The sequence below is a fragment of the Delphinapterus leucas genome, chromosome 8, assembly GCF_059928025.1.
Source record: "Delphinapterus leucas isolate spDelLeu-1000000601 "Yukka" chromosome 8, BTC_Dleu_Yukka2, whole genome shotgun sequence".
Taxonomy (NCBI): Eukaryota; Metazoa; Chordata; class Mammalia; order Artiodactyla; family Monodontidae; genus Delphinapterus; species Delphinapterus leucas.
Window position 1 is genome coordinate 21167867 of NC_143136.1, and position 135867 is coordinate 21303733.

The 135867-nt window shown below is 46.1% G+C and overlaps 2 protein-coding genes and 1 pseudogene across 4 annotated transcripts; 1 reads left to right on the plus strand and 2 right to left on the minus strand.

The window, feature by feature from the left end:
- Window positions 1–45449: 45449 nt before the first annotated feature.
- RPL37A (ribosomal protein L37a) lies at window positions 45450–47946 on the minus strand. 2 transcript variants are annotated; one of them, XM_022567637.3, is made up of 4 exons: window positions 47841–47946; window positions 47298–47426; window positions 46642–46724; window positions 45450–45573 (listed from the first exon to the last, which is right to left on the minus strand). In XM_022567637.3, the coding sequence occupies exons 1-4, from the start codon at window positions 47841–47843 to the stop codon at window positions 45510–45512; spliced, it is 279 nt and encodes a 92-aa protein (XP_022423345.1). In that variant the 5' UTR covers window positions 47844–47946; the 3' UTR covers window positions 45450–45509. The 2 variants fall into 2 exon arrangements, with proteins under 2 accessions (XP_022423345.1, XP_022423344.2); XM_022567636.3 differs by lacking the exon at window positions 47841–47946 and adding an exon at window positions 47602–47709.
- A 16923-nt stretch (window positions 47947–64869) lies between these two features.
- On the minus strand, window positions 64870–117400 carry SMARCAL1 (SNF2 related chromatin remodeling annealing helicase 1). 2 transcript variants are annotated; one of them, XR_002643752.2, is made up of 19 exons: window positions 117263–117400; window positions 116127–116163; window positions 114864–115732; window positions 114230–114280; window positions 110866–111111; window positions 108491–108541; window positions 103790–103976; window positions 100091–100241; window positions 98315–98473; window positions 96524–96589; window positions 90251–90391; window positions 84359–84577; window positions 78181–78251; window positions 74831–74933; window positions 71475–71657; window positions 70238–70338; window positions 69177–69273; window positions 68378–68459; window positions 65643–65743 (listed from the first exon to the last, which is right to left on the minus strand). XR_002643752.2 is itself a non-coding variant. In XM_022567635.3 (18 exons), exons 3-18 carry the CDS (start codon window positions 115672–115674, stop codon window positions 65525–65527), a joined length of 2856 nt encoding a protein of 951 aa, XP_022423343.1. In that variant the 5' UTR covers window positions 115675–115732; window positions 116127–116163; window positions 117263–117400; the 3' UTR covers window positions 64870–65524. The 2 variants fall into 2 exon arrangements, 1 of the variants encoding a protein (XP_022423343.1); XM_022567635.3 differs by lacking the exon at window positions 68378–68459 and having other exon boundaries at window positions 64870–65743.
- LOC149748520 (tetratricopeptide repeat protein 23-like pseudogene) lies at window positions 87295–88799 on the plus strand (annotated as a pseudogene).
- Window positions 117401–135867: the final 18467 nt, after the last annotated feature.

The following is a 135867-nucleotide window of genomic DNA, read 5'->3' on the forward strand; positions in this document are numbered from 1 at the left end:
GGGTCGAGGATAGAAGACTTTCACTGGGATGCAGGTGCTTTTCAGGGAAAGAGGTTCGATAACGTCTGGGGGATGGTGTCCTATATCTTGTAGCAGTTGGGAAAGGGCTCCTTAAGGCTTCATCTCAGTCCCCTCTATTCAAAGGGAGAAAGAGTGAATTGGAACAGGGAGGAAGGGAGAGGAGGGGAGGGCCAAAGCCCATCCCCTCCCCCTATCTTGCTATGGAAATGGAGAAACCAGATGGCAGCTCATTTCACTGGCTCTGGAGCTGGACAGCCCTGGGTTCACCTCCGGGCTCTCTCCTTACCAGCTGTCTGACTCCGACAGGTTATCTAACCTCCCAGAACCCAGTTTCCTCATCTATAAAATTGAAATAATAATAACTCAGGGTCCTTGTAAGGATGAAATGAGGCAATGGATGGAAAGCATCTACCCATGTGACTACTGTTAGTTCCCTTCTCTTCCTTCCTCATATTAAGTTGGGCAAGAAGACAAAAACTGTCTCCCTAGCCATTGAAATATTCATAAAATAAGCTTAGGAGTTCTTTCTGCCAGCTACATATTTTCTCGCATATCTTCACCTGGTCTTTTCTTTCCTCGGGTTCCCCATCCCTCCCTGGTCATCTCCTGGGAATAAAAGAGTAAGAGATGCCCAGACAGTCAGAAGATGGTTCCTGAAGCCAAGCAGAGATTTCAGAAGGGACAGTTTCTACCGTTTTGTACTGCATACCAGGAGCCTCTCCAATGTTCATAGTGTTTAACCTGGAACTTCACCTCCAGGAATCAAAGTGAAAACATTTGAAGATTTAAAGCTTCGAAGATTTATGTATAAGGGTATGAGATATGTGTGTGTATACACACACACGTATGTCTGACACATATATTTACTTGACGTTTAGGTTGTGATATACATATGATGTGATATATATATATATAAACATAACCTAAATGTCAGGTAAATGCTAAACAAATTAAATAAGTAAATAAATAAAAAAATAAATAATTTTTTTATGCTAGAACATTATCAAGCCATTAAAAATTAGGTTTGGTGCACCCCAATGTTTATAGCAGCATTATTTACAATTGTTAAGATATGGAAGCAACCTAAGTGTCCATCAACAGATGAATGGATAAAGAAGATGTGGTATGTGTATACACACACACACACACACACACACACACACACACACACACACCAATGGAATACTACTCAGCCATAAAAAAGAATGAAATTTGCAACAACACAAATGGACTTGGAAGGTATTATGTTTAGTGAAATAAGTCAGACAAAGAAAGACAAATACTGTATGATATCATGTATATGTGGAATCTAAAAAACACAACAAACCAGTGCATATAACAAAAAAGAAGCAAACTGACAGATATAGAGAACAAACTAGTTGTTACCAGTGGGGAGAAGGAAGGAGGGAGGGACAAGACAGGGGTAGGGGACTGAGGTACAAGCTACTATGTATAAAATAAATAAGCTACAGAGATATATTGTACAGCACAGAGAACATAGCCAATATTTTATAGTAACTATAAATGGAGTACAAACTAAAAATTGTGAATCGCTATGTTGTACACCTGAAACATATAATATTGCAAATCAACTATACCTCAATTTTAAAAAAAGGAAAAATACACTGGAGCAAAAACAAATAGGTTTGGGAAAATATTTAGTGAGAGAGAGAGACTCTTAAAATATAAAGCACAGTGAAAAGTCAAGACACATACTGTATTCATGGCACGATCTCAAATATTCAAGAGATGTTTGAGTACAGACAAAAGGCTGCAAGGAAATTCACCAGAATATAAATTCTGGTCAACTCTGAGTATTGGAAGGAAAAGTGAGGTTTATTTCCTTCATTACAAGAGTAATCCATGTCATTGTAGAAAATTTGAAAAATGCAGAATGGGATAACCAGAAAAGGTTGATTTGAATTTTTAAGTATCTTTAAAAAGAATGGGTGGTTTCCAATGAACCCACCGAAACCAGCGGTCAAAATCATCAGCTCCTCTACTACCTGCCACCCACCTCCAGCGTTTGTAACACTATCCTCCATACACACCTACACACACGCACACACACATGCACCGACCCCTGCCTACACATATGCACACACATGCATGCACAGAACACACCTGAGATTCCCACCTAGGCATGTGGTCAAGTCCCTTGGGGTTGTTGCAGGAGCCCGAGGCTAAGGAGAAAGTGTCTGCTGGAAGGATGGAAGAGAAAAAACAAGAGGAAGTGGGCGTGGGGCTTGTGAGGGAGGAGTGAAATGAGAAGGGAGGGGGAGTGGACTTCTAGGAATAAAATTCCTGCAAATCACCATCTTCGTTCGGAAAGATGAGCTGAGTTTTTCCAGGGAAAGGAGAGTCCACAGGATGGTTGGGGTGGCAGTTGTTTTAAGAAAAATAGAAGCAACTGGTCCGGAAGGACTTGAGGGGCTTTTGCTCCCCAGCACCAGGGGTGCCAGTGTTCTGTTGTCCCTTAACAAACCACCCCCCACGACTTAGCGGCTCTACGAGCAACAAGCATTTATCGTGCTCAGGTACCTGCAATTTGGGCGGGGCCGGATGGGAGCAGCTCACCTCTGCTCCACGTTCTGTCTGCTGGGCTGGCTGGACTGGGGGCTTCCAGGACGGCTCACTCACGGGGCTGGCACCTTGGCACTGGGTGTTCAGCCAGGGCCACGGGCCCGGAGCCTCGCTTCCTCCCCACGTGGGTCTCTCCTCCTCACAGGCCGCTTTGGCTCCCACTCGGCACAGTGGCTGGCTTCCAAGAGCGAGCATCCCAGGAGACAGGAAGTGGCAGCTGCCCGTTTCTGAAGACCTGGACCCAGATATGGGCACAGCGCCTCGTCTACTGTATTCTTTCGTCAAATGGTCACAAGGGCAGATTCAAGGGGAAGGGAGACAAATCCCGCCTCTCAAGAAGCGGAGGGTCAAAGGATTTGGGAACTGTGTTTTTAAATTTCTACAGAGGGCGACAGATAAGATCAGTTCTCAAGGGGTTCATCCAGACCAAGCTGTTTGGCACTCAAGAAGCGTGGATGGGATAAGAATCTGTGGGGTGAGCAACGTTGCATCATATCCATAAAGAAGCAGCCTGCTCTGGCCTGGGAAAGGAAAGTCCAGTTTTTCTTTGTGGTCTGTTTCCCAGCTCCCACAGCATGGACCTCTGCAGTCTCTGGTCCCCACCACTCCTCCACCCATCCCTAATGACTTTGAACAGCCTCAAGATGGTCCTCAGGGCTGTGACTCGTCAGAGCCAGCTCTAGAAGCCACAGAATGGCAGGGACCACTCAGGTGTCCCTGACAGGAGAATCAGGCCACTTTCTCTCCATGGGAAGAAGGAGGGGGCCTGGCAAGGGGGAGGAGGGAGCTAGCTGTGCTTCATGGAATCAGTGTGCAGCCCTGGGGAGCTGCTCTTCTCGTGGGACTTTAACTCCTGTAAGTCTCTGAGAAGGGACCTCACAGACAGAGTCCAGCCCTCATACTCAGACGACAGTGAGGCTTAGGACAGGGCAGAGGCTGCCTGGAAAAGCAGGACTAGAAGCCAGTTCTCCTGACCCCAAGCCCAGCGACCTCCTCACCAGCCCGTCTCTTAGGGCACATTCATTCCCTACTATGGAGTTTCTACTGTAAGCAAGGCACACACCCGCCAAGGAGCTCATTTTTGTTGAGAAGATGTTTCCAATCCAGCACCTCCACCCAGAAACCCCTAAGAGGGCATCTAACCATTTCCTCTAAAGAGGCCAGGAGCCGAGGAGAGATCTGCAAAGCCAAGGCAATCTGCTTTCCACTCCTGAGCTCACCACCACCACCCGACCCACCATGAGTGAGACTTCTCCAAAGTCACCAGTGCCGTCTTAATGGTGGGAACTGTGCTTTCTATGACATGATGTAGCCAAGGTTGATACGCCATAAAAACCATGCTTCCGGTGAATTAGATAAAAAGGATGATGCATTCACAGCAGGCTCCTTGTGCCCCCCTCCACATACACCACACACACACACACACACACACACAAACACACACACACCGCCCCCTATGCCCCATGCCCAGGGTAAGAAGTGCAGCCCTGGTGGGGATTTTGCTAGCTCACTTGAGTATTGTGGCTGGCAAACTGGTGGGAAGACCAGCACTTGAATCTGGGCGTCTGGGCACGAAAGCCAGGAGTGTTAGAATTCTCCTACAGTCATATAGCAAACCCTACCAGGTCACTGCACATGGCTGTGCAAGTCGTAACCTGCCTCCGGACGCCCAGAGGAAGGGGCAAGTGAAGGCTGAAATTCTGCTGGGGACTGACTTGCCCAGACATGCCACAGGCAGCAGGGCCCCTGTGCCCCTCACCCTTCCCCAGGCAGAATCCACCCTCCCAATATTTTTGGTTGAATAAACCATTTAACAAATATTTATTGAATATCGATCGTGTGCTGGGAACTGTTACAGACACTGGGAATAAAATGAAAAAACCAGGCAAACAAAGTCCCTACTCCTGGGAAGCCGTCACCTCCGGGAAGAGACAGGAGAAAGTCAGGGGTTGTGAATGCTATCAGAACAGCAAAGTGGAGAGGCTGTGGCAGGTGCTGGGGGCGCTGCTTTAGACACCCTAGTCTGGGAAGATCCTGCAGAGCTGATGTTTGAGCCGGGACCTGAGTCAAGGAGCCACGAGGAGATAAGGTAGCAAGGAGACCCACCCGAGCTGAGGGGGAGGCAGGCACCAACGCCCCAAGGCGGGGGCTCTTGGTATTCGAGGCTGGAAGGAGGTGAGTAATGGGAAGAGAAGTAGAAAATGAACCTGCAGAAGTAACTAATGAGGGCTCCTGCTCTCTCTATGCCGGTGAAGAAGATGTAACCGGCACTTGTTTAGGGCTGACTCTGTGTCAGGTACCAATCTCACTCAATTCTCAAAACCGCCCTAGGTGGGCACACTCAGAAACCCCTAAGAGGGCATCTAAACATTTCCTCTAACGAGGCCAGGAGCCGAGGAGAGATCTGCAAAGCCAAGGCAATCTGCTTCCCATTCCTGAGCTCACCACCACCACCCGACCCACCAAGAGTGAGGCTTCTCCAAAGTCACCAGTGCCATCTTTCCTAAAGGTGGGGACTGCACTTTCTATGACGTGATGTAGCCAAGGGTGATACACCATAACAACTCAGCCTAAATCCTCAGCCACCGGATCCTGTACTCACCCTGTCAGGACATGAAAAAGGATTTGGGGAGCGTTGCCACTTAAGACAAAATTTGCTTTCCCTTCCAATTCTGAAGATTCAAGACGTATTTTCCATCCACTTAATAGAGAAAACCTTCTCAAAAGAGAAAAGCTTCCTTTCAGCCTTCCTCCATTCCTCTTTTTCTTCCTTTGTTTCCTTTTCCCTTTATATGTCTTCCTCATTTGTGCTCAAGTTCCCTCTCCCTCTCTCTCTCCCCCTCTCTCTTTATCTATCTCTCCTTTTTCTTCACAATCTAAAGCAATGGAATATTCTTCTTACGGGGTCATGGGGGAATTTCTGACATCTGGGAGCCTGGATGACGTATATGTATTTACACTATATATTGAGTTCTAGCTCAAGAATTTGCTGCTCCTTTGATTACAGTCTAAAAAGATGCAAGGTCAGGAACACCAGCCTTGAGAGACACACTTCCAGCTATCACAGCCTCCTCCCTGGTTGTTCAGTTCAGAAGCGACATCAGACATCCCTGGACGATTTCTTACCAGGCAAAAATTTTAGAAGAACCATGCTTCCGAAAAAATAATTAGGACATTTAAAAAAAGACATCAATCATAAAACTTGCTCCTAACTTCTTTGAACAAAAATTAGCATTGGAAGAGGTCAATCTGGGATTTAAATTTTCGAGGTGGGATTAAAAGAAACGCATATATGGGTTTAATGCTAACAGTGATTCTAAATGCACATCAGCTTCATGTGTCAACTTGTTTTTCTGATCCAATGCATTTATGAGTGCCCTATGCCCCACCTTAGAATAGAGACATGGAGTCGTGAAAGATGCTTTGTTATCAGGCCACACTGGTTTCTAATCCTGACTCGGCCACTTACCAGCTGTGGATGTAAAAATACTTCTCTGAGCTTCAGTTTCCTCATCTATAAAACAAGAGACAAAAAACATCCAACTCTTAGGGTTGAAAAGATGCAATGAGATGATGTCTGAAAGCCCTGGATAAATGTTAATTTCCCTCATTCCCACATCCTTGCCTTGGGTGCAGAGAGAGGTGATTCAAACAGGTATTGCACTCTTGCCATCAAGAAGATTACAGCCTTGTTGAAAAGACAATGCTCAGTAATATAACATAAACTGCCAAATTGGTGCGAAGTTGGAAATAATTAACACACAAACAGTAAGGGCATGAAGGGGATGACCCGACTGGGAATGCTTCACAGAAGAAATGGGCCTTGAAGAATTGGTGGTTTGGAGCAGAACTGAAGCTGGCATTTCAGGCCCAGGTGTGGAGGGAAGGATCAAACTAACATGCTTGTGGGAGAGACAAGACGAGACTGACCAGAGAAGAGAAGCCGTGGAAGGGAGCCACACAAAATGATTCATCAGGAGAAGGGCAAGGGCATGATGTGGAGACGCCGGGAAGCCAGGCAGAGGCAGGTGGGCATGACTTCATCGGAAATGGGTTAATTGTAGGTTCTGATATCATGAGAGCAGAGTCTGATGGAAGGGAGAGCTAAGGGCCTCCTGTCTCCCCTGACAAGAGGCCTGCAGTAGGAGCCAGTAGGAGAATCACCCACACAGGGGGGGAATGGCGAGGTTCACCATGGCATAGATGTTGGGGGTAAAGGGGAGAAGGAGAAGACTCCTGGCATAAGTCAGGACAGCAGGGGGAGTACACTGACAACACGGAGACTAAGAAGTTAGGAAGGGGGTTGCCTGAAGAAGAAAGCCCCGTGGTTGATCTTGTTTATGTAAGAGCCCTCCAGGTGGATGTCTCCAGGGTCTGGTTCCGTTTCTACTGAATGCTACCCCTCCTCTCACTTTCTTCCAGCATCATGTTTTCTAAAACCTCAGCTGAATTCATCTCTAGGTCTGCCTGGAGGCAGGAAGTTATGCAAGCTATCCAGAGGTAACCAGAGGTATGCTCAACACCTGTGTTGCCTAAGTCTTTGTTGGGTCCCTGATGCAGTCAGCTAGCGGGTCCCCCTGATGTTGTATTCAGACTCCCTCACCTTTTTTTTTTAAAATTTATTTATTTTTGGCTGCGTTGGGTTCTCGTTGCTGCGCACGGGCTTTCTCTAATTGCGGCGAGCGGGGGCTACTCTTTGTTGTGGTGCGCGGGCTGCTCATTGCGTTGGCTTCTCTTGTTGCAGAGCACGGGCTCTAGGCGCATGGCCTTCAGTTGTTGTGGCACCTAGGCTCAGCAGTTGTGGCTCGCAGGCTCAGCAGCTGTGGCGCAGGGGCTTAGTTGCTCCGTGGTGTGTGGGATCTTCCTGGACCAGGGCTCGAACCAGTTTCCCCTGCATTGGCAGGCGGATTCTTAACCACTGCGCCACCAGGGAAGCCCTCCCTCACCTTTTTGCAGAAGAAAAATAAGAGTTTCTGGAAAGGATGTGGCTCCATATCAGGCAAAATCTCATGACTTAAGGGGAGTCAACGCCATAGAGAATCTTAGAATCCTAAGGTAACCTGGAGATGTTCTTTATGGGTTCTTGGTAATATTCTTCCTCGATTACGTGCATTCCAGCTGCCTCCTCCTAGCTGGTAACGTGTCTTTTCTCTTTCTGTAAGGTACCCTTTGATGAATGGTCATGGGTACCTCGCATGGATCCTCCGGTCCATGCCTCCTGCCTCCAGGGAAGCCCACCCTTACCTGCCGCTGCAGTTCCCCATGGCTTCAGCTGGCAGGGCTGTGTGGGATTCTGGGCGCCGGCAGAGCAGGCCCGGAGGCAGCCGGCATGAGGGACTGAGGAAGGGAGCTCCAGATGGAAGCAGCAGACTGTGAAGATGCTTGACTGCAGGCCAGCCCCGGGGCGGGGGGAGAGGTGCGGGGGCTTGGAATGCCCTAAAAGGTTCCAGACCAGTGGAGAAAGGCTGCTAGGAAAGGCTGAGAGCATCGGCACGCAGACCCAAAGGAACGTCTGGTATTCAGTCCCTATGTTAATAAGATTTGGGGAATTACAGACTCCCCAGGATTGAAATCACCCTCACCCTAAAATTCTCATGCCCACCCTCAAGCCTCCTGCCAAGACGACCAAAGCGGTGTTTCCCAAAAAGAGGTGGAAATCTGCCACAACTCTTATGGGTCATTCCTTCAACTCCCCCTAATACTTCTATTGCCTTCTATGAAATGTCGAGAAGGATAGGAAATCCAACTTCAGATTTTCCTGGACAACTAGAAGGAAACAGGTAAAAGCAGAGGAAATGATTTACATCAATTACAACGAAATGAATAAACGTTAGAGAACAGAAAGAACTTCTCAGGAGTCTGAGAGGGTGTGAGGTACAGACTATAGTCTCAAAAGTGAGTTTCCGCATTCTTTTATGGAAGAGACAACCACACTGGGCCTCGGATCCCTCATCTATAAAATGGGGAGACCATTCCCTGCCTTGTCTTACTTGATATTGCAAAGAGTAAAGTCCACTTGAGACGCTATAGACCTTAACATCTTCAAAGGAAGTTTCTTATGACTTCTGCAAAGTAGAGGCTTGTGAACCATGAGGTTATCCAACCAAGGAGATGGGAAAATGAGGGCCCTTCACCCCTAGATCATCTTCCAGAAGCACTAGATGGGTAAATGGGGCCAGAACCATCTGTAACATGCTACCAGACTGTGCTTATCCTTTCAGCTGCCAGATGATAACCTATCCTGCTTTCAGATGATAACCTATTTTCTTCCCACCAAAGCAATCATGACTTGACCATGCCCAGGACTTGGTGATCCCGAGTACTCCAAGACCGCTTCCCACCTGCCTCCATCAGAGCTCCCAAGTAGCAGGTGCAGACTCCTTCTGGAACCAGGGACCAGCCACATGCCCAAATGGAGGCAAAGAGAGAACATGAGGAAAGCCTGAAATACCGTCTCAACCTATGGCTTTCAACTGCAGCTGAGGGAACCCAGAGTCCCGGTGAGGTGTCTCAGTAGGCCAGGACTAGTTTTGGGTCTCCCACCGCTAGCTCAATCACAGTAGCTCTGATGTTATTGGTCTTATATGTTGGGGTTCCATATATGCTTTTGTTCACTAAAGGGGTTCTGTGACTCTAGAAATGTTTATAAAACTTTGTCTGCACTAATATATTTTATAGGTAAAGAAACCAAAGCCTAGAGGTGTGAATTAATTGTACTCAAGACTTCTTTAGAATCAGATACCAAATCCAACAGAAGAATTTTATTGGGGAAAGTGTCCATGCTGCTGACCCCAAACTAAGGTAACATGCACATAAGTCCCATCTATCCTTATATTCTTCCTGTTTCTTCAGCTCTCCCCATTCCCTCAACTCCTAAGCACTTCTCGGACAGGTAGAGATGCTATTTAGGAAAATGTCCCCTATGTACCCTCCCTCTGGGGCACTGCAGACCTTCCCCTCAGCTCTGTTTTGTGCATCCTCCATCACTAACACTCCGTACTGTTGGTAGATTTAGGCTATGAACACCTTGAGGGCAGGGACCAGGTCTAATTCCACAAATCTGTATAGTCTCCACGTTAGGGACAGTGCCAGTAACTCAGGAGAAGCTCAATAGATGGTGGAAGGAAGGAAGGAAGGAAGGAAGGAAGGAAGGAAGGAAGGAAGGAAGGAAGGAAGGAAGGAAGGAAGGAGGGAAGGAAGGAGGGAAGGAACTTCTGCACAGACATAATCTCTTGGTTTCTCTTCCCTAAGCAAGTTAACCTCCTCCACAGTTTTGGGGTTTTTTTCTTCTGGGTTACAGAGGGCAAATGCTGTAAATTCTCTCTAAGGGAAAAGCTGGGCAGATGTACTTGGGAACATTTAAAAAACTAGGTTGGCATTGGAAAGGAAACAGCCAATATATTTAGCTACCCATGGCACACCAAGGCCTTATTGAGACAGAAATAAGCACTGTAGGAGGAACCTCAATTAAAGATTTTTCTAAGCAGTCAGTTCTGGGCTTTGCCTGAACATGGGTATAGAGCTGGGGCGAAGCATAGGACAGGAAACCCAGAGGATTCTGAGTGGGGCTTCTGAATCGCCTTGGGGCTCAGCTGCCTGCAGTGTAAAGCTAGTGACCCCAGGGATAGGGGCCTGCCCTACTTCCATGGTCCAACGAGCGGGATACCTTCCTTTTACGCACTTTCCAGAATCCCTGCAATGGAGGGACCCAGCATCTCCTCCACACCTATTCTTAAGTGGCACCATGTCTCTGAAATATTCTTCCTACAAGTGCTACCCAATTTTCCCAAAGCTCTTTCCATTCGTTAACACTCTCTAAGAGTCTCGCCTTATCGAGAAATAAGGTTCCTGGAATGACCTGAGTGGAAGCAATGACAATTTGCGCATGGAACTCCACACACATCCTGCTTATCTTTGTTCAAATAGGCAGTACATCAATCCAGAGGCACAAGGATGACCGCCCCAAACTGACTGGGATGTGAGGATAGGCTCTCAGGCTAGGCAGGGTGAGGATGAAAGAGGGTACCTGGTGGTGGCATAGGCCACAGGCAATCCAGTACGGAAGCCAGATCTGTCTGCCAAAGTACACACATGTGAATAATAACAAGTATCTTTCCTTTTTCATATTTGGGATCATACTGTTTTGAAAACAGCTTTTTTCACTTAAAAACGTATCCTCAACATTTTCCCATGTCATTGAGTATTCTTCTACGACATGATTTTTAACATCTATATCACATGCTCTCATTTGGAAGTCAGACTCTATTTAGCCAACCTCCAGCTGTTAAGCATTTAGATTGTTTCCTGTTATTATAACGCTAAAATGAGCACCCCCAGGGCGCAGCCTTGTGCTCATTTCTAATCATTTCAAGAGGCAGAGTGGCCTAGTGGTTAAGAAGGGCCTTGCAACTGTTCTCTCCGAATCTCAATTCCCTCAGTCGTTGGACCTTGCTCAGATGACAGGACCTCTCTGGGCCTCTTTTTCTTTATTTGTAAAACGAAAATTTACTCGTAAAAAGAATGAATAGTACTGACCTTATAAGACTGTCCTGAGGATTAAGTAAATTAATAAATGTAGTGCTTAAAAAAATGCTATCCTTAGCATAGGGTACTCTGCTCAGTACTCTGAAATAATCTACATGGGAGAAGAATTTGGAAAAGAATAGATGCGCGTATTCGTATAGGTGAATCCCTTTGCTGCGCACCTGAGACTCACACAGCATTGTTAATCAACTCAACTCCAACATAAAAGAAAAGTTAAAAGAAAAACGATGCCATCCTTGACGCTGTGTTGTCGGTTGAGGAAGTACTCAGTAAGCTTTAATTAGTATCTCTTTTGGGTTATATTCTTTGGCGAAGAATTTCTGCATTAGCAATTTTATAACTTTAAGGCCTTAAACCCCAATCCCCTGGTTCTCTCTCTTTTTTCCTGGGCTCTCCTCTTATGCCTCTGGTCTTTCTTCCATGCCTTTTGTTACACCCCTGTCCCTGGGACCAGGTAATGCTGAACATTTCCTCAGGTCCAGACCTCAGCAGCGTCCTTCTTTTTCACCACATCCTTATCTCGGAGGGGTCAGCCACTCCACGCCCTCAGCTTTCTCATACCTGTAGGTCTCGCTCACCACTAATGTCCCAGTCCTATGCTTCTTGCCTGCTTTGGGGTAACCATGGGATCCAGTGCTGGCCAAAAAGTCATGAGGGCATTTGCTGGGGATCTTCTGGAGACATTATCCTAACTCTTAAGAAGGAGACACAAGGTTTTCTGACCTTTTTTCCCCTGGACTATGCCATGTCTGAAGTCTGATGTCTAGGATGTGCAGCCTGAGGAGGGGAGGCCTCAGTGTTGGTTGAATGATGTCATCAAGGATCCAGACTCTCTTGTCTCTCTGCTCATCCTCTTCCACGTGCTGGTTTCTTCCAAGCAGCAAGTTGGCTGTAGCAGTCCCAGTCATCACGTTCCAGGCACAGCGACAACCAGGGGAACAGAGAGACTGCCCTTTCCCGTGGCCATTAGGAGTGCAAGAAGCTTTCCCACAGGCTGCCCAGTAGCCCCCTGTTCCTGCCTCATTAGCTGGAATTGTGTCACACGGCCTTTCTTGAACCAACTAATGGCAAAGGGAATAAGGAGCCCAATCAGGGCAAGCCTAGACCTGGGAGAGGGGTCATCACCCTGAGACAACGATGATGCTCCTAGCAGCATCTCTACTGTCTCCTCTGTCCACTGGAAGTGGTGTCAAGATGAAGGACTTCCACGTAAGGCTCAAGAGACCTGCGTTCGGGTCCTGGCAAAATGGGCAGCTAGCTGGCTGACTTAGAACAAGTCACTTAACTTCTTTGGGTCAGTGTGCTCATTGGTAAAGTAGGAAGAGTAACGCTGTCTTCCTGTTGTAAGAATCCAAGGAGAATATGTAAGACGGCACTTTGTGAGCTTAAAGTTGTTCTATAAATGTAAATAAAGTGTATGAATTTTAAGGGGCTGTCTTCCTTCTTTATGAATCTACTCTCTTAGGCAACAGAACTCTACAGCCAGCAGCCAACTCAGGGAGTCAGGAATCTGTCTCCTTCCTCTTGGCCACTCGCTTGGGCTGCCTCACCTTGTGACCCACTGTTGTATCAGCAACCCCACCACGGGCCATCTGTCCATCTCCACTCCCATAACCACAGGCCTTTTTTGGACTGGAGAGTCTTTTTTTTTTTTTTTGTCTGCGCCGCACATCATGCAGGATCTTAGTTCCTCGATCAGGGATTGAACACCGCCCCCTGCAGTGGAAGTACGGAGTCTTAACCACTGGAGTACCAGGGAAGTCCCTGGACTGGAGAGTCTTTAAGGAAGAAAAATGTCCTGCTTACTTCAGATGCCCAGGTCTGTGTGCCTCAAATCTCACTGTCAGAGGGCTGGAATGTTGCATTTCCATCTAGAAGCTCTAGGCTGTCTTGCTTTTGAACCAGTATCCTGAGATCTGTAAAGGCCAGACAGGAAGGTTTTAGAAAGTAGCTGTTCAAAGCATAGGCTCCAGAATCAGGCGGTCTCTGAGTTAGAATATGGACCTCAATGCTCAGTAACTTGTTGATCTAAGCAAATCACTTAGCCTCTGAACTTCAGTTTCCCCATTTTTAAAATGAGGCTGTGAATGTCTGCTTCATAAGGCTGCTCTTAGATAAGATGAAACATGTAAACCGCTTAGCACTGGTTTGTACCTGGCATATAGCTAGAACTCAACAAGCAGCAGCTAGGCTTTCTAGTCTATTTATAACAACTGTTGGGGAAAACTCATTCTAGCTCCTCTCCAGCCCTTGAGGAGGTAGAAGCCTTGGAAAGCGGAGAAGGAGATCTAGGTTCCAGTCCTGGTGCTACCGCCATGAACTGTGTGGCCTTGGTCACCCCATTTCTCTCTCAGCTTCCGTTTCCTGATCCGCGAAGTGGTGGGAGCTGCACGGAGCGACTCGCAGGCTCCTCCTTATGCCAGATGCTCACGAGCTTATTTTTGTGGCTTCCATGTTCTTCCACGGCAAGACTTCCAGAGTCTCCTTCTGTCCATCTGATTTTCAGCATTGGCTCCCGGGACCGTCTGTGTCCCGGAATTTGGTCCAGGGTGCTCACCATTTTCGGGTGTAGACACTGCATCTCCAGATCGGTGTCGCTGCTGCCCTTTGGCTTCTATCTAGGGCTCCTCCTGGGTTTCCTGGAGGAGAAGCCATCCTCACCCACTGCCCACCCCCCGCCCCAAGCTTCTGTGTCCTTTCACTTTCTTGACTCCTGCCAAAATTCCTGGCTCCCTAAGCCAGGTAAGAAAGCGGTTTAGTTCGACCCAACCTGGCAATTTCTCAGAACCTCCCCTGCCTCTGGCACATTCCTTGAGTTTGGGCAGAACCCAGAAAGCTAGAGAATTCTTCTCCCTCCTTAGCGTGGGTCCCCGTGTTGGCATGCCAACAGTTCCAAATATTTAAAGCAATCATGAAAATGAGCTCAGAGTCCCATGCCAGAGCCTTGAAAGGAATTAGGCTAAAAACAGGACAAAGAGGTGAGGCCAAACGGAAGACGCCATGAAAGGCACTGCCCAGCCTGCCTGGGGCCCAGCGCCCTACTCGCTGGCTTCATTCATCTGCAGCCAGGCCCTGTACTGAGCACCAGCGATGCAAAGTTAAATGCATCATCATCCCTACCCTCGAGGAGCAACAAGTTCAGCCAGGGAAGCTATACAGACAGACAATCAGCTACGGAGTGGTAAGTAGGGGCAAGAGATCACCAAAGGCACAATGGAGCCACCAAGGAAGGGGGTATCATCTCTGCCAGGGAGGTCAGCAAGGCATCTCCTAGAGCATTGGCCCAGGCCTGCCTTAGGACAGGCGTTCTCCAGGGGACAAGGCAGAAGATGTGCTTCCAGGCAGAGGGGAAATAGCAGATGCCAACGCGCTGGAGCCTGAGACAGGGTGGAGGAGAGGGAGAAAGGGCTCATGCATAACTGCTTTGTAAACTGTAAAAATGTCTCCACTGGGCATGTTTATGCACATGTAATGCACAGGACAGAGAACAAAATTAGCCTTACAATTTAATATTTTTTAAAATGTTGACAGGGATTTATATATATACATTAATATGTATAAAATGGATAACTAATAAGAACCTGCTGTATAAAAAAATAAATAAAATAAAATTTAAAAATAAATAAATAAAATGTTGACAGAGATGTACACTTGGCTGCACGTAGACAGAAGGAAAGTCTTGAGCAGAAAGCCTTTATCCGAAGGGCCTTGGAGTGCAAGCCAAGCATTGTGCATGTGTAGGGAGAGTGGCAGGGCTGCGTGTCCACAGAGCAGCACCTTTCCTGTGATGAATCCAGGGAGACTGATCCCCTGCTGGAAGGAAGATGGATTTCCCAGGTCACTTGTGTGATGGAAGAGAGTCAGCTTGGCAAACTGGGAGAGCTGGCAGGCCTCCAGGCCCCTGGCACTGTGCAGGGAAGGTGCCAAGGTCAAAAGTAGATGCCTGAGTGAGCTGTGATTAAGGGAGCTCCAGAAGGAGATGGGAGAGGTGGGGCAGGCCCAGTGCCTCCCTCCTGCCAGACTGCTTCCAAGTCCTCACAGCAGGGGTGGGGAGTAGCTTTGATCTGAATCTTGGTGTGCTGGTCAGCCATGGGGAAGCCTCTTTTGGAAAGAAATGAGCAAAATGAAAATGACACAAGTGATATGATCGTCAGGTGCTGTAAAAAAGGACAGTTATGACCAAGACATCTGCTAATAACACTGGTGCTGTTAGCATCATCGTCATCTTTATTTATTTAAATGGTTCTAACGGTTACTAAGCACCTACTATAACGCACGCTATGTTAAGCCTTATAGCCGTCTTCACAACAACTTCAAGAGATCAGTATCCTTACTAATCCCATTTTACAAAGGAGGACATATCTCCTCGGAAGCCTAAATGAAGGTCCAGGATGCCCTAAAACCGGGCAGCGTGCATTTAAAAAGTGGAAAGTGTTGGAGGTTGACTTGTGTCCTACCTCCCAAATTCATATGTTGGAAGTCCTAACCCCTAGTACCTCAGAATGTGGCTATATTTGGAGATGCGGTCTTTAAAGAAGTAATTGAATTAAAATGAGATCATTAAGGTGGGCCCTAATCCAATATGACTGGTGCCTGATAAGAAGAGGAGATTAGGCCACAGACAGGTACAAAGGGAAAACCATCTGAAGACACAGGGAGCAGATGGCCGTCTACAAGCCCAAGAGAAAGGCCTCAGAAAAAACCAAACCTGTCAACACTTCGTTCCTGGACTACCAGCCTCCAGAATTGTAAGATAATAAATTTCTGTTCTTTAAGCCACCCAGGCAGTCCAAGCAGACTAAAACAGGGAGCAGGGGCCCAGGAATACCTTAAAGGAACGAGGCAGATCAAGAATGCAGGGAGCATGTGGTGCCCATGAAGGGGAACCGACCACCGCAAGCCTTTGCCTTGCCCTTGGCTGTAGGGAACCTGAGCACATCGCAGCATCCTCAGCTGAGTGCTGAGGCTTTGCAGCTGTGCAGCAACAGTGCCACTGATGGGCGTCTTCCTTGACAAGCTCAGGGCTTGAAATCAATGGGATGAAAACTGAAGTTTAAAGAGATTAAAACACTAGCTCTAAAACAAAGCAAAGACATCATAATCTTTCCTTTATATACCTTTATACACCAGACCTCCAGGAGAGGTGAGATCAAGGGGGCTGACCAATATTTCTACTTGCTTGAGAAGCAAAACTGGTGCCACAAAGGAATTCACATCCTCACCTGAAATAGACCAGAGCCCAGAGGGTGGACCCTCATGAGAAACACCACTAGGATTGGTCAGTAACTAGGTCAGCAGTCACTGTGTCTGGGTTCTTGAATTCTTCGAAGCAAATTAATCATTAAAAGGAAGAGACTTCCCTGGTGGCGCAGTGGTTGAGAGTCCGCCTGCCGATGCAGGGGACACGGGTTCGTGCCCCGGTCCGGGAAGATCCCACATGCCGTGGAGCCGCTGGGCCCGTGAGCCATGGCCGCTGAGCCTGCGTGTCCGGAGCCTGTGCTCCACAACGGGAGAGGCCACAACAGTGAGTGGCCCGCGTACCGCAAAAAAAAAAAAAAAAGGAAGAGACGAAAATGTAGCGTTGAAGTTTGGTTAAACTAAATTTGGTCTAGTCAGAGAGTGGAGTGGGGAAGAGGGTTTCAGGAATTCAATCAGCCCCCGCAGCAGCTGTTGTAGAGACCCAAATTGCCCTGGAATCTGCAGTCGATATGGAAATTACCGGAAGTACAGAAGGAATGGGGGCTCCAGGTTACAGGGTGGGGAAGATGGAGATGGAGGAGTCACGGAGAGGCATCTGAAACTTTTAAGAGAGCGGGATTTCCAGGCTTCCCTGGTGGCGCAGTGGTTGAGAGTCCGCCTGCCGATACAAGGGACACGGGTTCGTGCCCCAGTCTGGGAAGATCCCACCTGCCACGGAGCGGCTGGGCCCGTGAGCCATGGCCGCTGAGCCTGCGCGTCTGGAGCCTGTGCTCCACAACGGGAGAGGCCACAACAGTGTCTGCGTACCGCAAAAAAGAAAAAGAAAAGAAAGCTGGGTTTCTGTGTTGAGAATAGACTTTATTTTTTATTTTTTTTTTTGGCCAAGCCACGAGGCATGCAGTATCTTAGTTCCCCTACCAGGGATTAAACCCGTGCCCCCTGCAGTGGAAGCATGGAGTCCTAACCACTGGACCGCCAGGGATGTCCCGAGAGTAGACTTTAAAGTAGGTACAGGCTACTTGCACAAGGAAAAGGCTAGCCAAAGAAATTAGGAGGAGGTACTTTGCAAACTGGGCTCTGAAGGAAGAAGGATCTGGAGCTTAAAGGACAGAGGAAGGTGCTTTCTCCCTTGAGAAGTGTGAGAGAGAAACTCAAGAAGGCTCAGCGGCAGGAAGTCCTCAATGAAGCGATTAAAACTGGAAGGGGAGACTTGGGCAGCAACTGGGAGGGGTGTGTGTGTGTGTGTGTGTGTGTGTGTGTGTCCCGGGACTTTTTTTTTTTTTTTTTGCAGTGCCACACTGCATGCGGGACCTTAGTTTGCCGACCAGGGATCAAACCCGAGCACCCTGCAGTGGAAGCGTGGAGTCCTAACCACTGCACCGCCAGGGATTTCCCTGTGTCCTGGGACTTTAACGGGGAGGTTCACTTGGTCAGACATCTTTGGTGAGAAGTGGCGCTAACTAACAGAGCCAGAGCTGACAGTAGTGGGGTGTGGAGTGAGCCGGAGAATTCAGCAGGCGTCTTCCTGGGCAAAGGGGGAGCGGGGATAAAGGGTCATAAAAGAGGCCTGCTGGATTTTCAATCAGACCTGGAGTGTCAAGTTGCAGCTCAAGTGATATCCAAATGTCTCGTATTTCTATTTGATCATTTCCACACTTAACTTCCAGCAAGCAGAGCTCACCATCTGCACAATGTCAGGCCAAAGAAATAAAACCCGAGAGGAAATTGCACTCCAGGGCAGCATAATCGGTCCGATACGCCTGGGATATTAGCTGAGACATGTGTGTCTTCACTTATCTAAGTATTAACATCTTGACTGTTTCGAAGCAGGACGTTTCCCATTTGGTCTGGCCGAGAGGCAGCTCCAAAATCAGCCGTGAAGTGGCAGCTTTCCGGTCGCGCTGAACTCCTCTCCCCGGCTCCTAAATCATATTTCTCCCCAGTCGCTGCAGATGACTCTCATGTGTTGACAGGTTATACGTTTCAAGACAAGACACCAGCGGGAGTCCGGGTCTGAGCAAGAACCAAACAGTGCAGCAGGGAGGCAACGTGAGATGGATGCTAAGTGACAGGGGCAGGAGGGGACCTGCCCGCTCTTCCCAGCCGGCTCTCTTCTTGACCCTGCTGACGTGTCCTCTGCAGCCCATGGGCACAGTGGCCCATCTCAAACAAGTCACGTAAACTCGTCAAACCTTAAGTTTCTTCCTACGAAAAGCAGGCTCAGCAATGCCTACCTTGTAGGGCAGTAGGAGAAGTTCCAAACACAGCACCTGGCACACAATATCCACAACATCAAGAAATGCTTCGCAAATAATACTAATAGTGAACGCTCGGGACTTCCCTAGCAGTCCAGTAGTTAGGGCTCCTTGCTTCCACGGCAGGGGGCGAGGGTTCGATCCCTGGTCGGGGAACTAAGATCCCGCAAGCCAAATGGCGCGGCCAAAATAAAAACTAACCGTGAACGCTTATATCATGCTTACTACATGCCAGGAATGGTCTTCATTTATATGTCTGATTTAATCCTCCACAACCCTGGAAGGCAAATTCCATTATTATCTCCACTTTACAGAGGAGAGCGGTGGGGCACAGAGGGGCTCTGTAACTTGTGCATGGTCACAGGGCTGTTAGATCTGGGGTTCAAAGTCAGGCAGTCTGGCTCCAGAGGCTAGGTGTGAATAGATAAACGAGTGAATTAACCAGCTGGTGTATTGGTGTACAGATGGACAAAGAACGTGGATCCCCAAGGACTTCAGGAAGCGGCAGGTTATCTAAGCAGCACATTGATGACTTGCAGTCTGGAAGGTCCCATCCCAGCCCCATGGCGCTTAGGAATGCCGGTTAATCACCTAATGTTGCTGTGTAGTGGCCTCGCCGACTCCAAGCTAGAGGTGAAGGCTATCTCCCTTACTGAGGCAGGGATAGTACATGCTATAATCTGGAAAGTTAGAACTGGAAAGGACCCAGAGATCCTTTCCAGTTCTAATTGGACATTTGAGGGAACTGAGGCAAGAGACAGGAAGTGACGGGCCCAGGGTCACGCAGTACCTGCTGAGACAGGACCCGCATCCGTGCCCAGTGCTGTTTTCACTACACCATATGGCCTCTTCTTCATGCCAGGAAAGTCCTATCTGAAAGACGGAAGAGCAATGACAGACAAAAAAAAGCAAGCTTTTTTGAAGAAGAGTTGAACACAATACATGGCAGATTGTTTCACAATGGAAAGGTCTTCTTTTGTTGCAAGAAGTTTCTATTTATGTATGTCTGGTGACATCATCAGGCTTTGCCTCTCCTCTTGCCTGAAGGCTCAGGAAGCTGCACAGACGCACAGAGCGAACCGGACACTGGTATGCACCCTCCTCGGCCAAATGGGCCACTTGCTGTTCCCCAACTGGCACAGCCAGAGTGGACTTTCTGGGCTTGAGCCACTTGAGGGCAGTGGGTCAAGTTCTCGCTCCCACATCAGCCAGACCTGGGTGTGATTCTCCATCCTCAGCTCATCAGGGTGCGACGTTTGGCAAGTACCTTAACAGTCTCCCTGACTCCATTTTCCATTTATCAAATGGGGAAATAATCCCCTCCTGTGGGGTTATAGAAATGAGATTAACATATGTACAGAAAGCATGTAGCAGAGGTCCTGGCACTCAGTAAATGGGAAAGAGGATTGCCTCCCTGGAAAGTTTATTCCACAGGCTGTTTTGATTTATGGTTGTTTGGGTTTACATCTTATCTCCCTCCTAAAGAGATACCCATCTTAATGGCAGGAACTGGGCCAAGCTCATCTTTCCACTCCTGCTGCGCCCTGAGCCCCGCACAAAATCGGTGCTCAGTGAGCACGCATTCAGTCGGAGTGAACTGGACACAAGCAGGATGAGTTCATTGGAACCAGAAGCAGGGGTTACAGCTTTTGTAAAGAGCCTGTGCTGACTGCCATTCTAAATAAGCTTCAGAAGTTCTGGGTAGAAATGGAGAGTGGGGGATCGCTCATGTTGACTGAAAAAAAAATGCACAAACTAAAATTTGAGAGTTATGTTTCATTCAGCAGACATTCTGAGGACTTCAAGCCCGGAACGCAGCATCTCAGATAATGCTGAGAAACTGCTCTGAAGAGGTGAGGGAGGAGCCAGGATGTATAGGAGTTTTTGCAACAAAAGACCAGGTAGTCGGAACATCAAAAGATTACTGTTGGGCTTCCCTGGTGGCGCAGTTGTTGAGAGTCCGCCTGCCGATACAGGGGACACGGGTTCGTGCCCCAGTCTGGGAAGATCCCACATGCCGTGGAGTGGCTGGGCCCGTGAGCCATGGCCGCTGAGCCTGTGCGTCCAGAGCCTGTGCTCCGCAACGGGAGAGGCCACAACAGTGAGAGGCCCACGTACCACAAAAAAAAAGATTACTGTTAATCAAAGAAAACCAGACATCTCAAGTTAATGAATTTAGTGCTTTTCTATGTATGCGAAGATACAAAGTCTGGGCTCATTGAAATCATTCCTTTGATATGCACCTCAGGTATCTGGGGCCAGTATTCTGCACTCTCTCATCCTGAGTCTCCTCAGGGTGAACTGTCAGGGGAGGCTGCAGCATCCTCTTTCCCTCCTGAGTTCCCTCATGGCTCACCATCAGGGCAGCTGTAATGTGGTGGTTTGATGGCTGCAACATCCTTTGTTTACTGATACGGCAGGCGATATTTTAGTTCACGCCCACAACTCTCATGACTAGTTTTCTTGTGAGTGATAAACACAATAATGGTAACCTCCACCTACAGAGGACTTCAAATGGTCCGCATCAAGTTCTTCACACCCTCTACCTCATGTCATGTTCACTGAGCTAGGCATCATTATCCCTATTTGAGGGAAAGGAAACTGAGGCTCCAAGAGATGACATCACCTGCCAAAGGTCAGATGGCAAGTGTACATCTGAGCCGGCCTTTGACCCCAAGGCTGTCTGACTCCCAAGTCCATGGTCTAAGCTCAGGGGCTGAAAAACCCCCTCCCACTGTCTGGCCCTGTGCCTGTTTCTATATGGCCATCAAGCAAAGAAGCGTTTTTACACTTTTAAATAGTTGGGGAAAAAATCAAAAGGAGACGTATTTTGACACATGAAAATTCTATGATTCCAATTTCCGTGTCCATAAATAAAACTTTATTAGAATGCAACTACATCATTTCATGTATGTACTGTCTGGCTGCTTTTGTGCTATAACAGCAGTGTTGGAGTATTTTCAGGAGAGACTATGTGTCCTTTAAAGGTTAACTATCTACTACCTGGATCTTTACGGAAAGAGTTTGCTGACCCCTGCTCAATGCCATGCCGCCTCTTAAAGATAAACTTCCTGCAAAGAAAACACCCCTTTCCACAAAAGTACCGTTATAGAAAGGGCACCCGCTCCTGCAGCTATCAACATTGCAGCTATCAACATTGGTCCTAGATTCTGCCTTTCCCTATGCCAAGCCAGCTCTGGGTTCTCACAGCTATCACCAGCTCCCGGTGCAATTCGAAAGGCAGAGCTGGGGGCAGCGTCTGGACTCTGCCAGGCAGGGACAGGCCGGAGCAAGCCTGGAAGGAGTGGGAAAGGGATTTAGACACAGAAGTCAGCCCGACTTCTTTAATACCTTCGCCCCCTTGATTCGCGGTTTCCTGCCACATCTTGTTCAGCTGTGAACGTGCCCAGGCGCCAAGCAGGGACAGGCGGGCCAGAACCGATGAAAGCACAGGGGCCCCTTTCACAACATTTCAGCTGGCTCCCACCCTGGAAGAGGATAGAGGCCCAGCTCGGAGGTGCCTCTCTGGGGAGCCTCAGCCTATTCCTATGAGAGCTTGAAATGAGAGCTTGGTCTGACTGCTCTATCCCCAACCTGACCCACGCACCTGTGAAAAGCAGGCCTCTCCTTCACGCTGCATAACCGCTCTGGGGGAGTCTACAACACCCTCTGCCCTTCCATTGCCCCCTTGGGGGGTGAGTTCCAAAGAGCAGATTTTGCTCTCTGTGGCACTCCTTCATTCAACGGGATAGTTGAGCACCAGCTATGTCCACGTCTGTAGAGATATGAAGGAAGTAAACGTAACGGAGGAGCGTTCTATTTGTTTCAGGATACGGATGCACCAGATGGAGAAGCTACAGAACAATCTGGGCAAATTCAAATCCCTGTACAAATGCTGAGTGCCAGTTGTATATTTGGCATGCTCCAAGTACTTTCACATCCATGCTTTTACTTAAGCCTCAAAGCACTCCTGTGGCCCAGGCATCCTTACACCTATTTTACAGATAAGGAAAATGAGAATCTCAGAGTTTGCCTGATCAAATGGCTGTTAAGAGGTAAAGCTAGGCTTTCCATGCAGGTCTCACTGGTTCTAAAACATGTGCATCTTTGAAAAACGGGGCTACCTCCACGGCGTGCAGTTGGGTGCCTGAGTGGGTGCAGCATGGCGAAGGAAAAAAGTCTTTTTTTTTCTTTTTGGCCACGCGGTTTGTGGGATCTTAGTTCCCTGACCAGGGATTGAACCCGGGCCTCCTGCAGTGAGAAGGCCGAGTCCTAACCACTGGACCACCAGGGAATTTTGAGAAAAAAAAGTCTTAATTGAACCCTTATATAGCAGCTGAAAGAGCACTGGACCGGCAATCAAAAATTCTTCTAGACCCAGCTCTGCCTTTTAATGAGTGATATGCCCCTGGGTGAGATTTTTTTTTTTTTTTTTCATCCTTGGGTCTCAGGGGATGAGTGAAACTACAGTGGAGAAGCTGGACCAAGTGATCTCAAAGCACTACCCACCTTCATTGCTTCTCTCTGTACCTGCTTCACAGGTGCTGCACTTTGGCACAGGATTCATCATTTAGCTCTGGCCGTGAATCACAAGGCTCAACCCTAGTGCCTGTATCAAAACCTTAAAAAGACAGAGAAGCCCTCATAAAACTCAGATAGTTGAGCTATATGGGCTCATTTGGCAATGAGAAGGGAGTGGAAACGGTGTGATGGGGGCAGGGCAGGGGGCAGAATTGTAACCGTATGTCTTTTTCTATTGCCTTTGAATTTTCCCTCCCTCCCCCCAACCTTTTAACTTTTCTTTTGTTTTTTGTTTTTTTTTTTTTTTTTTTGGCTGTGTTGGGTCTTCGTTTCTGTGCGAGGGCTTTCTCTAGTTGCAGGGAGCGGGGGCCACTCTTCATCGCGGTGTGCGGGCCTCTCACTTGTCGCGGCCTCTCCTGTTGCGGGGCACAGGCTCCAGACGCACAGGCTCAGTAGTTGTGGCTCATGGGCCTAGCCGCTCCGCGGCATGTGGGATCTTCCCAGACCAGGGCTCGAACCCGTGTCCCCTGCATTGGCAGGCAGATTCTCAACCACTGCACCACCAGGGAAGCCCCTTTTAACTTTTTGAATCATGTAAAGGTAGTACTCATTCAAAAAATAAATTGAAAAATGAACAAAAGGAGTTGATTTACAGAAAATTATTAATTCAAATACTATCGAGGTGAAATGTGGATATGACAGCAGTCATGAAGGTCCTGTGCAAACGACTGGCACAGAGAAGCTCTGCCCCACTCTGTCAGCAGCCTGCCAATTGTGCCTTGGTCTGCTTCCTAGTAACTGACTGATTGATTATTGATCACCCTTTAAATCTTACGGGCTGAACATAAAGTGGTAAGAGAAGAAAAAAAAACCAGCAAGACAATTCACAGATTTTTAGATGGAGAAGAAGCTGAGAGAGCTTCTAACTCAGCGCCCTCACCAAACAAAAATTGTTGGGGATGGAAGGCTCAAGGCTTGTCAAGGCTCGTTGGCAGGACTAAGACGTCCCTAAGCCCTGGGCCCTTGTTCTTTTGGAGGCTCTATCTCCCAGCAAGCATGTCTAAATGCACCTGCATTGAATAAATGTTGTTCGTATAATCTCTAAAGCATATTCTAATTTTGCTTTTGAAGTGGTTTGACTCTTTTATTTCTTTTTATTCTATTTTTAAATTCTTATTATTTATTTTTGGCTGCATTGGGTCTTCGTTGCTGCGCACGGGCTTTCTCTAGTTGCAGCAAGCGGGGGCTACTCTTCGTTGCAGTGCGTGGGCTTCTCATTGCGGTGGCTTCTCTTGTTGCAGATCACGGGCTCTAGGCGCACGGGCTTCAGTAGTTGTGGCACGTGGGCTCAGTAGCTATGGCTCGTGGGCTTCATTGCTCCGCGGCATGTGGGATCTTCCAGGACCAGGGCTCGAAGCTGTGTCCCCCGCATCGGCAGGCGGATTCTTAACCACTGTGCCACCAGGGAAGCCATGGTTTGACTCTTAGTAATGTAAAATTCCTGAGTATTTGAATAATTGTGTTCCCTGGGATTCCAGCAAAAAACGAAAACCTCAATAAAAGTTGTTTTCCTAGGAACATTCTAAATCTAAATTTCATAGTTAATGAAGGTGACATAAGGAGAAGTTTTAATTAAACGTATATTAACTTTGATCTTGCAATTTCCTTTGGTATCATCTCTGTTCATGACTTAAAAGTTTCCTAATGCCTGCAAAGCTCCTAAGTAACAGGCACTGTGAGCTGGTGGCAGCAGAGGTAGGAACCCACCCCCACTACCTCCCAAACCACTGTACCCTCTGAGAGCACCAGTCTTTCAAAGGGAGAACTCCCACCACTGGCACTGACAAACAGAGCCCGTCTCCTACCCACTCCCACCTACACGGATGCTGCTAATAGTGGAGGTGATGGGAGCCCAGGGGGTCTATCCCCCTGCCCCCACTCCTGAAATAACCTGCTGTGTGGAAGGGGCTGTCCCTCCCTCTTTCAGCACCTCCCTCCCATCAGCCCTTCCGGCAACTCCATAAATCATCAAGGCTCTGCACAAAATTCTCTTACAAGGTTTCCCAGAAAGAATCACTATTAAGTAAAAAAAAAAAAAAAAGGGAAGGGTGGTGCTTCTTAGAGGTTGACCCAGGCGTGAGGAGAAAGAAACCAAGAATGTAAGCTGGGGACTGCAAGCTGATGCCTACCAGGTTTTGTTTTCAATAACAGAGTTCTCAGGCTGCCTCTTTTTCATTTCCATTTGAAGTTGGGTGGGGGGGGGGTGTGGAGAAGGGGGAGAGCTTTGGAGTGGGGTTTGGTGCTGAGAATATACATACAAATGAAGATGAGTCAAGGCTGGAAGCATCCAGATGACCAGGATGAAAAGCTCCCCGGGCATAGAGTCACAACTTCTATTCTCTTTAGGGACCCAAGAGATGACTGCAGGGCAACACAAAGAGTCTGAATGTGTCTGTTTTTTTTGTTTGTTTGTTTTTGTTTTTGCGGTACGGTCCTCCCACTGTTGTGGCCTCTCCCGTTGCGGAGCACAGGCTCTGGACGCGCAGGCTCAGCGGCCATGGCTCACGGGCCCAGCCGCTCTGCGGCATGCGGGATCCTCCCAGACCGGGGCACAAACCCGTGTCCCCTGCATCGGCAGGCGGACTCTCAACCACTGCGCCACCAGGGAAGCCCTGAATCTGTCTGTTTTAACAGGATGTGGCAGCCCAGGGACTGCTATGTAACTGCCCCTACTCCTATACCTCAAAAAGCACGCAGGAGACAGAGGCACCCAATTAGATATGCATTTATTGTCCTTGGTATGTACAAGTGTCAATGCATTATTCATCACCCGCATCTTTTATCCACTTAATTAAATCCTGTACTTGCTCAGTGCTTAGCCTGCGTCCCTCCAACACAGGCCCCGTGAGGTCCCAGAAAGCACAGGTCTTAGCTTAGTCCATGCAAATATAATAACATTAACAGCTAAAACTCATGGGCTTTTTTCTTGTGCCATTCCACAAGAATGGAATTTTGCTAAGCACTCCATTCATATCTCATTTAAATCTCAGAGTACCACACTGAGATAGGGATCGTCATTATCTCTATTTTACAGGTGGGAAAACTGACGTTTGGAGAAATTAAATATCTTCCAAGAGCCAATTAGCTAGGGTAAGAAAAACCCAGGTAGTCTGGCTCAAGCCACTCTTTGAATCAGTCCCCTTCACGGCCTTATTAACTGACTTCTGACAGTTATTTCAGGTTTGCTGGTGACCTGTGCTCATGCTCACTACAGGCTAAGATTAAAAACCCTCTACTGGGGCTTCCCTCGTGGCGCAGAGGTTGAGAGTCCGCCTGCCAATGCAGGAGACACGGGTTCGAGCCCTGGTCTGGGAAGATCCCACATGCTGTGGAGCAGCTAAGCCCGTGCACCACAACTACTGAGCCCACGTGCCACAGCTACTGAAGCCCACGCGCCTAGAGCCCGTGCTCCGCAACAACAGAAGCCACCGCAATGAGAACCCGCACACAGCAACGAAGACCCAACGCAGCCATAAATAAATAATAAAAGTTTAAAGAAAACCTCTACTGGCCTCAGAGCGGTCACTCCTGAAGCACCTGTTCTCAGGGGCTCAATGTCTCCACTCTAACTCCACCTCACTCCCCCATGGCACTTTCCTACCATGCAGCCGGCACTAGCTTGGCTTTGCATGCCCTCTCTCCTTTGAGTCTCACAGCCCCCCTATGAGGTGGGCAGGGCAGGCCTTTTATCCCCACGCAACACAGGGAACTGGGCATAACAGGGATGGAGAGACTTGTCAAAGGTCACTGCAAGCATTTGGTACAGTTGGAATTCTAGCCCAGTTTTCTAGAGCCAAAGCCACCTCCTATTGCTGGTACTACATCTCAAGGTCATGATGAAGAAGGGAAGGAGACTCTCTAGGGTCCTTGGGTCTATGGCTTGTCCTCCTCTCACCAGAGGTCAGAAAATAGCTCTCTGGGATTCTCCAGAATGACTGACAACGGTGATTCCTTCCCAGTTAAGACTCTCCCCTTAATTATCTGTTCCTTCGGGTTATGCAGTTCCCCAAACTGGTCTTATGCTCAAAGCACAAATGTGCCCCAGGGGAGAGTAACACAGTAGCTTCCTAATTCTTTCATGTTGAGAGTTCACAATCCCTTTGCGACAGAAAGGAGCCCACCGAGCTAAAAGTGAGGCAAGGTGACGGGTAAAGGAGACAGCAGAAGGGAGGTGGGGCCCATAAGTCATAGAAAACTCCTTTAGAGTTTTGCCAAAGTTGGTCCAGCACACTGCAGACAGACTGCTGAGTTCAGGGACTGGGAGAAGGAGGCCTCTGTCTTCTCTTTGATCTTCTCTTCTGCTCTCTCTCCCTCACACTCATACTTGTTGATCTGGTGGTGTTAAAGCATGCCAGGATTCAAGAGGGGGTTCAGGTGATCAGGGTGGGGTTCACGGGGCTTTCTTGAAGGAAAGTCAGAGGCAGTCTGGTTGTTAATGAGGCAAACTATTCACCAGAGTCTATAGAGTCAAAGGAATAATCCCAAAGACTAAATTCTCAAAGAAGTTCATCATTTTTCAGCACAGCTAACTTACCAGTTACCTTATGTGATCTTGGACAGATGGCCTATCCTCTCCAAACTCAGTTTCCTCAACTACAAGATGAGGCTAGAAGAGACCTACCTCCTCAGGATTGGGTGAAGATCAAATGAGATAATCTAAGTTCTTTGTCAACTCTAAGCCAACAGACAGATGTCATTATTCCTCATTCACTAATCACCTTTACCCCTAATTGGCTGTTGTACACAAAGTGAGTACCAGAATCTGCCATTAAATTGTTTTATTGGAAGAGATAAAAAGGCAACACAAACTAAAAAAAAGGTTAGCAGAAGAGAGCAGACAGTCCTGGACTGAAGTCAGCAGCAGCCTTGACGAGGAAATGCCAAGTTCTCTAACCTTTGCACCACACCTCAAAGGGCATTGGCCCCTGACTCACAGGTAACACAAATATTTTTTACTCCAATGTATTTCTTCGTTCAATACACTCATCCCGCTTTCCCTGGGTCCTCTCCACATTTATCAATATTATGACTGCCTTGTAAATAGTAACCTGAGTGTGATAAAAATATCACAGTCACTTATTTAAAATGCCAGCTTCTGGGTTCTATACCTAGAGACTCTGGGGTGAGCCTCACAATGGGTGACCCCAGACCCATTCTTTCAGACCCTCTGCATCGGTTTAGTTAAGTCCCAAAGGGCACAGACTGTGTCATTTAACTACCCAGAATATCGTCAGTGCCCAACACTCAGAAATGATGCTTGCTAATAAACAAGAAACACCAAGAAGTCTGAACACTTGCTTCTTAAAAGACGTAACACTTTGTCCCCAGTATCATTTCACAACTTCAACCAGTTGCATAATTCCCACCCCTCCTTAAGAATGAAATTCCAGCCACGTCAGTTTTCCTGTAGTGAACTTTTCTGACACCCCCAGGCTGGATTAAGTGGCCCTCCGTTGTGGTTCCACAGCTCCCAGACCAGACCAGCACTTACCTTATATTCTAGTTGTCAACTTAACTGTTAATCTTCCCCCCACTAGCAAAAAGTTTGCCCCCTTCCCTGAGGACAAGTGCTGTGTCCCCTTCTCTTTTGTGTTTCCACAATCTAGACTGGTGATCGGCACTAAATCAGCAGTCGTTAATGAAATGAACCACAAAGGGTATGGAATGGGATGGGACAGGTTATAAACACTTTGGGATGGAAGAGGGATGAGAACCCTCTGTGATGTTCTAGTACAAGGACCCTCTCCTCCTAGGATGAGCCACATGACTCTGTGTCGTTGTTTTCAAGGACTGGAGATTTTTTATCTTGTCTGTGGTTTGGGGGTTTTGAGAAATTATTTCAAGGAGTGGACATCAAGAGACGCTCCTTTTAATGCTGTGGAAGTGTCTCAGTTTTTCACACTAATTTTGACATCTTGAAGCAGCTGTTTCAATTAGCTCATATCAGAGGATCACTCACACTAAGGTTATATTTGTTTATGTAGCAAATTGTCATAAATTGTATTACTTTTCACCCATGTGGTTACCTCCTGTAAGGGGATCATGCTTACCCACATTGTTGAACTCCATATGGCCATGTGACTTACTTTGGCCAAGTATTGTGGGCAGGAGTGAACAGAAGCACCTCTAGATGAGGCTGTAAGAGTAATTTTAGGCTTTAGATGCCCAGGTCCCAGGACAAAGATAATGATAGGAACAGAGCCCCAACTGACCCACAATGGACATAGAGTGTGGGCAAGAAATGAACATTTTTTTGCTATAAGCCCTGGCATTTAGGATTTGTTACTGCCACATAACTTGGCGTTTCTTGGCTCGTGTCCAGATACCCACACGTCCCCTTTTTTTAATCAATGAAAATGTTCACACACAACTAGCTCGTTTTGTAATTTTAAGAAACATATTTTTTTTTTTGGCCATGCCGCGTGGCATGTGGGATCTTAGTTCCCCAACCAGGGATCGAACCTGGGCCCCCGGCAGTGAGAGTGCCAAGTCCTAAGCACTGGACTGCCAGGGAATTCCCATAAAATATATTTCTTAATATATACCTCTGTGGGTCTCAGTTTCCATGTCTGTAAAGTAAGGGAAAGAATAGTAACATAATGATAATATCAAATGTTAATTAAATGCTTATCATGTGTCAGGCTGAGTACTTTATTTTTAATTAATTTATTTTTTTGGCTGTGCAGCATGCCGGATCTTAGTTCCCAGACCAGGGATTGAACCCGCGCCCCCTGCCATGGAAGCGTGGAGTCTTAACCACTGTACAGCCAGAGAAGTCCCAGGCTGAGTACTTTAGAAAAAGTATCTCATTTTATCCTTACAACAACCCAATGAGGTAGGCATTATTATTATTATTATCATTATACAGACAAGGGAACAGAGGCCTGGAGAGGTTAGGAAACTTGCCCAAGGAAATAAAGATACTAAGAATAATTAGTGATGGAATGAAATGATCTGGCACCAGAGCCTATTCTCCTGACTTCTGTGCTGTATCTGTGGGGTCATCTCTAAGATCCTGTCCATCCGGGACCCACTAAGACTCTGTGACACTGCCATATGGTAACAACTGCCCTGGGTCTTCAATTTTGAAACCAAGACCCATTTCCACCACTGCCCTTCTCTTGCAGGTTTAAGAAGATCATGTGTGCTGTGCTTTGAACATCTTGGAGGAAGCCACCAGAGAAATGGAGGGGATGTCCGAGGCCACAGAGGAGGATGTGCCTCCCCTGGGTGCAGGGTCTGCTCCAGTTACTTTCCTCTCCAAAGTTGCTGGCTTGCTGTGTGAGAAATGTGCCACCAAATCAGAAAGCCTGCCTGCTCTTGCCGGCAGATTTTTACATAGAGATGGAGATCACTTACTGGAGAAGTGGTAGCCAGGGCGGGGGCTTCCTCTGGGGGAGGCCAGGATGAGGAGGTGCGGCCTCATTGTGTGGCTCTGGACTCGGGTTTGCAGCCCCAGGTCACAGGGAATTTTGTTCATTTTATCCTACTAATCCTCACAACAGGCACACCTCAGCCCCCTAAGAAAGGTGCAAGGCATAAGAATTTTCCCTAGTGGAAGCCCAACTCCTTTCATAGAATGACATTGGAGGAACACACACAGACTTCCCATATCTTGAGCCCAGCGAGACCCTGCAAGGGACCTGCATCCATCTCCCTTCTTCTGTTAGGCAGAAAGGCTGTTTTGAGAAGACACTTTCATTCTCTCTTGATGACCTGGCTCTAGAGATTGAAAAGAGCTCGAGTCCAACTGACGTGAAAAGAAACTGGTTCCTTCAGAAGAACAGAAATGCCAAACTAAGGGCCTCCAGAGTCTCTCAGCCAGAGGGCAGTAATGAAGCTCTCACCCATCAACCTGTCCCCAGAACAATCCTGAACTCCTTCCAAGGCTCTTGCAGATTCAATCCTGGGGTCTTGTCATGGAAAGAGCCCAGAAGTAGACTCCTGGCTCTGTCATTTTCTACTTGTATGACTGTGGGCAAGCCACTTCACTTCTCTGGATCTGTACCTCCTTCTCTGTGAATGATGGAGTTGGATGAGACAACCTCTAAGTATGCTCCCAGCAGTAGGATTCCAGGATGCCATGGGGTCTGTGGTTCTGGGACCATATTGGCATAACTGTCTTGCCTGACCATTAGCAAGAATGGCATCATTGGTTTACCTCCTCCCATCCACTCCACCCTCCCTAAGTGTTACTGGAAGACTGGTGTCTCTTAACTTCTGTCCCTCTACCCACCTTCCAGCCACATCTAACTCTCCTCCTGTCCCCACTACCAGTGTGTACAACCTGTGGAGGGGAAGTACAGATGGATGCCGCCAAAGGTCATCAGCCACTTTGTTCTGACCCTCAGCAGCTCTGGCAAAGGACACGGCAGAATTGCTGTTGGGGTGTTTATGAGGATTTCACTCACCTGCCTTCTCATCTTCCGTTAGCTGACTGAGTTCACAGAGATTTGGTTCCATTGTGGCATCCCTAAGGGTAGAGTTGAAGCATGAGAGGGACAAGATGGATTTTTTTAGGGCCCTAAGCAATATGATGTGAGTAACCCCTCATGTTTTTCTACGAGAAAGAGTTCTACCAACGGCTGATGGTCAATGACATCAGCAAATCAACTCCCTGCTCAGGCTCCTCTGATCACAACTCCAGTGCCCCCCATTCAGATGCTCTTCACCATGCCTTCCTTTGGGCAACTAAATTCTTACTCCCTCCCCTACAGGGGAGTGTCCTGCAGTACTCCCCCCTACCCCCAGCTGATCTGGGCCCTAATTCATTGGTGCTGACTCAAAGAAAAGCGGACCCCTCAGGCGGCCGGAGGGTGGACCTGGGCCAGAGCCTGCAGGAGTGGGCAGGAGGGCAAGCAGAGGCGGGAAACCCATCAATCAGCCTGTCACCAAGTCTTTGCCGATCCCCTCCCCCGCTCCCTACCGGGACTTGGTCCCATGCCGAGCTGCACAGTGGGGTCCCAGAGAAGGAAGGGGAGAAGACAGGAGTCTTTATTTTGTAGCAGCTAAAGATGTAAAGATGGAGCTCATTCTTTTTGGGGGTCCATCCCCAAGTGTGCTAACCCACCGTCACTCACAGGAGGAAGGTCTGAGTACTGCTGGTAAAGGCTGCCATGGTGGAGTTTAGGGAAAGGGGCAGCCAGGGTAGAGTTTTGAATCAGTATTTGCAAAGTTTTAGACATAAGAGTGAGATAATGTCAGTTGTTTATAAGAAAGAGAGGAGGCAAATGGAAATTATGAGCAGAGTTTAACGCCCTCAAATCGACACCCTTGGTGCTACCATTGCCACCGCCCCCCCCCCTTTTCTCTCCTACAGGCTTGCTGGGTATGGGGTAACTCCTTTGAGTTAAAGCACTGTTTTTAAAATGTCCCTGCTAAAATGAATCAACTATGCTACTCTGAGAATGTCTTTTTAACCCTGTTAGTACCCAGGATTGCATTTGCAGAGAGGGAATACAGGCCCATAAAAGATTCAGGGGCACAGAAAAGTGACTTTGGGATGAGGAGGATAGACTTTAGAACCGCAGAGCCCTAATCAGTGAAATCGTGACTCAATGACTTAACCTTGTGTAACTGAACTAGGGGCAGTGAGTCAACTCCTTTGAGGCTTAGTTTCCCCATCTAGTGAAGAGGAGTAAAGCAGAAACCTCCACGGGGCCTCGGTCGGAGAGGCACAATACTAGCACTGCATAGGCACTCTGATACACAGGCACTGACTAAAGACGAGAATGGGGAGAAATGAGCTCGTGGGCAGGGAGCGCCAGACAAAACGGCACTTTCTCGTCCTTCTGAGGCCCGGCTTGACGAGCAAAACGTATCCAGGGCTCCCTCTGCTGTCCATTCCTTACACCCATCTTCCTGTATCAAATACAAAGTGCCCAGGGTCCTGAGCCTGGGGCGCAGAATGGGCTCGTGCCCTAATTTAATCAGTGGAGTCCTGTTTGCACTTTGTTAACGTTATTTCTTGAAAACTTTCTTTCCTTTCCATTCTGCTGTTCCTTCCCTAATTTTATGCCTTTGTCTCATGCCTAGGTTGGCCCTCCCATCACCAATATCCTTCACAATATATCACTCTCAAAAAACCTCAGTCTCTTTATCTGTAAAAAGAAAATGTTCTCTGAAGTTGAAGCCAGTAAAATAACAGAGTTAATCCGATAATGGAACTTCTAGGTTCAAAGTTCATCCTTTTTCCACATTATCACCTCTCTCTGAAGTGTGTGACCTTAAACATAACATTTAACTTCCCTAAGCTTTTTCCTCGTCTGTAAAATGGAGGAAACAATTGTATTCATCCCATGAGCCTGGTGTGAGGAGAAAGGGTGACAGTGAAGGAGCAAAGGAGAATCGATAACAGAAAGAGCACAGTCAATACTTGCTATGGTCCTAAAGCACAGTGCGTTCAAGTAACTGGAGCAAGTTAGGTGCTTACAGTGGAAACGGAACATGAAAACAGATAAGACTGGAAAGGTAAACAGGAGTCAAGTCATGAAGAGCGCTGGAAAATACGGTCCCACAGTCAGCCAGTGCAGGCTGTCGTGAGGATTACATGAGTTTATACGGGTCAAGCCCTTAGAACACAGTCAGGCTCCCCACAAGGCGCATGTGTTAGGTATTCCTGATAAAACCCTCCCGCTGCTAATCACGACTTAAAACGAAAGCAGGGAAATTTGTGAGCAGAACAGCCTTGAGTCGATGAGTTAAGGAATAGCTGCTTGAAGGAGAAAAGACTTAGAAAAAAGAACATCAGGAAACAGAAGTGAAGACCCACATCAACCCTGTAATGCTGGCCTTTGAATTTTAACAAATTACATCATTTCATGTGCATGTGTGCACACTCATGCACACACACACACACACACACACGCAGCTCCCTCTCAACAGAGAGAGGCCCCTCTCCTACTGGCTCCCTTTCAAGCCATACCTCCACTCAGCAACCTGTTGGCTCTGCCCAGTGGTAGCGCCATTAGGGCATCTCCCTGCGTCAGTGTAATCTTTTGACCTACTTCTGGGGGGCCATGCTCTCACTTAGGTTCACCCACTGGTCTGTGTCTTCATTGCTCTAATTACTCAATTGAAAAGCCCAGTGTTTTTGACAGTGTATTTAATACTTTCCTCCTGTACTGACCTTCTGAAAGGGAAAAAAAAATTCTTGAAGACTCTGAAAATGTGGTTAGAGACCTGAACACCCTAAGTTTGACAAATGCTTGATAAATAAAATCTTATTCAATTAAATGCTTTATTGCTACAGAAGAGTTTTGTTTTTACAACGGGTAAGAATAGTTTTTAGTATTATTAACAAAATGAAAATACTAAATTAAAATGTTCTCTTCAAACTAGCAAACCCTAGAAAATACACCCAAGTTCATCTTAATTATATATTAGTGGGTTGTTTGTCCCAAAAGACCTGTAATTATTAAATCCTTTGGTCTCTTTCTTTACTTAGTCTGCTTGGTCACATGATGACATTATGGAAATTTAAAAATAACTTAATACTTACTGAACTGTAATTTTACACAAGCGCTTAACCATTTTATATATGCCCTCAAGATGAATCTTCCATACCTTCCACTTCATTGCCAGGCTATGTTCCTTTCTTGTGGTTATACTGTATCACCCCCTAGCGTTATATATGACGCTTGCAGCCAATACATTATGTCAAATCTCTGCTTTACTGAAGGAATGAATAATATCTGTAGATAAGTACTTTCTTGATTTATAGATTAGGTTTCCAAAGAATATATGTAAATCCATTGGGTTCCAAGACCAAAGTACACTATACAAATCTTCAAAAACATCTAGAGAACTAGTGACCATACCATGATACCTTATGAAAGTTGTTTTCCAAAGTCACTGCACAAAACATATAGTGAATATAGTGTTATAAAATCAACAATGATTATTCTGTTTTTCCCTGCTGACATTTCTAGAGATACATCAATGTTTAATGTCAATCCAGGAAAATGGAGCGGCAGGCTTCAGTAACAGAGAACAAAACCATAGACAAAGAGATGGCTCTAGTTCCACTTAAAAGGTTAATTTCTGGGCTTCCCTGGTGGTGCAGTGGTTGAGAGTCCACCTGCCGATGCAGGGGACACGGGTTCGTGCCCCGGTTCTGAAAGATCCCACATGCCGCGGAGCGACTAGTCCCGTGAGCCATGGCCGCTGGGCCTGCGTGTCCGGAGCCTGTGCTCCGCAACGGGAGAGGCCACAACAGTGAGAGGCCCGCGTACCGCAAAAAAAAAGGTTAATTTCTTTTAACGACTAGCATCTATTACTATCACATCTTGAGCTGCTGAAATAGTTGATATTTTTTAGTTTTTTTTACTTCATAGAATTTAATTAACATGTTTTCTAGCTTATAATGACTCCAGCTTGCTGGGTCTTCTTGTTCATTGGCATTGACTTTGTAGAATTTATCAGTTCTCCTTATTTCCTCTAAATTCTTCTATTAATTCTTCAGTTTGCTCCTCAAGAACATCTTCAGAGCCATCCCCACCTACTTATCTAGTGTTTCCTATCTTCATCATGGCCCAGAAATGCTAAAAAATCATGCACACATTTTTTCTGTTTAACAATATAAATGTCCCTATTTGTTTCTAGCAATGCTTTTCTGCCTTGAAGTCCACTTTGTTAAATATTAATACTGCTTTTGTTTCATGGATTAGTGTTTTCAGGTTATATTTTTTATCCCTTTACTTTAAACCTTTCTGTATCTTTATGTTTTTAGTGTGTCTGTATCTGATTCTTTAGGTCTTTCTTTAATCTTTATATTTTGTGTATGTAATCCAATTTGACGATCTTTATCTTTTAACTGAAGCCTTTAGTCTGTTTGTATGTAATGTTATTACTGATACATACATACACATATGTGTGTATTTATGTATATGCTTAAATCTACCATCTTACTACATACTGTCCTACTAGTTCTTTTCCTATCCCTTCTGATTGTTTTTTAATTCTATTTCCACTGCGTTAATTTGTTATACATTATTTTCTATTCTTTTAATGATTACCAGAGATTACAACATATACTTGATTTGTAGTTTGACCTCTTCCAGAACAATCCAAGAACCTTAGAACTATTTACCCTTTCTCAACCTATATGCTGTTGCTATAATACATTTTAGTATTACCCCCAAATTTATTATTGCTACTACTTATACAGTCTATATTCACTTGTACTTACCTATTTCTCCTTTTTTGTTGACTTTCATTACTTGCTGCATTTTCAAGTCTTAGTTACTTTCTGTCCACTAGGTGGACCTGCGATAATAGTTTTGTTTGAAATTGTCTTTATTTCACCTTCATGTTTTAAGAATATGGTCACTGAGTACAGAATATGAAGAACTTTGAAGATATAAATCTATTGTCTTACAGAGTCTATTGTTAAGAAGTTGACCGCCTTAGTGCTGCTCCTTTTTTTCTACTAGCTGCTTTTAAGATATTCCTTTTGTCTCTGGTATTCATAATACTATGATATTCTTAGGTGTGATTTTCTTTGTACTTATTTTGCCTAAGGCTTACAGGGAGATTCTTGAATATGTGGCTTGATATTTCTTTATTGATTTGGGAAAATTCTTACCCATTATCACCCCTCCTCTTTCTCCCTCTGGAACTCGTTACACACTTGTTATTAGAACTCTTCACTTTATTTCCTATGTTTCTTACACTTGTTCATACCTTTCCATTGTTTTTTGTGCTTCTGGATATTTTCTTTTGATTTCTCTTTCTAGACACAGATTCTCTCTTAATCTGCATCTAATTTGCTATTAAATTCATCCATGGAATTCTAATTTTAGCTACTAAATTTTTTACTACAACAATTGTTTTGTGTGTTTTTTGGTAATAAAATTCTTAGTCTTGTCTTTTATTACCTTGTTCATATTATGTAGTTATTTTAAAGTCAATGTCTGATATTATTTGGATACTCTCTGGATCTGTTTCCATTGTTTATTGTTTCTCTTGGTTTTTTTAAAAATTTTTTTTATTTTTTGCCGTACGTGGCCTCTCACTGTTGTGGCCTCTCCCGTTGCAGAGCACGGGCTCCGGACGCGCAGGCTCAGCGGCCATGGCTCACGGGCCCAGCCGCTCCGCGGCATGCGGGATCTTCCCAGACCGGGGCACGAACCCGTGTCCCCTGCATCGGCAGGGAGACTCTCAACCATTGCACCACCAGGGAAGCCCCTCTCTTGGTTTTTAAAATCAAACTATCTTGTCTCCTTGTACACTTGGTTATTTTTACTTGGGTGCCAGATATCATATATTAAAAAGTATAGGGATAATTGAAGATTAGAATATCTTTTCTTTTTCCAGAGAGTATTTACATTTGCTTCTTGTAGGCAGCTAGGGCACTAGGAATTCTAAATTAACTAAATCCAATCATGGGTTAAGATGATTCAGAACTCATCTTCAGTCCCAGTGAGGACTTATTTCTTGCTCACTTCTACTCCCGGTGTGTAGCCTGCTGGAGGAGTTTTACTCCATACTGGGATCTCACCAAATCAAAGGAAGAGCTAATATCCAGGCAAGAACCTGGGCAACTTCAGGGAATCTTAGAGGCAAAAATTCATGATCTGTCTCTTAGGGTATTTCCATTAAAAGACTCAATTCCAGCTAACCACCTCTCTCTGTGTGTGACTCTGCCCAATTTATAAATTCCCAGAAGAATAATTTGTTTGATCAATTATATCAGTTTGTATTATGTGACCAAGGGAAAGGATCCTGCTATTGGTAGCCCCACCATAACCAAATGGAATGAAAAAGGTAAGTTGCTCAAAGGAAGAGATTTGGGGAGACAAAAATGTCTTATTATGGAACATAAGAAAGAGTAAGGAATCAGAGATCACAAAAGATGGGGAACGAATTTGGAGGAGAATATGATTTCAGCTCTAGAAATGTCAAAACAGGTTTCTGTGAAACATCTGATTTGGTCAGGGTGCCAGCAGAAAACAGATGGGACACTAAAATGGGGTGACTGAGGAGAGCTGAATAAAGGGACTAAGGTCAACAATGGATGAAGCCTTCAAGGACTAGTAACAATCGGAAGTCATTACCACCCTAGGCCTTCAGGAATAAGGGGAGAGTGGTTACTAAATCTCAGAAAGAGCAGCTGTAAATACAGCAAAGAGCCACCTAAGAGAGGGGAAGCCTTCAGTAGAAGGTCTACCTGAAGCAGCTCTGCCAAGAAGGAACAGAGGAAATAAATATCATGATTCTGCTTTCTTCTCATCTGCCAAGTCTTCTGCTGGTGCCTCCCATTTATTGAACCTAACCAGAAGGCAGAGAACAAGAAAACACATTGCTACAGCCCATACAAGGCAGAGAATCTCCTGGAGCAGAGCTGGGTGGTAAAGATGATGTATCTGGAGAGACTCCCTTTTCTGCGTGTTGCTTCAGTGGCATAAAGAACCCAAAATGATCAAAGAATTGCCTCAAGATTTCAATTTAAATAGAACCAAGATTGTGTTCCCTGGAAGAAGCATTTCTTCCTTAGGCACTGAGACCTCTAAACTCATCAAATTCAAGGTCACAAAGCAAGGGAAACAAAAAATGCCTTCAGTGGGTCAACTGGCATAATTCTCAGTGGTGTAAGTCCCACTTCGATCCCTTGATTTCTTGACCTGTGCATCCTATGGGGGAGAAAGCACCGTATACTGTTAGGTTTAAGGTACATACTGTATCTCCTAAAACGGTACCTAACCTCACAGAAAGTTACCGCCCAGCTGATCCTATAACCGAGCCTTTGGCAAACCATTAAGTCCATCAAGCAAACTGTCTCTGGATAACGGGGCACGTGGTAAAACAGCTGATTTCCGTGAGTGTGAGCCAACTGCTGCAATTCCTTTACTTCCTTCACTGTCAGAGACTACCTGTATCACTGTACAGGATATCACAGTGATGAATTAGGCGTCCTGCAAGTCCACGAACATTGATGCTGGCAGACATGTTGTAGGCAAGAAAGACAAATCCACACCTGTAATACACATCTATCCCTAATTAGACAAACTGCTATCCTTTGCGTGATGGAAGGCATCTAATATAATCACTTGGCCAAGTGGCACCCCTAGGGAATGGTGTCACTTTAGCTCAGCACCGGCCTCTTGCAGTTCACCACTCAGCAGAGGCAACAGTGTCATCCTTGGTAAGGGGAGATCCCTCTTTCTGAGCTCATACACAGGCTCAATCGCCACTATCATGCTTGTTTTGTTCATGGGCCTACTGAGCAAGCACCGAGGTAGTGACTGGGGAAAATTGCTGACTGACATCCACAGAATGGGTGATCTTATTTTTCTGCTTAGTGAAAACAGTATCCATAATGGATGCTTTCTCGTAGGCATTTACATGGGATACACATATCATCAATTCCGTACTCATTCTAAGAATCGTCTACAAATCTGTCCTTGCAACATTCTTGTCACCGATCTTTGATTCTTATTCTTTCCAACTCCAGCTGGTTGAGTCTAAGACTCTGGAGCAGGTTTAAGTTGTAGTTCAAGTCACTCTGCCACTCAGTCTCTACAATCTAGCAAAGGGAACATTCCACTTTAGAAGGTTGCTGTACATTTATAATTTTATACAATTTATACAATTTATAATTTTATGGACCAGGTAACAGATGGGCAGTTTCACATGCATAGAAACTCTATGTTCAGGCATTCTACCAGTAGCAAACAAGAGCTACTTTTCAAATGGATAAGAGATGTTAGAAGCCTCTAACTCCAAACCCTTAGTGCATGTGACTCTTCTTTTAGATCATCACAGAGCACCTCTACCACTAACACTTCCAATCTATTGGGATTTGCTAGGTCATAGATGAAATGGCAGTAACTTGGATTATGACTTGGACCTGTTCCAAAGTCCTTTCTCCAGTCGCCACTCAAAACTGATTGCCTTACAGGTTACTCAGTAAATGGGACAGAGAAGCACACCCAAATGTGATGTTTTGTCCCCCAAATCCAAACAGATCCAATAAATATCATGCCCCCTTCTTAATTAGGGGTGGTCTAAAGTGAAGAAACTTGTCTGTCACTTTAGATAGGCAGGGTGACCTAAATCACCGTATGCATGTCGAAGGCACGTAAGGTTCACAATACTTCCTGATCTCGCTTGGTCCAGTTATTTCATCAGTGTAATGGATCACTGATATTCTGTGAGACATGATCAAGATCCATCAGAATTATGACAGAGAATACGTGAGTTGCTGGCCCTGAAGTAAAACAATGAAAGTATACTGCTGTCCCTGTAACGTGAAGGCAAACTAATTTTGATTGCTTTGCACATAGGGATGAGTGGAAACATTTGTTAGGTTAATGGCATGCCAGGGCCAGAGGTGTTGCTTTCCTCCAATATAGAACTACATTTGGAATCACACCAAGATTGGTTATGACCAAGACCATTGCTCATGACAATTTCAGTTGTTCAGTCGTACCATTAATCTGATTCCCCAGGGATTCCTTTTGGTTTACTATCTTGGTATATGTTTTAGGTGCAGGGGGAGGGGAGGAGGGAGAGGAGTACAATTCTAGGTTTGTGCTTGACTTTTCCAAAACTAAGAGCCTTCCCTCCGTTGGCCAAGGGATGAATGAAAGTTAATTCACCAGCTACTAAGTATTATCTAGTCCCATTCTACATTCTGGGAGTGGGGTAAAAACCCCAGGATGGGAGGCAGCATTCCACACTGCCCACTGATGACTCAATCCAAGATAGCATCTGACTTCCGTAAGCTCCTGTTTTGATCATAGTCAATGGCCTCAGGTTTCCATGCGGAAGAACTGAGGCACAATTTACAGTGTATACTTGTAGCCTAGTTGTAATGTTCTTCAGTGAGTTGCAATTTGCAAGGTGGTTTGAAGGACAAAATGCAAGAAGTGTTACTTTTAAACTAGACGGTTTGTAAGTTTAGAATACAATTCCAGTAGTAAGTTTTATGTTATGGATACTTGCCCTTCTAAAATTATAGCCAAACTGATTTCCTCTTGGAGATTTGTCATGTGTAGTTCTGATGAGACGGTTGACTAAGGTTCCAAGGGACAGAAATGTAACCTCAACTAAGCCAATTGGACCCTCTCTTCAGGTTTTTGACTCCAAAATAATGCCCAAAAGAAATAAAGGGGGCTTCCCTGGTGGCGCAGTGGTTGAGAATCCGCCTGCCAATGCAGAGGACACGGGTTCGAGCCCTGGTCTGGGAAGATCCCACATGCCGCAGAGCAACAAAGCCCGTGCGCCACAACTACTGAGCCTGCGCTCTAGAGCCCGCGAGCCACAACCACTGGAGCCTGTGCGCCTAGAGCCCGTGCTCTGCAACGAGAAGCCACCGCAATGAGAAGCCTGCGCACTGCAACGAAGAGTAGCCACCGCTCAATGCAACTAAAGAAAGCCAGCGCAACGAAGACCCAATGCAGCCATAAATACATTTATTAAAAAAAGAAATAAAGGGGACTGTCTCTCAGCTCCTCCATTGATAACTGTGAAGATGCCCTGGTTTCTTCATCTTACAAACCTAGTCTTTTTCTTCTAGCCTGTGAAGCACTCAATTATGCTCCAATAAATATCTCTTCTGCTTTAGTTAGCCTGAGTCAGTCTCCTACATGCAACCAAAAAACTAACTGAAACAGGTAGGAATTGGGGCAGCTCTGTGATCTTGGCAGGAGTCCATGAACGTTTTCCAAAGCTTAGTGCTTTACCTTAGTGTATCTGGGTCATTTGATTCAAATTCTCTAAAAAGAAATGATTGGAGGAATTCCCTGGCAGTCCAGTGGTTAGGGCGCTTTGCTCTCACTGCCAAGTGCCCAGGTTCCATCCCTGGTTGGGGAGCTAAGATCCTGCATGCCACAAGGCACGGTCAAAAAAAAAATATATATGATTGGTTCCATTTACTCTATCATTTGTCCATCCCTTTTCAATAGTGCTTGGGGAAATTCTTTTATGATTCATGTGCAAAAAGCAGCCAAACCATAACTTACTTTCCTCCACAGCCTGGAGTAAGCTAAAGAAAGACTAATCTACAATTAGAATACTAGGTGAAACACCTGGAAAAGTTATTATTTCTTGATCCTTAGCAAAAATATCCTAGAATGTAACCCTTGACAGATCCACATGACAACTTCACAGATAAAACCACAAGCAGATGGGATGCAGCAGAGTAAAACAAACCTTCTCCTTACAAGGAACAGCACAAAAGCCCAAAGAATTTTAGCTGTAGAGTACTCCGGATTATGGGTTATGGGTATGTCATATGGTCGTACACACACACACACGGCATATTAGCTTCCTGTATCAAAAAATCTGGCTTTAGCTCTTTTCCCTGGGATCAAAAATGTACTTTATAAAAGCTTCTCAGCCCAAACCTCGCATCTCTTCCTCCTTCCCCAACATCGTAACTCATCCTTTTGTCACAGGCAGTTTCCCTCCTGATTCCACCTCCTTTCTACTGAAATACAGCACCACTATCTCCAAACTTAGCACTCTTTCCCTCTCCAAGATCCAGTTACTGAGTGTTCTAAAGCCAATTTTACCTAATTTGTTGTTTGAGGGGGAAACTAGTATATCCTTTCTACAAATGAGGAAATTGAAGAAACAGAATAAACTTGTCCAAGGTCACTAGCTAGTAAGAAATTTAAACTCCTACTTCTGACTCTAGAATCCATGTTTTTAACCACTATTCTACATTTTCTTGTTCTTGTCCTAATTTTGTTTCCAAATTAAATTTTGGGAACACTTTGCAGATTTCAGGTAAAAAAAATTAGCATTTTGATTGAAACTGCCTTATATAATTACTTTACAACACTTTTATCACATAAACCAGGAGTTTGTAAATGTTTTATGAGCCAAGCTGTTTCACCCCTGCTAGCAAACTTAAAAGAGTAGTGATCATATCTTGCCCTTATTTCAGGGAGTGGTCAATGCACACTGGTTTAATGAACGGTCTCTATCTTTAATTAACCCCCTTCTTCACTGGCCGAACCCACAAATATACCTGAAGTTCTTTGGTGTCAGCCATACCTCCCACACTCCTCGATACTCCTTCTCAAGGGTCCTGGCTTACAGAGCTGACTGTGGCATGGCAGTAACTTGACCCCTGACTCATTTTGACTCACGTATCCCAAAACATATACTTAAAGTTTCCCTTCCCCGTTGTTGAATTCTGGCCCAAAGTGCTATCAACAAGAAAATGGCTTTTGGTTTTCCACAGGAAGACCGTTAACAGTGAAATTTTTAAAACTCTGTACAGATTGCTTGGCTCTGGTTCTACTCCCAAACTGCTGATGTTATTTCCAATCTTAACCGAGTCCTCCCACAATTCCTTCTTAGCCCATTTTTGGTCCCAAAATTCGGCCTCTAGTCCTCATCTCTCGCTAATTATCCTTTGAAACAAAGCTCAAGTATCCCCAGCCCTCACCTACACACCCAAAACAAAACTTGCAATTAGATGTGTTCCTGTTTGGGCTTTCTGGTGACCTGTATACACACAAATAGCATTGGGTTGGCCCAAAAGTTCATTCGGGTTTTCCGTAACATCCTTAGGAAATATTTAGAATACAATGAGATGGCCGGTAAGCTTAGAGTCTAGTGAGGAACACAGGCATTACTTTTTACCCTGATGCAAAGTCAATTAAACAGCTTAGAAAAACAAAGGTTCAGAAAACCACTGTAAAACCAAGCCAGAGGGCGGGGAAGCAGATTAGGAAGGCACACACTCTTGAGCCCATAAAATAGAAGGCAGCCTAGTACGGTGAGAAAGCACGGATTAGGGGTCAGAAACGTAATTTCCAGCCCTCCCCCTACCAGCTACCTCCTGTAGTCTTGGAAAAGTCACTATTTTTTTCTTACGAATTTATTTATTTTTGGCTGTGCTGAGTCTTCGTTGCTGTGTGTGGGCTCTCCCTAGTTGCAACTAGCAGGGGCTACTCTTCACTGCGGTGCATGGGCTTCTCATTGCAGTGGCTTCTCTTGTTGCAGAGCATGGGCTCTAGGCACGAAGGCTCAGTAGTTGTGGCACAGGGGCTTACTTGCTCCATGGCATGTAGGATCTTCCCAGACAAGGGCTCGAACCCGTGTCCCCTGCATTGGCAGGCAGATTCTTAACCACTGTGCCACCAGGCAAGCCTGAAAAGTCACTATTTTTTTAGCCACAAAAATATTTACTGGGCTTCCCTGGTGGCGCAGTGGTTTAGAGTCCGCCTGCCGATGCAGGGGAAAACGGGCTTGTGCCCCAGTCCGGGAAGATCCCACATGCTGCGGAGCAGCTAGGCCCGTGAGCCATGGCCGCTGAGCCTGTGTGTCCGGAACCTGTGCTCTGCAACGGGAGAGGCCACGACAGTGAGAGACCATGTGCCGAGAGAAAAAAAAACAACTTACTACTTCAACAGCCTTCTAATTGGTCTCTATGCCCCCCACCCACTCCTCTTAAACTATCATAAAAAAAACAACTATGTCTAGGCATATCAGCTCTGGAGCCAAGAATGCATGGGTTGAAATCCCAGCTTCATCATTTACAAGTTATATAACTTTGTCATGTGTAAATGAGATTATCTACACTTCATTAAGTTGTTGTGGTATTAAATAATACTCTATGCTTAGAATACCCAGGCTCAACAAATGTTAAACGTCACCTTACCACTTTTAAAATTCTAGTAATTCTCTACTGCCTACAGAATCACACCCAAATTCCCAAGCAAAGTAACACAAAAACCTCCAAATAAGACTCCAAATTAGTAATCCCAGCTCCCATCACATACTCCATTCTACTACCAGGCATTACGTGGGAAACTAAGCAGAGAAGTTAAGAAACTTAACATACACCATACAACTACCTAGGCAGTTTGGCTGAGTTGGTGCTTCTTAACCGCAGCCACCTAATGCTTATTCACCTCCCTATGTGGATCCAAAATCCCATTCCTGCAGGCCTGTGTCAAACATTTCTACAAGGTCAATGTGTGGTCAGACAAAACACCAAGTTAATAGGCAGTGTATGTCATCCTACCTTCAAAATATTAAAATCTATATAACTGTGATTTTAAAAGTTTGCATTTTTTGAACCAATGTATCTCAAAGAAATCTAACTGGCAAGAACAGACTTAGGCTCATATTTTTATGTCATGTACCATTGCACTATTGAAAAAAAAACTGGATTATGACAACCCATCTGAGCATGTTCTTCCAACAAAAATTAAAAGAATTTTAGTATCCAAGTCCTTTTTTAGAAAGTTAATGCAATGCAAATAAGAACATCTAACTAATAGAATTAACAACAAACCAAAGTAATTTTGTTACATAAATTAACCCATTTATTATAGGCTAGCAACGTATCAAATGGTGGCGCTTCTACTGGTCCTTCAATTCCTTCAGTCTTCTGATGGCAGACTTTACTGTGACGGCAGAAGTGGTGCTGGAAAGAAAAACAAATTTGGTTCCAAAACTAGTTAACATGTAGAATGGCAAATGAGAAATGTGCCTCATTTTTACATTACAATCTTAATGACGATGATGGCATCTATTAACAGCCACGTCTTCAGAACCTGAATCTCATGCATCTGATTTCTCAGACAGCGGAGCATGAAATTAACATGAAGGAATGACTACAAGAGGCTGGACTAAACCCATTAAAAGAGAACGGACAGAATGTCCGAAGAAACTAATAAATTATAAGATGGTACGGTGAGATATCAAGAAAACAATGACTAAGGTAGTAAAGCAGACTACAGTACATTGTGGAAATGACAGAAGAATGTTTTGCCACAACACTCAGGAACTGCACCTGAAAAACATACACCCACCCCACCCCCACGTGGTAGATGAACGCTAATTTAACCATCACGGCCAGGAGAGCAACCAACTCCCCACTTCCCCTTTCATCCTCACAGACACTCCCACAGGTGCTTTTATGTATATCCACATTATCATTTCAACATTTTCCAACGTTTTACATTGTTTCCATTTTAAATTTAAATTTAACAAAAATCAACAACTTCAACTACACTAGCCAAGTCCCTTAACTGTATGTAAGTGACTACTGTATTGGACAGCACAAGTCCACACACTAGCTAGAGGAAAAACATGTCAACCTCCAGGGTCAGCAATGAATTCCAAGGTTAGCGGCCTTCAAGAGTGGCCTGAGTTTCCAGAAACGGATAAACTCAGGAGTCCACACAATCAATAACCAGCACAGAGGTTTATCACAGCAATAAATATCACCTGGTCCTTGTCAGTCACAAAGCTGAAAAAGTCCAACCAATACTGTTTAGAGTGGCAAAGGCGTGGTGGCCCAGATGGCCTCCATACACATACAGTAATAAGCTAACTGACCTCTTAGTTTTTATAAAAACAGCCTGCCACACAAGTGTTCAGCAGTCAGCCCAACTAACAGACCTGTTAAACAAACCAGCCCATCCAGCAACAAACCTGGAATTTCGACATGCTCCCAACGCTTCCAAATACCAGAAAGAAATGGACTCACTTGTAGGTCCACGCACCACCAGCTACAGTTTTCATGCAGGAACCACAGTGCCAAATGCCCACAGCTCGTCTCTTCATCTTGGTCTGTAAAAGACAATCAATTTTTCCTATGACCAAAAAAGAGCCTTTTATATAATAAACATCCAGGGGTCTAAATTACACTAGAAAACTAAAGCTGGTGTATTTTATGTGGCTATTCATGTTTTTTCTAATTTCAAGTTCGCTGGTGCAAAATTTGCATTCACCATGGTGACACTTCCAGGGATGTGGAAGACCCTTCCCTCCCCCCAAAGCAAGCATTGCCATAACAGTACTTTTGCACACAATAAACATACAAATATTTAACAAAAATCTCTAGCAACATCAGTAGACAAAACACAGAACATGTCCCACAAAGCAGGTTTGGTTTCGGCTGGGGCTGCCAAATAATTTTTCCCCCTTTAGCTCCCAAATAGTTTTCTTTAAATGAAAAGCGTTTGACAAAACCTGAAATTATAAACAATACTCTTATCTCATAACGGGTCACCAATGGTATGTGCAACTCTAACCGCTCAACAACTTAGAACCAGCAAACCATTTATAAACTTCCTTCAAGAGAGGGCTCACTTCAGAAGGAAACCTTCCCTCCCTCTCCCCCCGTCCCAGCGCCCATCTTACCTTGCCACAGAAGGAGCAAGTGTACTTGGCGTGCTGGCTGATTTCAATTTTCTTCACCATCTTCCTCAGGGAGGCACCATAACGGGTCCCGTATTTGCCCACGATTCCGACCTTCTTGGTGCGTTTCGCCTGTTAAGAATGAGATAAGAGAGAAACCAGCGATATTAGGACCAAGAAACGGAGACTTCGCCCCTCCACTCCACCAAGTCCCGGGGCCTCCATACGCCATTCTTCCACCCACCCAGCCCCCGCCTGTCACGTAGCTCCCCCCATTCCACCCCATCCCGGTAAAACCAGGACCGACGGTGGGCCCGGTGCTCCGAGGGCACCCGGTTAACCCGGCCGGACGCGCCAGCCCCCCCGCCAAGCTCCCCCGCCCATCCGCTCCAAGCCGCATCCGAAAGGAGCGGCGAGGGTACAGAGGCCGGGGACACGGCACAGAGCGGGCGAGCAAGAGAGGTAGGTTAAGACAAAGAAACAAACAAAAAAAAGGATAGATGCAAGCAGATACACATCTAGGCCTCACCCGGGAGCACCACTCACCATGACGCAGCAACCTAGGTCCAAGCCCAGAGAGGAAGTGGCCAACTGCGCAGGCGCGGTTTTAGGCGATCAAGCGGAAGTGGAGGGCTGGGAGGCCCAGCTAGGAACTGAACTCTATGGTTCGGAGGTTTTTCTCATTCCGGGTGCCTCCCGGAGGGTGTGGCTGGACGCTTCTGAGACAGGTTTACTCTTTCCCAGGTTGTAGCAACAAACTGTGTAGCAGAAGCACTTTCCCACATCGACATTATCTGACACATATCTCACGAAATCCTGCAAAGCAGGTACGATTTCCGTCATTTTTATGGACAAGATTCAGAATTTAAGTGACTTGCTCACTGACGCTTGGCTTAGATAAGGGCTTAGATCTTATGATTCCAAATCTCATTGCTTTCTACAGTATGCCTTCTAAAAGCGGCAGACCCTGTGCAGGGGGCCGGCACAGAGGTGACTAAAGACCAAGGCTCCACTCATAAGTTACAGTCCAGCCAGAGGAAGCCATATGACCACATTAACAAGTTATAAAACCGATCAGAGCTGTGAAGGAAGGAAGATGGTTCCACCGACTCCTAAAACGGAAGAGCCTTGGGTTCCCTGAGGAAAGTCAGATCCGAAGGCTGGGGAGGAGTGAACCATGTAAGTCTTTCAGCTTCTCCCTCCATCTCAGTTCTGATGGCCTACCTCCCGCTTCATTTCAGAATCCACTCCGACGGCCCCATCCTCAGCTGTCAGGTCCCTGCCTGAAACCTTAAGCCCCAGCATCTCACTCTTGAACCACATCTATTATCTTTCCTTCCAGCTCCTTCATAAGGGTCAGCAGAGAAGAGCTAGGTTTCTGGTTAAGGCCAGGAACTGAAGGGTATGTTCAAATAAAGAGGCTGGGAACATGTAGAACACGCTCTTGAAAGTTTTTCTGTCTTTTCTCAGAAGATGGTTACTTCCGAGGAGAGGAAGCTCAGAGAATTTTGAAATAAAAGTGTAAGGGAGGATCCATGATTTAGGAGCTAAGAAAGACCATGAGGGCCGAAAGGCATTGTGGGATTACTTGACCTTGTTTCCAGTCAGAATTCAGGTTAAAAACTGGCTTCACGGGCTTTCCTGGTGGTGCAGTGGTTGAGAGTCTGCCTGCCGATGCAGGGGACACGGGTTCATGCTCCGGTTCGGGAGGATCCCACATGCCCCGGAGCGTCTGGGCCCGTGAGCCATGGCCGCTGGGCCTGCGCGTCCGGAGCCTGTGCTCCGCAACAGGAGAGGCCACAACAGTGAGAGGCCCGCGTAACGTAAAAAAAAAAAAAAAAAAAAGGCTTCAGTTCACAAATGATTGTGCATGTGTTCATGGCTCGTGGTATATTAAAATTCTACAAGCCACCTGGCTTCAGCAGACAATTAACCACCAATCCTCGCTATTGAATATGGGCAGGGAAATTAAAAACTGGTTCTCTAGTTTGTTCCCTTGGATCCCACAAGGTATTAAAAACTTTCTGGTAGGAGGTTTTCATTTTCTTATAACCCTTTTCTTTTCAGTCATACTGACTGATGCTATATTTCATCTAGTACTCCGTGGTTTTCCCTACTGTTGTAAACCTGTGACTAAGACTTTTTTGTCCAAGGAGACCTGGGACCAACAGGTCCGACCTTCCACTCTAATAATAGAGAAACATGTTAAACTTTAACCCTGAGATTAACAAAAGTATACACCCAGAAAGAATGGCTTCTTGGTAGGGGTGACATCGCCTCCCCGTCTGGTCAACAGTTAAAGAAGCCCTCCTAAAGTTAACCTGGTTCCTTCCCTTTCTAGACTCTTTAAGGCTGTTGTTGTTCTTCTCATTTTGGCCCGTGTTTGTTTAACCTTTTGGTTAAGTCTGTGTCTTCTAGGCTCCAACAGTTTGAAGTAAGGCTCACTATGGCTCAAGGTATTCAACCCATTCCAGCAGAGAGTGGCCCAGGTCCCCACAGTTCCTTGGAACAGTCAGCGAGGGACTTCTACACCTCTAGGGTAGGCTACAGTCGGCGGCCCCTGTCCAGCAGGAAGAAGTTTCAGAAGAGACCTTCGGCCCCTTCCCCCTTAAGAATAAGGGTGTAGGGGCTTCCCTGGTGGCGCAGTGGTTGAGAGTCCGCCTGCCGATGCAGGGGACACGGGTTCGTGTCCCGGTCCGGGAGGATCCCACATGCCGCGGAGCGGCTGGGCCCGTGAGCCGTGGCCGCTGAGCCTGCGCGTCCGGAGCCTGTGCTCCGCAACGGGAGAGGCCACAACAGTGAGAGGCCCGCGTACCGCAAAAAAAAAAGAATAGGGGTGTAGAATCTCTCCGGGGGAATGAGACAGGCTGCGACCTGGGACCCTTTGCTGCCGCGCTTGCACCTGGACACACCTCTCCTCCAGGAACAAAATACAAAGAAACTGTACGGGACTAAAAATAACTGCGTGCATGACCAGGTGGGGCAAATTCTGGACAAAAGATACAAAAGACCAATAAAGCCCAACTGCCATTTCTGAAGAGCCAGGAGCAAAAACTGGGTGAAGGGAGCAAAGGCAGGGTACTGAGCATGCCCCCTGCACTCAACACCGCCAGAGGGGTGGGCAAAACACCTAAGCCGCCCCTCCAGTCCGACCCCTGGACACACCCCCACCCTCGCCCCATATAAGGAACCTGCTCTCCCCACCCCTGCAGTTCCCGAGCAAGCAAGGAAACCTGTTGTTAGTTCTCACTCCTCCTTGCTGCAGCAGGGGCCACAGTAAAACCTTACCTGACAAAAAAAACCCACACACACACCTTGCAGACAGTTACATACTTCGAATTTCATACGGTTACGATCTTTCAACCCTTCAAGATTTGAGTACAGGATGGGTAGAGTTGTTACCGACCAGGGTTCTTGGCCTCCTTAATCAATAGAAATTGATCAGAGGCCAGACAAGAAATTCAGGCAAGGCTTTATTGGGGCCCCTGCTGCAGCAGGGGGGATGGAGAAGAAATAACAGGTTCCCTTGCTTGCTTGCTCTCTGAGTGGGAGCCAGCTGGTTCCTCTTATGGGGTGTGAGTAGGGGTGTGTCCAGGGGCCGGGCGGAGGGGTGGATTAGAAGGTGTTGTGTGCAGGCGTATGTGCAGTACCCTGTTTTTGCTCCTGGCTCTTCAAAAGTAGCATGTGTTTTTTGGTCTCTTTGTATCTTTTGTGCAGAATTTGCCCCAGCTGCGCAGGCGCACAGTTATTTTTAGTACCATATAGGTTCTTTGTATTTTGTTGTCCAGATGCAAGCACTGCAGCGAAGGGCCCCAGGTCCTAGCCTGCCTCACTGGGGCTCAAAGCAGCAGAAGTGATAACAGTAATGCCAGCTGGCATGTTCTGGAAGGTACCATATGGTGGGCACTGTTCTGAGTATTTTACATGGATGTTCACATTTACTTTTCACTATGATCCTTTGAGATAGGAAGAATCATTATCTTCATCATTAGGATAAAGAGAGGAGGTCTTATGTTATGGTAAGGAACATAGGTCTGGTTTCAAAGCAGGGCTCTGCTATTTACCCCTTGTGAGACCTCTGATAAGTTATTTTACTTTTCTCTGGGTCGGTTTCCTCAACTGTAAAATCTGAATAATTATAATACCTACCTCATGATGTTGTTGTAAAGAGCCAATGAGTTAAACACATGACAAGCGTTTGCCACAGTGCCTGGAACATAGTAAATACTATACAGTTGTAACTATTACTGTTATCATTTCAGATGGAGAGACTACCACTCAGAGAAGTTAAGTACTTTGTCCAAGGGCACACAGCAGTGTGGTGGAACTAGAACTGAAATCCACATCTATCTGACCCCAAAGTAAGTTCTGTTAATTGTTGGCTTATACCACTCCAAGTCATAATATTTAGTGCACTGAACTAAATCATAGCAGAAGACGTTCTTAACTTGAAATCGGGTCTCTGGCACTTGGTCCAGGGCAGGCTCTCTGACTACCTTGTGGTATGACTTTGGGTTAGCCACGGTCCCTGCATGGCCTGGAGAACCACCTCCTGCCTCCCAGCACTTACCATCTTTACAATGAGGGGCTGGACAAGATGACCTCTAGGGTCGCATCCAGTTCTTGTGTTCTGAGATTCCAGGGAGAGTTTCCAGACTTGGAGTGCTGTTGGGACAGAGGACTGACCGGGCAATTTGTGCTCTCACCACCCTGTAGACTTTCTGTGTGGAACAAAAGCAGTTCTCTCTTTACCCTCCCTGTTCTGTTATGCCAGCTCTGGCTAAGTAATTCCAGAGAAAAAGCAAAAAGTCGACTTTTCCGTGGTTGTGGGAATATTTAAATTGAGTTTTGTTTTTATGCATTTCTGCATTCTCTAATTATCTTTTCTAATGAGTATGTATTTATAATTGGAAAAAAATTTTTTAAGTCCATTAGCAGTGAATACACCTAGCTCTCATCATGGTTTCTAATATCATTCTGTTACACGGTGAAAGGAACCAGGGCTCCTTGGAGAAATGACTGATTCTAGGACTGGGGCAGAACATGTACAAGATGAGCCTGGAGCATCTTGTAGTGCCAGAAAGTAGAGGAGTGCTCAAAACACAAAAAGCAGAAAAACCCTGCTGTGATGGAGCTACGTCAAAGAGCCATGGGAACCAATTGAAAGAACTCCCAATGGATAAGTCTGGAAATTTTTGAGCAAAAAATAAAGTCTTATTGATTTTTAACCCAAAGTAGAAAATAAATGTCCATGAGTTCATGCTGATATAAATAAATGGTTGAATAAATAAATGGGGAGAATCTCTCTTGCAGAAGAATTCTAGACAATTTTTGTGGATTCTGTGCCCTCCAGGAAGGGGGATATAACTCCTCACTCCTTAAGTGTGGGCTGTGCAGAGTAACTTCTTCCAAAGAGCACAAAAAAGGGGGAAAAAAGAGTAACTTTAGAGTGGAGAAACTGCCAAACAGGTCAAGGTCAATATCAAACAGTCGTAAATCATGGAGAGAGTATGTCCTTCTGATAGATGTGGTGACAATGGCACTTTATTTTTGTGATCCTCCTCCCCCAAACCCATAACCCCAGTCTAGTCACGAAAAAAAAATCAGACAAATTCCAATAGTGGGGTGTCCTACAAAATACTTGACCGGCACTCCCCCAAACTGTTAAGATCATAAAAAGCAAGAGAGTCTGAGAAACTGTCACAGCCAAGGGGAGCTTAAGGCAACATGATGACTAAATGTAAAAATGAGATCCTGGAACAGAAGAAGACGTTAGGTAAAAACTAAGGCGCTCTGAATAAACTATACATTTAAGTTAATAATAATGTATCAATATTGGTTCATTGATTATAATGAATGTACCATACTAATGTAAGATGTTAATAACAGGGGGAACTGGGTGAGAAAGTATATGGGAACTGTCTGTACTATCTCTTCAATTTCTTTATAAATCTAAAACTTTTCTAAAAATAAAGTCTATTTGAAAAGCAACAAGCCAAGGTCACCACAAGTCAACTCCCTGAAGACAGGGCCTCAGTTGTCCACCTCTGCATCCCAGGACTGAGCACAGAGCCTGGCACATCAGTGGTAATGGATATGTATTGAGTGGGGAAGTGTTACCTTAGACGGTATAATGGCGATGATGGGTTTTAAGGGTTTTATTTATCTGGGCTTCTCTGCCTTACAAGGTCAATCCACTTATGTTAGAACTAAAGAAAGGCTTTAGAGATAACATAGCTCCAACTGGAAACTGAAGCCCAGCGAGGTCAAATGACTTGCCCAAGGTCATACAGTCAATAAATGACTTCCAGACTAGTGCTCTTTCTACTATATCACAAGATTCAAGCTGTTTCCTCAGCTGCAAAATGAGTATACCATAACTTCTAAGGTTCTTGGGACGATTAAATAATTTCTATGAGGTACCTGGTGGGCATTTCTAAATGATGGCTATTATTGTTGAGATGGTGATGATGATACATGATTTCAATGTCTCTTGATGCCTTTTCAATCCTATTTTCTGTTCTGCCACACTCAGGGAACTTCAACATATCTGCTTTCTACTTCTTCTTAAAAATATGCGCATCTCTTGTCTCCTTAATTTCTTTAGCTTGAGCACAATGAGACTATTATAGTCATGGCTACTGCCACCGACTACATGGCCACTGCCGATGGAGTAGGGTGTACTCAGTGTCCCTCAGTTTCACCAGAGGCTCCACCCACACATTCTCTGTCCCTTTAGGGTGGAGGACGGCAAGGGGCCAAGGGAGCAAGTCTTCTCCAGAAGAGAAACACACTGCCTTTGGGGGACAATTTCTGGAAACCTTTCCACCCGAACTATGTCCTGTCTCCAGAAAACTAAATTAAAACGTATTAGTGCAAACAAACAGGACTGGTGAAGGAGTGTTGAGAAACAAGCACTTGGAAGTTTCCTGGTGGTCCAGTGGTTGGGACTCGGCACTTTCACTGTGGTGGCGTGGGTTCAATCCCTGGTCAGGGAACTAAGATCCTGCAAGCCGTGTGGCTTAGCCAAAAAAAAAACAAACAAACCCAAGCACTCTCATGGCCCTCCTGTTCCAGTCTGTGCCTCTAGGCCAGGCAGGAGTGGTGCTCACTTGTCCAGGGTGGGTGGGTAAGCACGGCCAGCCTCGCACCGGGGCAGCCCGAGCTGAGGTGAGCTCTCCTGGGCTGGCTCTAGAGTCTAATTCAGACCATCTTTTAGCACATTTACCATCGCCCACCCCATCTCCTGTATAGCCTCCTATGTCTCTGGCCTTCAAAGGGACACAGAGAGCAAGAGAAGAGAGGATGCATGAGTAGAAATGCAGTAGAGTGCCTGAAAATGAGACACTCCATTATAAGAAGAAGTCGTTGGGACTCCCCTGGTTGGTGCAGTGGTTAAGAATCCACCTGCCAAGGCAGGGGACACAGGTTCGATTCCTGGTCTGGGAAGATCCCACATGCCGCAGAGTGGCTGGGCACATAAGCCATGGCCGCTGAGCCTGCGCGTCCGGAGCCTGTGCTCCACAACGGGAGAGGCCACAACAGTGAGAGCCCCGCGTACCGCAAAAACAAAACAAAACAAAAGCTCTGCTGAGGCACTCCTCCTCCACAGGAGCCCTCAAAATGCACTTTTTGCCTTTAGAAAAATAAATAAGTTAAAAGTCGCCTCCAGAGAAGAGTTCTTGTGGCTGCTGCATTGACCAGTCCTCTTGGGGGCATATGGAACATTTTATTCTTGAAAGAAATCTGAGGTGCAAGCATCATGCTACATTCCTCTCATGCTGGAGACAGAAAGGGCTTATCCCGGGGCCCACGTCGTTTCTTCACTTTGTGCCTGAAGAGCTCTTGCTCTGCCTTCTCTGATGGCCACAGACAAGAGCAAAGTCTGCATAGAGCTGTCAAAGAGTACTGTAAGCCAGGCTCCGCTGGGAAGAGCTGACTCAGCAAGAGGAGGGAGAGGCTGCCAAGGCCAAGGCCTGGACACCTGGAAAGAATCAGCTGTCTGAACTGGATTCAGCGCATGGATTCCTTCCTTCCTCTCTTCTCTCTACAAATTTACTTTAAATTCATTCTAGTGGTTGGTTGTTTTTTTGAATGGACATTTCATAGAGCATTGACACAGGCAGTTAAATCCATCAGGATGGGAGTTACTTGGCACCTCTTAAAAGGGATAAGAGAAAGCAATATGAAACAATGGCCAAATGTATTATGTAAAATGAGCCATTGTCAGTATGAAGCATTTGATACAATTTTTATAAAAGCAAATTCTCTGTATATTTACACAGATTTGTATACAAAGGGAATAAGTTACCAATGGCTTCATCCCAAATTGTTTATATTAGTTATTACCTCTAGGAAATAGGGCTAGGAGTAGGAGGGATGAGGATGTAGGACTTTCATTTTTTTATTTAGGCATTTCTAGATTAGTTCATTTTTCTATAAAATTTATAGTAGTGAATAGAGCAGTGGCTGAAGGGACAGGCTTTTCAATAAATGGTGCTGAGATAACTGCATATTCATATGGAAAAATATTAACCTTGACCTTAACTCACTCCATGTGCAAAAATAAACTCCAGTTGGATTGTACATCTAAACATTAAAAGCAAAACAATAAAGCTTCTAGAAGATAATATATTCATAACTTTGGGGTCATGGTTACACAGGTTTTTATTTTATAAATATTTTAATAATATTTAATACTATTATAATTATTTTATAATATTTTGTTAAGCTGTAAATTTGTTTCATGAACTCTTTTGTATGTTCTGTTTCATCCCCCAAAAGAGGGGTTAAAAGGAAGAGGAAAAAAAAAAAAAAAAAAAGGAAGCGGAAGAGTGCTTGGTACTCAATGTATCTGTTGAATGGGTTGGGGGGGGGGGATGTGGGCAGAGGGTGTTACAAAATCAGATAACTGTTAGCTGTCATAATACCCCAAAGACCGTGACTCACAGGCTTCTCAATGCTTTCTGCTATGATGAGGAATCCATTTCTTTCGCTGAGACCCGCCCCCCCGGAAGACGCAGCACCAAAATAAAACATAGGTATGGGGGCTTCCCTGGTGGCGCAGTGGTTGAGAGTCCGCCTGCCGATGCAGGGGACGCGGGTTCGGGCCCTGGTCCGGGAAGATCCCACATGCCGCGGAGCGGCTGGGCCCGTGAGCCATGGCCGCTGAGCCTGCGCGTCTCGAGCCTGTGCTCCGCAACGGGAGAGGCCACAACGGTGAGAGGCCCGCGTACCGCAGGAAAAAACAAACAAACATAGGTATGAGAGAGTGAGCCAGTGAATCCTCTTTAAGCTTCTAAGCATTTTTTTACATTGTAATCCTGAACTTGGTAAGAAGTCACAGGATAGGGTAAAAAAATAAGGATAGACTTACTTTCACCCCCTTTGCAGTTTAAACTTCAGTTAAAAAGAGCTTCAGAAAACATTGTTTCCCATAGACAAGAATGCACAGATAAGGCAAAACCCAGGAGCCGGGAAGGAGGGGAGGCCACCTCCAGATCTGTTTCTCAGTTCTCCCTCTGACCTAGAAAAAGGCTCGTGGGAAGCCAAGACGGAAAAGACATGATTAATTCAAGCACAAGCGGATCAAGGCTAACAGGCTGCCTTTTGGAGTCTTCCTGACGCCGGCCCTAGAGGCAGAAATTAACCAGGGTCATTCAGGGAGCAAGACTTCACTTGCTGACCTGGTGAGCAGAGGCAAAGCAGCTGCAGTGGGCCTTTAAGGGGAACATTGATGGCGGGGAGAGGAGTGGTATGAGATGCCCCCAGATTTTCTTCAATCCAACTGACGTTTCCAGAAAACAAGGGAGGCCACTCTGTGTGGCAGGCCCGGGGTGAATGCAGCAGGTTATCTGTTAATTTAACTTAAAAGTGATTTTTCTAAGTGGCACTGTCTCAAAATCACCTACACATTCATTTTTCCTTTGAATTGTACCCCTTGTATCCTAGCCATATCCCTGGAGTAAGGAGGGACGAGTAATAGAAGTAGGAAATGAGATCCTAAGTAATTAAAGAACTTGACCAAACGCCGCCAGTGGAGCCCATGGAGAAGCTGTACCCACACTCCCCAGAGGCTCTGATAAGGGTGGAGGGAGCAGCAGGCAGGAGGCAGCATCTCTGCAGATGTCCACAGACTCACAGGAGAGGGATTCTTCTTTTTTTTTTTCCTGCGGTACGCGGGCCTCTCACCGCTGTGGCCTCTCCCGTTGCGGAGCACAGGCTCCGGACGCACAGGCTCAGTGGTCATGGCTCACGGGCCCAGCCACTCCGCGGCATGTGGGATCCTCCCGGACCAGGGCACGAACCCGTGTCCCCTGCATCGGCAGGTGGACTCTCAACCACTGCGCCACCAGGGAAGCCCTATTTTTAGTTTGTTAAGGAACCTCCATACTGTTCTCCATAGTGGCTGTATCAATTTACATTCCCACCAACAGTGCAAGACGGTTCCCTTTTCTCCACACCCTCTCCAGCACTTGTTGTTTGTAGATTTTCTGATGATGCCCATTCTAACTGGTGTGAGGTGATACCTCATTGTAGTTTTGATTTGCATTTCTCTAATATTTAGTGATGTTGAGCAGCTTTTCACGTGCTTCTTGGCCATCTGTATGTCTTCTTTGGAGAAATGTCTATTTAGGTCTTCTGCCCATTTTTGGATTGGGTTTTTTTTTTTAATATTGAGCTGCATGAGCTGTTTATATATTTTGGAGATTAGTCCTTTGTCTGTTGATTCATTTGCAAATATTTCCTCCCATTCTGAGGGTTGTTTTCTCATCTTGTTTGTAGTTTGCTTTGCAAAAGCTTCTAAGCTTCATTAGGTCCCATTTGTTTATTTTTGTTTTTATTTCCATTACTCTAGGAGGTGGATCAAAAAAGATATTGCTGGGATTTATGTCAAAGAGTGTTCTTCCTATGTTTTCCTCTAAGAGTTTTATAGTGTCCAGTCTTACATTTAGGTCTCTAATCCATTTTGAGTTTAGTTTTCTGTATGGTGTTAGGGAGTGTTCTAATTTCATTCTTTTACATGTAGCTGTCCAGTTTTCCCAGCACCACTTATTGAAGAGACTGTCTTTTCTCCATTGTATATCCTTGCCTCCTTTGTCATAGATTAGTTGACCATATGTGTGTGGGTTTATCTCTGGCCTTTCTATCCTGTTCCATTGATCTATATTTCTGTTTTTGTGCCAGTACCATATTGTCTTGATTTGTGTAACTTTGTAGTATAGTCTGAAGTCAGAGAGTCTGATTCCTCCAGCTCCGTTTTTTTCCCCTCAAGACTTCTTTGGCTATTCGGGGTCTTTTGTGTTTCCATACAAATTTTAAGATTTTTTGTTCTAGTTCTCTAAAAAAATGCCACTGGTAATTTGATAGGGATTGCATTGAATCTGTAGATTGCTTTGGGTAGTATAGTCATTTTCACAATGTTGATTCTTCCAATCCAAGAACATGGTATATATCTCTCCATCTGTTTGTGTCATCTTTGATTTCTTTCATCGCTGTCTTATAGTTTTCTGAGTACAGGTCTTTTGTCTCCTTAGGTAGGTTTATTCCTAGGTATTTTATTCCTTTTGTTGCAATGGTGAATGGGATTGTTTCCTTAATTTCTCTTTCTGATCTTTCGTTGTTAGTGTATAGGAATGCAAGAGATTTCTGTGCATTAAAAATTTTGTATGCTGCAACTTTACCAAATTCATTGATTAGCTCTAGTAGTTTTCTGGTGACATCTTTAGGATTCTCTATGTATAGTATCATGTCATCTGCAGACAGTGACAGTTTTATTCCTTCTTTTCCAATTTGGATTCCTTTTATTTCTTTTTCTTCTCTGATTGCCATGGCTAGGACTTCCAAAACTATGTTGAATAATAGTGGCGAGGGTACTTCCCTGGTGGCACAGTGGTTAAGAATCCACCTGCCAATGCAGGGACACAAGTTTGAGCCCTAGTCCGGGAACATCCCACATGCCATGGAGCAACTAAGCCCATGTGCCACAACTACTGAGCCTGCGCTCTAGAGCCTGTAAGCCACAACTGCTGAGCCCATGTGCCACAGCTACTGAAGCCCGCGTGCCTAGAGCCCATGCTCCACAACAAGAGAAGCCACCACAATGAGAAGCCCGTGCACTGCAATGAAGACCCAACACAGCCAAAAAAAAAAAAAGAAAAAAAGAAAATAGTGGCAAGAGTGGACATCCTTATCTTGTTCCTCATCTTAGAGGAAATGTTTGCTGTGGGTTTGTCATATATGGCCTTTATTATGTTGAGGTAGGTTCCCTCTATGCCCACTTTCTGGAGAGTTTTTATCATAAATGGGTGTTGAATTTTGTCAAAAGCTTTTTCTGCATCTATTGAGATGATCATATGGTTTTATTCTTCAATTTGTTAATACGGTGTTTCACATTGATTGATTTGTGTATACTGAAGAATCCTTGCATCCCTGAGATAAATCCCACTTGATCATGGTGTATGATTTTTTTAATGTGTTGTTGGATTCTGTTTGCTAGTATTTTGTTGAGGATTTTTTGCATCTATATTTATCAGTAATATTGGTCTGTAATTTTCATTTTTTGTAGTATCTTTGTCTGGTTTTGGTATCAGGGTGATGGTGGCCTCATAGAATGAGTTTGGGAGTGTTCCTTCCTCTGCAATTTTTTGGAAGAGTTTGAGAAGGATGGGTGTTAGCCCTTCGCTAAATGTTTGATAGAATTCACCTGTGAAGCCATCTGATCCTGGACTTTTGTTTGTTGGAAGATTTTAAATCACAGTTTCAATTTCATTACTTGCGACTGGTCTGTTTATATTTTCTATTTCTTCTTGGTTCAGTCTTGGAAGATTATACCTTTCTAAGAATTTGTCCATTTCTTCCAGGTTGTCCATTTTATTGGCATAGAGTTGCTTGTAGTAGACTCTTAGGATGCTTTGTATTTCTGCGGTGTCCGTTGCAACTTCTCCTTTTTCATTTCTAATTTTATTGATTTGAGTCCTCTCCTCTTTCTTGATGAGTCTGGCTAAAGGTTTATCAATTTTGTTTATCTTCTCAAAGAACCAGCTTTTAGTTTTACTGATCTTGGCTATTGTTTTCTTTGTTTCTATTTCATTTATTTCTGCTCTGACCTTTATGATTTCTATCCTTCTACTAACTTTGGGTTTTGTTTGTTCTTCTTTCTCTAGTTCCTTTAGGTGTAAGGCTAGATTGTTTGAGATTTTTCTTGTTTTTTGAGGTAGGCTTGTATTGCTATAAACTTCCCTCTTACAACTGCCTTTGCTGCATCCCACAGGTTTTGGATCAGTGTGTTTTCATTGTAACTTGTCTCTAGGTATTTTTCGATTTCCTCTTTGATTTCTTCAGTGATGTCTTGGTTATTTAGTAACGTATTGTTTAGCCTCCATGTGTTTGTGTTTTTTACGTTTTTTTCCCTATAATTGATTGCTAATCTCATAGCGTTGTGGTCGGAAAAGATGCTTGAAATGATTTCAGTTTTCTTAAATTTACCGAGACTTGATTTGTGACCCACTATGTGATCTATCCTGGAGAATGTTCCATGGGCACTTGAGAAGAAAGTGTAATCTGCTGTTTTCGGATGGAATGTCCTATAAATATCAATTAAAGCTATCTGGTCTATTGTGTCATTTAAAGCTTGTGTTTTATTAATTTTCTGTCTGGATGATCTGTCCATTGGTGTAAGTGAGGTGTTAAAAGTCCCCCACTATTATTGTGTTACTGTCGATTTCCTCTTTTATAGCTGTTAGCAGTTGCCTTATGTATTGAGGTGCTCCTGTGTTGGGTGCATATATATTTATAATTGTTATATCTTCTTCTTGGATTGATCCCTTGATCATTATGTAGTGTCTTTCCTTGTCTCTTGTAACATTCTTTATTTTAAAGTCTATTTTATCTGACCTGAGTGTTGCTACTCCAGCTTTCTTTTGATTTCCACTTGCATGGAAAATCTTTTTCCATCCCCTCACTTTCAGTCTGTATGTGTCCCTAGTTCTGAAGTGGGTCTTCTGTAGACAGCATATATATGGGTCTTGTTTTTGTATCCATTCAGCGAGCCTGTGTCTTTTGGTTGGAGCATTTAATCCATTCACATTTAAGGTAATTATCAATATATATCTCCCTATTACCATTTATTAATTGTTATGGGTTTGTTTTTGTAAGTCCTTTTCTTCTCTTGTGTTTCCCACTTAGAGAAGTTCCTTTAGCATTTGTTGTAGAGCTGGTTTGGTGGTGCTGAATTCTCTTAGCTTTTGCTTGTCTGTAAAGCTTTTCATTTCTCCGTCAAATCTGATTGAGATCCTTGCCGGGTAGAGTAATCTTGGTTGTAGGTTCTTCCCTTTCATCACTTTACATATATCATGCCACTCCCTTCTGGCTTGTAGAGCTTCTGCTGAGAAATCAGCTGTTAACCTTATGGGAGTGCCCTTGTACGTTATTTGTCGTTTTTCCCTTCTTGCTTTCAATAATTTTTCTTTGTCTTTAATTTTTGTCAGTTTGATTACTATGTGTCTCAGCGTGTTTCTCCTTGGGTTTATCCTGCCTGGGACTGTCTGCCCTTCCTGGACTTGGGTGGCTATTTCCTTTCCCATGTTTGGGAAGTTTTCAACTATAATCTCTTCAAATATTTTCTCAGGTCCTTTCTCTCTCTCTTCTCCTTCTGGGACCCCTATAATGCGAATGTTGTTGCGCTTAATGTTGTCCCAGAGGTCTCTTAGGCTGTCTTCATTTCTTTTCATCCTTTTTTCTTCATTTTGTTCTGCGGCAGTGAATTCCACCATTCTCTCTTCCAGGTAACTTATCTGTTCTTCTGCCTCAGTTATTCTGCTATTGATTCCTTCTAGTGTATTTTTTATTTCAGTTATTGTATTGTTCATCTCTGTTCTTTAATTCTTCTAGGTGTTTGTTCTGTAATTCTTCTAGGTCTTTGTTAAACATTTCTTGCATCTTCTTGATCTTTGCCTCCACTCTTTTTCCAAGGTCCTGGGTCATCTTCACTATCATTATTCTGAATTTCTGGAAGGTTGCCTATCTCTACTTCATTTAGTTGTTTTTCTGGAGTTTTATCTTGTTCCTTCATCTGGTACAAAGTCCTCTGCCTTTTCATTTTGTCTATCTTTCTGTGAATGTGGTTTTCCTTCCACAGGCTGCAGAATTATAGTTCTTTTTTCTTCTGTTGTCTTCCCTCTCTATAGTAAAATTTAGATAGACAATCATTTGTCCTCTGGAAGCTTCCAGCAAGACTGGTCGTGTTATAGACAAACATGTTGACAGCTCACAAAATTAAAAAATAAATACAGAGTTGGGAGTGAGACAACTTCAGGTGGCCCAAAGGAGAGCCCAGACAAGCGTTCTCTCCCAAGCCTTTGGCCCTGAATTTTCTCCAGACAACCGTGGGTAGTTCTCATGTCAGCGGGTGATGAGGATACCAAAGTCCCAATCATTTATGGAGATCTGGGGCCCCAGCAGGGCTTCTCATGGCAGGATAAGCTGGCGGATGTAGGCTCAGCTGCTAATCTCCACAATCCTTCTCGGAAAGACAGAAAAAGCAACTCATGCTCCTTAGACTTAGGTGTTCAGGCTGAACTTTCCAAAGAGCTCTGACCCTGCAGGGAAGCCAGGAGCAACGGATCAACACTGTGATTAATAGGAAGCACAATCACCAAAAACCAAGGTTGACAGAGGAAAGCAGAAAGGTCAGCATCTTCCTAGTTATTTCCTGAGGCTGGAGTTTACAGAGGACATGACCCCCAGTCCAGACTGTGCTGAGAGGTCAGTAAGCCTGAACAACAGTGAGGGGGGTTGGGTGGCCCCCAAAGATCCCCTCTCTCAACTGGAGCTGTCTGGGAGCCCAGGAAAGGGCATTCAAAGGGATGAGAAAGGGGTGCATTCCAGGGTCTTGCTCTGGTTTGTTGATCAGAGTGGCAAGGCGGCCAGGGGCCTGCAGGGAAGCCAGCACAGGTTCACAGCCAGGGCCGAGTCCCTCGGGAGGGGGCTGTGTAACAAACTGCTCACAGGACCCCCCAAAGCACTGTGGGCCTCCGGCCCCGGCAGAACAGCACTGATGCCTAGAGTGGGCTCTTGGGGAACGGCCTGGCTGCAGAGGCCACTCTGCTTCTTCCCAGCTGACATGCCCTCAGCTCAGTTTCTGCATCTGCACCATGAAAATGTAACTACCTTCCTCCGAGGTGGGGTTCATTAAGTCAGTATGCGAAAAGTGCTCATCCTGGTCAGTGCCCCGCATCTACTACACAGTGCAAAACCATTCAGGCTTGACAAATAATCCACATACCATCACACCAGCACAACTCGGCAGCTTTCACTGCCGCCAAGAACATCGGTCTCACTCCGAGCCCCCACTTACACCTGGCCCTTGATTTCACCCCCCCGCAACTTCTTCTCCCGTTTTTTTTTTTTAATCTCAAAATGGCCAAAAGCACTATCAATTTGCTGAGGCAAAACCCCATGTCTCAGTATTGACTCTTCCTCAAATGCCCATGGGCAATCCATCTGCAAATTCTTTCAGCTTCACATCCAAGACATATCCGGATTGCAACCACTTCCCACCTCCTTCACACTGCTCCCTGGCCCGGCCCACCCCAGCACTGCCCCTGTGGTCAGCTGCAAGAGCTCAGTAGCCCCTCCTACCCAACCAGTCCCTCGCTCATCCTTCTTGATCTCTTTCCTATACACAAATTGGGTGATCTTTTAAAACTATAATCAGATTGCCTCAGACCCCTGCTCAAAACCAGTCAATGGCTTCCATTCATGTTCAGAATGAAATCTGAATCCTTGCCATGACCCAGGAGCGCTACATCATCTGGCCCATCTCTCTCTTCAGTGTCATCACCTTACTCTTCCCACGTGATACACCACTCCCCTCACCTCTCTCCAAACCTGAGCTGGCAACATAGGGGCCCCCGGGCACTTGAAACATGGCTAGTTCAGACTGAGATGTGCAGTTAGTGTCAAATACACACTGGATTTTGAAGACTTGGTATGAAAAAGAGAATAAAAAGTTTCTCAATAACTTTTTAAATAGTGATTATGTTGAAATGACAGTATTTTGAATATATTGGGTTAAAAACGTATTACTAATTTGATCCTCTTTTTTTTTTTTTCTTGTTTGCGGTACACGGGCCTCTCACTGTCGTGGCCTCTCCCGTTGCGGAGCACAGGCTCCGGACGCGCAGGCTCAGCGGCCATGGCTCACGGGCCCAGCTGCTCCACGGCATGTGGGATCTTCCCGGACTGGGGCACGAACCCGTGTCCCCTGCATCGGCAGGCGGACTCTCAACCACTGTGCCACCAGGGAAGCCCTGATCCTTCATTTTTAAAAATACTCTTTGGAAATAAAGAAGGATCAAATTAGTAATACTAATACAACACATATGTGCCCTGTGTTACATTTCTATTGGACGGTGCTGCTGTAAGCCAGGGGTTAGCAAACTATGATCTGTGGGCCAAATCCTGCTCTCCGCCTGTTTTTGTATGGCCTGTGAGCCAAGTACAGTTTTTATGTTTTTAAATGGTTGAAAATAATAGTCATTTGCGACACATGAAAATTATGAGAAGCTCAAAATTCAGTGTCCGTAACAGAATTTTATTGGAAAAGAGCCACAGTCACTTGTTCCGGATTATCTAATGGTTGATTTTGCACCACAGAAGCAGAGCTGAGTAGTTCCAACACAGACATCCTGGCTCACAAAGCCAAAAGTAATTACTATCTGGCTATTTATAGAAAAAGCTTGTCAACCCCTGCTCTAAACCCTCAGCTTACTGTATTTTCTTTATAGAACATAGAACTATTGCCTCTCCTGTTACGTGATAACTTTGGCAAAGGCGTGTACTTTCTTCTCTTCTTTGGTGAATTCCTGCCAGCACCTAGAGAACAGTGCCTGGCACACATTAGGCGCTCTATAAATATTTGTTGAATCAATACATTTTACAAATCTAGATTTCGGGTCCTGTGTAGGAAGCACCTCGTTAATTAAAGAACATGAATCACCACTACTACAGCCTACTGTCTGTTTCTCAGTAGGTTAAGCTAAGGTTAATTAAGACCCAAGCAAACCCACACATAATGAAAGGAAATGCTGACACATGCCTGGTAACCTGCCGGGCTTGGAGACAGAGACCGACACTGTGGTAATGACCAGAGGAGCATAGCCTTTCCAAAAAAGTGCCTCATTTTGTTTTAATAAATTCCATGATTTTGAATGCATCTTTGGCCCCTCTTACAGAGGAGAGGTGAAGCTGTCCCAGTTATCAAAAAATTCAAATCTGCTCTTCTTCAGCGGACTGCCTGTCAATGTGCTCTCATCCAGTGTGTCTCCCGTGTCCTGGGAACCACTTCCTGGGTCAAATGACTCTGCTGCCTCCAGGAGCTCCATATCGCTTCCGTCTTCCTCAAAGGACTTCTGGAAAAAGTCATAGATCTTCTGCTGCTTTGGGTCCTTCACCAGAGGAAGAAAAGACAAAGACATCAGCACCCAGGCACCAACACTGACCCTCCCCCCACCACTGTGGGACCAGCTCAGTCAACTATTTATCACTCAAGCAGCCTCACTGTCTTTCTGTCTGGCTTCTTAGCTTCTCTGCTGCTTGCTGGGTAAAGAAGGAAAAACAGAAAACGAACGGTTGTGAAAGCGACACAGGACCTGCTCTCACACTAATTTATGTTGGGAATGTTTTCTCCCTTCTAACTTTACAAATCAGTATTTCAATATTGAAACAGCTCCCAAGCCTTTCTCCACTAAGAGGTTAGTTAGGCTGTAATTCAACTCCCGAATTGGTGTGTTCAGCCATGGCTTATACCTAATTCTCTGAGTGGTTATAAAACACACACTTAACATATTGATAAGTAGATACATGTCCCTGATTCTGACTACCCTAAAGTTACAAATGATCAAAATGCCCTCCAACTGCATCTATGCATTGACAATGATGGTGTAGTGCTAAAATCACACCCAGCTGTTATGACCACAGCAGATGACGGGCTTGCTCTCACCCCTTTGCTGATCTCTCCTCTGTCTAAATTCCTAACCCTGGCCATCATTCAACCCAGAGGCACATATTCAGTATCTCCACTGACCTCCCACAGGTCCATAAAACTAAACCTGTCTAAAAACCACAACCATCTGTCATCTCACTCCTACATCCCCAAAGCAGGTCCTGTTCCCTAGTTTTGATGGTCTCGCACTATTCTCATAGTACCCCTAGCTTGCAATCACCAGGGCATCCTGACTCCGGATCTCACCCATCAAACTGCATCAGGTTGGTTTCTCCGTCTGTTCCCTCCCAGATACTTAGTAGGCAGGCTCTTTACTTGGGCCACATTGCTTTGTACCTGCCTGAATCTGCAATGGCTTCACTGCACTTCCCACCTCGGGCCTCTTCCCACGTCAACTGCTCACCGGTCTTTTCCAGGCTAATTTCTCCCTACAGACTATCCTCTAACAAGATTTTCCTGTCACATCATTGGGCACCCCTGTGCCTACCTCATCAAGTCTAATGCTGCTTCCCTGGCTTTCCAGGCCCTTTGGAGTCAGGTCTCAGCCTAACTGGCCACTATTTCTTTGCTTTCACAGAAGCCCTCCACACTAACGAAGTTCTTGAAAACTGATCCTGCAAGGACTCTAGATTATTCAATAATCTGTACCCTACATTCTCTCGCCTTTCAGGATCCTAGCTATTCAGATGGGAAGTGACATTAAGGGTCATTAAGGTCATCCCCACACCAGCCGCATGTCCTCCTCTGTGATATCAGCTTTTGTCTGAGCAACTGCAAGGTCGAGGAAATGCCGCCCACAAGGCAGCCTACTCCAGGTAGAAACAGCTGTCCACGTGCATTTGAGGACGTGATGGCAACGCTATGTGCTAACTTGGAGCACGCATAATTAAAGGGAAGCAAGTTCCAAGATCAGACAGTATTTCACTTCCCTTCCCAGCAGGCAGGCAGACATGACCTCTTCTGCTTTTGGCTCCTATACAGGAGGCAACACTTTCTTTTCCTAATAGTTGATACAGTTTTCAGCCCTATTTTAATTTTTTTTAAGTGATATAATTATTAATCAAAATAAATATTGATAAACTCCATTTGTACTTTAGGCAGAAATTCTTTTTTTTTTATTAATTTATTTTTGGCTGCATCGGGTCTTTGTTGCTGTGCATGGGCTTTCTCTAGTCGCGGAGAGCGGGGGCTACTCTTTGTTGTGGTGCGCGGGCTTCTCGTTGCGGTGGCTTCCCTTGTGGTGGAGCACGGGCTCTAGGCGCACAGGCTTCAGGAGTTGCGGCTCGCGGGCTCTAGAGCGCAGGCTCAGTTAGTTGTGGCTCGCGGGCTCTAGAGCACAGGCTCAGTTAGTTGTGGTGCACAGGCTCAGTATTTGGGGCTCGCGGGCTGTAGAGCACAAGCTCAGTAGTTGTGGCGCACGGGCTTAGTTGCTCTGCAGCATGTGGGATCCTCCCGGACCAGGGCTCGAACCCGTGTCCCCTGCACTGGCAGGCGGATTCTGCGCCACCAGGGAAGTCCCTAGGCAGAAATTCTTAACTAATTCAAAGCAACTGAGGGTCAGGCCAGTATAAATAAATGAGTTATAAATAAACCTATTCTCATTAGTTGAGAAGCCTTTAAAAATAAGCCTCTTTCTTTTCAAAGGGCACATAACAACCAAGGCTCTGTCAAAACAGTCACCATTCAACTGAATTAGACAGTTCTTCAAAAAGTTTAAAAGAAAGCTTGTCTTAAAATTGGCTTATTAATTATAAGGATAGTTTATACCCTGTGTTTAAAAATATGATCTCCCCTGAGTCTTATTTATCCCAATAATTACATTACGAAGAAAGAATTTAGTTGCAAGCAAATGTAAATGAAAGATTATATCCTCAGACAAGTCTTAGCATCACCTACAAGATCGTGTCGACCTGACAGCTTCTGATGCTCGGCAATTCCACAGGAAGGAGGCGGCATGTCAGCTTCCTGAAGCGCAGGGCCGCCTTTCTACACGAGGCTCAGACCTCTGTCCATGCTCTCATTAGAAATAACCCCCCAGGGGTCGCCCTCCATCAGGCAGGACCTCTCGAGTTCTCACCTTCCTTGTCAACCACCCGAGCAGGTGAAAGAAGACCAGCCTTTGGGAGTCTTTGCACCTCTGGCTCCTCTACCTTGTTTCACTGAAATGGAGGGGGAAGGGCTGTGGCAGCCATGGGGCTGGAGAGCTAGGCCAGGGCAGGCCTGCTGGGCCCTGGGCTGCCCTCTCCAGAGGCAAACAGGCCTCCTCTCAGCACCTCTGACAAGGCCCCACCTGGTCACGGAAGGATGTTCACCAGCCTCTTACTCTCCTTGACAGTAAGAGGGGCTGTCGCACAGGGAATGCTGGCTGAGTCTGGAAGCCTTCCGCCTGGGCTGGCTTCAAGTGACCCATGACTGCGGGAGAGTCTTGCTGCTCCGCAAGTCTCTGCTCACCCCTTTATAAAATGGGAAGTCACTGAGGATAAGGTGCAGCAACAGAGGGGAAAGTATGCTACACAGAAGCAACACCCTATGTGAAACACTCCCCATTCTTTGCTGGGGATGTGTTTGGGTGGTGTTGCTATGTACTTTTTGCAACAATTCAGCTGTTGCCATGGGGCGTTTTCTGTCAGTTTCTAATGGCCTGATGGAAGAGGCAGCATTTGGAGGCCCTGGTTTTTGAGGAGGGCGTGTCAGAAGCAGCAGGAGTTAATGCCAGCACTTCTCCGTAAACAGACGCACACACACAGATTGACCCGAGAACGAATGCAACCATCATTTTAGCTCCCCAGCTGGGGGAGGTCCCCAGGAGTGATTCACACCTTCCCGCTCAGGACCTCTGGACACCCCAGTGGCAGGGAGCCACATGCTGGTGTTACCTTGTAGAAATAATCTGCGGCTTCTGTCATTTCTGAAAAATTGGTCTCAGAAAGCCCGGCTTCACCCAGAACTTTAATCTTCTCTTGAATCAGGGGCCTGTTGGGGAGAAATGAGCTGCAGTGGAAACAACCTGCACAGAACCAGCAGACTGATTATAGCGAGACCAGCCCCTGTTCTTGTGAGACACGCTCACTGTTTCACATCTCTCCATCTCTTCAGGCACAAACGCCCATCCTGAAATACTGACCTCCTCTCTGTTGTAAACCGACCAAGTCAGGGCTCACATCGTCAGGCTCAAAATTCTTTCTACTGGAAGATGTGTAGGAAATAAATGCTACTGCGACAAAAATTTGAACCTGGCACTGTTATGAGCTGCTCAGTTAACAAATCCATTAACAGAAAGGGAAGTAGGGGCAACCCACACGCAAAATAAAGGTAAGATGCCTTAGTCATAATGCTGGAAACAGAGATAGGTAGTGGAAACTAATAAGATAATCAAGAAACAATATGAGGAAGGAGGAAATGGAACTGGGGAGGGAGCATTTGGGGAGTTTTTGCCTAAGTGATGGACATGAAACCCCAGAGTTAAAAATCTGACCCCATCTCTGCTAAGGAAGCACTACACGGCCCAGGGTGAGCCACTTTCCCCCACTGGCCCAGCAGCAGCACTGTGAGACGTGGCCTCACGGAACCAGCACACCTCCCAAGGGGCCAGGGGGGCAGTCTCCCTGACTCAGCAAACGCCTTCACGTCTGGGAACAGAGTGTTTTACAAACAAAATTCCACCTACATTGCATCCCAATACGTTCTCCTCCCTTGTCTCAGGTCAGTGGGAAGGAGCCACATCCCCTTATTCCTACAGGATTTCCTCATGCCTCCTGCAGCCACCAGTTAACACTATGCAGGAGGTCAAACAGGGTCATGAGGAAAGGGGGAGCGCACTACTAGCAGGTCTTCTGTGTGGATCCCTGGAGACCTGCCCCAAAGCAGAGGCTCTTAGGGAGCAAAGGAAATACGTCATCACTGTCGACCCAACTGCCGGGCCAGCCAGGGGCCTCACCAAAGGTAGTCATCAGCCGTGCCTCTTGCCACCAGGTAGTGGATGCCCACAGAGCTCGACTGCCCGATGCGGTGCACCCGGTCCTCGGCCTGCATCAGCACCTGCGGGGCGGGGAGTGGGACGCATGTCGGTCAAGGCTGGAAGCTGCTCGGCCCACCGCAGCAGGTGGCCTCTTGCCCCGGAGCCTCACCACAACCCTTCCTCCTCACTGCGTGTCACGTGGCAGGGGGCCTGCAAGCCTCTGTCCACAAACGGTCTGTCATCTGACAAAAGGGAGAAGCAAGCACAATCCTGGTCAGCAGGGGGGACCTCGATCTGCAGCTGGGAAGCTGTGGATGACCCTTCAGGGCCGGGCCAGCTGCTGGGCGCTGCAGAGGGAGAGCCAGCTTCAGCTCTGCCACCAGCTGTGACGAAGGAGACCCGGCACACTGCCACTCTTCCTCCGTGGAATGAAAAGTTATCTTCTAAACAGATAGAGATACCGCGTGCAGGGAGAGGCCATATGTGATCAGGGGGTAGGGTGGCTTTTTTATACGGTGGAAAAACCCTACAACGAATAATGAAAACCAAGAACATGGTTTCCATTATAAAATGCCTTCACGCTCTAAGCCCAGCCATCGTTACAGCCGTCGCCGACGTGTGGTCGATGAGAGCCACACTGGTCAGAACATCAGAAGGGAAAGAACTTCTTTCTGGAGTTGAGGAGAAAACTTTGAGTCCAAACAAGTGTCTTCCATCTGCTTCCACAGCTGATCAGATAAGGCCAGTGGGCACCCTGCGCATGTTCCAAGGAATACCCACCGCAGTCGCCCTGTTGTGGCCCCACTGGTAAAGTGGCTCCCGGGGGCGGTTGATAAAAAGGGGCTCAGGCTGGGAAGCCAGAGGCCTCAGGCCAGGGCTGCCACGTGCTCCCCTTAAGTGACAGCTATGCTCTTGAGCTCTCTGTGCTCCAATTTCTTCATGGAGACATGGATCATGAGACTCCTTCTAAAACTTCAATCTTCCCGTTGGTAATAAGATGGTCGATAAGCCTACTACTTAGCAGGTTGTTGTGAAGACCTAATACCTGGCCAATGGATGTGCAAAGTATAAGCGTGTTTACCAGGCCTAACAGAAACAGAGGGAAGATGACGCAGGCACCAGGGACAGCGCACAGAAGCCCCCCCGCCGACCCCCCCCCCCGCCCCGCCCCACGCCACTGGCTCTCTCTGCCAGCAGCCAGGAGTACGCCCCTCACCCCTGGGTTCCAAAACAGCTCCGCGAACACCACCAGGTCAGCCGAGGAGAAGGTGAGGCCCATGTTGGCGGCGGTGATGGACAGCACAGCCACGGTGGGCCCCTCCGACAGCTGGAACTGCTGGCACAGGTCCTCACGGTCGGCCGAGGAGGTGGAGCCATCGATGCGGATGTGCTTCACACGCTGCGGGAACAGGAGAGGGAAGCAAGGTGGGCGCAGGTGCGGGGCCTCGGTGGCACGGCTCCAGGGACACAGCCCCGCGCTGCTCTGGCTCCAAGCCAGGTGGAGCATCAAGCTCGCCACTCTGTACTGCTTTCCGAGCTTCTTTCCTGGTCTTTCCTTTCCTTTCATAATTGAAACTTGTGTTGAGATAACTGTAGGCTCGCATGTAGTTTAAGCAATAATACAGAGAAGGATTCCTCGTATGATTTGCCCAGTTTCCTCCACTGGGAATATTGGTAAAACTATAGCATAATATCACACCCAGGATACTGACTTTGATACAATCCACTGACCTTATCCAGATTTCCCCAGTTTTACTTAAACTCCTGGGTGTGTGTGTTCTATACAACTTTATCTTGAACGTGGGTTTTCATGTATCTGCCTTCACAGTCGAGACAGTGAACAGTTCTAACCGCACAGGGATGCTCTGTAGCCCATTTAGAGCCCTGCCCGCCTCCCTCCTGCTTCCCCCTCACCCACCCAGTCTCTACTAATCTGTCTTATTATTATTATTTTTTTTTGCGGTACGCGGGCCTCTCACTGCTGTGGCCTCTCCTGTTGCAGAGCACAGGCTCCCGACGCGCAGGCTCAGTGGCCATGGCTCACAGGCCCAGCTGCTCCGCGGCATGTGGGATCCACCCGGACCGGGGCACGAACCCGTGTCCCCTGCATCAGCAGGCAGACTCTCAACCACTGCGCCACCAGGGAAGCCCTGTCCTGCATTTCTAAAATGTTCCATTTCAGGAACATTTATAAATGGAGTCAAACACTGTGCAACCTTTGGGGCTGGGCTCTTTTCACTCAGCATCACTGCCCGGAGAGTCACCCCTGTCGTTGCACGTACAGTCAGTTCACACACACCCGTAGCTCATTCCTTCTCATTGCTGAGCAGTGTTCTGTGGCAGGGATGTACCATGGTTACCTATTCACCTTGGGCAGGACATGTGGGTTGGTCCCAGCTTTGCACTACTACACATAAAGCTGCCCTGAACACTGGTGTACAAGTGAATGTAACTTTTCACTCCTCTGGGACAGCTGCCCTGGAACCAACTGCTGAGCTGTATCTGATAGTTGCATGCTTAGCTCAGCTTATTTTCTTTAAAAAAACAATTTTTTTATCTGCAATTAAAAATTTAATTTTAATATATATATAAAAAACGCCTTATAACCTTATGTAGTTATGTCTTGTTATTCACAGTAGTTACGTTCTATATAGTCATTATTATAAAATCTGAATTAGCAAATCCTGGATAATTTCCCCTGGGGAAACACAGGATTAGGTTCCTGAGATCAGCTTATTTTAAGTGGCATTTATTGTTTCCTAATGATAAAGACAGACATTATGAGGAAAATAAATTACCGATCTATTTTTTCTCATCACTCTTTTCTCAATGTGTTTGCTACATCTTTTAAATAAAAAGTTCTATATCTTGCTTTTCTCTGATAAACATTATATTGTAAATAAACTAAATTATTAAAATGTTTTCTAAAACATGATTTTTAATGGCTGTGTAATAGTTCATTATGCAACAATAGTATACTTTAACCACTTATCTATTTCCTCACATTTGGGTGGGTTTCTACTTGTCACTAAAAAAGGATGGGCTGTCTGCATGTCTCAACTAAGAAGTCCGCATGCTGCAACTAAAAGATCCCGCATGCTCCTACTAAAGATCCCACATGCCGCAACAAAGATCTCGCATGCTGCAACTAAGACCTAACGCAGCCAAAATAAATAAATAAATTAAAAAAAAGGATGGGTTGGCAAATGTCCACCAACAGATGAGTGGATAAAGTGTGGTACATGCATACAATGGAATATTACTCAGCAATAGAAAGGAATGAACTGTTGATACATGCATTAACATGTATGAATCTCAAAATATGTTGAGTGAAAGAAATCAGATTAAAAAAAAAAGGAGTACACACTGTATGATCCTGTATGATCCCACATTTACATAAGGCTCCAAAAATGCGAACTAATCTACAGTGACAGAGAGCAGATCAATGGTGGCCTGGAGATGCGAGGATGGGGAGAAACGGGGATTACAAAGGACAGGAGGAAACTTCTGGGGCTGACAGATATATTCACGACTGTATGGCTGTTAGCAAAACTGGCGCCATCTTGGGCCCGTGCAGTTCCTCCTGTCCTTCCAGTGACCTTACCTAGGGCTGTACTGTAGTACACTGTGCTGTCCTGTAGTAAATCTCTTCTTTGTCATCTAGGGCTTCGTAGTTAATAGATACTGTTTAATGATCATTAGGTCCAGGTGGCCTGTATGCTCGGTTAGTCTCCAACGACGACGACCTTCACTGACGCATTCCTGATGCTCAGGAGAGTAGTAACCCACCACAAATCTGGACTTAGGAATGTACTTCCTGTCTCCAAGCACATACCCCTTTACTCTAGGTTAGCTACAAGATTGTTCCAGTGGCTCCTCAGCATTGCAGAGTGCAGCTGCAAATGCTCTGGATCACCATCTACCCAGGCCTACCCTCCATGTAAGTTACCCTTTAATAAATGGATCCACTGATGGTACGGAGCTGCCTGCCTTGTTTTTAGGTCTCAAGATACCTTCTCAGTTCAGTGGGCACTTTTTGTTCCTTCTGTGCAACAACTACCTCCACTCTTGCTCAACTGTATACTTCAAATATGCGCAGTTCATTGCATGGTAATTATACCTCAATAAAGCTATTAAAATAAAACATTTTAAAAGAGGGGTTGGGGGGCTTCCCTGGTGGCGCAGGGGTTGAGAGTCCGCCTGCCGATGCAGGGGACGCGGGTTCGTGCCCCGGTCCGGGAAGATCCCACATGCCGCGGAGCGGCTGGGCCCGTGAGCCATGGCTGCTGAGCCTGCGCGTCCGGAGCCTGTGCTCCGCAACGGGAGAGGCCACAACAGTGAGAGGCCCGCGTATCGCAAAATAAATAAAAAATTAAAAAAAATAAAAATAAAAGATGGGTTAAAACGAACCTGTTCATGGTTCTACAAGGAAGAAAAATTATTTGGAAAGTCGACAGAAATGTTTCCGGAAACCTTCACCTCATTTCTTTGCTCAGATCTGACCTTGGCCTGCTTAGCAGTCGACACACAAACAAGAAAAGCACCCTGTGCTGAATTTCAAGGGGAGCTTACCTTCCTCTCAAGCGCATTAGTGACTGCATCCAAAACCACCTTATGGTGTGCAAACACTAGAAACTTCTCTCTTCCACTTTCCAGTAGGTCCAGGATATATTCACTGCATTTGACAATGACAACACAATAAATTAAACACATACGCAATCCAGCTGAGATTAATTACTGAAAAGTGACTGCATCTGTAGCAGATACCTTCTGGGTACCTGCCTCCCCAGCTCATTCCCTCCCTCCTCTGAGAGCTGACCTCTCCCCCTTGCCCTCAGGAACTGTGGGGAAGTCATCTTCCGCCATATGCAGAAAGAGTTCTTCCATACTTTTTAGTCATCTCCCAAACACAAATAAAACAAAGTATCCTTATGTTTTACGTGTCTCTGATAGGTTACTGAAACATTCTTATTATTACCTGGGATCATATAAGATAATTAACAGTATGCACTTTGGCTGCTACTATCATTATAATGTGTTTTCAATAAAAATTGAAGTGTTGTTTACAGATCTGAAAATGCCTGGGCAGGGACTGAGGGATTCTTGACAGTAATAAGTTTCTGGCAATGTAGTATTGAGATGTAAGTAATAATACTGAAGAGACGTCAGGGATCGCCCTCCAGCTCCCTCCCACATCAGACTGCAAACCACAGGGCCAGCAATTAAGGCAGTGGTATAAGTGAATTCTTTTTTCCAAGGCCAAGGAATATGGGTGAAAAGGCCTTGTTTACACGGTCTTCAGTCTGCTTTTAATTTACTTCTCTCCTCCATCCACTGTGTTTTTTCTTGACTTTCTGCTCCTTATCTTTAGCTGTGGCCTTAAAGGAAGGCAGTGACCCCCAGGAGCTGTAGAGAGGAGAGTCACCCAGTTGGCAGATCCCAAGCTTGCCCTGGCACTCGCGCCCTGCAGAGGGTTCCCAGTCCCAGTACAGGTCACCGGTGGCTCCTGCACGGGTGGCGGGAAGGTCAGATTCCTCGGACAGGACACAAGGAGCCCTCGCTCTGCCTGAGGGCATCCCCACACATGGGTGTGTGTCTGGGCAAAGAACAGACATTGCTCTCCTTGGAGAAGGGCAACTCTCCAAGGTTTCCTATTACAGTACAGGCAGGTGGGGAAAAGGGAAGCGGACTCTCTTCTAAACGTCTAAGAATTTTTTCAAACAATTCTATGACCAACTACGGTATGGATTTGAGTTCAATTTGTGAATTGTTGGTACTAATAGAATCTACTTTAATTAGTTTGAGAGACATAAAATTTGCCATGATATAAGCAAAAAAGTTAACTGCTACAGCATCAGAAAGTCACAAGGCCATAAAATCAACTTGGCCAGCCCATAAACACCACGGCCCCCAGTTTTCCTAATGCCTCTCATCCCTCTACATCTCAGACGTGGCATTGCTGCTCTGCCCTTCCTCACGTCCCTGAGCTACCGAGCTGGAAATATCTGCCGACCACAATAACCTTGGCTTTATATTGAAAGATGTCCATTAAAATGAAAACGAACACAGCAAAAATGGGAAGAAAAGCAACTATCAGAGGAAACTGGGGTTTTAAGATTTATAATCTAATTTCCACTTACTAGCTGTATGATTCTTAAGTTTAGAGATTTACGTTAGATTTACTCAGTTTCTGCATTTTAACTTTATTCTACTGATCTCACGAGGAGTCTATAAATGTGACATGAGTTAACAGATGTCAAAACTGTTGGAAACTATAAATCACTATATAATTTATCATGGAATTTTGAAAAAGTATGTATAAGGTATGTTATGATTTGAATGTTTGTGTCCCTGCCCCCCAGTTCATATGCTGAAATCCGAACCCCCAATGTGGGGCCTATGGGAGGAGATGGAGTTAATGTTCTTATAAAAGAGACCCCAGAAAGCACCCTTCCCCTTCCACCATGCAAGGACACAGCGAGAAGATGGCTGTCTACGAGCCAGGAAGAGAACTGTCACCAGGCTCTGAATCCGCCAGCGCCTTGAACTTGGACTTCCCAGCCTCTAGGACTGTGGGAAATACATGTTTGTTGTTTAAGGTGCACGGCCTACGATATTTTTGTCATAGCAGCATGAATGGACTAAGACAAGGTATTACCGAAGTTTATTTATAAGGTGGAAAATGGCTAGATTTAAAATTCCTAAGGGAAATGGATGGCTCTGGGCCCAGCACTCAACGGACCCTGGATTTTGTAGGTCACAAGCTGAGAGAGCGAGGGAAGGGGCTCACACCCGTGCCATGTGTTATTCAGCAGCACATGAGAAATGTCGGCGGAGGCAATTCAGATTGGTGCCTGAGAGAGAAGGTTCCAGGCCATAAAAACCACATCTGGAGTTCACTGGTCTCTTAAACAGTATCATAAATGAAAAGGGCAGTGCCCAGAGGGTGAAGGAGAGCTGCCCGACATTCAGGAGTCTTTGCACAGAGTCTGTGATTTGAACAACGCAGCGAACTCACTCTCCAACCACATTTAAGGGTGCAGAGGGAGAGGCCGGTGAGGCTGGGAGATGCAGAGGCTGAGTGAGAGGGCAGGGCAGGCTGTGGGTCTCCATTTATCCATGGATCTCGGTCCCCACAGCCAATCTGGGACCGCTCAACCCACGCTAAATTCATTTCATTGTAATTGAATCACTCGGACCATTATCCTGCCCGAGTCTCACACAAACGTTAAACAGTAAAAAATTAGGCAAGCTGCACGTCGTTAGACTTGCTTCAAGTTTCTATCTCAGTGATATGTGAAGAGCAGTGGGTTTTTCTTTCTTTAGCCAAGGCAGACAACTGAGATTTTTTTCTTTCAAGTCAGTGAATAACTTTAAGAACAGAAATTATTACACCAGCTTTAGCTGAGAAGACAGAAGGAGACCAAGTGTGACAACAGCCACTTGCCCGTATCTTTCGAACAAACGATGGTATTCACCTTCTTTCTTATTTAGGTAAATGACAGCTGAAACATGATGTCTTTGGAGATGACCAGAGAGTCTCCGTAAGGCAGCTTCCTGGTCTTCTGTGAAACCCCTCATTTTTTTCCTACAGGCAAGTGACCACAGTTCTCTTAGCAAGAGGAAAACTTCCCTTCAGTGTTTGGGTCACCCAACCCTGCTCATAAGTGGCTACAGCTCCAGCTCACTCGGGTTAAGACGGGATCTGGCAGGGACCCCAAGCACATCCTGGCAGGGCTCCAGCGACAAGCCTACTTATGCCTCCTGGGTGATGGTGCCCTAAACTTTATATTCAAAGCAACTACCATTCAAATCTCTAATCATTTCTTACACAGCAATAAAACCATCCTGACGGACTAAGATAACAGGTATTTCTTTTTAAGAAAGAGAGAGAGAGAAGTCGACACTTGGTGTCCACTTACATGACAGATGGGATTTTAGCTTCAGCTGTTCTGTTGAAGAAGAGAATAAGGGCTTCTTTCTGCTGCTGTTTCTGTGGAAGGAGAAATCGAGGGTTTGAAGTCTCCCACTCTGAGAACTCCGTGACACGCTGACATAATCATCACCACCAAGAGCTTCACAAATCCCAACATCCATCGCCAGAGCCGAGAGGCCCTGACTTATCCACTCGCTTTAGCCACGCCACAGGAACTGTCTACACTCTGGTTTTGTACCAAGAGGCCCTGACTTACCCACTCGCTTTAGCCATGCCACAGGAACTGTCTACACTCTGGTTTTGTACCAAGAGGCCCTGACTTACCCACTCGCTTTAGCCACGCCACAGGAACTGTCTGCACTCTGGTTTTGTACTGGGAGACAAAGTAGAATTACAGATGTTCTGTCACCCTTCGAGAACTGTTGTGAGAATCCAATGAGGCAAGGAACATGCAAGCTCTTTGGAAGGGCATTGCAGGTAGTGCTTCACCATCCATGCCAAGCTCATGTGCTCAGCGGGAAGGCAGCCCTGCTAAGCATACCTATTTACTATAGGTATTACAGCCTGGTGACAACTTACACATGACAGTGGCCCACGATGTTCCCCCACCCCTTTCCTTCTCCCAACTTGTGTCCATACCCAACTGACTAAGCTCACCTCTAAGACTTACTGAATCATTTCCAACTGACCCCAACTAGTCTATTCTAGTATCATCTCAAAATGTTATTCACATGTTTCTGGCCTGTGTGCACAGAAGGTAATTGACTTCCCTCAAGAAGAAACGGTATTTTCTTTATAGTTTGCATCTAAATAAATTCCAATAAAGAATGCTAACCCAGGAGGTGCTTAACCAGTTTCACAACAATATGAGATAACATTTACCATTACTCTTGGGTTCCCAGAGAGGACAGATACTCTTACCATCCTTGGTAGGGCAGCCATCCCCTTCCACTAGCCAGCATGGGTTTATAGATGCTCCTACATTTTGGGCCTGGGCCCTGTGAGGCCAGTGATTGACATGGCAGCTTCCTCATGGAACAAAGAGGTGACCCAACAGTAAAAACACCTATGGCCCTGAACTCATTAATAACTCAGGAAAGCAGCCACAGCTGGACTGTACCTTAAATTACAGATACCACAGATGGTGAGAAAAGCTACCTGGTCAAAATCGCTTTTTGGCTTTAAACAGCATCTCTCCTCTAGGCCTTGACAAGAAAGAAGAAAGAGACCCAGGAACCACAGGAATCCGTAGGGGCACTGATGGGGTAGTGGATCCGTTTCCTTTTCTACATGAGTCGTGGCAGTGGTGGGCACCGTCCCTCCTATTTTGTGGCAGCAGTTCAATTAAACCACTCTAACCTCCTGGGAACTCACATTGAAGATGTGATTCTGTGTGTGTGTCTTAATTTGTTTCTTGGCCCCAGGCCCAGTCAGGATTCTGACGAGGCTCTGGACACACACACTTTTCGCGTGTGGCCCATGAACTCACATGGAGTCCATTTGTGTCTCTCAAAGGGTCCCCTGCAGTAGGTTAGGCCCTCCAACCACCGAACGCATCCCTAGTAGGATATGCTGAAGGGACAGTGTCAGGCTCCCATCTGACGACCTCACCCGCAGCGTGTATGCCTCAAGGAGACTGCACCCCACCCGTTCTCAGTCCACAATTAAACTCCTGTTCCTTCAGAGACTCGTCAGGTCCTTCCCTCCCACCCACACTCAGGCCACACTTGCTCTTAGAAAGGGAGAGGGCAAAACAGATGGAGAGATGGTAAAAAGCACTTTCAGGAACCCTGCCCCAAGATTTAACACGCAGAGCCAATGTGGGTGTGAGAAAACAAACATCATTATTACACACAGCTTGGGAGATGGTACCCTGGGCTAATAACCCTTTTGGGGCTGTTATCAATAGGTACCAAAAGTCTTCAAAATACGCCCATGCCCTGTGATGCAGCAACTCACTCCTAGAATTTACCCTCAGGATAGAATTGGAGGTACACAAATTCAGATGTAAACTGCTTTTTCAGTGTAGTGTTACTTAGCATAGTGAACAATTGAAATAACTTAAATGTCCAACTACAAATGACTGGCAAAATTACAATATAGCCAGGTGAGAAAACATCATGCAGTCTTCAAATATTATGTTTTAGAAGAACATACAACAACATGGAAAAGGGTACAGATATAGTTTTGTAACTTGCTTTCTTCCCCACTTGATGGATCTTTATAAGATCCCAATTTCTGCTTTTAAAATACATATGTTGCTTATTATGTACATAAGTTACAATATATATAAAGAGAGATAAATAATATATATTTTAAAGCAAAAAACACATAAATTTTAAAGAAAAAAATACCAAAATGATATATGCCAAAATTATGTAATATAAATAGATGGGTTAATCTTTTTTTTTTTTTTGCGGTACGTGGGCCTCTCACTGCTGTGGCCTCTCCCGCTGCAGAGCACAGGCTCCGGACGCGCAGGCCCAGCGGCTCCGCGGCACGTGGGATCTTCCCGGACCGGGGCACGAACCCGTGTCCCCTGCATTGGCAGGCAGACTCTCAACCACTGCGCCACCAGGGAAGCCCCGGGTTAATCTTTTTTATAGTATAGTGATAAAAAAACAATAAGTGTTACATATTATACTTTTCTTTATTTGGCAGATTTTATACAATAGATATCTATTGTTTTTTCTTTTTTTTTGCGGTACACGGGCCTCTCACCGCTGTGGCCTCTCCCATTGCGGAGCACAGGCTCCGGACACGCAGGCTCAGCGGCCATGGCTCACGGGCCCAGCCGCTCCGCGGCATGTGGGATCTTCCCGGACCGGGGCACGAACCCGTGTCCCCTGCATCGGCAGACGGACTCTCAACCACTGCGCCACCGGGGAAGCCCTCTATTGTATTTTTAATGTGGGAGAAATCAATAGTTTTATCTTAAAAAAAAAAAGCTCCCCAAACTGATAGACATAATACTAGCCCATTAACTATCTTATTACTTCTTTTGTCAGCCATGGACTGGGAAATTTTAAATAACCTGCATTCTTTGTTCCTGCCTCTTAGATTTTTATTAAATTAGATCCACTGGGTTCTGAATTTATTTTTCTATGTTGGAATCTAAGTGGATTGTCAAACGGCAGAAAGGTGAGCTGATACTGTCACCAGGAAGTCTGCATGGACCAGTTCCATTTTTCTGTTCCTGGTCTTGCTGATCAAAAAAACGGCTTTAGACAAAAGACGATTAGAGTCAGCTTTTCTTAGCCTGTGAACAGCTATCTATTATTTTGGCTGAAAATGAGAAAAAGATTTCACTGTACCTTATGTTTTATAAATTGGCTGCTTCACCTTGGCTTCTGTGATTTAAAGCTTTTTAAAAACTGTCTTCCTCCAGATGGGAAGGTGTGAGGGAACAAAGAAAGAAATCACTTTTTGACAGGCTAGCAGTGCTTTGCTGGAACCACCATAATGTGTAAAATTGCAGGGAAACTTGGGGCTACAGAGTCACTATAAAAATGGTGGTGGTGGGGTCCTTTCTGTAGATTCACAGACTAAAACCACAAAACCATGATTCTCCATTTTAACACTTTCAATTCAGGATTTCACAGCCAGTCAGGGCTTGGAAGGCATGTTGATGGCCATCTGGCCCAAGCCCCGGCTGACACTGGCTCCCCTTCCTGGGTTAAGTTGGCAGGAGGGTGCTCCCAGTCAGATCCACGGTTTGTAGATGCATCAAATCTGGGGCTTTACAGTAAGAAAGGTTCTGATGTTCTAAAGGGTCATGCTCATAAATTCATTTGCTACTTGGATTTTCCATTATAAAAATTAATTTACATTAAAGAACACAAAAGAAAACCAAATTTTCAAGAATTTGTCTTATTATCTAAAAGAATTAAGCATATGGCTTGAGCATCATGCTGAAGGCAACCTGTATCTCTTCAATTTCTCTCTCTTACGGACAAACCTAAATTTCCCAAGACACCAAGGAAGCAACATAGCAATTCTCAAGCACTGGACTGGGAAGAACTCAAGGCCCCTTCTCCACTGGATTCTTGAAGAATTACAATGCAATTTAGGGTTTGTTTTCACAATCTGCAAAATAGTGTTAAGACTCTGGGCTGAAGAAGCAGAGACAACAATCACACACAACAGGTAGGACTCAGAGCAACTGTCCCAAGTCCTTCATACTTTTCCAGCACCAAGCCTATGAGGTAGGTCGTGGCTCCCCTTTTTAGGGAAGAAAGTATCTACAAATCCCAAAGAATTTAAGGGACTTACATAGCTACGGGGAGTTATAAACACCCAATATTCCTGATTTCCATGGCTTAGCCTAGTCAATTTCACATCACTGTCGATAAACTCAGAAATCAAACTTGCAGGTTACATATGAAATCATCTTTGGAAAGAGCCACTCACCTAACTGTGTACATTGGCGGAAAGTTTAAAAAATGCTTTCAAACCTTGCTGCACTAAGTTCAAAATTCCCATACATCTTTTTGGCCATACTGCCTCTTGACCACTTAACGTGACTTTCCTCCTCAATTCTAATGCCCACAGACCGTTTTGTCAGTTGTCTACACTGGCCGCTCTCCACCACCTGGTTCAGGAGATGGACTGGGTACAGGTGAGGGTGTCCTCCGGGGACTCCCACGAAATACTAATAGACTTTCTTCCATCACACACGCAAGGAACTAAAACATAGCATTTTATAAACATTCAGACCTCTGCATCTAAAAAGATCATACATCTGAATTTTTCCCATTAATATTACATATGCTATACATGTTCCTTGGTTTCCTTGTCTGGTGGAGTTCACTGGTGGGCAAAAGTTAGTAGACATTAAAGGTTTAAGAAAGTTCTAAGAAAAAACTAAAATTGAGAAAATATTTTAATTCACTGCCTTTTTTTCTCTAGAAATCAGAAAAAGACACCAATGCTGATTTTATCAACAGAACACCCCGGTTCTGCTCGTGGTTCCACTGAAATATAATCTGAGAACCACTGGTCTGTATGTCCACGTCAACGTTAAGGAACTTCACTTGAAAGCTCCACGGCAAAGAGATTACGCCTGCTCACTTCCTCCAGGCCATCCCGATTATTATGTATAATACAGCATAAATTAAATACTGCTAGACAAGTTACCAGTGCATCCTCTACCCTACACTGTTCCTTAAAAATTACTAGCCAGTCTTGTTCATCACATGGTAAAATAACATTAAAAAAAAAAAATCACACATTCTGTCTCCTGTCGTCTTATTTATTTTGTACTCTCCCAGAAGGCTAGTATCTCATGTAGATCTAAGTTTCCGTATACAGGGTAATATCAAGCCCAGATAATGCTTTATGATAATGTCAGAAAGTGTCAATGACTGTCATTTTCTTGGGAATGAAGATTGCAAGGTTTCTATCCCAAGAGGACAGAAACGGGTCTGGTATAGATTACTTTATAGCGGTTAGCACAGTATGATACTAAAGACAGACATGAAACGAAAGTGTTTTGAAAAGACAAAGTCACCATAGTGGAAAGAGCCCTAATATATAGGGCTAACAGGCTTGGTTATAGCCTCAGCTCTGCCATGGAGTAGCCATAAGACCTTGGGCAAATCCCACTCTCTGTGAGCTTCAGTTTCCCCCTCTATAAAATGGGGGTGCCAACTTGTTGCCAACCATAAATGACCGTAATAAGGATTAAAAGTTAAGAGAGTTTGAAAACTCTTTGTTATATAAATGTCAATTTGTTTTTTTGACTAAAGCAAAAGACATGAGATGATTAGAGCGTTAACATATATAACAAATACACTTAGGACTAATTTCTAATGACTGTTACTAAAGGAAGTATTCTCAAAATACACTAAACATAAACTCCAACTTTCTTTGAGGGATTCAGAATACATATCACCATCCTGTGGCTGCCCTGGGGTTTATCTCTATGACTGTCCGTCAACAGTGATCTACACAAGTAGAAAACTGCAAATTAACACGAGATTTTGGAAGTAGACTAGGTAGGCTGAGAAATGAAGCGGGCTCACCATCCTGCCCGGGGCGAGGGAGAGAGGTTACGGGAAGACAAGGTCGGGGGACTCTGGGTCAGCTCTGCAGTGCCCCTCCAGGGAAGGAACAGCTGTGCACAAGGGGACCTTCCCAATCCCCATCTCCAGCCCCGGACTCACAGTGCTCTTCTTGGTGGTCATCTCCTTGGCCGCGGCATCCAGGGCAGCTCTGGTCCTGGCGCTGACCCGGCCTGGGGCGACCACCACCATCTTGCGCTGTTTGGCTGGGAGCTGGCAAAGGACGTCGCCCTTGAGGCGCCGCAGCATGACGGTCTCCTCCAGCAGGAGCTTCAGCTCCCCCAGGTTGGAGGAGCCTGAATAATCCCATCCCCAGGGCAGCTGTGGAGGCAGAACAAAGACACAGCTCGTGAGAGTCCCCAGGGCCCAGGACTGGAGCTGTCGCCTCCGGGAATGGCCTTCTCGCAACCCTCTCTTCCCTTGGCTTTGTTCAGAGAACTTCAAGTGGCTTTAAGGGATGAATAAAATCTCACAGAATACAAATGAGAAACAGGAAGGAAAAGGAAGAAAGAAAGTCAGGAATGAGAGAACCAAAAACGTGTATCATGGCGTCCCACAGTTTGGCGCTAACCTTTCCAGCAGCAAAGGTAAGCTGTCAAGTGGTTTGGTACCTGTTACATTCAAGAACGAACGAGACACTCAGCTTGTCAGACTCTTCCCATACACTAAATGCAGAAAGTTTCCCTAGGGCTTACCCGACTGAGCCTGTTGCACAAGGTAACAGATGATGCCGTAATATCTTTATTTGATGAGGGTTACAGGGATTACGAAGCTGCTCTTCCCCAGCGTGGGCCTCACCATGCGTGACCTGGTGAATGCCATCGCGGTGGCCATGGTGGAGGCGGCTGAAGGGAAGAACCCAGAACACAGGTGCTGCAGTCTTGCTGAAACCAGAGGTGGGTTTTAGAGCGCCCAGGCAGTCCTTCATAAAAACGGTTCCTTCATTTAGCAGCTCAAGGAGGCGATGAGCAAGAAATGTCTACTTCCTACCACACAGGTAGACAAGATGCTACCGATTAAAATAAAAACCCTGCCCTTCACTAACAATCTTACTGGAAACAGGACTGACTTTTACGGTCCTGTAGAAAATCAGGGAGCCAGGGTATCTGCTGCCTTAGGGTTTCAGCTGCTCATTTTCCCTCATGCCTCACCCCACCCTGGACTGTGAACCACCGAGGGCAGGGGCTAGGCTTGATCATTTTCGAGGGCCAGTGGACCTAGTATAATGCTGGAGATGTGACAGGTGTCCTATAAACCTCTGCTAGATTGAGAGCAGGAAGAGACAGCCAAAGGTGGAGAAATAAAATGATCAAAAACTGCTTCTTCTTTTAAAAAAATACACTCTGAAATCAACTGGATGTTCTCAGCAAATGCCTTCACGGTATAGGGTCGAAAATGAGCTCGGCATGGGGCATTCTTTTCAGTGGCTTCTCTTAATGCAAGAATCTGGCCACAGTTAAAAGAAAAATAAAAAAGTAGGGACTTTCCCTGGTGGCGCAGTGGTTGAGAATCCGCCTGCCAATGCAGGGGACACAGGTTCGATCCCTGGTCCGGGAAGATCCCACATGCCACGGAGCAGCTAAGCCCATGCACCACAACTACTGAGCCTGCACTCTAGAGCCCACGAGCCACAACTACTGAGCCCTTGTGCCACAACTACTGAAGCCCATGCGCCTAGAGACTGTGCTCCGCAACAAGAGAAGGCACCGCAATAAGAAGCCTGCGCACCATGATGAAGAGTAGCCTCCACTCGCCACAACTAGAGGAAGCCTGTGCGCAGCAACGAAGACCCAATGCAGCCAAAAATAAATAATTAATTAATTTAAAAAAAAAGTAGCCCTGGCCTACTGGCTGCATTATATAAAAATCATGCTAGGAACAAATGGATATCGTAATTAATTTAGGTATAATGTTCCTACCTTCTAATATTATCAACTCTTAACCTTGCAGGTTAAAACCCAATAATACCAAAGGTTTTAAATGCGTAATACCGTAATTACAATCCAACAAGCTTTTATTGAAAACTTATCATGGAGCAGGCATTGGGCTAGGTGAAAGGAAGGATACAAAGATGGGGAAGGCAGCGTCTGACTATGTTTTCTTGGATGCTGGGGCAGTGGCAGCAGGAGGAGGACAAGGGCGAATCTGAGGATGGCTTGAATGACTGCGGAGACGGTGGCCGGAGACTGGGAACCCAGGGAGGGACAGTGCAGCAGTAAAGACAGGGAATGGCTCTGCCCTCAGCCCCCCACCCCCCCGACCCCTGGCTAAACACGACAGCATGCGCCTAGACAGTCAAGGAAGATAAGATCCTTTTCAGAAATCAAGTTGTCTTGAGGGATCAACACAACTACACACAACCTAACCTGGACTGATCCATGGGGAAACTTTGTTAAAGGCATGTATGGCTTTAAATACATTTAATAACAGAAATCTCCTGCCTCAATAACCAGCTAAAAACGGTTTGCCATTAACTTTGCCAAGCACCACAAGTTACATTATAAGTACTCTGAATGTAAGTGGATATTTTTAAAGTACTTGAAAAGCTGTCTTTTCTTTTTCAAAAGTATTTTAAAATAAGGCAGATGATCTTATTAACATCACTAACTTGCATGGCAAGGCTTTTCTCTCCCAGGTGGCATGGGTGATGAGTGAGGGGCAGCCGTTTCTCCAAGCGTCAGTGTCTTCGATGCAGACAGCAGCTCGGCATATTTGTGACTTGATCACAGGACAGGAATCCTTAAGGTCTGAAGTAATGAGGCTTTAGAGTCCAGTTAGAGCCTCTGCACAGGGACGCTGCCCGCAGGAAAGAAGCCAGGGTGAGCTGGAGTTGTGGCTTCAAGGTTACAGTAGAACAAGTGGGGAAAATGAGAAGTGATTTGCCCTTGAGAGAGGGGCCAGCGCCTGCCATTCTAATTTAGCGCTACTGGAACCTCATGGGAACAGGGTTTAGGCATCTGAGAAGTCTACCTTGCCGGACAAAGGACGACTGTTGAAGGATAAATCCATCACCCTGGCCACAGTTTTGAAAGTAGAGATTAGAAAGAGAAGTGAGTGACTCTCCCTTTCTGGTTTTCAGATCGTGGATGTTCTGGAGCCTGGATCAGAGAGAACTACTCGGGGCTCAGGAAGAAGGTTCGAACCAGCCCCATCACCTCCCACCTGTCAGCAATGACACCGACTGGGACTTCTGCTCCACCCATCACAGCACACCAAGGCCCCAGCACACCAGCGAACAGACGAGACTGTATCCCACTGGTGGGTCTGGAGAGAGTGAAGAGGGCACAGAGGCCAAGAAGGAGAAGGCCACAGACTGTGTCTCTTCCTGAAAATAGAACAGCCCAGTGCCTGAAGAAAACAGCTCAACTGATTAAGGAAAAAACAACGAACTCCTAAGCAAACAAGGAGCTAATTCTGTGTGTCATCCTGTCTCGGGTTATTCTGGGGAAGAACACTGGAAATGGGCACAGGCTTTGGCCAACCTGGCTATGGCTACCTGACACTGAGAGACCCCCCAGCTCAGGCCAGGAAACATGCTGTGTCCACCAAGAACGCGCTGCTGAGCTACAAGGGAGACACGGCCGCAGACAAGGAGAGCGAGGAAATCCTGGAAGCTCTGGTCGTGCTCCGCCACACTCTGGGGGTGGCCTGGCTCCTGCCGAACCAAGACACAGAGGCCTGCTTCAACCTGAAGAGGCAGAGGGAACACGAAGGAGTGAAAGAACTACATAAGGAAGGCGTCTGGGGATTACCAGTCTCAGAGAAGGACCACGTGTTGCTTGGGGCAGGGCCTCCTTGGCCATCTGCAGGTTGAACACAGCTCAGGCATACTTTGAAAAGGCACTTGGCAACGTTATTACTGCTGAGGGTGACAGGATGTCAGAAGTGATCAGTCTACAGAGGAACCACGCCCAGGCCCGCCAGCACTGGCAGCAGGCTCATTCGACCCGTGTTTCTTTGTTCACTGACTCAGCCCCCAAACCGCAGAGGTGAGCATGTTACCAGTTGAGGCCTATGCCATGTCTGGAGGGACCCAGCACAGGGAATCTCAGCCAAGTTCAGCTGCCAAGTGTGGAGATCACACACGCTACACATGTGCCCTGTAATACATCAGCTGACAAGGAGATTGGTGAGAAAAGACAAAAACGTTGCCCTCTACCCCTTCCTCTGCTCTCCACCTCCTGACTCTTTTCCTCTGGTTTGCAAGAGAGATGGTGGTGGCAGCTAGAATTTTCTTGATGTGTATTCAAAAGTGAGGTACTGGGGCATCCAGAGGAAAGCCCAGTGATGAATTCATCCTTCAGCAGTGGCCCTTGGTCTGGCAAGGTCATCCTTCTGAAAGTGAGGCTTTGGCAGAAAGGCACCGCTAAGGAAGATGAAGTCCCACGCTCAGCCAGATGGCCAGACTGGTGACCGCTAATGGAGTCAACGGCCAGTCAGGAGGAATTCGCATTTGTGACTAATGTAATTTAAATATTTTTTAAAATGTTGACTTTCTCATTTACGAAAGTAATCCATTTTGGCATACCTCATCTTCCAGTCATACATGAGAGAGACACAGAGGGGGGTGAAGGAGGCGGGGGTAAGAGAGGGAGACAAAGAATGAATAATGAACTATAGGGAAAGTTTCGCATCCTACTTTTTTCCACTCTTTTATTTCCTCATGTCATTAAATAAACTTTTTTTCTTCAGCGAAAAAAAACTGAGGAGGCTTTCCTGGTGGCGCAGTGGTAAAGAATCAGCCTGCCAATGCAGGGGACACGGGTTCGAGCCCTGGTCCGGGAAGATCCCACATGCCGTGGAGCAACTAAGCCCGTGTGCCACAACTACTGAGCCTGTGTGCCGCAACTACTGAAGCCCACAGGCCTGGAGCCCGTGCTCTACAACAAGAGAAGCCACCACAATGAGAAGCCCTCGGCAACCAGAGAAAGCCCGCACAAAGCCATGGAAGACCCAACGCAGCCAAAAAAATAATTAATTAATTAATTAAATAAATCTATTAAAAAAAACAGGTTTTAGAAATCGTGATTTTAAAAATTTTTTTATTTTTTTGGCTGCGTTGGGTCTTGCTGCTGCACACGGGCTTTCTCTAGTTGCGGCGAGCGGGGGCTACTCTTCATTGTGGTGCACAGACTTCACATTGCGGTGGCTTCTCGTGTGGAGCAAGGGCCCTAGGCGTGTGGGCTTCGTTAGTTGTGGCTCGTGGGCTCTAAAGCGCAGGCTCAGTAGTTGTGGCTCACGGGCTTAGCTGCTCCACGGCATGTGGGATCTTCCCGGGCTAAGGATTGAACCCGTGTCTCCTGCACTGGCAGGCAGATTCTTAACCACTGCGTCACCAGGGAAGTCCAGAAATCACGATTTTGATTGCAACGGCATTTGTTTACAAGGCTTCGTCTGCCATTTTTGGAGAACGGAAGCTGTGCAGACTGTAGCTTCTGGGGCAGCTGCTCCATTGGCACCATATTCATAGAGATAATTTGCAGGTCAGAGGCTTCTGGCCTGCTGACCGGGCACGATTCACTATAATCGACATTTATAATCGACATTTATAAGCAAAGGCCCACTGATGAGAGCCCACCAGGGGAGCCTGAGATCATGCTTCCCCCTCCACCTGTTCAAAGGCTTCCTCTGTCCTTTTTGCGCAGAGTATGTAGGGCCTCGGCCTCACCTGGACCTCACCTCAGTGCCCTTCTCTGAGGCAAGAGCTGTTGGCTTTCAGAGCTCCAGGCACCTACGCATCGGCCACTGGTCGCTCTACTGGAAAACACTAACGTGGAATCACCACAAGCGTTAGAACTCAGAGGGGCTGCTCTTATCTTACCCTAGAGGACACTCCAAGGTCAGAGTTAGGGGCAAAGCAGAGGTAAAATTTGAATCCAGCTCTACGGCCAGTGCTCTTCTGGTCACACCACAGCCAAAAAGAAGGAATGGAAAGGGAAGTGTGAAAATCAGGGTGGGGGTGGGCAGGGAAGAGGGGGAATAAAGAACAAATACCCGCTTGGCACCACAGTAGCGAAGTCCAAAGGCGTGGAACTGAGGGAAGAAAGTTGGCCTGACGGCGAGGATCTGCGTGTAGAGCTCTGCCGGCCGGGACATGGCTGGGGTGCCCGACAGTAAGATCACCCTCTTGGCAACCTAGAACACAAAAGCCCAAGATGCTGAGACACACAGAGGACACGCAAGGGATGTCCCCAGCACCCCCAGGAGTCGGAGCCGAGGCCCCCGGAACAGTACACCCCTGGAATCTTGCACGAACACCTTCACTTCCTCGCACTCTGACTGCAGGCACTTCTCAAGTTCATGCATCTTAGATCCAAGGTAGATCTAGATTCCAAAGACACTCCGGCTGGCCTCACTCCAGAGCTCTGGGTGGCCACAACCTGGGAACTCTAAGCGAAGGTACCATGACCAGAGAAAAAGAGCATGTGTGCTCCAAGAACCTCACGGTGTGACCCGTGTAGGAGGCTGGGCGTCATCTCCTAGGCTGCCTTGGCCACACCCTCTGCCTGCATGAACATCAGCACTTAGTCCCTTACACCGAATTCTATCTTGTCTGTCTCCCTCACTAGACTGCAAGCTTCTTGAGGTCAAGGACTGGGCTGTGTCCACCTCTGTTTTCGTGGAACAGTGGCTGGCACAAAGTAAGCAATCAATAAGTATTCACTGTATGCCTAAAGATATTCACCAGGAAGCTAACTGGCGTCCTACAGAACGCGGAGTAACTCAGAGAATGCAGCGTGGTTAGAGGAAGGGGAAGTAGGGGAGACAGCAGCAGGTCCGAACTTTTTCCAGGATGGATTTCTGACACCCAAGCTGAACCTATGATTAGATAATGACACCTAGGACCAGCCCTTTCTCAATCCCAGGAGAAAGCATCAGCAAGGGCCTGTGTATAAGCCTCTTATTTGTTTTCTTTAGAGGAGAAAAAAAAAAAAAAAAAAAAAAAAGCCTGTCACTAACTCAGCTGCTCAATGCTTTGAGCCTAGAGGTCCCTGATCCAAGCTCATCTGGTAGTTAATAAGGACTTTAAAAGGTGGGACCCGGATCCATCTACCCTACACCCAGCCCAGGCCTGCAGCAGCTTGCTCAGCTGAGGGCAGGATGGGCATAAACAGCTGGTCAATTCCAATGACAGACTTCAGGCTCCTCCTCATCGTGACACCAACCTGACCCAAGGAGACCAGACCCCAAATCCTACCTCTTACTCAGATGACAAAGAGGGTGAGATAAAAAAGCAGACACTTCCCTACTGTACTAGAACATGGAGTGGCCAAAGATCACTGGCGGTAAAATCCATTTCAGCTCTGGGAAGGGACCCTGCTGGGGGGCTCAGTTGTCTAGAAACAGCTTGTTAACCACTGTGACCTCGAGTTAATGATGGCAGCGTAAGGCAATCGCATGCAGTCAGTCACCTAGGGGAGGAAATCAGGTTTTCAGATAGATACACGGCCTCATAAAAATAAATACAGGTGCAGCAGAGGGAAGGAAAATGATTCTTTATAAATATACAACGTATATACCGTTCTTGAGATGCACTTTTGCCCTCTCAGCAGCTGCCAGGACCTAATTCCATTATGACAGGAGAGCTATGAATTCCTGCAGCTATAACCTTCCACAGCTCAACTACCTGGGCCTTCTAACTTCATACATGGTTTAATGCAGACTCATTAAAATAACAGTGAGCTTCTTGAAGGACGCCTGTTGCACCACTTGCCTTGGCTCGAGACCATTTCAATGAAACGGGGAAAATGAGAAGTCTTATCAGTAAGAGAAAATCAGTTCACCATCCAAACCTATTCCCCACATCGTCACTGCTGTAGCCTGGGGATGGAGCCTGGGCAGCAGCTCACAGATCAGGTGCTGGAAATTAACTCCAGGGTTCTCTACCCGATATTTATAGGACGGAGTTAACATGGAGTCAGACCTCCCATATACTGTCCAGACTAGGGTGGTGATGGGACCGTTGAAAATGGATGCTTGTGGGTGTTAAAAAAGCAGAGGCAGCATTATGGAAAGAGAAAAAAGGCCAGCTTTGAAAAGAAACCAATACGGCGTCTCATCTATTATGGAATGACTTAGCCTGCTCAGCCCCGACACGTTTATTGTCATCCCTGTCATCCGTAAGGCCTTTAATTGTGCCCGGTTTCACGTGGTTTATATGCCACCCTCTACCCTTGAGAACTTCCAGTTTAGGAAAATATAAATGCATAAAACTACATAAATCAACCGTAAATTGAACGCCTTACAGGTAACTCTTCTAGCACCCAAGAAACCCACAATGGAACAATGCAAAAAAACGATTTCTATTTAGCGTCAGAGAGAAGTTAGTTGATTCACACGAGCAGGGGACTCTTCCTGCAGCCTGCCTGATCACACTGGGGGTGAGAGCAGACCCTCCAGCGGACACCACCCCCGCTCTGGCCTGAAGAGGCAAAGAGCCATCTCTCCAAACGCAGAGGGACTGGGTTTTCTGTTCTAGGTGCAGAGGAACTGGGTTTTCGACTCCCTGCTTGTATATCACAAGTACTGCCATTGTAGTACTGTACAAAACATCCAAAACCTGGTTACAAATCCAACAAAAGGGATCAGATGATACGCATTCTGACAGATTTATACAATAGACTACTATTTGTAAGAATGAGGTTCAGTTATTGGGAATGAGGTGGCATGATTACCAAGATACGCCATTAAGGGAAAAAAGGAAGGTGCAAAACTGGTTGTAGAACACTCTAGGGAGGGAGAAAGGAAACACACGTTGAATGTACTGACATGGGCACAGACTAATTTTTACAACTAAACCCCCAAATCCAGTAACTGTGGCTGTCTTCAAGGAGAGAGATCAGGGGACTGGGGGATCCAGAGGGGGGAGAAAGAGCTATTTTTCACTGTACACCCTTCTGTACTCCTTAAATATATCACCTAGTTAAACTACTTCAATGAAAAAGGAAAAGAAAAAGCTCAGACACCTTAGACCACTATGCTCATCTGATCTAGCCAATCGACAGACATAAAAGGACTCTACTCCCACAAAAAGAGAAACAGCTATTTATTAGGGAAGGATGGTGGGATTCTGAGGGCCTTTCTTCTTCTAAAGAAATAATCTAACTGGTTTAACAATAAAAAGCACTATAAATAAAAAAAAAAACCCACTAAAGGAAACTCAAACACACCTCACTGCTCACAATGGAAAAGTCAGATACCCTTCAGGGCTGGAGTCATGTGGAGAAAAAGACCATGTGATTTGGCCTGAGCAGGAGTGAAGGTGGTGATGCGTGGCCAGACTGGATTTCAGAGGCAACTATCAAAAGGTAAAACTACGACCCAGAAATTCTGAGTGGAAGAATTCGTCCTAAGAGGACAAAGTATACAAGCTATGAACATACGGATGACGTTCACTTGCAGAATTATTTATAATAGCTAAACAGTGTCCAACACTAAGGGTTAAATCATGAGATGTGTCCATACCACAGAACGCTCCCAAACCATTAAAAATGATCTTGGGGGCTTCCCTGGTGGCGCAGTGGTTGAGAGTCTGCCTGCTGATGCGGGGGACGCGGGTTCGTGTCCCGGTCCGGGGGGATCCCATATGCCGTGGAGCGGCTGGGCCTGTGAGCCATGGCCGCTGAGCCTGTGCGTCCGGAGCCTGTGCTCTGCAGCGGGAGAGGCCACAACGGTGAGAGGTCCGCGTACCGCAAAAAAAAAAAAAACAAAAGATCTTGCCCTACAGCTGACATGTTAGAAAAATGTACAAACTGTTAACAGTGGTTTTCTGTGTTGGAGGGATTAAACGTGATTTCAGTTTTGTTCTTTATAGCTTTCTGTCTTGCCTACTTTCACACAGTTGACCCTTGAACAACACGGGTTTGAACTGTACAGGTCCACTTAGGCAGATGTTTTCAATAGTAAATACTACAGTCCTATACTGCCTGAGGTTGGATGCATCTCAGGATGTGGAGGAACCTCAGATATGGAGGGCCAGCTAAATATAAGTTAAAGGCACGTTAAACCCCCGCTGCTCAAGGGTCAACTGCAGATGAAAAGAGAACCACCTCGCTTCGCAGCCCAGGAAAACGGTGCTGTAGGGGAAGAAAGATGTCACATTTCCCAGGGGACAACACCACTAGTTTCTTACAACCTAAGCAAAACGTCCTCTGCATGCAGCTGCTGTTTCCATTCAGGAAACCCACATGATGCGGCCTATCTCACAGACAGTAGGATATAACCTAATCACCTCAACATGAACATCTGCTGAAAATATTTTGACACATTAATTATCAGAATATAGTTCTAAGAGATGCACAAGTTAGAGGAACAGTCAAGTGGTATTAAATTCGGCCCTTCTTTGGCTCTTCAAAGGCATTATTTTCCTTCTTCCCAACTCTCCTCTTATTTCCAAAATACCTAGATTCACTCATTTCCTTAGAGTATCTGATCAGTGGTTCTCAACAGAAATGGGGAGGGGTAATTCCCCCCTCCTCCCCAGGGACGCTTGGCAAGATCTGCCAAGACAATTCTGGTTGTCACAACTGAAGGAGCCAGTGGCATTCAGTGAGTAGAGGCCAAGGATGCAGCTAAATGTCCTACGATGCCCAGGACAGCCCTGTGGATAACAACGAATTATCCAGCCCCAAATGTCAACAGTGCCAAGGTTGAGGAACTCTGGTCTCGACGGAAATACAGCAGAGAGGTGGGAGGTTTGATGAACAGAATAACACAGGACGCCTCATCCTCCTCAACTGTGCCAACAGTCCAGCACACGTGAAGTCAACGTCATGGTTGACAGTGGCTTCGAGACACCCATGAACAGGCTATATTCACGGGTCCTGTTTTGAAACATTAATTCATCCGAGTTCTACGGCCAATGCAGAGTAATACATACTAGTTAGCAGTTAAAATTTTGTTTTAAATGTGTCACTCTGAAATATACCCAAGATCTGAAAAACATAGACACTGCTTTAAAAGGTCTCAGAAGCACATATTTCAGAAATCAATTTTTAAGTCCAGCTTGCCTGACCAGGCAATGAGTGCATTAACAAGACAGTTGCTAAGAAGCTTTCCTATTATATCTTTAATGATATCTATCTACTGTGCAGTTTCTTTTGTCTAAACAATCAGGGGTATACAGATTTAATTTTAGTTATGGCTGTAAAATTGGAACCACAGTACCAGGGTCTATTAACATTTTTCAAAAGAAAACATATGAAAATTCCCCAAAAGAAGGGTCACCACTTTGGGAAAAACATTTAAGTGTGCCCATAAATGGCTCTCAACCTATAAACATTTATAGGTAATTTGGGCAGAGAATCAAGGTTTTTAAGTAAAGGACCTTCAGGTTTGGAGGGAATGACATAATCCTGCTTTGGAAGATGTTATCATATTACCTGTTACTCCGAACACAAAACCAACTTGAAATGAGCAGACACTCAACTGTGTTTTGTGGGGAGTTGGAAAAAATTAATTTTCAAATGCTATTAAGTTTCACCAACATTTAGCATATGTCTTCCCTAGCTTAGGTACAACTTAAAGCTTCTTTTAAGCAATAAAAGCTGCAGTTTTAAAATCAGGTGCAACCCAAGAGCCCAAGATGAACATGCGCTTTCGTTTGCTCAGTTCATACAAACCAAAGGAGATTCCCCCAAAGTCATCTGTGAGATATTTCTACCTTGTTATGAGAGAAAAGACTACTTTTCTAATTGTACAACTTTTTTCCCTGAAGTAGGAAAAAGCTCACCCCAAATAGATGGAAGGAAATTTGGGGGCCTTCCCTCTGTTGGGGATGAAGGGGCTGGGACACAAAATATAGACACTGAAGTGTGTACCACACAAAGCATGGAGCTTATACTGCAGGTCAGGATACAATGTCTTTGGATAAAGATTCAAAGCTGCGCTGTGGAAGACAGGCAGCTCCTCCTGGGCTGTTTAGAGGACCCGCTGCTGGAGGCTGTCCCTCTGCCTTGTCCAGGAGGAGCCCGAGGACAGTCCGGAGTGAGTTCCCACCTGGCCTGTGTCCTTCAACAGGTCTTCATCTTTGAGACAGACGACTGCACTGACCACTAGTTCCTCAGCAGGATGTTAGGAAGAAAAACGAATCTGGTACCAAAGTCCTAAGTGGAGATGCCCTGAGTCAATGCTAAGTCACATCCACGGCCTGCAGCCCTGGACTTGCGGCCCCTGCTCCCCTTGGACATCAGTCCAGCCCGAGCAAAATACAGCAGATCTCAGTGCCGACTGGGCTCAGGCACCAAGCCCGTCCTCAGCAGCTCTCACCTTGAGGAGGGGCACAGCTGTACGACAGCGGGCAGTCTTAATGTTTTTGAGGAAGTGAGATTCATCCTGAAAAGAAACAGTCACGTAAGTGAACAAGGCCAAATCCTGAGCAGACGGAGAGAGAGCCCACGTCAAGCTTGACCCTGGTACAGCGTCGCACTGAGGCTGCCTCTCTTAGTGCTTTCTCCTTCAAGGAGACGGCTGGGGGCCTGGGCAAGGACCAGGCTCTGGGGCATCCTCTCTATGACATTGTGAGCGAGTCGCTTCATCTCTCAGGGACAGTTTTCCACTTGCAAAGTGGGGCTGGCGACTCCCCTGCCCTGCCCACCTCGCACATGGCATGGGACAAACTCCTGAAAGGTGCTCTGCTGGCTTGTAAGATTGCACCACCCCCCTGCACAGCACTAACACTGTGTGCTGAAGACCCGTGTGTGCCCCGAGCTGGCTCAAGGCTCTGCGGCCCAGCCCACGCCTTCTCCCCCGCTTTCCCTGAGCTCCCACAGGCTCTGGCTCCCGCGTCTCCGAAAGCCCTGGAACGGACTGTAACGATCTGCGTGTGTGTCGGTCTGTCTTACTGGACTGCGGCTCCCCGGAGACCAGGGGCTGACCGCTCCCTCCACACCCGCGGCACACAGCCCTGGGCAGGGCACAGAGCTGCCTGCGACCTCTGGCTAGCTGAGCCAATGGACGAAGGCGCCTCCCTCGCAGTCAGCCCGCTGCCGGGAAACCCGAGGCAGAGTCCCCACTGCAGTCTTGTTGACGTGAGTGACTCAGAGGTCCTCAAAGAGTTTTCTAAAAGCCCTTTCTTTAGCTCCTTCTAGATGAGATGTGCACTAGACGAGATGCGCAGCAAGATCTGCGAGGCCACTGTAGGTAGGGAATCCTATTTTTAGAGGAGGAAAACACCACTGGCTTTTTCAAGTCACGTGTTTGAATAAAAAACCTTTTGTGTTACCCAGAGGCACTGGGCTTCCCTGTTCTGCCAAGAGGAAAAGCGAGGATAAGCTTCCCCTGGAAACCATCCACCACAGGCTTCGCCCCAGGACGTCTGTCACCTGGACTAGGGGTGGTAGCTGGCTGGACGGGAGTGGGGATGCGAGAGACTCACACGTTTTCAGGGCTGTATTTGTGAGCCATGTAGACACACTGAGTACTGACAGAGGAGGCCGGAAGCCAGCATCTCTAGACTTTCCTTCTGGAGTACGAAAGGAGTTAGAAGAAGGAAAGCGGCAGCTAAAAGATGTACCATCACATCTGGGAGCAGGACTCTAAACTCTAAAGCCTCCTTTAAAAAAACAACAACTAGGGTAAAAAGCGCTTTTCTTTGGTAGGAAGGGAGCGTCCTTATATCATCTGGAAGAAAATCTATGAACTGTTTGAACTGCACGTCTGAGTCACGCCAACAGGAGGGCACCAGATGGAGGCACAGGTCCATGCTGTCTAGGCTGTAGCTCCCGGAGCCCCGGGCTGTCGGGGGTTCGCGTGCTCGCCTCCAGCGTGACCCCCCGTGGGGAGAGGTGGGCTAGAAACCCCCAGTACAGACCTAGTAAACCACAAGGTTTCAAAAAGCGCCCGCCCCTGCCCCAGAAGATCCTAATATGTAGCCAGCGTCGAGAAGCGCTATTTGAGAGAAATGAAAGATCACTTCCCTGCAAAACAAAGCCAGTGATTTCTACTCTCCTAGAAACCTAGTGAGGCTCCATGAGATTACAGATATGGAAGTTCTTGGAGCTTTCGAGCAGAAAGTTCCCCCAGAGATAAAGTACTTAAACACTCTGCCAAGTCACTTACAATGATGACAACTCTAAAAGGGGGTTTTAGCTGCTTTTCTAACTTGCTCAGAAGATCGAAACTGACAATGTTGACCAAGCCAGCTGTCAGGCGGTCCTTCCCAGTCACCACGACGTTGATGTGGTCTGGGCTCAGAGACGGCAGCCACCGACGAAAGGCCTGGGGGTGACAGGAGAGAACAAAACCCAAGTGGTGATCCAGCCTGGCAGATGCCAGCTGTGGCCCCGCTAACCCACCCACCACCTCTCTCCACGCAGACCAACGTTAACGCCCCCTGAAGACAAACTCGGTCTCTTCCCCTTCCCGCCCTCCTGCATTCAGCATAACCTTGTCCCCACGGACAACCGTCGCCTCCCTGTTCCTCCCACCCACCCACACCCCTTCACTTTCCACTAACGGGACACTTCTCTCCTCGGTAAGCAAGCCCTTGTTAGCAGTCGCTTTGGGGTGTCTGTGGATTCCACTTCTGTGACCTCTAGCAGGATGACAAGTTTCTGCGAGGAAAGAATGCAACTGTCTTAAAGGGGAATTTTATCAAGGAATTTTTAGCAGAGCCTGGTACACCAAAGGCACTGAGATGATGAAAATGTTCAGTGCTTTCTACAAAGGCACCTCCTTTCCCCAGAAATCTTGCCATCTCTAGCCAAAGCCAGTACCTGGAGCCAGTGGACGGCTCCCAGGTGCCTCTGTCATTGGTCGGGGGTCTGGGTGCTCCCAGTGAGCCTGGGCTGACACCATTCTGATTCCGGGAGCGCGAGGCCAGGCTCTGTCCTGCTTATAAGCCTCTGACCATCTATTCTTCCCTAGAATTTCCGAGGGTGCTGTGGGAATCTAACATGTGTTGAACTGTTAGTTCCTAGAGGCTCTGGCACAGTTCAGATCACAAGCACAAGAAGAGTGAGGTACTGTTTCGATATGCACTTTTTTTAAGTTTTGCTTTCTCCTGGGTTGGAAGGGCATGTCTGGGCGTCAGGCCCCGTGGCTGCAGGCAGAGCTGCCTCTTCCCCAGGAGCAGCTCACGGGGGCTTAGTAACAGCCTCGGCATGAGGAAGCCGACAGCCACCTCGAGGAGCACGAAGCTGGGAAAAGCTACGGACAATGAACCACATCTTCCATCCTCACCACGTTTGCTTACGTAGAGTTTCATTCATTTCATGGGACCACGCTGATCCCTGGATTTACGGGAGACAAAGCTCACAGCTGAGTGATAATACAATGGTCATGTCAGGTTTCTCTGCCATAAAGGTGCCCGGTAGACTGTGAACATCCTGCCCACACCACCTGCTACCGGTGTGGGCCCTGAGCCCGAAGACAGGAGGTGCGACCTCAAGGCCCCGGAACCGTTCCTCGCTAGCAGCAAGCATGGGGCTTAACCTCTTGGAGACGCAGTTTTCTCATCTGTCAATGGGGTTAATATCTTGTGTCTGCTGGACACAGCTGTTTAAGGATTAAGGGAAATAAAGGAAGTAAAACTATTTTGAAACTTAAGTGGGGTAGAGGTGAAAGGTGTTCCTTGCAGGGGCACCGAAGGTGCTCAGGAAGCGTCTACTGACACGGAAGCAAGTCTGAGCTTGGTAAGGCCTTGCCCTTCCTCCCTAAAGGCCTAGCCTGATTCTAACTCAGAAACCCAGGAGCCTGCCCTCAGCAGGCTCCCTTCCTCCTCCAGCTGAGACAGATCTTTGGAGCTCCCCAGGTCCTGTCCCCAAACTGTCATTTGATGACTCTGACACTGAGGAAAGGCTTCCTCGTTAAAATCACGGCACCAGGAGAGCTGACCTGCTCCCAGGTGAAGCGCACAGAGGACGGTACCACCACCAGGAGCGGCCACTCCTTCCGGTAATAGGCGGCTATGCAGATGGCTTGGATGGTCTTCCCCAGGCCCATGTCATCAGCAAGCAGCAGGCGGCCTCTTTTCGCTATGGCAAAACTGAAAGCAGACACGGTCAGGACAGAGCACGGCGCGCTTCCCAGGGCGTCGGTTAACCCGCCATCGAGCTGCCGCGTGAAGCCACACGGCTGCTCGGTGTGGGCTACCGGCTCGCAAGAGACCTGCTCCGCCGAGAGGGAAGCCAGGGGCCAAACAGGGGGCAGAGTAAGAATAATCAAGGAAAGACTACAGACAGGGACCACGTGAAAGGTAGTCGAAGGGGAGGGAGAAGCTCTAGAAGACAATTAGGTCGTGGAAGCCGAGGGAGGGAGTTTCCAGTAAGAGGAGTCACCCTCTGCCCGGCGCGCAGGCGAGGCCCAGGGGATATAAAGGAAGAGCGTGGGAAACAGTCCCTAACGAGGGGCGGGGAGGGGCACGCTTATCACATGAGGGATCTGCCGGGAAAGGAAGAAAGAAGAGACGGTGTGGTGGAAAAATGGCTTTCTCAAGATCAGAGAGGACTCTGTACGCATAAAGCTGGCAAAGACAGAAAGCGTTGGAGAAAAGGATGGCCAGAGAGAAGGATGGAGCAAGAGTGTTTGTCTAAGAGGGGTACCGACCTCAGCCACGTGTCTCATTACCTAGCAGCCTCCAGGGTCCCCAAGCCCTCCAGGGCAGCAGCCCTTGCTTACAGTTTGTGAATAAAGCATGGAATTATTATTCTACTCCTTCGGAGCCCGACTGGCCTGGGTTGGAATCCCAATTCCACCACCTGGGCACCGTGTGCCTTCACGCAAGTTATCTGACCTCCTCGTGCCTCCGCTGTAACGTGGAATAACGACGAGGTCTACCCCAGAGAGTGTTACGGGGCTTCATGATGTTTAAAGCACTTAAAACAGCGCTTGGTGCCGTCGTAAGTGCTGGGGAAGTGCTTCCCTTATAACAATTATTCCCCCAAAGGAGAAAAATAACCAAGACACAAACAGTGATGGTGACCTGCTCGACTGGCATGTGAATCAGAGAAAAGCTAAAAGGGTCCCCAGCGCCAGATGCCTGGTCTGCTGCAAACACCGCTCCTCTCTCATCGGAATTCCTGAAGAACTGGTCATTGGCTCAGAAACCTGATGATAAGCCAGTCGGCTAGCTCTTCTCCTTTCCTTCTCACCCAGAAAAGACAGAGAACGGCCCCTCTTCTGACCAGCAGCTGCTATGGCCCACAAGAATTCCGGGCTGCACACGGCCTTTCTGAATTGCCTGGAAACGGCGTTTCCACCCTTCAGAAGCCAGTGCCCGACGAAGGTGGGAAAGTGAGCAGCGGGTCTGCGGGGGGCGTGAGCCCAGGACACCCAGGCTCAGCAGACAACGAGCGTCCTGTCGTGGTCCTGGCACTTCTCTGTCCTCCCAGCTGCCACACGGCCCACCTGGTGAGAGGTGGTGCCCCCTCCCCTCCCCCTTGGCCGTGGCCACCAGACTCCTGCAATGGGCGGGAAGGGAGCCCACCCTCCCCTTGTCATGCCGACCTTGGTGAAATCTTCCGGACCATTTCTGGGATCAACTCAGACAGACGCATGCAGAGAGACAAGTTATAAAAGACTTATTTTTTTACATTACTTTCTGATTTACAAAACTGGTGGTCAGGATGGCCAGGGGCACCTATGCAACAAACAAGGGAGGGCCTTTTGTTTCAGTCTCCGAGGCGTCGCAACCATTTACAATGTCTGCACGGCTTCATCCACCTGGTCATTCCCGAAGCAGAACAGACCCTTGGATTTCATAGCCTTTCCTTTTACTCTGCCTCGAGGTAGTCCAACTAAGGAACAAAGTGCTCACAACTGAGAACAAAGATGTCGCCTGGATAATAGAGAGACAATCGCACAGCTGAATGCCGTAGTTTGGCTTTACACAAAAAACGCTGCACTCGTCATCAGAAGGCAGGATTTCAGCCCCAATTCCACTTTGGGAAACTGCGCAGCTTTAGACAGAGGACTGTCCTCCTTGGTCTCAACTCACTCCTCTATTAAAAGGAACCGTTTCGATATTAGAGCAGGCTGATATCTATCTAAGAGATTTTGCTCCGTACATTTAAATGAGTTTCCAGTTGTAGTACTTACGTAAAAAACAAAACAAAAACATGGAATTGATAGCCCTTCCCTTAATACCAAACTCCTCCACTTCAGGGAATGAAAGTTAAAATCTGGAATTAATGCAAAGTTTTGAAGAAAGGCTGCAAGTACCATTAGCAGTTTCAGAGCCATAGAGAAAAAGATAGAAACAGCTGGCTGTGCTCTGGCTCTGATGTACATACCCTGGGGTGCCTCGCACCCACCACCTCTCAGCGTACACTGCATGTGCCCAGGGATCTCCAGAACCTGGATTCTGAAGATGGGGGCTGCCCAGGAGCTGGGGGTGGGCAACCTCTCTCAGCATTAATGAAGGAGACGGAGGAAGAAAGATGAAAGGGAAAACCCACCTTGAGCCTGGGTAAAACAAGGCCCAAAGGACATCTCAACAGATGAAAGAAACGGCAAAGTGCGTTATCTAAGAGAGGTGGCAGCTGGAAGGCAAAGGAAGAAAAGGGTGTGGGCAGAGCTGGGACCGTGGGGATGCAGTGAGGTCCCACTGTGCCCAAACTGCACCCGGAGAACAAAATCCTACAGAGACAGCAGCCAAGCTTTAACCAAACCACCACAAGTGGGCTGCACGCGGGCAGGCTGCCTTTGTGGGCCATGTCCATTGACAATGTAGGTCCTTCCTTTGCATGGGGCTCTATCTCCAACCACACGACCTGACATCAGATCTAGCTCTTATTATTTCTACATGGAACCTCTGCCCTCTCCTCCACCTCCCATCTTTCTACTTGGGGCAAACCTGTCATTTTGTTTCTCCTAAGAAACTGCAGAAAAAGGGACAGGTCAGGACACGGGCTTATCTTTTTTTCTTTCCATCAATATAATAAGAGCACTTTCCTTTGGAAAACCACCACCTTACACTCTCAGTCCAAGTAACTGGGGTGAGGCAGCCCCTACCCTTTCGCTCCAGGGATGGGCCTGTCACCTGGTCTTACCAGTAAGACCTCCGAGCCCCCCAAGACACAGTGACTGACCAGTTCAAGCGTCAGCACCAAATTTCAGATATTTCGGTGTGGGACCCACTAGAAAAGAGTTGCTTCCGCTGGGCTGCAGAACCGATGGGTGCAAAACGGAAGCCCCTGGCTGCCCCTGCTGCCACACTTGAGGAGCACCTGGCTGAGAACAAAGCAAACTAAGAAGAAAGCAGAGCTGAGAGGGGTACAGAGTCCTGATGAGCTCTTTAGAGACCCTGGGCTTTCTATTACATGCAATGAGAAATCTCTTTTCTTACACTACTTTGAGTTGGGTTTCTGTACACTTGCAATACAGAGTCCTAATTAACTTATGGAATTTGAAATCAGTGGGTACAATCAGGCTTTGGTGACAGTGCACCTGGGCTGTTTAATGCTAATACCCAGATGCCTCTAGACGGCTGTGAAAGAGGAGCATCATGCAAGAGGGAGCATCTGAAGCCAGTCCGTGGTGAGCGATATAAATCTGAGCAGGAGAGAGCAAGAGGAAGACAGATGAAGAACCTACTTGACTCCAGCTCTCTGAAAGGGCAGCAGGCTCGACACCAGCTTGGAATCCACTTTGGACAGGTCTGCCTCGGGGATGTCTGCCACGGGACACAGAGACGTCTTCTGGAGCTGAGCGGCGAAAGCCAGGGTGAGGGTCTTGGGCAGAGGATCCAGCTGAACTTGTGGAAGGCAGCGCACCCTTTCCACTAGAAAGGAGAACAGAGGTGTGTGAATTGGAGTGTTAATGTCCAAGATTTCTGGGGGAAAAAGAAGGGGCTTTGAGACACAAAGTTCAATGGCTGGAATTCTGCTGCATGCCATCTTCTCCGAAAAGTAACTGGCGAGAAAACTGGGTGCAGACAGATGCATGGCAGAGAACCAGTTTTCCCTCTCTATTCCTAGTGTCTGCAAACAAGAGGGCACTCAGTAATGCAAAATTGATCTTCACTACACTACACAAACACCAGAAAGAACTAAAGTGTTCTTGCGACCTACCTATTTTTAACCTCAAGTCATTTAAAAAATTATCTTAGTATTCCCATTCAATAAATAAGGACCCATATTCTTCAAAAATCAGCCCAGGAAAAGCAAGGCCTAAAATGAATAAATCTTGTCTTGTTTCCATTCTCCTTATGTTTTATTTTGGTTTCGATGTTTGAGAAGATGGAGAACTTTAAGCTATATGCTGTCACCAGGCAAGGAAGCACTATGGTCTATGCAGAGAAGCTGTCAGGTATTTCCAAGAAAGATCAGTAGGACAGTAGTGCTATTTACAAACAACAACAAAGGGCAGAGTCCAGGCAAAGGCCACCAACTGACAACAATGCACATGGCCCTGCACACTTCTGACCTTTTCCATAAGAGAATAAGCAGCTCCTCTTGAGAGAGGTGAGTTTTACAGGTATTGGCAAGCTAAGGCCTGTGGGAAAAACAGTCTATTACCTGTTCTGGTAAATAAAGTTTCACTGGAACACAGTGGTGCCTATTTGTTTATGGACTGTCGTTTACTGCTTTCATGCCGTAACGGTGGACCTGAGTCGCTCGGACAGAGGCCTCATGGCCCACAAAGCCTAAAATGTTTACTATCTGGCCCTTTACAAAAAAAGTTTACCAACCCCCGCTAAGCTTAGAGTCTAAACTATTACTAAGGGTGACCATGACTCTCTTTCAATTAAAGCTTATATTTAGGGGTCTTTACTTTCCTTCCATGTGTGCTGGTTCCAGACCCCAATATAATGGATGGGGAAATCTCTTCTAGTCAGAGTCTTTAACCCAGGTGGGAAAAATAAATGACCTTGGATCTACACGGAAATAAAAGAAAATCAATTTCACTGATTTTTCTCTTTGAAGGAATTTAGCTTCACCTGATTTTAAAATTAAGAGGAAAAAGAAAAGCCCTTTATTTAATAGAGAAACAGAAAAAGAAGAAAAAAACCAGAGATATAAATAAAACATAATTCTGGGGGGTGGGGGACGGCAGGAGAAGACAAGTTAAAAATTAAAGTTAGAGAAAAGAGGATAGACCTAGAAATCCCTGGTAGTAGAATTATCATTAAACTTCTAATCACAGCCTGCTGTCCTACAGTTGTAGCTTTCAAGATGTTCTTCCCTTTCGACATTTCCTTTGAAAAATCTAACTAGCAGAGTTAGGAGAGTGACCATTGTTTACAGATCCTTGATTGCCCTTTACCTTTTACCTTTTCGGGGCACCCTGAGATAGTCATAGTAACCCACCAAGGGGCTGAGTTCTCCAGGAATCCAGAAGGAATCAAATAGAGAACTTGTGTCTATTTCACTTCTTCCCAATATTACTTGAAATTCTAAGGTTGTCAGCTCTCTACTCCATATGGTCACAAGATATTCGAAAAGTCTTCTGCCACAGCCATCAATTGGCAATTGCAAATACTGATGTGAATATGGAGGGCTGAGCCATCTACCGCCACCTTAAATTGTCTTGCCTTTTCAGTATATTTAAATCCATCTCTCTCTTTCCCTAAATATAGGTACCAGTTATTTCTGGAAACAGTTTGCATGAATAGAATCACCATGATAAGAAATCAGGTAAGGATGATTGCTTAATATAAAAGACTGCCCATATTGATGCAGAAATACACTGCGTGCTTCCAAATTAAATCTGAGCATGCTGATTTCTGCACACTTCAAGAGACTAAGCACTCCACGTGCTTTCATTTTAATTCTAGTGATCTGCAGCACTCAAATACCTGATGAAAGCTAAGAAAGGGCTAAGGATCCGGCTGCTGTGAAACACAGTGCTTTGTAAGCATTATGTCCTTTCAGCCACTCAAGAGGAACAAAAACCACTTTCTACTCTGCTTCCTGTCGACTACTATCTCCCCAAATCCTCTGCTGCTGGTTCAGTCAACTGAGTGTGTTTCTGAGACAGCCTCTATTCGCTGTCAACGACTCACTGCTATCCCTTCCCTGTGCTGGAAGACGACAGGAATGTGCAGTCTGGCTTCATGAGTCATAGAGAAGTGTTTCTGTAAAATAGCTCTCTGGCAGAACGGTACCGGGCCGCACAGCAGAGAGATGTTAACGTTTTCAAATAGCAGCTGACAAGATCATTGAGGGGGACGAAGAACCCTTCTGGACTGTTGACAGGTGGGGGGAAAACAGAAGGCTTTATGCCAACTTCACTGTGGGCACGAGGAAGCAAGTCACTTAGAAAAGAGGGAAGAGGATCGCTCTGCGACTGGCCTGACCTGGAGACTGTAGTCACCACGTTAGCAGTGAGCACTCACACACAGTTCCCACCATCATTTCTTAATTAGTTTCATACGCACATGGTCACTAGCTCAGGTCAATAATCTGATTTCACATACGAGACCTAGGGGTGAGGAGAGAGGTGCAAATTCCCCAGGTTTACAATCTGTTAACAGTGGAATTGGAACTAAACTGGGAACTGCAGTGTTCTGCAGCACCTCTTCACCTCGGCTTCTTAGTTCGTAGACCTGGGCTTCTAAGGTTCCTAGTGGGTCACATCACAAACTCAAAATTGCAATTTTAGTCAGACTTCATTGTGACCCTAACAAGGCTCCCAACAAGGAAAACAACTGTTTTCCTTCTCTGGGTCCAAATTTTTCCCAATCTATGAAAGGGGGAGAATCAGTCTTATATTCTATGAACCCCTGACTCTAGAATTCTTAACTCTACACCCATGGAATTATTAATATCAAAGGCAAAATCTTACGTGTGGCTGTTATGTGCATTTTTCTGGGTGAAGAATCCATTGTTTTCAGCAGAGGTTTCAAGGAATCTATGGCCCTCAAGACTTGGAACCATTATATGATGCTATGTAAGTTGCAAGTCATGGTTTTTCAACATTACATTCATCTGCTAGTGCTGTAAATATCCTGCTTTTTGCTCCATAAAAGTCAAAGCCTTTATAGCTCACATATTTATATGTCTTTCTGTGGTTGAAAGACAAAGGGGTGAGAGGGACAAACTCACTCCTGCCGTTCATCAAAAATTCAGCTTTGGCCAAATAATCTGCTCTAAGTCACGAGTTCCAAATAGCAGACCCAAGGGGTCTCAGATCAACGTCAGCCATCCTCCTGCTTCAGCTAGTGGTGCTGACACTAAATAGCCCATCATATGCAAACTTAACCTCGAGTTCGCAGCAAGTCTTTCCTCAAGGAATCAAAAGCTCTTCCCTTATATTTAATTTCTGTCAGTAGGGCAAATATGGATTAAACACCCCATTTTTTACTGAAGGGACACATGGGACCCAGAATATTGAATTACCTACCTGACGCCGCATAGTAAGTCACATAAGGACGAGACAGAGGGAAGAGACCCTCTTCCTTAAAGCCCTAGCCTGGTGGGCAAGACAGCCAATGATGTGGATCCCCACTCCCAGCCCCACTGAGCTGGAGCATGTCTCTCCTGGCCGAACCCTGGTACCAGAAAGTTCTCAGGGGGTCAGGCAGGAGGAACCTCCATTGTGCCGGCTGCACACCCACTGCAGAATATCGACGGTCTGGAAGATGGGTGACAGACTGGTATTCCAGGACAGGCTGAGCTATGACCACAGCCCACCCCCTTTCTCTGGCATACTGGAATTCATTCACTGCCCCCCCCCCAAGCAGAGCAGAGAAGAAAAATGAGCCCAAACTGGCTTCCCCTTCTTGTAGTTACATCTGTACACATGGCCCTTCCCTTGGTGAGACTCCAAAGCGCTTATTAAACGCTGATGCGCCCCGGCCTTGGCTTCTGCCTCTGGCAGGGCTCAGCCCATGATGAAGCCTGTAACCACTACGGCTCTCCAGTTTTCACAGACCATCTGGTTCTAGAAGTAAGCTGAGAGAGCCTGTTCTTAAAGGGAATCTAAAGTAGCTTCCATCTAAGCTCAGCAATCCTAGCTTGCCTCTGATTCCCCAAATCCACAAACCCTCACTTCTAATACTTCTGTGATGGGTGTGAGGTTTCACAGGCCTCAAGAATTTGACTAGTAGCGCCTCACCCTGATGGAAGATGAGACCCTGCATCTGCTTGGGCTGCTGTAAAGCCGCCGTCCCAGAGCACAGGGTCATGGCTGCCCGAGACCAACTTCACCTTTACTAGTCCTGTACACAAGCATGCGAAGTTACCACGGTGGAGGGGAGGAAGGAGGTGATTCTTTCAAAATACATTAAATTTAAGGCACATAATTAAGGCTTAACAACAGCATAATATAAAGCAAGCAAGGTGGTCAGCTCACTTAGTTTACTGTACTCTTCCAAGAGAAAGTTCCACTTCCTGGTCTTGACATCTGCAATGACAAGAAACAAATAGGCAAATGTGACACCCTGCCCTCCTGCAATGTCACCACACTTACTCATTCATTCCCTGCTTTCACAAACCCCCAGGAATCTCGGGTGATGTGGCTGATCTTGTGCCGGGCACTGAGGACACAGAGATCGAGAGTACCAGTAATCGAGACTTTCACAAAATTCAGGGAGGAAAGACAAGCAGACATGAAGATAGCACTGGGCTGTAAGCGTGGTGATAAAGGGAGCTATGGGGACACAGGACTGGGGACAGTCAGAAACACTCTGAATCTCCAAGGTGGGGATAATATTGTAGCTTGCACTTATTCACTGCTTACCTTAAGCCAGGCACAGTGCCAAGAGACTCATATGCACCATCTCATCACTTCCTCAATACGCTATAAGCTGGGCACCATTATTAGCTCCATGTTGTACATGGAAAACAAGCTACATGTGGTCAGTGTGGTCAAACAGTCTATGTTCAAATCCCAGGTCTGCTGCTTCCTGGATGTGTGACTTTGGGCAAGTTATGCAACTTCCCTGGGCCTCAGTTCCACATGTGAAAAAGGAGCATCCTATAGTCCCTGCCTCACAGGGCTCTTGTGAGCATTACATAAAATTTAAATGTAAAATGCTTACGAAAGAGTTTCTGGCAAACAACGCACTCAAAAAAAAGGTAAACAATGAAAAGTTATTATTCTGCCATCTTCTGATTAGTATGGTGTAGCATAAACTACACGTAATATTAACTAAGACGGGTGGGCATCGGGGTACCCAACACTGACTAATCACTTAGGTTTTCCTACCAATCGACCTTCTGAGAAAAGCAAGCAAGCTTCAACTCAGTAAGTGCTTTCTGGGCAGCAAAAACGAATTCTTCTCTGTCTGGTCATTGAAAAAGCAAGGCAGTTAGGCAGAAGGCATCATGGATACTTTGAGTCCACTTCAGGAAAGAAGCAAGGTGGCCCAGGTGTAATCTGACAGAAAGACCAAAAGCAGACCGACTACTCTTGATGTGGGAATAGTGCAGGAGACCCTTTCTGACAATAGCTTGATCCTGACAGTGGCCGGGCAGCAAATGGGAAAGTCTGTGAATAAGTGCTATGGCAAAAAAAAAAAAAAAAAAAAATCCAATGATGGTGTTTTTATGTCTAGGGGCCGGGGCAGGGTTGGGTGTGAATATTTTCACTGTTCTCATTCCTCCGCAAACAGCAGAGCATGTCAGGAGTGTGATTTCAAAGGCCACAGGTCAGAAGACACAGGTCTTCGGTACTTGCCCTTTGAGGGCCACCCCAAGCGGAAGCCGAACACCTGAGGGGCCAGGGGAGGCAATGCCCTCTGGACTGAGGCTGGGCCCTGCACATTGTGCCTAAACCCTACTCACCAGCCTGCTCTCACCAGTCAAAACTCTCTCCATCTAAGGGATAAAAATGCAACAGCCAGCATCACCCGCTCCTGATGAAAGCCCACTGGGCAAGTCATTCCACAGAGGCTTCCTCCATGATGCCGCCTGCACGTAATGTCTCAAAGGCAGGAGGTTTTAAAGGTCTGCTTTCTACCTGCCTAGGGAAAGCTAAAACCATTTCAAGAATGGGAATACAAATCCATAAAAGCCACACTGTTTTGTAAAACAACACGGCCCAAGCTAAGAATGAAACCCAGGTGTTCAGAATTCTTCTGCTCTCTATTCTGATGTGGCAGCTTTTGAAGAACCTCACAAAGAATAAAGCAAAACTGCTTTGCTTTAGCTGGTGGTTTTCAATCCTGGGTGATGATTAGACTCACCTGAAGATTTTTTTAAAATGCCAATGCCCAGGCCTCACCTCAAGCCAATTAAATCAGTAGCTCTGGGTGGGAACCAGGCACCGGCTTTTATTCTGGGCATGGGGGTCGGCAATCTGTGATTTACCCACCCCTCCAGGTGGTTCGGAGGCATGCTCAAGTTTGAAAACCACTGGCTTAGTCTACCCAAAGGCATTTATTTTTATGGCAAATGCCTATTTTTCAAGCTCTACTAAGGACAAAATAAAACTAAATGGGTTTAAGTGGCTGAAGCAGGAACTGACCTGCTTCTACCAAGAAGACACTGCCCAGGTGACTGGGGAAGGAGTCTTCTCTTTGCGAGGCCTTTAAAGACAGAGCAGGCCCCACTATGTGTTCAACAATCTGGATCAATTTAGGGAGCATCTTTCTACAGGAAGAGGAGAAGGTTAGAAAGGCTCTACCAAGAAAGTTATTTCTGAACATTTAAAGAGAGGAAAACAGCCTAGTCTGAGGTCACAGGCCACTCTGCATCCTGGAAATCAGGCGGCGGCCAACTACTTGCCGTATTTTCTGGAATCCATCTGTTTAAACAGCGCAATCAGGTCTTCTGAATAGCTGATGTCTGCCTCAAAGCGGGCCCGGGAGATGAGTATGCACTGCCCTTTGACAAAGGCAAGGGAGGGAGCTACAGGAAGGCAGGTCTGGGCTGCAATTCTGCTGCTGCTGCTGGTAGAGGGTGACTCCACGTGGCCCTCGGCCCCTTCCAAAGGCCGCAGGGTGACAGCCTGGAGGTGCTGGGCTGCTTTCACTGCCGAAGAAGAAAAGGACAGGGGTGACAACCCGAGCGACTTTTAGGTGGCCCTGGCATGCTAAGGCAGGCACAGGAGGAGGGCAGGCGCAGGGTGAGGAGGAGGTTCGCTGGGCAGGCGGGAGAGAAAAAGCGTAGGCAGATGCAGAAGGTGTGCAGGTGTGCTTTAATTGGGGCTTCAGGTATTTCAGGATTTCCTGAATGTAACTCTTCTATTCCATAGGTTTCCCAGTTTAAAAAAACTTAGAATTCAGAAATGAACAGGGGGGACAGGGATCTCACCAGGATGAGTAAACTTATCAGATAATTTCTGTGGCCATGTCAGAGAAGCCACCGAAGGAAGTCAACACACCAGAAATCACCCCCTTAACCCTGTTCCCAGGTCACCGTTCTGTCCACCGCTGGGAGGACAAGGAAGGAGACACAGGATCATCAGGCCACAGATGTACACTGTTGACCCTTATCTTCTCTATTACTGAGGCATTTTATAGATTAATAGATTTGACGACATAGAACTGTCAAAAAACACAAACTGAAATGAAAGGCAAAACTAGTGAATAAAGATATTTGCAAGAAATATGAACAGAGCTCACACTTTAAAAAAAAAAATACTAAGACCATATAAGATAAGAAGTTAGGCAACCAATTCAAAAGGAGGAAAATGACTAATAGACATTTGGAGAAACGTGCAACTCCGCAAACAATCAGAGTAATAAAAAGCCATTTTTAACTTATCGAACTTGCAGGATTAGAAAAATAGATATCAGACAGGAATAAAACGTTTTGGAAAACAATTTGGCAATATACAGCAGGAGCCCTAAAAAGTGAGCATAATGATTCAACTTCTAGGAATCTATCTCAACTAACACAAGTTGAAAAACCACAAATTTATAGACCAAGGTGTTCCTTACAGCTTTGATACTGGGGAAACAAGGAGCAAATTAATATTAAACAAAAAGAAAATGATTTACCCGGTATATGACACTTTTTTTTTTTTTTTTTTCTTGGTTGCACCGTGCAGCATGTGGGATCTTAGTTCCCTGACCAGGGATCCAACCCGTGCCCCCTGCATTGGAAGGCGGAGTCTCAACCACTGGACCACCAGGGAAGTCCCTATCACACATTCTTAAAATGGAGAATGTTATATAGCCATTAGTTTGTTTGTTTTTTGGAAGAAATTTTGGAAAAGACAAAAGACGCTATTAAGTACGAAATCATGTTTTTGGAGGTCAAAGTGGTTCAATAATGGACACGCACATTTTCATCACCCAGAATTAACTGTTTAATATGCACCATTAAAATAAAAGTGCTTTATGCAGGAACATTAAGTGAAAAAGGCGAGATACAGATTACATTACATATAGAAAACACTGTATATGTTAATGCATAGGAAAAAAAGGCTGGAAGGAACAAAACTAAAATGCTGACAGCGGTTAAGTGAGTGGGGACAGATGGGGGTGGGGGAGGATGGCTGGTTTCTCTTCTTTGCACATTGACATACTTTCCACATGACCTTCAGTGGGTGTGTGGTAGGGTTAAAAAGGCAAAATTCAGAGGTGGACCCAAACAAATAACAGAAAGACTAAAAGTCTTCATATGTTGCATTAATAAAAAGTAAAATGTACTAAGATGACACAGCAATCATCAACTATCCGAAAATTAAGAAACAAGGGTTAAGGCACAAATCCACGGTTGTTGGGAGAGTGTTCCAGGTATATCTTGGTAGAGAGCAGACTGAGTACGCAAAACATTGAGAAGGATACATAGCAGCTCAACAACGCCTCATCAGCAAAATTCACCTGAAAGCTATAGACAGAATCCTGTGCCCAATGAACTGTTAAAAAAAATACGTGGAGCATTACCAAAAATGACCATACTGCACAGAAAACCTACATGAATGTGCAAAAGCATTAGTCATCTGAGTCACCATGCATTGTGGTCAGAGGACAGGAGTAAAAAGAGGACAAAACAAAACAGAGACTTTTAAACAGTCTCTGTAGGTTACTTTTGATTACATATATAAAAGTATAAGAAAAGCAAAAAAAAAAAAAAATTGACATGACATGAAAAAAACTTCGTAACAGTGGAAATCACTGGTTTAACATGAGCAATAACACAACACCAGGTATCAAGACCTACAATGTTAACCCAGAGCACTGGCTCTCCTCCCCCCAACACCTAATAAATGGATTAAAATAATGGGAGAAGCAAGCTCCCCCAAACCTAGTGTCAAACATTTCAAAAGGTAGAGGACAAGGAGAGAAACAGGAAGTTCTGCAGGGAGCTGTCCCATTAACCCCAGAAACTGTACTGCTGATGTCAGAGAATTCCACCTCGTGCCCCAAATCTGTGGAGGAGTAACCTCACCATGCATCCTCCACTCTTCCCTTTTTGAACCGGGTGGGGACAGAGAGAGCATAGAAATGGCTGCTGGGAGGGAAGAGTAGAGCGGGAGATGGGGACACTCAGGGCTGACTCTAACAGAGGTGCAGGCTTCAGGCACTAGGACAAGGTGACAAAAACCTTGGTGTAGGACAGTAAACAAAATCTCAGAAGACAGAGTGGTGCGCACCCAGGGGCCCTGACCACCACCAGACATGACACAGGCTGGAGCCAGCCTGGGCAACACCCGCTCTCCGCACTCTCGGGGTCTGCTGAACTGTTACCGTTCCTGGGAGCAGGGCCGGCACAGCTTCCTGGCATGGCTGGAGCCTGCAGTCCAGTGGGAACATATACTCTCAAGTCAGTGGCTTGGGTTTGAACCCCAGTTGTACAACCGATTGGCTGTGTGACCCTATGTTACTTACAGAGCCTCTCTGGACCTCAGTTTTCCCATCTGTAAAATGGTGTTATAAGGAATGAAAGAGTTAGCATAGATAAGGGGCTTAGAACAGCCTAGCATGTAGCAGGTTCTGTAAGTGCTAGCTTTTGTTAATATGACCGGTGCCCTCCTCCCAAGGACCTGCCTCATTAGGCTGGCCATAGGGAGAAGGAAGGAGAGCACTGGGATGGCGTCCCCAAAGCCATCTGAACCACAAGCTAGACTGTATCTGCTACTCGAGGAACTTTTCAATACCAGCGTCCCCCTGCATGAGGGGGTGACCACACGCCTACTTACTCAGGGCACCGTAGTCGGTCATGCTGAAGTTCCACGTCTTGGTGGCAGGATCTGAAATGAAACAGAAGTACCTGGTTTGCCCACAATAAGGTGGATGACTGCTGGTATGAGCTGTACTTGGACATTCAGTAAGGGTTTGTTAAATGAATGAATGAATGCTAAGTTCAAAACAGTTGACTGAAAAGCCCCTACTGATGTACAAAATCCCCGTAGAGGACAAACAGCAAATATAAATGAGGATAATGCTTTGGCTCTGCCCTTCTGGGAGAACAAACCTGAGCGTGCCATGTCACCTGGCTGAGCCAGCTCCATCGCCTTTAAAATGCAAATAACACCTACTTCTCACAAAAAACTGTTTTAGGCTTAAGTGCTACACTGCATACAAAGCACCTGGCAGGGGAACTATTCAGCCATTCTCCATGTGGCCATGTGGCAGCCCTCAAGCATGGCAGCTGTTTGAAGGAACGTCTATTATAATAGGAAATGTGAGCTAAATAAAACAGAAAATTTTTAACAACTGGATGGATATAATGTGCCAATGCACTCTCTTCATATTTATGAGAAACTGTTAGATTTAAAGAGACTCTAGAAGTAGGAAAAAACATCTGGAAGAACTAGATGGAAGACTCATTACCGTAACGTCTGCTGGGCAGACTCTTAAACACTGCAATGAGCTCTTCATTGTACCCAATCTTCACCTGGAAACGATCACCGATTTTTATGCATGTTCCCTGCTGGGAGCCTGCTGCTTTGTGGAGTGGGGTCCCTGATTTCTGTTGTAGTCTTTCTTCTGGCCTGGGCATCACACTCCCTGAAACGTTCTGCCCAGAGGTGGAGGGTCTTGCCATCCTGGCCTCTAATTCAGGATCCTTGGGAGGCTGTCCAGAGGAAGAAGCTGTCGTCTCCTGGAAATTCTTTGCTCTGGCCAAAGGCTCATGAGTTGTGTTAACAAAGGGTGTCGATTTGGTCTTGTGTGAAGCCTGAATCTGACCTTGCTCTAACCCATAAACCCAGAGCTGTTTGCTGGAGACCGCTGGAGGACTGTTTGCCAAGGGAGGGGAGATCCCAGCGAGAGTCACTTGATTTGGTGGGCGGTGGCTCGGGCAGGCTGTGGGCATCTCTTCTTGCCTCTGCCATGTCCCCTTTGCCTGCTCTGAGGTGCTGAGTTGAAAACTGTGGGAATTTTGAGGTCTCTGATCACCATCAGATGAACTCCTGGGATTCTGTTGCTTGAAAACGACACCATGGCTCCCTGACTTAGAAGGATCCTGGTGGAGGTGTGTGGAAGGGCCCTGCTTGGACTGGGAAGGTTTGGCAGCAATGGAGGAGCCCGAGACTGTGTTCTGATGCTGTCCTGCTAATAATTTCTCAGCTCTACGGGCCAGAGCCTTTTGCCGATTCTCTTCAATTTTTTTCCTCTGCTCCTCTGTAAGAGGCAAGGACATTTTAACAGGGAAATGTTCATGCAGGAATGTCAATCTTTAATCGGAAACTTGGCAAAAGCTGAGAAGGAAAAAACAATATTGAAATAAACATTAAATGTATGTATTTGCTTACCTTGATTTTAACAAGCTTTTGTCCCAGGAAATGCACAAGGAGCCAAAGGATATATGAAAGTTTCTTTTATAATCAAACACATACCCACACAGATAGTAGGTAGCATATGCCCAAAACCATGACTCTGACAAAAAGTAAAAAGCAAGGTCGATCAAATCCAAAGCCAAAAAGGTATTTCAACTGCAATATTTTTCTCCCTCTCATCCACCAGCCAACATGAGTTATCAGATCCCAAAAAGTTATACAATGCAACCTAAATCCATCAGATAATGAGCAGGGCGACATTTCAAACTAGAAAGGATAATGGACTAGATTGACATAGACCAAAACAAACACATACCATGGCATGACACTTGCTAAAACAGCCTCTTTCCAACCTGGAAGAAGGAAAAAAGCATTAGCATCACATATACTGCACACTAAATTCACCCCTCGAATACCATCGTTTTATCATTCCTGGCAAGTCAATCTGCAGGTGGTAAACCCACCACCATAGAGCAATGAGTGACTGACTCTTCTGGAAAAATAAGGAAAGAAAAAAGTAATACACTCATTGTACAAATTCAGACGCTACATAAAGATGTAAAGAAAAGAGTAAAATTAATGTGTAATCTCAGTATCCATCAATAACCACTGTTCATAGTTTAGAGTACAGTATAATTCTGATTTTTTTCTATCCATATCCATAGATACAGGTCATGTATAATATTTGGAAGACAGATAATTTATTACAAAATAGGATCATTATATATGTTCTGTTTTGTATCCCTATCCCGATTTCTTTTTTCCAATTAATTTACTTAGATCATTCTTCTATGAGCTGAGCCACTTTTACAATACTCTAGACCCAGGCGCTGGACACCAATTTCTCTGGCTTGATTCGAACTGAAGAGCCGCTACCCAATGTAACGCCACGCAATGTTTATAATATGACAAGGTAGGGGGGGGCCTCTGAGAAGCGCCCGAGGGTAAAAAGGTTTCCTTCCTGCTGGGACTCTCTTTGACCAAAACTCCAAACATCGATCCCTAGAGACCTTCCACTTCCTCCAACCACCAGCAGTTAAGAAGGGTTTAGGGAAAGGCATCGTTCCCGAGCTCGGCTGCAGTTCTCAGGCTCCCCGGGTAAAACACTCCTGCCTAACTTTCCAATCAGCGCTCCGCTGCGCCCCCAGACTCTCCAGGTCCAAGGCCAGGTGCGCTGCCTCCACTAGCCAGGGGAGACGACGCCATGGGATGAAGTCCCATTGATCAGCCCCAAACCATAAAGCCATCCCACTACATGGACGCCCCTCTTCTTTGTGCTGAGACCTGTGTTCCACCCCATTTTGGGGGCGCGCCTCTCCCCGACCTGGCAGTATGGGAGCGCCACTCCCACCCCTATCATCTCCACTTGGATTCGCCCTTTCCGTTGGCCCACTCCCTGCTCCAGGGTGGCATCTGGTCTCGTCCGCCACCGCCGCCTTCCTCCCAGTTTACCTTCTCACCCGGTGAGGCCTAGAACGTGAGCCACATTAGCACCCGACCCCGAACCTAGGCGCGTCTCCAGGGCCGCCCCGAGCCAGGTTACTCTTCCGGGTGGCCGGTTAGGCCCAGTTACTCGAGCGCTGCCGGTTTGCTCGCCTTATTTCAGCAGCCAAGCCTCAGATGCAGTGCTGGTGGTGGTGGTGGTGGTGGTCGCTCCCCGAGGAACTACACTTCCCAGAGGGCAACGCGGCCCCAGTTACGCTTTAAAAACTGAAAGACCTCAGACGCGAGACCCGAGCGGTGCTGCGGGGCCTTCTGGGATTTGTAGTTTGAACTCGGGGCCTGGCGAGAATTAGGAGACGCAACGTCGTGGGCGGGGCTGAAATGGTGCACCCTGGGAATTGTAGTCCTCGAGTCCCTCAAAGGTTTCAGCAAGCACCAGACCGTGAAAGCCTGGGTTGTTGTTTCCAAAACTGGAGTCACGCTGTCAGGAGTTGTCGGAGGTTTTTGTTTTACATGCTCTTCCTTATTTTTATTAGGACCCAGGAAGGAAGCAATATGAGCTGTGCAAAATGTACAACATCGTAGTAACACAGAGTTTGATTTGACAAGCCAAAGATAGTGCAACTGTGGGTAATCTCATAGTAATACGGAGAGACGGGCAGACGGATTTGGTAGCTCTTAACAAAAGTATCCCCAGGGGTATCCATTCCTGATTTGATAACCTTGCAATTTAAGCACCACCTGCTGTTCCAACCCCGACCTGACCTTCTTGGATCAAAAGAGAATTAGCATTGTCGTCACTGTCATTGTTGTCATCACCATTGTCTTCATCAGTCATTGTGTTGAGCATTTAATGTGAATTATCTCATTTAATCCTCACTACAACCTTAAGGAACACACAGTATTTGTATCCCCCTTTTACAGATAGGAAAACTGAGCAGCTATTGGATAACTTTTTCAAAGCCTTATTAGCCTATTTGTGATTCTGACTCTGGAACCCACACTTTTGAGAGAAAATTAGTAAGCTGACACTATCAGAGTCAGTTTACCCCATTTCTGAGCACCAACACCCTTTCCATTCCATAATCAACTCCACCATTAAATATTGGTGGTAAATATAATATTTCCCTGTCATCAGTATTCACATAAACGTTGCTATTCTATTTTCAAACATGGCTCATTTAAAAACAAAGAGGTAGATCTCTACTTAAGGATTTGGAAAAATGGCCAAGATGTATTGTTAAGAAAAACAAAGCACATCAATGTGTATAGTTTGATGCATTAAAAATAAAAATCCTACCTATAAATGCATGTAAACTCATAGTTCAGGAACAGGGGAGGATGGGATACACTCCTCTCCTTTTTAATCTATATTTTTCTGAATTATTTGAATTTTCTTATAATAATCATATAGAAGTTGTGTGACTTTTGAAAAAGTAAATCGGGTTGGTTTTTTAAATGACAAAAACATTGGCCTGGCTACAGGCCTTGAGTGAAGTTCAGCACTAGATAGTGTTCAAATCTCAGCTCCACCCCTTTTATTGGCCACATCAACACACGACCATGCCTCTAAGTTCTCATCTGTAAAGTTAGGATGAGAAAACAGTACTACCTTGCTAAATCTCCTTGTGGTGAGGATCAAATTGAGAAAATACAGGAGAAGCACTTAGTGAACTGTGAAATCCCAAAACAGATGGGAGAGGGATGTTCCTATTATTTGAGGTCAATCTTCTCAGGTCCTTCATTTCTCTACACCCAGCAGCCATTTCTTACTATATAGTGTGAACAGAAATGAATGAACATCTTTCCCTGCCCTTTCTATTCCCCAGCAGACTCAGTTAATTTGCTAAGAAAGCTGGGTGCTGGGCACTTCACCCACGTCTGCTACCAATTCATACGACAGTCACTGCCCTTGGCTGTGCTCAGTTGGCTCACCTGTAGAATGACATATTGCCCTTTGATGTGTGCTAAGAAGGCATGTGGACCAGTGGAGCTTGGATTGTAGTATTCCTATGGATTCATGGGATCAAAATCCCAATTTGGCAAGTCTGGATTTGAACTAAAAGTTGTACTTACCTTTCTAGCTCAAACATTCAAAAATTCTAAGAATGTGAAATTTGAATTATACTCCAATAAAGATGTTAAAAAAAAAGAATTCAGTTAAAAAAAACCTTGTCTTCAGAAAGTAAACTAATCAAATACCACTCATTGTTCATACCTGCTTTGTCAACAGCACCGTTTATTGAGTACTGTTATATGCACGGCTTTTTAAATTTAAATTTCTATACTTCCAAAGTTCTTCAGGCAACTTATAGTAAAAATTCTTTCATTGAAAAGGTTTAAAGGCCTGGAGGAAAGCGCCTGGAGCCAAGGAATGCAGGGAGAGAAGAGCCTAGTTATAGCAGCTGAGCTCCAAATTAACTCAGGGCTTCCTGGCAGCTAAAGCAAAAAAGTGAAAACATCGTGCAAGGCCTTCAAATAAACACCGCACAGCTGAAGCTCCCAAATGCAGGTCAGCTGGGCGGTGCCAACTGGTTTGAAGTGTCACCTGGTTGCCTTAGACGCACACAAACAAAAGGACAATGTGATAGGCATCTTGTAAAGTTAATTTTTAAAGATTTATATAATTATGTAAAATTACATAAAAATGGCTTGAGGGCTTCCCTGGTAGCGCAGTGGTTGAGAGTCCACCTGCCGATGCAGGGCACACGGGTTCGTGCCCCGGTCCGGGAAGATCCCACATGCCGCGGAGCGGCTGGGCCCGTGAGCCATGGCCGCTGAGCCTGCGCGTCCGGAGCCTGTGCTCCGCAACGGGAGAGGCCACAACAGTGAGAGGCCCGCGTACCGCAAAAAAAAAAAAAAAGGCTTGAGAGTTCATCTAGTAGTTTTTTAAAGTTTAACAGACTTTTCTTTAGTAAAGTGATGAATGTCATAAATGCCTTTATTTACCAAAATTAAAAGTAGTTTTTCTTTCAAAAATATCCAATTATATTTAGTCTGTGAAATCCAAAAATCTGGCAGACACAATTGCAAGGGATTCCAAAGATGAATAAGATCCTGTTCCTGTTCCTCCAAAAGATTACGGTATTTGGAGGATAGAAGACAAATAGCTAAAACTGTGAGATTTAGCAAATGTCCCAAATAATTGTCCCCAACATTGCATGCACGTACTTATATTTAAAAGGTATTACTTATCTGAAATTTAAATTTAACTGAGGGTCCTATATTTTATCTGACAACCATAAAACCAGTCCACTCCTACTGTATCAGTGGGCAGTGAACAAATATGCATTGATAGATAGATGATTCACAGATATATTGATACGTTGAATTTTAAAGCTAGAACGGACTATGTGGTTTTATATGTGAGGAAACAGAGGCCAGATCAGCTGCTAGTTCAGACAGCACCTTTGTGTGTTGTAAAACCACACCCAGAGGCATTAGCTGTGCCTGACCAGGCAGAGGCTGGGCTGGAACAGGGAACATCATTTCCACTGTAGGACTCTTTCTGACACTAATTAAACATACAGATAATCGTTGCATGCTTGCAGTTGCCTGACAGTATGTCTGAGTACCTACTGCAGTCCTCTTCCTGGAGCTTACATGCTAGTGATGCAGGCCCTGGGCTTCCCTCTTCCCTCTGTTTCTGATCCCCTAGAGAGGGCTTGACGGCCCTTTGGGAAGGGAGTTTCTGACAGGCACCTCAAGGGCATGTCATCACTCAGGTTAATTACACCTAGAGCACTGTGATAAGATTTCGGAGCAGGTGCAAGACTTTGGGTGGATAAGGAGGCTGTTCCTTCCTCGGGTGCCACCAGTTGGTAAAGACATTTGTATATCCAAAGCACAGAGGGGCCATGTGAAGGTTTATAAGCCAAGAAATTCACCTTCCTTAGCTGGTTGTTCCATTCTGATGGACTTAATTGCTTTGAGTCTGACAGTTCAGTTTTTCTCCCTTCTCTCATCTGCATCCCCATCGCTCCTCCCCCCAAAACCTCTAAATGTATTATAAAGACAGAAACTCAGTATTATTTCTACACCATGCATCCCACAGTTTGGTGTGAGGGTTCTCTAAGCATCTTAATTTCTCAAACTTTCTGGTCTTGGTGGCTGTGATTAATTCACAAGCCTCTCCCTCAAATCTGGCACCTTTTCTGCTGGGATGGCTTTGCGAAAAGCACCCCCCCCTTGACACCCTGCTCCAGTTTTCTTAAACCTGTGAAGTTTCACTTTTCCTGTTTCTCCAAAATCACAAATTCCACTTTATTCACCATATGAATGGATATTCATATATTCATTTAGCAACAATTCAAGGACCTGCTATGGGCCATACACTGGGCAAAGGCCCTGGGGTTGCAACAGTCAATAAAAACCCAAAGATGTCACCCTTTCTTCTTAAAGCTTACAGTCGGGTTGGGGAGGCACACACAGACACACACACAGACACACACAAGGAAACAAACTAAATGTTAAGTGCTTGAGGGACATGAGCAGAGGGCCCAAGGAGAGACTACAGAAGGAACTACTTCATGGTGGTTAGGAAAGGACTCTCTATTTTTTTTTTTTTTTTGCGGTATGCGGGCCTGTCACTGTTGCGGCCTCTCCTGTTGCGGGCACAGGCTCCGCGGCCATAGCTCACGGGCCCAGCCGCTCGGCGGCATGTGGGATCCTCCCGGACCGGGGCATGAACCCACGTCCCCTGCATCGGCAAAAGGACTCTCAACCACTGCGCCACCAGGGAAGCCCGAGAGAGAACTCTCTGAAGGAAGGCCTTGAAGCTGAGACCAGAAGGAGGAGGGGAGGCAGCCATGTAAATGTCATAGGGAGGAGGGTCCTCAGCCAGAGGCTCCCAGGCAAGAAAGATCTGGGCATGTTAGGGGAGCTGAAAGAAGGCAAGTATGGCCACAGGACAGTGAGAGGGAAGGCGAGGGGCACACGGTGAGGCTGGAGAGGCAAGTAGGACAGATACTGTCAGGGTCCTGCAGGGCCCAGAAAGATGTTTGGATTTTGTTCTGGGCGCGGTGGGGAACTACCGCAAGGATTCACCCTGGAGTAGTGCGATATGGTGCGTGTGTTAAGAAGATTGTTCTTGCCGCTGACTGGAGGTTTCCCTGGAGGAAGGCAAGAGTGCCAACAGGAAGGCCTTTTAGGAAGCCAAGCAGGAGTCCAGACCAGGAAGCCCAGTGGCCTGGGGAGATGGTCGCTTTGGAAAGCTCCTTGGAGGGAGACTCCGGCACCACGTCTCCTTCTCAGGGAGCCTGAATGTCTGAATACAGCACACAGCACTCAAAGAGCGCCCCCTTGCTCACCTCCCACTGCGGCGGTGGATGTGAAGTTGCTTAGAAAGCTGGGGTAGTAGATGGAACTTTCTACGGACTGCTGTATTTTTTTCTGTATACTAGGCAGCTTCTTTACAGAGATATGAATTGGAAAAATTGCGTTCTTTCATGATGATTAAAGGAAAATGGAGGCAAAGGGGAGACAAGTAGCTTGTTCAATGATACAGATAACACTGGAACTCAAACTCTCAGACGTCCTACCTCCTACTCTTCATCCAGTACGCAGCTCCCTAGGTGCTACAACAAGGGAAGAGCCATCAGACTTTGCTTAATATTCTACTCTTGATATAGAATAGGTAATCCATCCCATGGGAAATTGCCCCCTTGGCAGCCCCCCATTTGTGCTCACAGATGCGAAAATTTAACATTCAATTAGAAGTCGCTGGCTTGGTGCAATACCCCTGAAGGCCACCAGGGGGCGAATAATAGTCCATGATCCTAGCCCGCGTTACTGCTTCCCATCACTCTGTCTGGGCTCCTCTTTACTCCTTGGTTCTCTATGTTTATCTCTTCTTCTTTCTTTCTTTTTCATCTTATATTACATTTATTACCTTTTTATTCTTCCCTTTCCCCCCTTCCGCTCCTCTAACCCCATAACCAGCCTGCCCACATCATGGAACTAAAACTTATTTTTAGTAGTTTGTTGCATGTATTGAATTTCTCCTGGTTTTCAGTTCTCAAAGACTGTAAGGGTAACACTTTATATTACCCTCCCCTAGACATTCCCCGCTCGCATTTGTTTGATTTTTACTTCTGTGGCCATCAATTGCCTTCCCCCCTTCAATAGAGAAAGAAAGGGGATCCACTCCTGACTGAAATAAAACATCACACAAACAAAAGGTCGTTCAATCGTCAAGGAATTTCAAAAGTAGAGGGAGGGCTTCCCTGGTGGTGCAGTGGTTGGGGGTCCGCCTGCCGATGCAGGGAACACGGGTTCATGACCCGATCCGGGAAGATCCCACATGTCGCAGAGCGGCTGGGCCCGTGAGCCATGGCCGCTGAGCCTGCGCGTCCGGAGCCCGTGCTCCGCAACGGGAGAGGCCACAACAGTTGAGAGGCCCGCATACGGCAAAAAAAAAAAAAAAAAGTAGAGGGAAATTTAAGTGGCCTTGAGGGCTGCATGCTGTCTCCACTGTAACTAAGACAGCATCTAAATAACCATGCAAAGTGTGGGGTTCCTCTGGATCTGAGAAACATGCTGCTCCTTCCTTCCCTTACTCCAGTATTTCATGTGTCTTAACTGTCAGAAGATTCTCCTTAGTGTCCACTCCAGATTCTCTGCATGTTCAAATTTGTTCTGTCTATGGGAGAGGGATATATGGAGGCAGCTGCTATCTATTTTATGTTCCCACTGACCTGGGGACTTGCAATCAATCCCTTCTGCAGAGCCACGCCGCAAGCTGCAGGTTGAGGCATTAGGGTGGTGAGGACACAGGTTGGCCGTCTGCTGAGAACAGAGCTATTTCCACCTGCATTAGAAGGAGGCCCGCTCAGACTAAATCACAGAGAAGGAACAGTCCCATTTATCACAAGGGTAAATTATCCTAATTGAGCGGTTAAGAGAATGAATGCTTTCTAGGTAGTTTACAGTAAAGGACCTCTTTCTCCTGGCTGCAATAATAGAAAACCACGGACCATCAGATCCATTTGGGAAAGCGCATTAGCATCCAGTCCACTCACCTCCTTGGTCCTCCAGCCCTTGTTTCCAGGAAATCAACCTCCCTCTTAGCAATCAGTTCAATATTATTTGAGTTTTTATTTTCCTCTTGTAAGCTTCTGAAAGAGCAGGGACTCTCTCCTTAACCCTACTTGTACAGCAAGTGATGTGTAGTCCTGTTAAGTATAACATACTCAAGCCTTTCAGAGTCCCAGCATGAGTCTGTACTTTGAAATGATGGAGGTAAATCCCCACCTTCCACTACTCCTCAGTTTCCAGTAAACAGACAACTCCAGAATTCCTTCTCAGCACCCTCTCTAGCTTGCTACATGCACCTCCTTCTCTGCTTGTAAACAAATGAAAATACTTAGTTACTTGCTTTTCTCACAATTTAAAAGTCCTGTGTCATGCTATCAGTTGAAGAGATAGCATTTAAAAATATTAATCAAAAAACCATATATTTTTTGAATAAGCAATACATTCACATGATTCAAACTCTGTACACATGTAAAAACACATACAGTGAAATGTTTTCTTCCAGCTGGAAGCAGATTTAACATGAAGTTATGTAAGCTTCGACTTCAGGGACCCTCATTTGCAATAGGCCTCTTCTAAGGTCCTGTACCTAATTCTATATTCATTTTGTATTATTTTTTCTTGAAAAGCTGCCCTGTCCTGGGACTCCCCTGGTGGCGCAGTGGTTAAGAATTGCTTGCCAATGCAGGGGACATGGGTTCGATCCCTGGTCCGGGAAGATCCCACATGCCACGGAGCAGCTAAGCCCATGCGCCACAACTACTGAGCCTGTGTGCTGCAACTACTGAAGCCCGTGCACTGCAACCACTGAAGCCGGTAGGACTAGAGCCTGTGCTACGCAAGAGAAGCCACCGCAATGAGAAGTCCGCGCACCGCATTGAAGAGTAGCCCCCACTCGTCGCAACTAGAAAAAGACCGCGCGCAGCAACAAAGACCTAACGCAGCCAAAAATAAATAAAATAAAATAAAAAAAGCTGCCCCCTCCCAAATTGTATAAGCTTCAGTACCTCGAAGACTTGCATCTGCATCTGCCTGCATCCCTGTTTTTTAGCCACCCATCCCTTGCCCAACAGGCAACAAATGTCATCATTTTCTTGCATATTTTTCTGGATATATTTTATGTACATGTAAATAAAACCATATTTATCCCTCATTCCTTTTTCTATACAGGGTAACATGCTAGTCACATGGTTCTGCACTTTGATCTTTGCATTTGTACTGAAGTAAGTTAATTTCTTCCTATTTTGGCTTCCTCCATTATAAAATGGAAAAATTGGTCTTATCCCAGAGACTTCCTGTTAGGATTAAATGAGATCATGTAGAGTTCTTAGCCCATTGCCTGGAACATAGGAAGTGATCAATATATTAAGCTATTATTCTAGAGTTAAAATTTAAAACGTGCTACAAAGCTATGCTAATGCAAACAGTGGTGGGGCTGATAACATAACGACAGATGAAACAAAGTAAGAAGCCTCCGCAACTCTTTATTATTTGTCTGCAAGATGCCATTGTCCATGATTAGAATACAAACACTAAAAAGAAAATGTTTGTCTCTTATAGTCTAGGGGAAGAGAGGAGATGTATGTCAAAAATACATCCCACATGCCGCAATGAAGATCCTGCGTGCTGCAGCTAAGACCCAACGCAGCCAAAAATTAAACCAAAAAAAAAATATATATATATATATGTGTGTATATATATATATAAATTATTTTAAAAAATGTGATGGTGGGTGCAGAGGGCCCACAGGACAAGGAAGGCAAAGTAGATGGAGTGGTACCTGAACTGGCCTTTGAAGGACAAGTAGGAATTTGACATCCAGAAATAACCAGGAAAAGTGGTAGCTCCAAGGATGATCGGATCTGACAGAATCACAAATGCTGAGGAAAATTTGGTTAATTAAATGAAATAACTTTTAAGAGAGAGAGTTATAGATTGACAGGACGTTTTCCTGAAGGACACAATCTTTGGGGGCCTTTTGGCAAGTCTGAATGAATAAGGGAGGGCCAGGAGTCCCTCGATAGGGGGTGTTACATGGGCTTTGATTGCATTTGGCATCTCAATCTAACTCTCAACCGCAATTGAAGTGAGGGGGGCGGGGGGAGTCTCAATGTTCACAAATCCAATCCCTCATGGACAGATTCAAAGTTTAAATCTTTAGCTAACGCTTTGTCAATAACATGTTCTAATTACATTTGAGGTTTTGAAAACATGGCTCTGTATGATAATTGCTGTGAAGTGGATTTTAGTCACAGGGACTTGTACATTGTACTTGTACAGAAGACGTAGAGAGATTATGAAATCATGTCATTTGATTGCAACTGCAGATCCTGACAATGCTTGGAACAACGGGAGCCCCCAACCACATCCCCCCTCCCCTGCTTCACCTCCTCCCCTGTGTATCAAGTGTATAAGTAACATTACATGCGCAAAATGGCCCATAGGTCATCTAACCATTCCCCAAGGCCAGATGGGGCTTCGGGGAAACTGAGTGCCAAGCCACATATTAGATAAAATGAATCTTACATCTTGATCTCAGAAATTCAAGAGCCCTATGGCTGAGTCAGCTTCCGGATAAACACAGGACCCAGAGAAGAACCAGTTCCCTAAGGCTCTGTCATTGGACTGAACACGTTTCAGACCTAAAGAGAGAGCCCCTGAAACTGTCTCCCCACAGCATGTGTAGGGTGGGCTTCTTCTACCCATCTGACACCTCTTTTGCCAACTCCTCCACTCAATCTAGATTTCCCTTGGCCCTCCAGTCCTCACCCAAACAGTGTGATCAGCAAGTCATTCAGAGAAAAGCTTTTTAATTAAGAGGAGAGCAACAAATGATTAAATCAGAGTCATTTATTACCCTGCCATCTGGCCAGGACTCCTCCTGGCCCCCTTCTCCTCCGAGCCTGCGTAGGCATAGAAAGGGACAAAGGGGATGGAACGTGGGAAGAACTGTCCAACCCTTCCTGGAAGCAGGGAGGGGGTTTCAGGAGGATTTCTTGGGATCGTTTCCATACTTTAGAAACTTAGCCTCAGTTTCCTTACCTGTAAAGTGGGGGCAATAACATCTACTTCAGTGCTTGTGAGACACCTGGCACAATGGCGGGCGTAGCAGAGGTGCTCAGGAAATGTAAGTTGAATCTGAAACCTGTAAATTAGGAGCTTTGTTCTGAAGGCAGTATCAGCTGTGGCAGGAGTGAGGCAACGAAAGTCGTCCTCTGGTAAGCAAGCCCCAGCTGGTTCTCTTTCTGTTGTGACACACAATGGCATTCCCCGGTCCTCTCCCCCAAAAGTCAGGGAGCTCAGGAAATCCATGCCCTCCTCTCACTCCTACCCCCTCCAAACCTGGATGTCAGGCATTATCCTAAGGGAAATGCAGCAGGAGCCTTCCGTGTCTGGTTTGGGCATGATAAGAAGAGGGGCTGGGAAAGGCTTAGAGTTGAAAGGGGCTAGAAATGGAACTTAGGGGTGTATTTCAATAGGTGACAGCTCAGCGAGGACTCCACTAGATGATGTAGTGAAATAGACGCTAGTCCCTAAAAGTAAAATCACCACAAACGTGACAGCTACGAATGAAGACTAATACAGGGATATTGAAGTCTCAATTACCACAAGCCGCTTTGCTGTCAGTGATGTGACTTCCAAATTGGTGAACAACTCCTGGTAAAGCACTGAACAAAATATAAAGTATAATCTTCCTGCAGTTTATATAGTAGTTCCATTCTTAGGGTATACTTAGTGTATATTAAAAGCCTTTTAAAAAGTCTTTCTGTTTACATATAAAATGAAGTTACATTCTAAAGCTCAGATGATTATAAATGAGTTTCCAGCTCTGTAAATATCTAGTGGGGGGCTTCCCTGGTGGCGCAGTGGTTGAGAATCCGCCTACCAATGCAGGGGACACAGGTTCGAGTCCTGGCCCGGGAGAATCCCACATGCCGCAGAGCAACTAAGCCTGTGCACCACAACTACTGAGCCTGCGGTCCAGAGCTTACGTGCCACAACTACTGAAGCCCGCGCGCCTGGAGCCCATGCTCTGCAACAAGAGAAGCCACCTTAGTGAGAAGCCTGTGCACCACAACAGAGTGGCCTCCACTCACCTCAACCGGAGAAAAGCCCACGCACAGCAACAAGGACCCAATGCAGCCAAAAATTAAAAATAAAATAAGCTACCAATAAAAAAAAAAATCTAGTGGGACATTTGAAAGTTGTGTGGAGCGTGGCGTGAGGTATGTGTAGAATTGTTGCACAAGTTGCAATAAATGAAGCTGCTGGGGTCCCAGGCTCTGCTTGCCAGGAGCGGGACCTCTACCCATCTTTGGGGCAAGCCAAATCACTCCACACTTTCCCAAAGTACCCCCTAGGGGGTGATCCTACGCTAGGCTAAAAATTAAAATGTGAATCAAATTAAATTAAATGTAAAAAAATTTAAAAGACAATCAAGACGTTTTAAATGTAAAAATACACCTTGAGGGACTTTCCTGGTGGTCCAGTGGCTAACACTCCATACTCCCAATGCAGGGGGCCCAGGTTTGGATCCCTGGTCAGGGAACTGGGTCCCACATGCTGCAACTAACGATCCCGCATGCCTCAACAAAGATCCCACACGTGACAACGAAGATCCCGTGTGCCACAACTAAGACCCTGCGCAGGCAAATAAACAAATATTAAAAAAAAAAAAAAGGCACCTGAGACAACTGAGAAATTTTGAGCTGGATATTAAATGAGATGAAAGAATTTTTGTTCATTTTGCTTGGTATGATAAAAAAATAATTTTATGTAAAACGACAAATGTGCATACAATAATGCAAAAATGGAAATTTCAGTGGTGACCACCTGAGTACAATATGTGTATGAGCTTTATAGAAAATAGTTCCTGGAGTGGCTGCTCAACTCACAAAACTCATTCTTCTCTGGGAACGTCCTCCATACGGTATTCAAGGTGAGCCCTCGTTTGTAACGTAAACTGCCCCCACGCCACCCCGCCCCAACCCAGGTGACTGGTTGAGGTCGGGGTGGGGTACACCTGACCCAATCAGATGCTCCTTCACAGGAACCTGGCACCTTGACCTGGGAGCCTGGGGTGTGAGAGTTGTTCACATTAACAGTGCTCCCAGAGAAGCCCCATAGACTTCAAGTACTCAGGTCTCCAGAACCACCTTGTTTCCTGCCCTTCCTTGGGTCTGGCAATTCAGTCCTCCCATGGTTTCTATGGGACACCATGGAATCCTTCCCCCAAATTCCATCTCTTTGTGCTCAAGCCAGCTAAAATCGATGCCTGCTATTTACCGCTAAAGAATCTTAGTAAGATTCTTTCATCCTGGAGACAAATTCCATATCAGGAGAGGATTTACAGATTAAAGATTGACTACCATATAAGACAGGAATAAAGACACAGACCTACTAGAGAATGGACTTGAGGATATGGGGAGGGGGAAGGGTAAGCTGTGACAAAGTGAGAGAGAGGCATGGACATATATACACTATCAAACGTAAGGTAGATAGCTAGTGGGAAGCAGCTGCATAGCACAGGGAGATCAACTCGGTGCTTTGTGACCACCTAGAGGGGTGGGATAGGGAGGGTGGGAGGGAGGGAGACGCAAGAGGGAAGAGATATGGGAACATATGTATATGTATAACTGATTCACTTTGTTATAAAGCAGAAACTAACACACCATTGTAAAGCAATTATACTCCAATAAAGATGTAAAAAAAAAAAAAAAGATTGACTACCATAGATTAGGTCCCTTGGAAGTCAGAACTGGAGAATTATTTGATTCTTCAATGTGGTTATATTTAGACAAACCCTGCAAAGAAGGATGCAGTTGAAAGTGGCAAATCACTTGTCTTTTTCTCATGTGATAGCATACTTTACCTTGCTTTTAATGGTTACATAGTATTACACTATGTGAATACATCATTATTTATTTAAGCAATCCTTTGTTGTTAGATTTCCTCCAATTTTTTGTTATTTTGTACAATACTGCAATGAATAGCTTTGTCTCTAAATCTTTGTGCACGCAGATAATTATTTCTTTCCGATAATTCCTGGAAGCTGATTTCCAGGAGCTTTGTTGAGAGTGACTGTCTCCCGATATCTTTGCCAGCAACCAAGAGAGTATTTTTGGTCAGCCAAAGTCAAAGAGATTACAAAATATCTTATAGTGGTTTTAATTTCTATGTGAGATTGAATTTTTTTTCTGCGTATTTATTAGTCATGTGCATTTCTTGTTGGGAGGAATTGTCTATTCATTTACTTTTCTTAATTTTCTATTGGGCTTTTTCTCTTATTGATTTGTATTAACTTTCTACCTTAGAGATATTAATCTATTACGTATTGTAGCTATTTTTTGTGGCTTCAGTTTATTTTTATTTTGTGTACAATTCTTTTTTTTTAATAAATTTATTTATTTTTATTTATTATTTTTGGCTGTGTTGGGTCTTTGTTGCGGTGCGTGGGCTTCTCATTGTGGTGGCTTCTCTTGCTGCGGAGCACGGGTTCTAGAGCGTGCGGGCTTCAGTAGATGCGGTGCGTGGGCTCAGTAGCTGTGGCTCACAGGCTTAGTTGCTCCGCGGCATGTGGGATCTTCCCAGACCAGGGCTCAAACCCGTGTCCCCTGCATTGGCAGGGAGATTCTTAACCACTGCACCACCAGGGAAACCCTACAATTCTTTTGAAATACAGAAGTTTGAACTCTAATTCTCCTTTCTGGTTTCTTTCAATTCTTTTATGCTTAGAGAGTTTCTCCATCCATAGAGGGGATAAACAATCATGCATATTGCTTTTTATTTTTTCCCCAGTGCTTTGTATTTTTACATAAAAATGTTGATATGTATGCTCTCATTACCTCTGGTAGATTAAATATGATTGCAAACTCGTTGCTGCTCTTACTTTTGAGACGTGGAGTCTAATTCTCCAAGGTGGCTTTAGTGACTTGATTAACCAATAGAATGTGGTAGAACTAATATCCTGGGAATTCTGAAGCTAGGTTACACTCTTGTTGCACAGGCTAATGGAGTCTTGAGTCTCCATGTAAAGAAGTCTGATTACCTTAAGCCACCATGCAGGAGAGGTTACATCCGAACACTTGACCATCCCAGCTGAGCCCAGAATTCCAGCCATTTGCACAAATGCAAAGCAGGTATCTCCAAGTAACCTCTGTCAACACTAAATGGAGCGGAAGAATCACCCAGCCAAGCCCTGCCCAAGTTCTTGATTTATAAACTCATGAGATATGACATATACAGTTGTCTTTTTAAGGCACTAAATTGTAGGGTAGTTTGTCATGCAACAGTAGATAACTGGAACATTACCTCTTGCCTGGGGTATTATAACAGAAGCTGTGAGGTACAGAAAAAGTCCTGGAGTTGCAGGAAAATGGAAGAGGCAAGAGCTTCAACAAGAGTATTCTCATCAATGGGTAATGACTAATGATATGAAAAGCAGCAAGGTTTACAGCTGACATGTACTTTGAACAGAAAAGAAAAAGGCAAATCAATCCCAACCCAAGCATATTTTGAGAAAAAAACCCTTTTTTTATTTTTTATTTTTATTTTTTTTTAAAACCCCTTTTTTTAAATAATTGAAAACCATGGAGCATTTTTAATGTACCATACGGAGCACTAAGCCCTTGCCACAGATTTTTCCTCGTTTAATCCTCAACAGACTCCCTGTGAGTGGCTGTCATTATTGTCCCCACTTTACACGTCAGGATATGCAGGCTTCGAGAGGGTCAATAATATACCTGTGGTTACAGAGCTAGAACTAGGATTTGAATACTTGTGTCTGAGCCTGCACACTTGGCCACAGGACTTACCTATTCTTCTCTGCCTTGGAGTGAGGGCAATGCTCTGATATCAAAGTGTCCGTTTGCCAAGGGACAGGTCTGGATGCCTTCTCCCCCACCAGATCCTGCCGTTTAGATGTCTCTGAGTCTGTAAAATCAGAGGGCCGGGCCAGACACTCTCCAACCTCTCTTCCAGATCTTGTAAGGCTGTGGTTCTTAAAGTTGAACCATGGGCCTGGCAACATGGACAATACAAAGGTAACAAAGTGGTCTCCCTGAGCCGGGGATTCAGCATGACTTTTCCTACCCAGGGTCCTCTGGTTCCAACCTGGAGGGATGGAGTAAAGTCACTTAGGCAGCAGGTCCTAAGGGGAGGGATCTTGTCTAATTCATCCCTGTATCCCTGCAGCCCAACACAACGCCGGGCCCCTTGAGACATGTTTGTGCCTCAAATTACAGTGACCTCAGCTGAGACCCCAGCCTTCTGAGACCCTCAGACCACCTTGGAGTGCTTTCCAGGGTGTTGCCTTACCGACGTCCAGGAAAAAGACCATGAGGTTATTTCACTCTGCCTCATCCCCGAGACACTGCCTCAGCCACTGACCTCCATGACATTCCTACTGTGTACCACTGCCCTCCAACTACCACAGTTCTAGCTACTTCTCTGACCTCAGGAGAGGAGATGATGCTCACTGCTCTGCTGCTGGGTCCCAAGCAGGTATCAGCCTCTTCCTTCAGCCACTACAGCATCACTGAGATCAGGCTGTAAACCTTAGGGAGACTTTTCCCTAAGTCTGGGATTAATGGAAGAAGTTAGGAAAACTGAGAATTATCAAAATCTCCTGCTCATCCTTCAGATCTATTTCCTTGCTTCGCTTCTGGCTTGGCTCCACTGACAAAGGGCAGCCCTCTTCCGCCTGCCCCAAAACACACTCACACCAGAAATATTCCGGGGCTGTTCTTGGGGTGCCAGCTGAGGAGATATTCTACTCAGGGGAGAACAGATACTTTTTTTTTTCTTTCTAATATAAGTCCCTCCTCCTTATATCCTTAGGGCGAGCATCCAGTTAAATTTGTGCCAGGATGAATGACAATGAGAGTATCCTTTTGCTTCAAGGACAAGCCCTCCTCTCTTCCCTCACAAGGGTGTGTCTGGCAATCACAGGAATGGTCACATTAGTCCATTCTTTCATTTGGCTTCTCCAGTCTTATCCATGGGCATCTCATTAATGAATGAATGAACGACCTGACCCAAACCAAGGTACCCACCCCGATTCCAACCAATAAGCGCTTACACCAAGCATCTTTTTAAGTATTCAGGGAGTTTCCCCTTCAAGGCAGAGGCTGTAAATTCTAAGCCCAACTCTCAATCCCGTGAATACCAGCCTCCTCTCCTTTGGCTGTTGTCCGTTTCCTAACCCCAAGATCATTAATCACTCTGCTGCCTGCCAGGCCCTTTCTGTCAGCAACTGTTCCCTCTGGCCCTCCCTGTCAACCTCTCTCCCTGGCCCCAGCCCTGACAGAGCAGGGCAGAGGGTGGTTCACACCGGCAGCATGGGGTGGACAAAATGAATCAGGGGCGAGAATCTCTCCCACTGCCTTGCTTTGTCCCCCCGCCATTTCACCCCTCTACTTCTAAAGAGCATACCAGGATTAAAGACCTTTTTTTCCTTGGGATTGGCCAAGGGAAAGTGGTGGCAAGAGGAAGTAGGAAGGAATTTAGGGGGAAACAACAACAATCATTGGAGAGCCTTGCAGAGCTCTGGAAGCTCCCGAATTCTGGCTGCAGCAAGCACTTGAAAAAGTTCTCCAACTTGGACCCAGATCCCCACGGGGAGACAGCCCAAATGTGAGTGCCAAGGAGAGACAGAAAATGATGCTTTGCTTGGAGGCCTCATTGCCTTATTTTCTCTAAAGCCTGATAATTTCCTCAAGGCCCTGGTCAAAGGAGCATGAATGAATTGAGTGACTGCAGTCTCAGTTGGACGAAAACTGTTAAGTAGGCCACTCTTGTCTTCTCTGAGCTCCTGGCAGTATTAGCTCTTTGTGCTAAAAGGAGCAGACGCAAGGGCCTCCCTTCCACTGCCAGGAAGCCTGCTTTAATGGTGACCTGCTGGGAAACGTGCTCCATTCTTTGTCATCTAAAACCTTCGTGACTCTAATGGTAGGAATTGCAGGCCCGATAAGAAGGGAGGATGTCCTAGGCTGGTGGGTAGAGGGGATATTTTTAGGCAGCCAGAGCCTCGGAGAACCCATCAAATCACAGAGGCCCGCCCACTCCACTTGTGTGTCGGCTTTAAATTTGGACTGAATTTTTGGTGGCACAAAAGATTCGGTGCCTCCTGCCATTGGGAGGGCCCATTCTCCCACTCTGCTGTCTCTGGTTACTCCATCTTCCAGCATCCAGCTGGCTCCAACTCTGCCTGAAGAAGAACAGGCGGCCAGACCAGCCTTGCCAGACTGGCCATCTGTCCCAGCTGAGGGTGAGGGTCCCTCCCATCCCAGGGCTTCCCAGGGCTGCTGATGCAGCTGCCCTAGAAAGATTTTACAACCTATGCTCTTGTGGGTGCCACTAATTAGATATGGATCCTGGTAGAGTAACTTCTCCCACTGCAGGAAAGCCAGGCCAAGTCCCCAGTGTCTGCATGGACCGTTTCAGAAAACAGAACCCAGGGGCTTCCCTGGTGGCGCAGTGGTTAAGAATCCGCCTGCCAATGCAGGGCACACGGGTTCAAGCCCTGGTCCGGGAAGATCTCACATGCCGCGGAGCAACGAAGCCCGTGCACCACAACTACTGAGCCTGCTCTCTAGAGCCCGTGCTCCGCAACAGGAGAAGCCACCGCAATGAGAAGCCCACGCACCGCAACGAAGACTAGACCCCACTCGCCGCAACCAGAGAAAGCCCACGCGCAGCAACAAAGACCCAACGCAACCAAAAATAAATAATAAATTTATATATGAAAAAAGAAAACAGAACCCAATATCAGCTAAGTGAGGTGAGGGAGAATGAAGAAGAGTGGAATTGTCGAGAGGCGTGGCTTCTAGTCTTGGCTCTGCCACTCGGTAACCACGTGACCTTGGTAATCATTTCTGCTCTCTGGGCCTCAGTTTCCTCCTCTGAAAAATGAGAAAGTCAGATAGGATGTATCTAAGTTTCCTTTTTATGAATACAGTATCACCCCAGATGATCAAATATCTATACAGATCATCCAGGCAAAATCTATAGTGAGTCAGTGGAATTTGAAATTGTGACATGTCCATATTCGAGGCTCATACTTTCCTTAATTTTATTAATATTTTAGGCATAGGTATTTTGTTGTATTTGGGAAAGTGGGCTGGGAGAGGTTGGGTAGTACCTCATTCTACTTTCTTTGCTGGTGTAGACACAGCTAAAGGGTTTGGATTAATTTGGGGGGACTGGCATCCGAAGTACTTAATCTCTCATCTGCTCTGAGGTGATTTTCTGATGCTGGAGGCTCTATTCTTATTCCATCTGTATCAGTTAGATCACTTTTTATTGCGAGGGACGGAAAACCCAACTTTTTTTTTTTTTTTTGGCCATGTCACAAGGGACCTTAGTTCCCTGACCAGGGATGGAACCTGTGCCCCCTGCCGTGGAAACGCTGAGTCTTAAGCACTGGATCACCAGGGAAGTCCCCGGGAAACCCAACTCTAATGGACTAAAGCCAAGCAAGAAAATGTATTTTCTGATATGTCCAAACCATTGTCACTAAATTACATTTCTTTTCTCTCTTCTCAGTCCTGCATTCTCTGTATTTTCTCAAGTCTTAAGTAGGA

What these genes read in the sequence shown, in the direction of transcription:
- SMARCAL1 (XM_022567635.3), bottom strand. Translation starts at nt 115,674, where the DNA reads ATGTCCTTGCCTCTTACAGAGGAGCAGAGGAAAAAAATTGAAGAGAAT. An exon ending in TTTCAGAGAGCTGGAGTCAA is followed by an intron (nt 100,242 to 103,789) that starts GTAGGTTCTTCA and finishes GTCTGCTTTCAG; the next exon opens with TTTTGCCATAGCGAAAAGAG. An exon ending in CAGCTGTGCCCCTCCTCAAG is followed by an intron (nt 90,392 to 96,523) that starts GTGAGAGCTGCT and finishes TTTGTGTTCTAG; the next exon opens with GTTGCCAAGAGGGTGATCTT.
- RPL37A (XM_022567636.3), bottom strand. Translation starts at nt 47,694, where the DNA reads ATGCGGCTTGGAGCGGATGGGCGGGGGAGCTTGGCGGGGGGGCTGGCG. An exon ending in CTCGGAGCACCGGGCCCACC is followed by an intron (nt 47,427 to 47,601) that starts GTCGGTCCTGGT and finishes CATTCTTAACAG; the next exon opens with GCGAAACGCACCAAGAAGGT. An exon ending in GGTGGTGCGTGGACCTACAA is followed by an intron (nt 45,574 to 46,641) that starts GTGAGTCCATTT and finishes TTTTCTTTCCAG; the next exon opens with CACCACTTCTGCCGTCACAG.